The 114,920-nt window shown below is 48.7% G+C and overlaps 3 protein-coding genes across 8 annotated transcripts; all 3 read right to left on the bottom strand.

Moving 5' to 3' along the window:
• Positions 1–346: 346 nt before the first annotated feature.
• HIP1R (huntingtin interacting protein 1 related) lies at positions 347–28,782 on the bottom strand. Of its 5 annotated transcripts, none has more exons than XM_063614658.1 (32): positions 28,606–28,782; positions 15,343–15,406; positions 14,826–14,968; positions 14,582–14,638; positions 13,460–13,540; positions 12,305–12,381; positions 11,919–11,980; positions 9,201–9,341; positions 8,430–8,487; positions 8,264–8,339; positions 7,987–8,127; positions 7,771–7,832; positions 7,480–7,567; positions 7,173–7,356; positions 6,992–7,080; positions 6,788–6,904; positions 6,610–6,711; positions 6,121–6,315; positions 5,114–5,261; positions 4,928–5,014; positions 4,319–4,426; positions 4,073–4,209; positions 3,732–3,842; positions 3,456–3,514; positions 3,222–3,252; positions 3,085–3,147; positions 2,771–2,871; positions 2,510–2,615; positions 2,237–2,360; positions 2,084–2,145; positions 1,757–1,963; positions 347–1,564 (listed from the first exon to the last, which is right to left on the bottom strand). In XM_063614658.1, exons 1-32 carry the CDS (start codon positions 28,660–28,662, stop codon positions 1,517–1,519), a joined length of 3,186 nt encoding a protein of 1,061 aa, XP_063470728.1. In that variant the 5' UTR covers positions 28,663–28,782; the 3' UTR covers positions 347–1,516. The 5 variants fall into 5 exon arrangements, with proteins under 5 accessions (XP_063470728.1, XP_055093949.1, XP_055093948.1 ...); XM_055237974.2 differs by having other exon boundaries at positions 7,480–7,552; positions 28,606–28,776; XM_055237973.2 differs by lacking the exon at positions 28,606–28,782 and adding an exon at positions 27,980–28,214 and having other exon boundaries at positions 7,480–7,552.
• An 8,843-nt stretch (positions 28,783–37,625) lies between these two features.
• On the bottom strand, positions 37,626–93,325 carry CCDC62 (coiled-coil domain containing 62). The gene is given in 14 exon segments (XM_055237982.2): positions 37,626–38,413; positions 41,716–41,782; positions 41,785–41,809; positions 54,237–54,386; positions 63,649–63,793; positions 68,686–69,414; positions 72,637–72,752; positions 73,746–73,834; positions 79,948–80,049; positions 83,447–83,618; positions 85,953–86,054; positions 88,318–88,484; positions 90,186–90,378; positions 93,141–93,325. Coding segments are annotated over 14 exon segments (2,184 nt in total). The 5' UTR covers positions 93,177–93,325; the 3' UTR covers positions 37,626–38,322.
• A 3,467-nt stretch (positions 93,326–96,792) lies between these two features.
• Positions 96,793–114,470, bottom strand: DENR (density regulated re-initiation and release factor). Of its 2 annotated transcripts, XM_055238060.2 has the most exons (8): positions 114,323–114,464; positions 113,469–113,583; positions 105,829–105,848; positions 105,101–105,185; positions 102,321–102,404; positions 100,086–100,202; positions 98,759–98,898; positions 96,793–98,646 (listed from the first exon to the last, which is right to left on the bottom strand). In XM_055238060.2, exons 2-8 carry the CDS (start codon positions 113,572–113,574, stop codon positions 98,602–98,604), a joined length of 597 nt encoding a protein of 198 aa, XP_055094035.1. In that variant the 5' UTR covers positions 113,575–113,583; positions 114,323–114,464; the 3' UTR covers positions 96,793–98,601. The 2 variants fall into 2 exon arrangements, with proteins under 2 accessions (XP_055094035.1, XP_063470813.1); XM_063614743.1 differs by lacking the exons at positions 105,101–105,185; positions 105,829–105,848 and having other exon boundaries at positions 114,323–114,470.
• Between the last annotated feature and the right edge of the window lie 450 nt (positions 114,471–114,920).

Below are 114,920 nucleotides of genomic sequence, written 5' to 3'. Positions count from 1 at the left end.
TAACTTAGCAACTGTCAGGCACGGTCTCAGACACACTGAGGGGGTCAGCAACTGCTGGGGGCCCCAGGGAAGCTGTGGGCATCAAGGCTGGGAGTGCAGGTGGCTCTTGGCCTCCTGTGTAAAAGGAGGGCCCTGAGGCCCATAAATCCTCCCAGAGATGCAAGGCGGGGACACAAGCCAGTGACAGCCCTGTTGAGCTTTTCTGCAGTCCCAAGTACTCTAGCATTAAATGCAGACATGAATAGGTCCCCGCCCCAGTGCCTGGCCAGGGCCTAGACAAGGGAACACATGTCCCTAGAGGAATGAAGAGCCAGGCACAGCCCCCTCCCTCTGGGGCATCAGTGACAACAGTCAAAGTGCATTTTATTGCCAACAGAACACTTCAGGAGGAAATGCTAACACAAAGCCAAGGGGCTCATTTTTGCTCCTCCTGACCTTGGCCAGTATTTGGTAGCCTTTCCAGAGCACAGGGTGAATGGCTAAAGGGCTAGGGCTGGGGCTGGGGGCAGGGTGGGGGGAGCAGGAGGGCATGGCAGCTGCTGGCTTTGTCCTCCCAGCCTGGTCCCACCCCTCCTGCCACTCCCCTCGGGCTCAAGGGACACACATTCGTTCAAATCTGATGGGCAAAGCCAGGGCCTAGCTCGCTCCAGCTGCAGGGTCCCCTCCCTGAGGGCCCTGGTCCAGCAGCTGGGTTTCTGGGCTTTTTCTGGCTGAGCTGGAGGGCCCAAGGCCAAACCCACTCTCCAGAGGGCTGGAAACCACCCCTTCAGGTGGGCAGTGGGGTGCAGCCAGAACGGGGGAATGGAAAACAGGAAATGGGGGTGGCTGCAGATTCCAGCTGGAAATGGAAACTCCAGGAGTGAAGGTGCGCCTGGGCCACTATGTCTCACCTCACTCCCCAAAAAGCGGCCCCTTCCAGCATCTGACCTCTCCTGGGGGCTCCCATCACGGAGGCCCGAGGGCCAGGCCTGAGGAGTAATGGGCGACATTCCTCTAGCCCACCCAGAGCCTGGTCTGTGGAGACCACGCAGCCGGAAGGCCTGGTAGAAATCAGTGCCCCAGAAGGCCAAAGACAGGATGCCTGACCCTCGTCCCATCAGCCAGCACAGGCTGTGTGCCTTCCGTCCATCCACGACCTTCAGGAGTCCAGAAGGCAGGGAGCCCCATGCTGGCCCGGTTTCCCAGTGTGCTGACTACAAACGTAGGAAGAAGAGCTCTAGCTCGGAATATTAAAAACTCTTATTTCCTGAAGAGTTGAGGCTCTGGTCTACTGGGTCCTGGCTGTGCCCCAAAGTTTCTTCTGCAGGTAAGTAAGAGACTCACATCCAGAAGCACCACCCACATGGCCCAGGCCCCTGCAGGCTCAGTAAGGGCCCGGGGCCTTGCGGACACTGATCCAGATGGTGGGGCGGGAGGCTTGGGCACCAGGTGGAGGGGCAAGGCCCCTCGGTCCTGTCAGGGCAGTTGCAGAGGCTCAGGCCTGTCTGCCAGCCACCCTGCTTGACCCCTGGGGGGTCTAGTAGTTCACGAGTTGAGCTGGGTAGATGCCATCCTTTCTGTCAAGCTGTAGGGGTTCAAGGTCGGGGGGTCAGTGGTCACGGCCAGGCTCCTGGGGCCCCACCTCTCCCTTGAAGAAGCTCCTCCCTCCATGTTGTCAGTGGTCCCTGACTTCCCCAGGGATGTGCACCATGTGCCCCTCTAGGGCTGGGGACGGCACCCCCATCCCGGAACTCCCCCATCCCAGTGCAGACGGCACCTGGTGGTCCTGTCTGGGGGCCACACTGGGCTTCTGGGCCAGGGGTGGTTTCTTGGTGGTTACACTTCGGGGGGCAGCACTGGGCCGGACGGCCTCCTCCTCTCCAGGGCTGCCTGATGCCCCAGCCAGCACGTAGTGTTGCTTCCGCAACTCTCCCAGCCGCATGCGTTCAGCCTCCAGCGTCTTCTCCAGCTCCAGGACACGCACCTGTAGCCACACGGCCTGCTCAGCCCAGCCCAGCCCAGCCTCCCCAGGGAGCTCTCTCCTGGGTCCAGGCTTCACCCGAGGGATGAGCTCAGAGGTCACGGGGCAGCCATGGGCACCTACCTGGGTCTCCATCTCCTGCTTCTTCAGCTTGATGAGGGATAGGCCAGAGAAATCCATGGTGTCTATGGCCGGAGAGCAAGGGAGTGAACATCTGGGCGCCCACCCCCATTCATCCTCGGGAGCCAGTAGCCCCCCTTGGCACCTGGCACTCACCTCTGTCCTCAATCTGCTCCTGGCCTGACTTGGTGGAGGCCACTACATTGGCAGCCCTCTCATTGACTATGCGAGAACATTCCTGCAGGCGGCTCAGGTGGGGGCTGTGCTTGTCGGCCTTCACCTGAGGGGCGAGGGGTCAGGGTGGGGCGAGAGATCAGGGTGGGCCCAGGTCTCCCAGCTCAGGGCAGCAACAGGCCTGGGCTTGGCAGCCACAGCCCAGGCCAAACTGGGCCCAGAGCCCGGTGTGCTGCCGTCAGCATGCAAGCTCACCTTGGAGGCCGCCACCAGTTGGGCCGTGCTGGCTGCGATCTCGTGGGAGCAGACGATGAGCTCCTCGTACTTGCCCGTGTGAAGCACCACTTTGTCAGCCGCCTCCCTGCGAGGCAAGGGCCAGTCAGGGCCAGAGTCTCTGACCCCATGGACGGCTGGCGCCACTCCACACCCCGTCTACTCCCCGCACCCTGTTGACCCCCAGACTGCTCCAACTGGCAGGCAGCAGCCCCCTGCCCACCCCTACCCAGGGCAACCTACACCAGCTGTGTGGCTCCCCAGCCCACAGCCTTGGAGGCTGAAATGAGGCCTTCGGTCCAGCGTGAGTTCTTGGCGTAAAATTCCTGCTGCGTGGCTGCCCCCTAGTGGCGACGGGAGAACAGGGCAGGACGTGCCAGTCAAGGACACCGAAGGTGGAAAGGGGTCCTCGGGCCCTTCTCCCCCTCACTGTGGCCATAAGGCGCATCCCTGAGGCCTCCCTGTGGTAGGGGGTGGGGGGGTCTCATGCCCAGGGTGGCCTAGGCTGGGGGTCAGGCTCCTTGTTGACTGTGCCCTGCTGCCGGCCGGCCCCTCACCCTGCCGCTCTCCACGATCTCCTTCTGCAGGCTAGTGGATGTCATCACCAGGAGCCGGATGGCCTGCCGAGACCAAGACAGCAATGACTGGTGGCCCTCCAGGTGCAGATCCCCCCACCTGGGTCACAGCCCCTCACCTTCATCAGGTCTGTGCAGGAGTTGAGGATTCTGGAGGAGAAGAGAGACTTGGCTGCTGCTCTGCAGGGCAGCCCACACGACACCATGGCAGGCCTGGCCACAGCAGGGCTCAGCAGGTGGGGAGGGAGTGTCTGCTCTGAGCCAGGCCTTCCTTTCCCATGAGCAGAACAGTTGGGGGCAGAACCTCAGGGGCCATGGGGGGCTGAGCCTGGGGGGACAGAAGGGGGGCTCACCTCTCGTTCACCTCTAGCTTCACCCCCGAGCTGGCGTGGCGCGCCTGGTTCATCATGTCCTGCACCCAAGAACAGAGCCGTGAGCTGGCTGGGAGGAGGGGACTGTGGTCCTGGGAAAGCCAGGGCTGCCTCCTGCCCTCTCAGCTCTGACCTCACAGGCCCCCGGAAAACGCCATCTGTCCCCTGCCTGGAGACTGTGAGCAGGAGTGGTTACAGCCTGTACCCAGCCCACAAAGCTCCACAGGAATGAGGGGAGTCCCCAGATCCCATGCTCACCTCGATCCTCCACACAGCATCTTCAATGGCTGCGGATGTGGCCGCCATCTCCTTGTCGACCATGGCCCCCAGCTCCTCCTGCCGCACATCTAGGCTCTTGGGTTTCAGTTCCTGGTGAGGATGGGAGTCAGACAGGGGTAGCCTCCATCCCCCCACCAAGCCCATGGGCAGCCTGGGAAAGAGGTTGGGGGCCACAGGGATCGAGGAGGGTGCATGGTCCCCACCCTGTGTCCTGAGGCTGCAGGCTCCAAGCACAAACACCTGTTCAGCCAACCCAGAGGTGGGTGCAGAGATCAGAGGCAGGCCCAAGCCTCACAAACCCACACTCAGCTGTGCCTCACCTGGCCCAGCTGAAGGATGCCCCGCAGGGGTGGCCGCACCAGGCTGGCCTGCATGTGCCGCAGAGCCTGCCGGTCCTGCAGCTGCCCCATGAGCTCCAGAGCCTGGGCTCCGCACTCCCTGCAGGTGTCTATCAGGCCTGGGGTGAGAAAGGACTGTGAGTGGAGCCCCCCACAGGCCCCATAAGGACCCCTAGGGGAGACAAGCTAGTGAGGCGGACAGAACCTGCCATCCCAGGACCCACTTACGGTCGGCAGGGTCAGTTGGAGCCAGGTGGGAGGTGGCACCACCATTGATGATGGTGTCCGCAGCCAGGTGGGAGAAGCGGGTCAGAGCTGCCACCAGGGTGGAGGCATCTGTGTGGGTGGGTGGGTGGGGCCAAGGTTAGGGGAGGATGACCCTGAGACACTAGCACTGGGACCACTGTTGGCAGCCAGCTATCCCAGGAGAAGAGGGAGGGGGAGGGGGAGAAGAGGGAGGGGGAGGGGGGGAGGAGGAGAAGGGGGGGGAGGGGGAGAAGGAGGGGGGGGAGGGGGAGAAGGAGGGGGAGGAGGGGGAAGGGGGGGGGCTCGGCAAGACGATGTCCAGGAGGTAGTGGGAACCACAGCGCAGTGTATATGGCCCCAGGCCCTTCAGTGCCCTGCCACCTGCACACATGGTGGCCCAGGCCCCAGAGGCAAAAGCCTGTTTGTCCACAGGGCAGGGGTGGGTTCCTGAGAAGGAGCAGGCAGGGGGCATCTGCTTGGCTTCCCAGAGAGGTCCCTGCTGTCCACAAACCTCCCAAAAGGCAAGAGGTGGCCATGGGCGCTGGAACTGGGACACAGCCCCCGCCTCCGCCCTGCCCTGGCTACACTCACCTGCCAAAGAGGTCAGGTACTGGGCGTGGCCCTCCTCCAGGGCGCTCACGGCATCCAAGGCCTCCTGGGCCCTGCTCACCAGGTAGTCTGCAAGCACAAGGAGAACTGAGGCCCCTGCCACCTGCTGCTCAGGGCTGGGGATGGGAAGAAGGCAGGGGAGCAGCTGAGTGTGGCCCCACCGTCTACCTGGAGAGCTGGTACAGCGCAGGTGCAGGGGGTCGTCCAGCTTGCTCACAGCATCCTGCAGGATGCCTGCGGCCTCGGCAGCAGCACCCCGCAGCACTGCGAACTGCTCGTCCAGCAGCCTCTGCCGCAGCCCCTGCTCCTGAGACTCCTGGCAATGGGGGTGAAGAAGGCAGCTTAGAGACCCTCCCCAAGGCCAAGGATGTGCACCAGCCCTGGACCGACCCATGGGCCGCCAGTTGGAGCCCAGCTGAGACCCTCACTGGTCAGGGGGTGGAGATTTCTATAAAGAGGCTTCCCGCAGTGCACAGCTCAATAAAAAAAAGATAACCCAATTAAAACGTGGGCTCAAGGTCCTAAAAGACATTTCTCCAAAGATACACAAACGGTCAGTGAGCTCATGAAAAGATATGTAGCACCCTTTGCCATCAGGAAAACACAAATCAAGACCATGAGAAACCACTCCACACTCACTAGGATGGCTAAAATAAAAACAATAATAAGCGTTGGCAAGGATGTGGAGAAACTGGAACATTCATGCATTGCTGGTGGGAGTGTAAAATGGTGCAGCCACTTTAGAAAACAGTCTGGTAGTTTCTCATCAGGGTAACAGAGGTGAGACCCAGCGGTTCTGCTATCTATCCAAGATAAGTGATGGCAGATGTTTACACAGAAACTTGTGCTCAAAGGCCCACAGCAGCACTATTTACAACAGCTAGAAACTGGCAACAACCCCAATGTCCACCAAGTGATGAACAGATAAACACAATGTGGTCTGTCCACACAGCGGAGTACAACTCAGCCATAAAAGGAATGAGGTGCTGACACAGGCTATGATGTGGTGACCCCTGACAACGTGATGCTGAGTGGAAGAAGCCAGACGCAAAAGGATGCATCGTGTATGATCCCGTTTATGTGAAATCTCTAGAACAGGCAGATCACGGAGACAGATCGATGGCTGCCAGGCGGCAGTGAACTCAGCAGTGCTGCTACATCTGGGGAGGCCATACCTTCTCTGCCAGCCGGCCCTGCAACTCGCCCTGCTCCCGGGAGCTGCGCTGCTGCTCCCGGCTCAGCGCCGCCTCTGTCTCGCGCACCAGGCTCTGCGCCGCCAGCAGGTCTGCCTCCCGCTGCCGCACAGCTCCACTCAGCACATCCTTCTCCACACTCAGCGTGTCCAGCCGTGAGCTCAGCTCCGACTCGCTCTATGGACAGACATGGACACCTGGCATGTGAACAGAGCTCCCAGGCCCCGCCCACCCTGCCCCCACGCTTACAAACTGGGCCCTGGGGATTAGTGATCACTTCCATCAGACTCAGGGCTCCCTGAGGACCAGCGGTAGGTCCTGTCTCCCATGTAGCCCCTGGGTCTGGGTCAGGGCTGCATCCCAGGATCACCAGATGGCACCCGGGTATTGCCTGTCCACGGGAAAGAGGACCTGACTTCCACCCAGGACTGGCCCCAGAACCCCACCCCCAGTCATTGAAGCCAGATGCACCTGCTCTTTGTGGCTCAGGGCCTCCTGCACGCGGGCCAGCTCTCCGGCCTTGGCCTCCAGCTCTCTCTTGAGCTTCTCCAGCTGGTCGCTCTGCTCCTCCAGCTGGGACAGGACAGCGTGTCACTGGGGCAGTGGGCTGGGGATGCTGGGGCAGGGCCCTGTGCCACAAGGGACTTACCTTCAACTCCGACTCCCGCTTCACCTGCTCCACCTGAAAGGCCAGCTGCTCCTTCACCCTCGCCACCTCCTCCTGGCTTTGCTGCGTCACCGTCAGCTGCTTGGCTGTGTCCGCGTTCTACACGGGCAGGGGAAGGGCTCATGCTCTGCTACCATTCCCGAGAGGCCCTGCCACTGGCTGGGATGGAGGATGGGCTGGACCTACCTTTCTGAGCAGCTCCGCGTGCACATGGACGAGTTCACTGTGCTTTTCCTTCAGCTTGTTGTAGCGCGCCTCCGTGGCACTGGCCTTTCCTGGGGGCGAGAGGAGAGGCAGTGACGCCCCACGTGGGGTGGCAGGGGCTGGGGACATGCCCTTGGACCCCTCTGGCCGAGGCCATACATACTCTCAGCCTCCTCACGCAGGCCCTGGCTCCGCTCGCCCTCCAGCTGGGCAGCCCTCAGCTGGGCCAGCTCGTGGCGGAGCTGCTCATTATCCACCAGGGCCTTCTGCTTCTGCTTCCGCTGCTCCTCCAGCTCACCCTCCAGTGCATTCACCTGGCTCTTCAGCTGCGCGATGTACCGCTGGGCCTGCGGAAGGAGGTGTGATGTGGGGCCCTGCCTGGGCTGTGAGGGGCCCCAGCCCCCGCCCACCCCCACCCCGGCACCTCCAGCCCATCCCCACCCGGCCCCTGCCCACCCCCTCCCCGGCACCTCCAGCTTGATCTTCTCCAGCTCAGAGCGGAGCATTTCCACCTCTCTCTTCAAGCTCTCAATCTGGAGGTCCCTGGAGACAGAGGTCCTGGGGTTCAAGTTAAGTCAACCAGAAGAGTCAAGAGACCCAGCACAGGAACCTGTCTCCTCCTCAGTGGCCACTCAGGATTTGGGCACCTCACGGGTTCATGTTCCCCACCCGTGGCCTTTCCAGACAGAAGTGTCCAGAGCATAGCTCAGCTGAGGCCGTTTCCAACCACCCCCAGCCCACTCGGCTCCTCCAGCCCTCACCTGTCGTCCTTCACAGAGCCATTGGGGGGTCCAAACGTCTGATCGAAGAGATCAGCCACCACCTGCCACAGCAAAGCATGGTGACCCCTGCCCCACTCACCTGTGCCCTCCAGGCCGGGCAGTGGGCAAAGGGAGGGCTGGCCACCCGACACTCCCGTTGGCCTCATGCTGTAGCTGGAGGACTGGGGGACACGGGCTGTGCGGGGGGGGGCTCACCAGTGGCTCCCCCACAGGGGGCCCCGTGCTGATCTCAATGAGATTCTCCGGCTCCTCATCCTCTGGGGCCTCCTCGGGGATCACCACCACCGGCTTGATGTGCTCAGCCAGGGCTGAGGCCCGCAGGAAGTTAGGGGGTCCCTGCAGGGGCGGCAGGTGGGACCTGCTCAGCTGTCCCCCAAACAAGCCCTCCTTCCGCCATCTCCATAGACTATGTGGGGCCCAGCCAGGTGCCTGGGGTCCTCAAAGGGCCTCGGGGCCCTCTTGGGGGTGGTACCTCGGGCAGCCGGGGGATCTGGATGAGCCGCTTGAAGTACAGCATGTCGGAGGCTCTGCGGAAGAAGTTCCTGAGGCTGCAGAGATGGTGGGAAGTTCGGGTTCAGGAAGGGACCACGGAGCCTCTCCCCCACCGGCCTCAATCCTGTCCCTGTCCCAGGCAGTACCTGTGAAACTGCTCGTGGAACCGGTCCCTGTGGCCTTGCAGGGTGTCCGCAGGGAGACCTGGAGGGTGGCACAAGTGTAACAGGACTTCTCTGCACACTGCTCAGGGGCTCACCTGCCCTGCCTGTTCCTCCGTATGCTACAAACTCACAGAGATCACCCGAGACTCGGCCAGGCCCGCTCTCCCATCGGGAGGGGGAGACCTGTGTGAGATGCTGTGGGAGGGCTCAGTTCAGACTGAGCTAGAGAAGGAAACAGCGAATGGAAAGGAAGGCGCTGCGGCCACATCTCACCTAACCCACACCTGGCTTCGGGAGGCACTAGCAAGCCGCTTTCACCAAACACATTTGTCCCGGGCTGACACCAACACAGTGGTTCTCAAAGTGTGGTCGAGGGACGAGACCCTTTCAAGGGGTTGGTGAGATCAAAACTCTCCTAACGCCCCAGACACCTTTTGCCTTTTTGCGCTCGCACCCCCAGGGTGCCTGGTGGGAGACTGCCGAGAGCAGGTGGGGCCTCCGTCTCGGCCAAGCCAGGCATTCAGTCGTAAAAATGAAAACCAAGCCACTCACTAAGTTTTTTGCTTGGTAAAGTAGTGGGTTTTTTTTGTTTTTTTCATAAAATGTATGTTATTTCTATTAATGGGTAGTAGGTTTATTACTGCCATTTTTAAATGAATAAACCTCTAATTTTTCGATTTTCCTTTTTGACAGTGAATGTCTAAGCCACATAAACACAGCCTTCTGGGGCAGGGGCTGCCCTGGGCCACTCACAAGAGTGTAGCTTGAACAGGAGCTTGACCGTGTAGTGGTAGAGGTGGCTGCAGTCCTGGATGACCTGGATGAGCGGGGCCAGGCGGCACTGGCCTGAGGACATCTGGGATACGGCGATGGCCGTGTTGAGCTGTCGGAAAACTGTGCAAAAGAGGGGCAAGAGGAAGACCGTGAGCCCTTGGGAGCTGGGCAACCTGCCCAAGGTGGTCCGGCTGTGAAGCAGGGCCCTAAGCCAGCTCCCGCACACCAGTGTGCCTCCTGCCTCCAAGACGGGAGCCTCGTGTGCTGGGGCTGCCCCAGGTCAAGACCAGATGCTCCCATGAAGGAGGTCAACGGCAACAGCAAGGTCAAGGCAAAGGAGCTCCAAGCCCAGCTCAGCAAGGGCTTCCAGAGACCTCCACCTGGGAGCCCAGGACGAGGTGCCCGACTGACAAGAGTGACGGACAGCTCCATGCCCACGGGCCTCAAACCCGTGCTGAATGTTAGAGCAGGAAGGAGGCTCACGATGGAGCACCCCAAATGCCTAACTTTACAGATGTGGGAACAGGCAGGGCTTCTGCCAAGTCACACGGCACTAGGGTCACAACTTGGCTCTGCACACCCCAAGTGACCCTGAAACCTCGCTTGCCCCCAGGGCCCATCTCCCTTGCCCCTGACAATCGGGCCCTGTATCACAACTACCAAGTGGGAGGGACAAAGGACAAACATGAGGCTGCCTCCTCCTTGGCTGGCAGCTTCTCTGAGGCAGAGAGAAGAATGACAGAGCAGGCAGCTGGCCAGCACGGGAGAGTGGCCAGACAGCCCCTGCTGCACAGACCTGTGCCCCGGCCCCTCAGGTCCTGCTCCCGCCTTGCCTGTGATGGGACCACTTGCACATCTCTGCAGTGACAGGAGAGAGCCTGAGGGGGAGGGGCAGGAAGGAAGACACAAAGTGCTGCCCCTTGCCTTTCTAAAAAATTAATCTCTAATTGCATGTCATGCTAAGGATGTTTTCCTTGCAAAAAATTACAGCATACATAAAGTACTGCTTGGATCTTAAACACGTATGTCCATGCTGTTCGGCAATCTGCTTGATTTCACACAGTAGAATGTTTTCTAGATCTTCCCGGCTATCCCAGATTCGACACATCTCTCTTCCCGCCACCCTCCATTCTCTGCTCTGCACAGACAGCGAGATGCAGCCAGGCCTCCGCCATCACAGATTCGACGCATGTCTTTCTTCACCGCCGCCCTCCGTTCTCTGCTCTGCACAGACAGCGAGACGCAGCCTCCACTGAGACATGTTTAGGACGTTTGTGTTTCTTTGCTGTTACAGGTCCTGAGGCAGGGAAGCCCCTGCACCTGTCATCTCTGCAGATCTGGGAATTTCTCCAGCAGATGCTGGTACACCCCTTTGTGCTTCATCAACACACCAGTGTCACCAGGTGGGTGGCGTGCCTGTGTGTGTTCTCCACTTCCCTCATGGGGCCACTGCCTGCCCACACTGGCCTTCTCCCATGCCAGGGGTATCTGGCTCCTACCTGGTGGCCTCTGTGCTGAGAGGCTCAGGCTCAGCACATCTCTGCCAGGACACAGAGCCTGGTAGCCCTGTCCTGCTGCACAGTTGGGGCCACACCTTTGGACACTTGCCCTCTGCTCTCCACGTCAGCTCCTGAGCAGCCTCTTCCCAGGCACAAGGGTCCAGCTCTGAGCCCGCCTCTCACCCACTGGAACTGAATGCCCATCAGGCTCACCCAGCTGCAGAGGCCAGACCTGGGGACTCAGGGAGGCTGCCCAAAGTGCCTCTAACTCCCAATTTTCCCTTAAGGAGGCATTTGCTTCTTGCCCTCTGATGGAGAGCACTGAGTCACCCATGAGTTGTTTTGAAGCTGCCACCCAGAACAATCAGTTCTCCAGCCTGGAAGCTGAGCCCTCTGAGATTTCCTGTCCAACAGCAGCCGGGTTCCCCCGCTAGGAAGTCTGACATGACTCAGAGGCTTTCTAGAGCAGAAAATGGGCAGGACGACCCAAACCACCTCTCTTCCAACTGGGCTCTGCAGATGGCCCAAGGCTGGGGCAGGAAACCTGGCAAGGTGGCTCCTGTGCACACCTCCTCACCCTCCCCGTCTTGGGGCTGATAGAGTGACACTCACTGGATGGAAGGGATGGCTGAACCTGTATCCTGGATGTACCCACTGGGGCCTGCCATGCTTTGGAGGTGCCAGGAGGCCCCATTATCTATCCCTGGAGGTGCCAGGAGGCCCCATTATCTATCCCTGGAGGTGCAGGGACCCTGGGAGGGGCAGGAGAAGGGGCATTTCTTTTGTTTTTTTTTTTTTTTTTTTTTTTTTGAGACAGCGTCTCAATCTGTCGCCCAGGCTGGAGTGTAGCGGCATGATCTCCACCGCCTGGGTTCAAGTGATTCTCCTGCCTCAGCCTCCCGAGTAGCTGGGACTACAGGCATGAGCCACCACGCCTGGTTAATTTTTATATTTTTTTTAGTAGAGACAGTGTTTCACCATGTTGGCCAGGCTGGTCTTGAACCCCTGACCTCAAGCGATCTGCCTGCCTTGGCCTCCCAAAATGCTGGGATTACAGATGTGAGCCACTGTGGCTGGCCAGGGTCATTTCATAGTGATCAGCTGGTCTGATCACTCATGTCTTCTTTTTTTCTTCTCGTCCCTTCTCTGGGGACTTAGCAATGCACTCAGACCCCCACATCCCCTCTTTACGGCTCACCTGATTCAGAAAGCTTCAGCTCACAATCCATGTAATCAAACATCTCCACAGTGAGCTGGAAGCTACGCAAGAGAAGTGGGGGAAGAGATGAAAAAGGGTGGGTGGGCCCACCAACTTGTCCTGAGACCCCCCGTCCAGTGGGGACGGAGGCACCGCCGACACCATGGCTCTGGTGAGTCAGCGTGCCTCTGCCAGGACGACAGTCCTTCAAGTACACCCCACCCTTTTAACTTCACCCTCTGTCCCTGGGAGCGTGAGCGTCAACCAACAAGGCCACGGACTCATTCAACCCCACTGCCCCATGCGGATGCCTGGGCGTGAGACACGGTAGGAAGGAATGGGGAAGCCGAGGGGAAGTGGCCATGTAGCCATGCAGAGTGACTCACATGTTGTTGACATCGGTCCCAGCTGCCTTCTCCAATACCTCGTCTGTCACTTCCAGGCCCGCGGGAAACTGGGGATGCTGTGGAGAGAACCCCCACCCAGCGGCCACTGAACCAGGGCCCCCCCACCCCCACCCAGTGGCCACTGAACCAGGGCCCCCCCTTACCCAGCAGCCACTGAACCAGGGCCCCCCACCCCCACCCAGCAGCCACTGAACCAGGGGGCCCCACGCTGGGCCCTGGGCCCTGCTCTTGGCAGACCCAGGCTGTGGTCCACATAGGTGGCAGAGGGCAGTGGAGGGGGTTGGGAGGAGGGGAGCACCCGGCCAGGACAGTGGAGACTGAGAAAGCCCAGTGCCCACGTCCACGGAAACGCCTGGGGAAGCCCAGTGCCCACGTCCACGGAAACGCCTGGGGAAGCCCAGTGCCCACGTCCACGGAAACGCCTGGGGAAGCCCAGTGCCCACGTCCACGGAAACGCCTGGGGAAGCCCAGTGCCCACGTCCACGGAAACGCCTGGGGAAGCCCAGTGCCCACGTCCACGGAAACGCCTGGGGAGGCCCGTGCCCACGTCCACGGAAACGCCTGGGAAAGCCCAGTGCCCACGTCCACGGAAACGCCTGGGGAAGCCCAGTGCCCACGTCCACGGAAACGCCTGGGAAAGCCCAGTGCCCACGTCCACGGAAACGCCTGGGAAAGCCCAGTGCCCACGTCCACGGAAACGCCTGGGGAAGCCCAGTGCCCACGTCCACGGAAACGCCTGGGGAAGCCTGTGCCCACGTCCACGGAAACGCCTGGGGAAGCCCGTGCCCACGTCCACGGAAACGCCTGGGGAAGCCCGTGCCCACGTCCACGGAAACGCCTGGGGAAGCCCGTGCCCACGTCCACGGAAACGCCTGGGGAAGCCCGTGCCCACGTCCACGGAAACGCCTGGGGAAGCCCGTGCCCACGTCCACGGAAACGCCTGAGGTGTTCTAGGAGCTTCGTGGCGCCCCTGGCTTCCCTGTCTCCTCTTTAGTCATAGTTGGGACAAGAAGGTGAATGGAAAGACTCATGGAGAGGACAGATCCCACCCTCGATGTCCCAACACGTGCCATCACGTCACAGTGGGAAAAGCCCACGGGTTCCTCAGCCCCATGACTCCCCCGAGGAAACCACCTTGAGGTGGAAGGAGATCTTGGTCAGCAGCAGCTTGGTGTAGACATTCACCAGCTGTCCATACCGGTCATGCAGATGTCCCTGTGGGAAGACAGGGTGAGGGGCCACGGCTCGTGAACATGTCCAAGAGTCCTCAAGGACCTGGGCATGAGAGTGACCCACCACCGGGCACTTCTTCATTCAACAAACGTCTTCTCCCAGCCTCCACCAACCTCCCTCTCTGTCTCTAGCTTTTTCCCTTAATCTTCCTCCTTGTCATTCCTGCCAAAGAAACTCTTGTGAGGAGAGAGCTCTTTGTCCAGGGCAGCAGGCCAATTCTGAGCAGGGACGCTTTATTAAAGTGCTGGTGCTGGCAGGGAGGCACATCCCGACGGGCGCCTGGACACATCCTCCCTGCTCCCTCCTCCAGCCCCATGGCCCCTGCGGCCGGGCCAGCTGGGCCTGCATCTGCAGATGGCACCATGGGCAATGTTTTCCTCACTTCAAGGGAAGTGAGTCAGGGCAGTGGTCCTGGGTTGGATAATGCCCTGGTCAGGCCTCCCTGTGGGTCCCCGGTCCAGGGCCTGCCCTGCTCCTATGTCCCTGCCTAGGCAGAAGAGCACCCCACAGTGCTCCAGAGAGAATCAGGCCAAGGCCCTCTGCCCACCAGGGACATCTCTAACTCCTGAGGTCTTGCAGTGCATCCATATTGCAGGCTCCCAGGGCTCTCGGGCCTTACTGTGTCTAAGGATCATCCGGCAAGTGTGCTCAAAATGCAGACCTCCAGTCCTGATTCTTCCGCAGCAGCAGCTCTGCGGGAGCCCAGGAACCTGCGCCCTGCCACAGGCTCTCTAACCACCACTGAGGTGCCCGGGCTGTGGTCTTGCCACATTTCCCAACTCGTGAGGACTAAAGGGCCCTGGTGACTTCGGAGCTGGAGGGCCCACTGGTTATGCCTGTGGAGTGCCCTGGGTCAGGCCTTCAAAGGCAGGCAGCATCTCCCCGTGCTGCCCCTCCCACTGTCGCCCCTGGGAAAACCCAGCCACCCGCAGGGAACTGCCCAGAGGGAGCCACCCTTCGCTCAGCCCCACACGCTCGGGAAAGCCCTGAATGCCAGGCAGGACCTAGACTGGCTGGACCTACCCACAGGTCTCCGATCTCCCGGATGTTGCTGCGGTACCGCTGGCAGTCATGCAGCACCTGCAGTGCAGGGAACACGGGAGGGGGAGAGTGTCCAGGACCCTGTGGTAGGGCCCTGAGACACGCACTCCCCACCCGAGGTGGGAGGAACAGCCCAGAGCTACGGGGACAGGAACAGGGCCAGAGCCCGCATGCCAGCGGGACAGTGCCCCAGCTCCGGGGAGCAGAGGGAGCAGCTGCTACTCACATTGGGGTGCCCATCTCGAAGGACCTTGTGGAGGACGTGGCAGAACTTCCAGCTCAGAATGGAGCTGCTGGGCAGCGGCAGCCCGATGGCGTAGGACCAGAAGGTGAAAGCCCCCTTCTCATGGTGTGTGCCCAGAATGATGCCTGCAATGTCAAGGCCAAGTGTGGAAGCACAGACTGGAGTACGGGGGCTCAGCAAACCCAGCTGAGAGAGGCCAGAGCTGCCGGAAGAGGGCCGGCCCCCAATCACGTGCCCATCAGCCCCAGGTCACCAGAGCTCCAGTGTCCAGCCAAGGGGACAGGAGTTAGGGGAAGACAAGGAAACCTTCATTGGGCCCAATGGGGGCGTTTTTGTGATGAGACTGAGATGGGAAGGAGCCAAGCCGCACGGGACCCTCCTCCCCTGGCTCAGTGAGGGACCTTGTGACCCCGGCACAGCTGACCGCAGGCCACCTGCAGCGCTACGCTGCTCCCACATCCACACCCGAACCCTGGGCCCAAGAGCCAGCCAAGGATACGCCGGGCGTGCTTCTCCTTCACGGGGGCCTCCTGGGTGTTGATGGCTTTGCTGATGCTGATGGCCTGTGAGGGACAAAGGAGCAGTGTTTAGAGCCCCAGGCAGCCACCCCAGGAGACATCACCCCAAGGGGGAGAAGCACAATACTGAACAGGATTCTGCCTGGGTTCAAGGCCAGCGGAGCAATGGGGGAGACAGGAATCCCCTCAACCTAAGCCTCTGAAGGACTTCCCTGTGCCTGATCGGTGCAGCCGGAACTACAGTGAAAACCAAGAGCTCCAGGAGTCAGGGGACAAGGACCAAAGCTGGGCTATGGCTCCGGGAGGCCATCCTGCCCAAAACCTGCAAGACTTGACTCTGCTGACAGATGTGGTGCCCTGAGCCCCAGGTCATGGCCCAGTGTGGTGTCCTCCGGCCCCATCTCCCCTTGGGGAAAAGCAACTGAGAGTGGAGCTCCCAGCTGGGGCCCACCTGGCCTTTGCGGCACCCCATGAAGGGTGCACATCACATTGTCCCCACTCTCTCGGGAGGCATTCCCAGGAAACTTAGGCTAAGCCCAGGGCCTGTGGCCCACTGCCCCATAGGCTGCCCCCTCCTGGGTGGGGCCTCGCCCTGTCAATCTGTGTCAAGCTCCTGCTGCCACCTGCAGCCCAGCCAGGGGCGGAGGAAGGCAGGAGTGGGGTCTGCAGCTGTCACCCAGAGCTGCGCAAGTGGCACCTTCACACTTGACCAAGGCCAGAATCTCGGCATCCCTCTCGCTCCACCTACGGCAGTCTCATCCCTTCCCCCACCCCCAGCTACTGCCCCCTTTTCCGAGAAGGCTTCCTGGACGTGACTGTGCTCTCGAGGAAGGCTCACGGCGGTACTGTCACTACCACCCAGCCCTGGCTCCATGAGGCATGGGGTATTTCTCATGCGGGAACAGGTCTGCTAAGCCTCTGTCCCCCACCACCAATGGTGGACTGAGAAGAGCTGCCCAGGCCATGAGCGGGAGGGATGGGGCCTCGACAGATGCAGACACTGAGATGGGACACGCAGCTCCGGGCCAGCCATTCTCCCCAGCCCCCAGCCTCAGCCAGGGCAGCTGGGCTCCAGAGCCACAGGCTGGCCTGAGCCAGGCAGGCCTTGCAGGGCAGGGAGCTGGCTTGCAGGACAGTGCAGCGCTCCTGCACCTTCTCCCCGGATGCCACTGTGCTCTCCCACCCAGCACCGGAGCAGAGGACATCCAATTAGGGTCTACTGTGGAATTTCCTCTGTGAGAAAAGCCAGCCCAGGAGGCTGGGGGGCCCTTCCTGGTGGGACCTCAGATGGGAGCTGGGGGACTGTGGGGCTGGGCCAGGCAGTCTCTGGGCCACCCCTGGCCCCTAGAACGATTCTGGCCCCCTTTCACACACAGGGCCCATTGTACTGGACCCTCCCAGGCAGGCATCCTGGGGCTGCCCTGAGCCCTGCTCCCCGTAGTCGGGGAGGAGCTGCGGTCCCATCTCAAGGAACCAGGACCTGAGGAAACGCACAGAGGCTCTGGTGGGCCTGATCCTGAGGGCTGCCCAGCCAGTGGCCCCCAGGCCTCAGCTCCTTCCTTGAACAAACTCGTCTCCACTGTGAGAAGCCATGGCTGTGAGTGTCACGCCCCTACCAAGGCGGAACATTGCCCATGACAGCAGCGATGATGATGATAAGGATCCTCAGTGCCCAGCCCCAGCCAGGCATGGGCAACTCGCCTCCCAGCAACAGCCCAGGGAAGTGGTGACGATCCCATTTTCCTGGTGAGGAAACTGAGGCACAGAGGCTTATATACTTGTCTGTACAGCTAATAAGGACAAAGGCAGGGTTCAAAGCCAGGTCTGTCTGATTCCACAACCTGTGTCCTTAGTGACTCTGAACAGCCCCCAGGCAGTTCCTTCTGTGGGGAGGGGCTCCCAAGGCAGGAGGCAGGGGCTGTGCCTTTCCCCAGCTCATCGGCAAGCAGCTGTCCCTTCACAAGCCAGGCGTGTCCGTCTCCGGGGAGTGTAACCCCATCCCCAGCTGCCGACACCTGAGCTGCCACCTGGTTCGGAAGATTCCTGGCAAGAAGGGTGGAGGCGAAGTGACTGGTGCAGACCTGGCACCAGAGAGGCTGTAGACCCAGAGATGCGGGGGTTTCTCTTGACACTGAAGAAACCCCAGGACGGGGCTGAGATAGGGACCCTGGAAGCAGAGAACACATTCTGGGGTAATGGGCTGCCCTCTCCTCTTTGCGAGGAAAGACACACTGAGGCCAAGGTGCAGCCACCCCTGTGCCCCCAGGCCCCAGGCTCCAGATGCCCACACAGCAGAGCTCCAGCTCCCCGCACCCGGCACCCTCACACCTCCCTGCAGCCGCCCTGTTGAAATCTGCACCTCCTGGATGGATGGTCTCTGAGGACCGGGAACCCTCGGACAGTGGAATGTTTCCTTATTTATCACCCTCTCCCCTCACCCAGCACTCAGCAACACGAGGGGAAGAAGATCGGCCTATAGGTGCTGCTGAACCCCCGGCTCCTCAACAGTGCCTGGCACGCGAATGACTTTCATGGCAGGAGGGAGGCCCCAGGAATGCAGCGTGACGGGGCATGTCTTGGGCACATGGCATGGTCTGCTGTGCGCCTGGGCCTCAGTGCTGCCTGCTCCCCGCGCTGGCGGCAGGGGACAGGATCCGTGGCAGCAGGGCCCTCCCGGGCAGGGTGCCGGCTGGCTCTGGGAACACAGCCCCGTTGTGTCTAGGATGGGCAGATGTGTGCACCAGGCTCGGAGCGCCACACAAGGAAGCACAGTGCTCGCACAGTGGGAGTCTGTGGCTGCTCCGTGGGCCTTGCCTCTGACCAGGCAGTAGCAGCTAAGCCCTGTCCCAGGAGAAGCACGGGCAGGTCCCAGTGATGTCCCACCTACTCCCGTCTGCTGCTGACCCTCCTTTGAGGAAGTGGCTCCAGGGGTCTGAGGGGCCGCGGCAGTGCAGGTGCTCAGGGGCTCACTCTGCGGTGAAATCCACACAGGGTGTCCTTGACACAGCTCCGCTCTGAGGCTTACAGTCCCGAAGCGGGTCCAACTGCCAGCAATACTTGGTTCTGGGTCCTGAGGTTCTCAACATGCTATCCTCATAGCTGCCAAGTGGGGTGAACGTCGTTCTCCCCATTTTGAAGGTGAGGAAACTGCAGTGTGCCATGGGAGGTAGAGGGCTGCCCAGGCCCATCGCTGGGTTCTCTCTAGCCTGCATTTGTGCCCCGTGTGGCCCCTTGGGCCAGAACAACCCCAGCAGCTCTGACACAGGCCAGAGGCTGGCTGGTCAGCTGCCACAGAGACACCCCTTCGGGGCAGCGCAGCCTTTGAGGAGTGGAAGGGATTGATTACAGATCTCAGCTCAGGGTGGAAAAACCCAGTGCTAGAGAAAGGAAGATCATAAGGACACATGTGACCGCCCTGGGGTCTGTCCGCTACTCAGCACCCACAGCTCCCATCCGGCTCCCAAGAAGCAGGGGCCTCACATAGAGCCTGGCAGGGCAGTTTCCACACAGCTGTGAGTGGCTGTGGGACCAGGGCTCTGCAGGGGATGCAGTGATAATGGGCAGCATGAGAACATGAGGAGGGGGATGCTGTTCTTCCCACTGCTGGGCACAACAGGGAGGGGTGTCTGGCTGGGTCAGGGGAGGTCTCTGGAGGAAGCAGGGCAGAAGCGATAATGGAGGGGGACCAGGCGCAGTGGCGCACGCCTATAATCTCAGCACTTTGGGAAGCTGAGGTGGGAGGATCACTTGTGCCCAGGAGTTCAAGCCCAGCCTAGCAAGACCCCATCTCTACCAAAAATAATTTAAAACTTAGCCGGGTGTGGTGGTGCACGGCTGTAGACCCCTGCTACTCAGAAGGCTGAGAATTGCTTGGGTCCAGGAGTTCCAAGCTGCAGTGAGCCATGACAGCACCACTGCACTCCATCCTGGGTGACAGAGTGAGAAGCTGCCTCTGAAAAGTAAAAATAATAGGCCGGCGCGGTGGCTCACGCCTGTCATCCCAGCACTTTGCGAGACTGAGGCAGGTGGATCACTTGAGGGCAGGAGTTTGAGACCAGCCTGGCCAACATGGCGAAACTCCCGTCTCTACTAAAAATACAAAAATTAGCCGGGCATGGTGGTGTGTGCCTGTAATCCCAGCTATTCAGGAAGCTGAGGCAGAGAATCGCTTGAACCTGGGAGGCTGCAGTGAGCCAAGATCATGCCACTGCACTCCAGCCTGGGCAACAGAGCTAAACTCCATCTCAAACAAAACAAAATAGAGAGTTCCACAGCAGCCGTGAGACACCTTGTGGAAGGGAGTTGGAGGGTCCACAGAGACAGCAGAGAGGGGCAGAGTGAGGTCAGCTCCTGCCTGGTTCCACCGACCCTGCAGCTTTTCGGGTCTCGAAAAATCCTCAGAGTCCACACCCACGCCCCAGGGGCCCCACCTGCTCACAACTCTCCAAGCCTGCTCTTATCCTGCCCAGTGCCGGCAGCAGGAACGGCCTGACCTTTAAGGGCAGAGAGTAGGGACAAAGCTCAGGGGTACCCAGGGGCCCAGGGCGCAGGTGAGGCTGTGCAGATACACTCAGGATAACTGGCATCGCCAAGTGTGTAAGAACATACTCTATGCCATAAGGCCAGCAGACAGGTCTCAATAACCTATTAATAAAATCAATTTTATTGAGCTCAGCCTTGTACTGGGCCCCGAGCAGACAGCATTGTTCCGGTGTTACCTCATTAATGCTCATAAGGAACCTCGGAGCAGGCGGGCAAGGGAGGACATTGAGGCTGCAGGTTAACCACCTGTCCAAGGTCATAAATAACAAAAAAAATGTGGACCAGAGATGGACCAGAGATGGAGATGGAGCCCCTCAGGCCCCCCCCAGGCGGCCCTGGGCTGCATGGCCTTCACAGTTCTGGGTGCGGCGTAAGGCTGGGTGCGGGAGAAGTGTGTCAGCGTAGACGTCCTTATTGTCCCACCACAGGAACCCCGCTCCCCAAGGGCCTGCTAACATGCCTCCAAATTGGGAGTGGGCTCTGGATCAGGATGTGTTCAAATCCCGAGTAATGAAGGCCTTGGGGCTGGCAGAGCCAAGGGGCCTTCCCACTGCCCCCATCCCTTGGAGAGAGGGCATCTGCCTCTGGGCTGTGGCCTTCAGCTCAGCTCAGTGGCCAGGGGGAGCCCAAGCCCTCAGGATACACCTGCCCTGCTTCCAGGAACAATCAGGCCAGACGGGGCCCGCTGACCCGTGAGCAGCCCAGAGCTGCACTGGTCTCTGGACTGAGACTCACGGGGCGCACCCCGGTGAGCATCTCAGAGTGCTGCTTCAGAAGGGGGGGAGATCAGGGTGAGGCAGGGGATGCTCCTGAGAGGCTCCTGGCCCAGGCCTGATGTGGACTCCAGATGGAAACAGACCGCAGGAATGGGCACTGTCAGCAAAGCCAGGCGACCGAGCTGGGAGGCTCCAGGCAGCAGCCGCCCCACATGCCAACCCCACAGCACCCTGTGGCCCAGGAGGCTCCGGAGTTGTCTGTCCACTGATTATACTCTGTCCCCACCTCCAACCCCCGAATACAGGGACATCTTCCTTCCTGCTGTATCTCTAGGCCCAAACCAACATCTGGCTGTCAGCAAATCCCCACTGGGCAAAGGGAAGGGTGAACACTCAAAGGAACAAGAGCTCTTTCAAAGACAAGTACTGGACGACTTCAGGGCACCAAGTCTCTCCTTCTCCAGCTAATAATTTATCCACTAGAGCTGCATAGTAAAAGTAACTATAAAACAATTTCTATTTTTAAAAGCAACCCTGAAATGAATCAGACGTAAGCCTCCTTGTGCTGTTATCGTGGCACCTAACAGCAGCACTCGGCAGGGACAAGAACGTTCTTCAAAGAGCTGGGGCACACGGACGGACGCTGGCAGAGCGGCGGGTTATTTTGGTTTAGCATTTCCAAAGAGTTGGTTGAAGGACAGAGAGATCTCATTCAAATGCGTTTGTCCCCTCAAAGGCCATTGACAGAGCAAACACAGGGTTTCTGTAGCTGAGGAGGCCGGGATACGGCCACATGCAAAGCAGCGAGGTGGACAGCTGGGTCAGCTCCGGCAGACAGGAAGTCAGGGGCAACTGCTCGGCTCCATTTAACCTGTATCTCCCCTCACTCTCACCCAGGCCTGCTTGGTCCTGGCCGCTCCATCATTTCAGCGTTTAGGAAAGCTCCCGAGGGGAGCATGAGAGCCCAGGTTCCCCAGGACGCTGGTTACAATGTTGCCGCCTGACCCACTGCCACCTCTGCCCCAGGCTTTGTGGGTGACACCCAGTAGTAGGACTGTTCCTGCGTTACCCCTCTGCCAGGCTAGCTCTGGAAGTGACAGGCAGCCAGTTCGTGCAGTTTTGTTCCCTGGGCCCTGGTGACATCACTCCACAAACCCGTCTGTCCCAAAAGCCAGGGGCCTGAGTCACCTCCAGGCAGATGAACCTACTGCAGTTTGAGGATCATGTTTATTTTAACCAGAGAAAAAACAATCTCGCCCCAACTAAACTTTTCTCCAGGGCTCAGTCATTCCCTAGAATGGATGGCCATGAGCCTTTCAGACCTCACCAAGAGGACAGCATCAAAGAAGGGAGACCACTGGCCCCTGGGCATCCTCTCATCCAGCCACTTAGGACGTGGCCCTGACTGAGGACCCCAGGGTAGGTGGCCGGTGCAGGTCTGAGCAGTTGCTCAGGGAGCTCGGCAAGGAGGTGACACACTCCCACTTCTCAGGCAAGCCTGGTCTACACACGCGCCCACCCCATGTCTGTCTGCTTCCTCCCGCTCTGCTGGGCCAGCCGCAGCATGTCAGGGCAAATGTGGAAGCAGCACAAATGATGTCATGAGGACTGGGCAGCACAGAGAAGCTTGGGCAGGAGGATGGCAGCAGGTGGCTGCACAGAGGAGGTGATATGCAAGTCAACATCGCAGATTACCAAGTTGGGCGGGGAGGGGGGCGGGTAAGGGCATCGCCAACAGAGCAGCCAAGGCGTCTCAGGTTAGCCGGCTGGGTATCCCTGTCCCTCGGCCAAGCAGGCCTGGACTCCACTCAGAGGCTTTCCACTTTAAGCTGCTGGGATCCAGCGGCCAGCTGGGTTTCATTCACGAATGACCAGTGCAGTGCTGGCTGGGAGGCTGGCGTCTGGGTCGGGTCAGAGAAGGGGCCTCGTCTGTGCCTGTCCCTATTCAGAGAGTGAGCAGTTCGGCCAGGCAAGGCTCCTGCTGGCTTTGTCCGCACTTCCTGAGGCTGTCGTCCCCCAAAATATCCTCCCAACCCTGGAGAGCCTTCACAATGTGGCACCTCTGGGCTCACTCTTCCAGGGAAGGGCTGTCCCCCCATGCCTGAGTCCCCCAACCTCTGTGCAGATCCACTTTTCTCCCCAACCGCCCCAGCACACAAGGCCTCCGCTTACAGCTAAGGGCACCGGACAGAGCCCAACAGGGAGCTTGTTTCTCTCTTTCAGCCCAGCCTGCTCTTCCGAACACAATATAATAGCCAACACTTACACGGCATTCACTACACACCAGGCATTATGAACACCTGTAAATCTTCAAAACCACTCCAGGAGGTGTGTAGTAGTATTGCCTCCATTTTGTAGGTGAGGAAACTGAGGCAGAGTGGTGAACGGACAGAGCCTCTCTTTCAGCCCAGCCTGCTCTTCCGAACGCAATATAATAGCCAACACTTACACGGCATTCACTACACACCAGGCATTATGAACACCTGTAAATCTTCAAATCCACTCCAGGAGGTGTGTAGTAGTATTGCCCCCATTTTGTAGGTGAGGAAACTGAGGCAGAGTGGTGAACGGACAGAGCCAGGGGCTGAACCTGGAGCTTGCTCTTGACTGCCCTGCCATTCCACACGTGGTCACAGTTCGCATCTCTCCACCTCTTAGAGGGTACAAAGATGACTCGGACCTTCCTGGGGCATACCTCAAAGCTACAGGAACAGGCCAAATGGTAAGACAGCAAGCAGCGCTCTGGAATGTGTCATGGGCATCAAAGCACATCAGAGACAGGGACGGGGAGGTCAGGGATGGGCGGCCCCTTCCCACCCCAACCTGGACCAAGAACAGCCTCTGGAATAGCTCTCCCAGGGAGGCAATATGCAGCCCAGGGGTCAGGAAGTCAGCGGCCTGCCGGGCATCACCACGAGGGCAATGCCATGTGGGCTGATGGGGTGGAACCGAGCAGAGGATGTCACGTGGCGAGACAGCAGTGCGCATGCCCAGGAACAACGAGCTCAACGCCTGTGCCAAGCTGCGGGCAAATCACTCCTATACACGTAAACGTTGCCCTTTTCTAAAAGCCACCAGGTGATTCTAACACTTGCATTGTCCGGCACAGTAGCCGCTGGCCGGTGGGGGCTGTGAGTATTGGAAAGGTGGTGAGTCCAGACTGAGATCAGCTGTGAGTGTCCAGTACACACCTATTTCAAAGATTTAGTAGGAGAAAAAGAATGTAAATTCTCCCATTCATAATTTTTGTGGCAATTACATGTTGAAAGGGCTATCTTTTGGATATACTGGGTTAAATAAAATATGCAATCACAGTTAATCTCACCTGTTTCTGTTGACTTTTCTAGTAGTTACTAGACAATCTGAAAGTACACACGTGGCTTGCCTCTGGTTCCTCCTGGGATAGCACTGCTCTACTGTGTGCCAGGGCTGAGAAGCCCTCAGTTGTCAATAAATGTTAATCTTGACAGGATTTTGGTTTCACGGGGGATGCTAAGCATGTATGTCAGCGACCTGGAAAACTGGACCTATGAACTGTTTCCACGTATTGCTCCCCTAGACAATCCCTGGCCCCGCAGGAACCCCTCGCACCTGGGTAGTTTTATGTCTACAGTCAATGCTCACCTGCCAGACTTGGCTCACTCAGCAGTGGCCAGAGGCCTTGCAATGTAGTAAAGGGTTTCTCCCATCCTAACCTGAGAGGAATCTTCTCGGCTTGATCTCCAACCTCTGCGCCTGCAGAGGAAACTGAGGCCCAGTGAAGCAGAAAGGTTCACAGATCAGGAAAAGGCAGGACTCACCGTGAGCATTTCCAGTACTCCTAACTGAGTCCTTCTTCATGATATGCTTCAAAGATGCTTTCTTCTCTAGATTTTAAACTTTTCAGCGGAGGGAGGGAAGGGAGAAAGACGGTTGGGCCGAGTATCTGCTGAGGCCCTGCTATGCCCTAGGTGCTGTTTCATGTTTACATACTGGATGTATTAGTTCCTTATGGCTGCCATAACAAATCACACAAACTTGCAGTTCTGGAGGTCGGAAGTCTAAAACAGGTCTCACAGGACTAAAAGCAAAGTGTCAGAAAGGCTGTGTTTCCTCCTGGAGGCTCTAGGGAAGAATCCATTTCCTCGCCTTTTCCAGGTTGTGGAGGACGCCCATACTCCTTGGCTAGTGGCTCCTTCCCAGCAGCAGGCATTGGAGTCTTTCTCACACGGCCTCACTCCGACCTCCTCTCCTGCCTCCCTTGTCCACATTTAAAGACCTCTGTGATTACACTGAGCCCACCTGGTAGCCCAGGAGAATCATCCCATCTCAAGGACCATCTCAGCTGATGAGAAACTCTAATTCCAGCTGCAACGCCTTACTAAGTCATTAACATAGTCACAGGTTCCAGCTGCCACACGGTCTCTCTCTTATATCTTACAACAGCCCTATACGATAGCTGGAACGATCTGTATGGTTTTTTTTTTTCAGACAAGGACATAGATTTACGAGTTAAGCAACTTGCCAGGGACACAGGCTAGAGCCTAGGTCTACCTACCTACTAGTGCCTTTATGATACCACATCCTCTTTTTAAATGGTACAGGCAGTGCTCAGGTTCCAAATACAGGCATGCTGTATTTTGTAGTATTCTGTATTCAGAAAACAACAGTAACAAGACAATAAAAGTTTGTCACCTCCATTTTGAAAAGGGTTTTTGTTTTGTTTTGTTTTTACCAAAGGGAGTAAAGTCATAGGGAAGAAAAGCATACACTGGTTTTCTGGACATTCCCCTGGGATTATACACACACATCATGCAACAATCACAGGCACCAGCTCCCAGCAGGCACATGATCGCCTCTCTTCACACTCCTGAGCGCTAACCCCAGAGATATTTGCAAACAGGGTGTGTCCTGTCAAAAAAGCTCACAGGAAAGCAATTATCTTCCTCCTGACCCAGGAGCCCAGGGGAGGAAAGCGAGGCTGGCGGGCTAGTGAATATTTAAATTCTAAGCCAGCCTAGTGCTCCTGCCACAGCACACAGCGCTGTGGTCAATGCAAGACAAGCAGCGTATTACAAAGGAAGCCAGGTGCCTGGACTGCATGTGCTATTTTCTGTCCTGAAGGAGGCATGGAAGTAGCAACCTCAGCTCTCCAGGTCCTTTTCCACCACGGGGCCTGGCTGGCGGCTCACTTGATTATTTCTGGGAACGATTTAATTAAATATTAACCATATACAAAAACCTCATTCTTACATTCCTCAATAAGTCACTGTGAAGACGAGCAAACCCAGACAATGAACTCAAACTCCATCTTTCCAGAAAATGGTGCCCCAGAATAGGTAAGTCCTGTGACATTCACCCATTACAGTTACTCATTGTAAGTGGCCCTCTTAGCCTCCGAGAAAAACCCAGAGCAAAACAAAACAAAACAATCCACCTTCGGTGAGGCACCTGTAATCCCAACACCTTGGGAGGCCGAGGTGAGGTGGGTGGATTGCCTGAGGTCAGGAGTTCGAGACCAGCCTGTCCAACATGGTGAAACACCTTCTCTACCGAAAACACAAAAATTAGCCAGGTGTGGTGGCGCACGCTTGTAGTCCCAGCCACTTGGGAGGCTGAGGCAGGAGAATCACTTGAACCCGGGAGGCGGAGATTGCAGAGAGCTGAGATCATGCCATTGCACTCCAGCCTGGGCAACGAGAGAGACTCTGTCTTAAAAAAAAAAAAATCCACCTTCTTGTGTATCAAACCAACCACTACAATGTGTGGTCCTGTATCAGAGATTCTCTCTTTGACACTCAGGAAGGTTGCCCTTGACTTCTTACCATTCAAGAGTAAGATCAATGAAGTTGGTCCTTCACATCCCATCTCCTCCATGTAGCAATCAGACCTCTTTATACCTCCTCAAAGGCACGAGAAAAAACTCAGTGAATACACAAAGTTTCTGACAACACCCAGATCTGTCTGCCAATTCAGGTTTTCTCCCTATGATCTACAAGTTCTTGACACAATTAATTATGTATTGGTGACTTTAAATTTTTTTTAAACGACGGGCTATCCCGGCTGAACCAGTTGATGGTGATGAAGATCACAAGGATAAATTGGTAACTTGCGGCCACCTGGGTTCCAGCACTTGGCATTTCTAAAGCCTTGATATCCTCAGGATTTATTATTGCTTTCTGGGTCAATCCCAAGCACAAAGGTTAGAAGGTCTCCCTGCGTTCTCTCTCATTTCAAAACGAAAGCTGTTGTAGAGTGCATGTGCTAACTAGATGTGAAGGCAACCGCAGAAGTCATCGCTCTCTGCAAGGACAAGTGGAACGGAACTTGCAAATAGCCGCCACAAACGCAAATGTCACCAAGCAGCTTTAGACGGGAGTGGGAGGGGTCCTCTGGCTTCCTTTATCTCTAGAGTAAAATTTTTCAGCCATTTCAGTCTTGGTTGACTTATTTTGGCAAATAAACAAGTATGCCCCCCTCCACTGCCCATCCCCCAAGCCTGAGAGCACTTCAAGAGTTTGTAAAAAGCAACAGGAAACCAGAAACGCAGCAACGTCTGCATCGCGGGTCCCCGGCACAAACACAAGTACAAAACGCACACCCGCGCCCTTATTTAATTTCTAAAGCCTTCCCAGGATAGGCATCATCTGGAAGAGATACAAGCGTGGGAGGCGCAGGAAGGGAGCCCCAGGAAGTTTCTGTCTGCCGGGCGCCGGTATTTAATGAGGGGGTGTGCACCTATTTATACGTGGGCAGCGCTCGGGCAAACAAGTCTGGCGACATACGAGAAGCTCTTCACCCAGCAAATAATAGGAGACTGTGCAGCCCTGGGAAACCGCTCACGAGAGAAGGAAGCTGGGAGTTTAAGGAATTTCCTTTAAGGAAATTGCCCGTGGGGGCATCGGTTTCAGGGGGTAGGAGACGGGGGCAGGAGCCGGCAAGGAGCGGCACGGAACGGCGGGGACCCCAGTCGGGCCGCGTCGGCCCCGGGAGCACCTGGATCCCCAGCCCCCTCGGCCCCCGGCTCGCTGGGCTCGCGCACACCCAACCCCGGCCCCATCTCCGTCCCCGGCCGCCTCAGCTCCGGCGCTCCCGGCCCGCGCACACCCTGACCCCGGCCCCCTCAGCCCCGGCGCCTCTGGGCCCGAGTGCCTGGCGGGAGCGGGGAGCGCGGCTTCCGGTTCACCTGCGCGCCGGTCGGCTCGGGCCGCGGAGGCCGGCGGGGGGCGGCCGCGGAGCTCTCGGAGAGCCCGGGCGGACACAGGCCCTGCCCCCGCGCCGTCCCCCGCCCCTGGTCTGCGCCTCCCGGGCTCCAGCCGTTCGCGCGTGAGGGGACAGGGACGCCGCTTGTCCGCCTGCCCGCCGCCCGCCGCCCGCTCGCCTGGGTCTTGTCGAACTGCTCGCGCTCGGCCTCCAAGCTGTGGCCCGGCCTGCGGCTCAGCACCCGCGCTGGCACGTTCTTGATGCTGTTCATCCTGCCGCCGCCGCCCGCTCTTGCCCGGCTCCGTCCGCGCGACTCAGCCTCACGGTCCGGCAGCCCCAGCCTAGGCACCGCGAGGCCACCGCGCCGCGCCCGGGCTCGCCCGCCGGGGAGGAGCCCGCCTCGCCCCGCCCCCAACTCCAGGGCACGCCCCTCCCCCGCACACCTCCAACCCCGCCCCCCGCGCCCGCAAACGCCTCGCCCGCCCCCAACTCCAGGGCACGCCCCTCCCCCCGCACACCTCCAACCCCACCCCCCGCGATCTCGGGACACGCGCCTCTCCCCGCACACCCCCAACCCTCCAACTCGCGGCGACCCCGGCACACGCCCCGCCCCCCGCACACCTCCAACCCCCACCTCCCTCTCAAGGTTGGGGCACAGGCCAAACGCCCCCCCAGCTCCTCCCCACCTCTAATCCCCTCCCTAAACCCGGAGGGGAGGGGGGGAGGGGGAACCCATCCCTCCTCCTTCCACCCAGGGTAGGGACCCCGGCCAATTCCCTCTCCCCACCCCTTCCCCGAACTCACTAAGTCTTGTCTGCACCAGGGCAAGATCTGGTTAATTGGAGAAAATCTGGCCTCCATGAGTCTGGTCGGTGGCCGCACAGATAGACGTGTTTTTTCCTTTTTGGTCTTAACGTATGTGTCAAAAGGCACACAATGACACTCTCCCCTCTTTCTGCAATTCTAACATAGCTGCAGCTGTTATCCATGCGGGGATGCAGGATGCATTTCCAGAGACGCAGCCGGCTCCGCAACCGGACACCTCGCCAGCGCCAGGAACAATGGGGGCTGAGGCCGGGCGGTATTAGGCTGGGACAGAAGGCAGGCGGATCTGAACAGCAAAGTACACCGAGGAGATGCCGCCAGGGGTGGCGTGAGGCTTTTTAAAACCATTATTATTGGCTTCCCCTTAAAATCACTGGTCACAAGGCTGAAGTGAAAAAATAAATAAAAGCCCAGAGTCCTCTCTAAGCGTAGCTCTCAGATGGGTATTGTGTTTCTGCTGTTTCTCTTTCCTATGGGAATGCAGATGTGAAATCATACATAAAGGTCCCTTGCTTTTGAAGGGAGAGGCACCGCCTGCCTGTAAGGAGGAAAATGACGCCCACGTAATCCTGACCTTTGTCTCCCTAGTGAGACCATAACCTGTCTGAGGTCAGGGACCCTTTTTCCTTTCCTTTCCTTTCCTTTCCTTTCCTTTCTCCTTTTCTTTCTTTTCTCTCTCTCATTCTTTCTTTTCTTATTTCTTTCTTTTTTTTTTTTTTTTTTGAGAAGGAGTCTCGCTCTTTCACCCAGGCTGGAGTGCAGTGGCGCGATCTCGGCTCACTGCAGGCTCCGCCCCCCAGGTTCACGCCATTCTCCTGCCTCAGCCTCCCGCGTAGCTGGGACTACAGGCGCCCGCCACCTCGCCCGGCTAATTTTTTGTATTTTTAGTAGAGACGGGGTTTCACCGTGTTAGCCAGGATGGTCTGGATCTCCTGACCTCGTGATCCGCCCGCCTCGGCCTCCCAAAGTGCTGGGATTACAGGCGTGAGCCACCGCGCCCTGCCCTCTTCTTTCTCTTTCTTTCTTTTTCTTTTCTTTCTTTTTCTTAACCGAGCTTCACTCTTGTTGCCTAGGCTGGAGTGCAATGGCACCATCTCACCTCACCACAACCTCCGCCTCCTGGGTTCAAGCAATTCTCCTGCCTCAGCCTCCCAAATAGCTGGAATTACAGGCATGTGCCACCACGCCTGGCTAATTTTGTATTTTTAGTAGAGACAGAGTTTCTCCGTGTTGGTCAGGCTGGTCTCGAACTCCCGACCTCAGGTGATCCACCCGCATTGGCCTCCCAAAGTGCTGGGATTACAGGTGTGAGCCACCGCACCCCGCCAGGGACCCTTTTCTTTAACTGATTCCTCACCCTCCAGCCCAAGAGCTAGAGCTGACCCCAAAAGATACATTTGCCAAGACTCTCCTCTCACTCCACCAAAAGGAGAAATTAATCCTGTTTTCTCTAATTCCAATCACTAAAAACTTCTTTATCAGAATAACAGTAGAATCACAATAGCTGATATGTATTGAATGCTTATTATTTGACAGGCACTGGGCTAAACCCTTCATATGTAACTTAGTCAACTTAGTCGATAGCTGTGCTCAAATAAAGACCACAGTAAAGGAGATTTTTGCTGTACTCCGGCTGTTTCTCACACTCCTTTTTCCACACGGAACAAAAGTGGTTCGCCTGTGACCCTTCACGCATATACAGCATCCCTTTTCATCCAGGCAACAGCCCCTCTAGGTCTAGCACATCTGCCACAGTGACTTCCCATTAGCAACCGGCTTTCTAAATAATCATAGAGCCTATTACTGTGCCAGGCACCAGGCTCAGCATTTGTTAAACAGTATCTCACTTATTCTTCTTTAAAGTTGTTGATGAGGCTGGGCACGGTGGCTCACGCCTGTATTCCGAGCACTTTGGGAGGCTGAGACAGTGGATCACTTGAGCTCAGGAGTTCGAAACCATCCTGGGCAACATGGTGAAACCCCATCTCTACCAAAAAATACAAAAAACTTAGCTGGCCGTGGTGGCGTGCCTGTAGTCCCAGCTACTCAGGAGGCTGAGGTGGGAGGATCACTTAAGCCTGCAAGGCAGAGGTTGCAGTAAGCTGAGATCATAGGCCGGGCGCGGTGGCTCACGCTTGTAATCCCAGCACTCTGGGAGGCCGAGGCGGGCGGATCACGAGGTCAGGAGATCGAGACCACGGTGAAACCCCGTCTCTACTAAAAATACAGAAAATTAGCCGGGCGTGGTGGCGGGCGCCTGTAGTCCCAGCTACTCGGAGAGGCTGAGGCAGGAGAATGGCGTGAACCTGGGAGGCGGAGCTTGCAGTGAGCTGAGATCGCGCCACTGCACTCCAGCCTGGGTGACAGAGCGAGACTCCGTCTCAAAAAAAAAAAAAAAAAAAAGCTGAGATCATGCCACTGCACTCCAGCCTGGGCAACAGAGTGAGACCCTGTCTCAAAATATATAAATAAAAAATAAAGCATCGGCCAGGCACGGTGGCTCACACCTGTAATCCCAGCACTTAGGGAGGCCGAGGCGGGTGGATCACGAGGTCAGGAGTTCAAGACCAGACTGGCCAAGAAGGTGAAACCCCGTATCTACTAAAAATACAAAATTTAGCCGGGTGCAGTGAAAGGCGCTTGTAATCCCAGCTACTCGGGAAGCTGAGGCAGAAGAATCGCTTGAACTCGGAGGGTGGAGGTTGCAGTGAGCTGAGATTGTGCCACTGCACTCCAGCCTGACAACAGAGTGAGACTCCGTCTCAAAAAAAAAAAAAAAGAAGAAGAAAAGAAAAAAAAATAAAGCATCAACAACTTTATTTTTATGTATTTATTTTTTTTGAGACAGGGTCTGGCTTCATTACCCAGGCCGGAATGCAGTGGCATAATCATAGCTCACTGCAATCTCTGCCTCCCAGGCTCAAGTGATCCTCCCACCTCAGCCTCCTAAGTAGCTGGAACTGGAAGGATGCACTATCACGCCCAGCTAATTTTTTTTTTTTTTTTTTGAGATGTAGTCTCGCTCTGTTGCTAAGCTGGAGTGCAGTGGCACGATCTTGGCTCACTGCAACCTCTGCCTCCCAGCTTCAAGCAATTCTCCTGCCTCAGCCTCCCAAGTAGCTGGGACTACAGGTGCCTGCCACCATGCCCAGCTAATTTTTGTATTTTTAGTAGAGACAGGGTTTCACCATGTTGGCCAGGATGGTCTCGATCTCTTGACCTCATGATCCACCCACCTCGGACTCCCAAAATGCTGGGATTACAGGTGTGAGCCACCGTGCCCGGCCATGCCCACATAATTTTTGAAATTTTTTTGTAGAGACAGAGTCTTGCTATGTTGCCCAGGCTGGTCTCAAACTCCTGGGCTCAAGTGAATTCACTCACCTTGAAAATACTGGGATTACAGGCCGAAGCCACCGCACCTGGCCTCTTGATGGTATTTTTTTACAGACCAACAAACAAGCTCAGGCTCAGAGAGTTTAGCCCAGGTTCATACAACTGGTAAACTGTGCATTCGGGATCCAGACCCAGATGTGCCTGATTTCAAAGCCAGTGCTCTCAACACCCATGCCATTTGGACTACATTTTGTGGTCAATGACTTTCAGTACTATACTACCTTGGGCTTGCTGTTTGGGACCTGAGAGCACTCTCCTAATACATCTCTAAGGGATTGTACTTTATGTGCTTGTAGGTAAGATTTTGAGCTATTAGAGGGCCACCCTGTCTTATTCAGTTTTATGTACTCAGTGCCTAGCGGGGCACCTGGCACATAGCAATGTTCAATAAATGTATGTGAAATGAAGGGCTGAAAGAGTGAGTAAACAAATACCCCTTTGGTATACTTCAACATACAGCTGATCTCACGAAAGAGCGTCACTGAGGACATAAGGATACAAACTTCCCCACTCTTTTGTTTGTTTGTTTGTTTTTGTTTTTGAAACAGGGTCGCCCTCTGTCACCCAGGCTGGAGTGCAGTGGCATGATCTCAGCTCATAGCAACCTTCGCCTCCTGGGTTCAAACAATTCTCCTGCCTCAGCCTCCTGAGTAGCTGAGATTACAGGCGTGCACCACCATAGCCTGGCTAATTTTTGTATTTTTTGTAGAGACAAGGTTTCACCATATTGATCAAGCTGGTTTCGAACTCCCAACCTCAGGTGATCCACCCGCCTCGACCTCCCAAAGTGTTGGGACTACAGGTGTAAGCCACCGTGCCCGGCCCAAACTTTCCCCACTCTTAATTTTTCTGGTTCATCTCTCTAACATCTTCAGGCAGGAGGCCTGGTCTACTATTGTCCCTGTCACTGACTGCCTTTCTTTTCTGGGAGGGGATACAGGGTCTTGCTTGCTCTGTTACCCATGCTGGAGTGCAGTGGCTGGATTATGGCTCACTGCAGCCTCAACCTCCTGGGCTCAAGTGATCCTCCCACCTCAGCTTCCAGAATAGCTGGGACCATAGGTGTGCACCACCATGCCTGGCTAATTTTTAAATTTTTTGTTGAGACAGGGGTCTCACCACGTTGCCCAGACTGGTCTTGAACTCCTGGACTCAAGCAATCCTCCCACCTTAGCCTCCCAAAGTGCTGGCATTACAGGCAGGAGCCACTGCTCCCAGCCTGAGATTCTTCATGCCATCAGAATCAGGGTCCTGTTTTGGTGTATCTCGAGGGCTGTTGAACTCCTGCTCACCCCTATTACAAAAGCAAAGCAATTGGAATACAAATAAGACCTCGTTTTAAGGAAAATCCAAGATGCACAGGAGAGTTTACATCATCTGGCCCACTAAAATATGGTATGCTACCACACCCGCACTGACTCATTGACTTGTATGCATGATCTGGCTCCAGCCTCTGTCCCTGGCTTCATCTTGCACCATCCTGGCCCATCAGGTCCCAGATGCGTCATGTTCCCTCCTACCTCAGAGCCTTTGCACATGCTGTTCCTACTGCCTGGAATTCTCTTCTGCTTCCTGTTCGCCCTACTTAGCATCCACTTGTCTGTAACTCTTGGCTCAGATGTCACTTCTTCAGGGAAGCATTCTCTTAACACTCCACCCTTCACCTGAGTCCCTATTATAAGCTGTCATCATATCTCAAAGCTTTCTTTTGTAGCACTAACCAGTCTCTCGTGAACTATGTATGGGATTCTTAGTGTGTTTCTACGACTAGATTGTCTGCTTTGCTCATTGTTGTGTCTCCAGTGGCCAGCAAAGCACCTACTGTGTGCTCCAAATTCTTTGATTCTTTTTTTGTTGGGTTTCTTTTTGTTGTTGTTGTGGTTGGGTTTCTTAAGCATGCATCTGGCTGAGAACCCAGACATCATCCTTTAGAGAACTGATTCATGTACACTTTTCATTCAACCAACTTCTCTCAAAGACTATTCTGGGTGTTTTTTGTTTGTTTGTTTGAAATAGAGTCTGGCTCCGTTGCCCAGGCTGGAGGCATGGCTCAAACTCAGCACACTGCAACCTCCGCCTCCCAGGTTGAAGTGACTCTTGTGCCTCAGCCTTCTGAGTAGCTGGGATTACAGGCACCCACCACCACGCCCGACTAATTTTTGTATTTTTAGTAGAGAGGTGGTTTCGCCATGTTGGCCAGGCTGGTCTTGAACTCCTGACCTCAAATGATGTGTGAGCGTTGGCCTCTCAAAGTGCTGGGATTACAGGCGTGGGCCACTGCGCCTGGCCACATTCTGGTTTTTAAACCTCCTTGTCAGCTGTGGTCTTGATGAATGTGTCTGGTTTCTTATTTTGATCCTATTCATTCTGTTCTCTATCACACCAGAGGTTGCTAAGATTATTCTGTTGAAGGTCTAGAATAATGAACTTTCCTACAATGTGTCCTAACAAAATCATCATCAAATGGCTCAAGAGAAACAAACGTACAACACTGCAAACCCACCACCCCAGCTACAGGTGTCAAACCACACAAAGCCACAGGAGAAAACTCCAGGATCAGTTTGCCAGAACATAACAAGGATTCAGCCTTCAGTCTCCTTCCTGAAATGTATGGAGCCAACCTTATCCCACACAGCCAAGAAGTTCTACGCATTCTCTTGGCACTTTTGGGGTAAAGCTGCTTTTAGTGTTTATGTTTTATCTTAATTCAGAACTTTTTTTCTTTGGGGGTAGTTCTACTTCTGTTTTTAAAAATCTGTTGGCCAGGCGCGGGGGCTCACGCCTGTAACCCCAGCACTTTGGGAGGCTGAGGTGGGTGGATCGCTTGAGGTCAGGAGTTCGAGACCAGCCTGGCCAACATGGTGAAACTCCGTCTCTACTAAAAACACAAAAATTAGCCAGGCATGGTGGCAGGTGCCTGTAATCCCAGCTACTCGGGAGGCTGAGGCACAAGAATCTCTTTTTTTTTTTTTTTTTTTTTTTTGAGATGGAGTCTCGCTCTGTCGCCCAGGCTGGAGTGCAGTGGTGCCAATCTCAGCTCACTGCAAGCTCTGCCTCCCAGGTTCACGCCATTCTCCTGCCTCAGCCTCCCGAGTAGCTGGGACTACAGCCACCCGCCACCACGCCCGGCTAATTTTTTGTATTTTTAGTAGAGATGGGGTTTCACTGTGTTAGCCAGGATGGTCTCGATCTCCTGACCTCCTGACCTCGTGATCCTCCCGCCTCGGCCTCCCAAAGTGCTGGGATTACAGGCATGAGCCACCACACCCGGCCAGAAGAATCTCTTGAACCTAGGAGACGGAGGTTGCAGTGAGTTGACATCATGCCACCACGCTTCAGCCTGGGTGACAGAGTGAGACTCCATCTAAAAAAAAAAAAAAAAAAATTAGGCATGGTGGCACATGCCTGGAGTCCTTGCTAATTGGGAAGCTGAAGCAGGAGAATCACTTGAGCCCAAGAATTTGAGGCTACAGTGAGCTATGATGATACCACTGCCCTCCAGCCTGGGTGACAGCATGAGACCCTGTCAGTAAAAATAAAATTTAAAAAAAATCCGTTCACAGATTCTAAAAATACCCTTATATCAGTCTTTTCCAATGCTGAGATTATTTCTGGCAGGCAGATTGTAGTATAATTCATTTGCCTCCTCTTCGGATGTGTTGATCTTAAGAATGTTGGTGATAAAACATAAATGCTAAAATCTAGTTTTTATCTTGTAACTATTTCAAATACGCTATGAGACTGCCTCTCTGCATCCATTAAAGTACAGAAAAAAAAAAGAAGACTGCCTATCTAACAGAAATTGCTCATACCTTAGGTCAGGGGTATCTGCACTCCACGTTCACGGCAGCACTGCTCACAACAGCCAAGATGTGGAAGCAACCTAAATGCCCATCAACAGATGAGTGGATAAAGAAATGTGGTGGCTCACGCCTGTAATCCCAGCACTTTGGGAGGTTGAGTTGGGGAGGATCACATGAGGCCAGGAGTTCAACACCAGCCTGGCCGACATGATGAAACCCCATCTCTACTAAAAAAACAAAAAGTTAGCTAGGAGTGGTGGTAGGCACCTGTAATCCCAGTTTCTCAGGCTGAGGCAGGAGAATTGCTTGAACTCGGGAGGTGGAGGTTGCAGTGAGCTGAAACTGAGCCACTGCACTCCAGCCTGGGCAATAGAGCGAGACTCCATCTCAAAAAAAAAAGTGGTATATATATACACAATGGAATACTGTTTAGCCATAAAAACAAACGAAATCCTGTCATTTAAATGACTTAGGTTGGGCCAGGTGCGGTGGCTCACGTCTGTAATCCCAGCACTTTGGGAGGCCGAGAAGGTGGAACACAAGGTCAGAAGTTCAAGACCAGCCTGGCCAATATGGTGAAACCCCGTCTCTATTAAAAATACAAAATTTAGCTGGGCATGGTGGCGCACGCCTATAGTCCCAGCTACTCAGGAGGCTGAGGCAGGAGAATCACTTGAACCTGAAAGGCAGAGGTTGCAGTGAGCCAAGATCACGCCACTGCACTCCAGCCTGGGTGACAGAGACAGAAAAATAAAAAATAAAAATAAAAATAAATAAATAAATAACTTCAGTTGAGCTAGATACATTGCTAACATTAAATTTCTCATTCCTTTTTTTTTTTTTTTTTTTTTGAGACGGAACCTCACTCTGTTACCCAAGCTGGAGTGCAGTGGTACGATCTCAGCTCACTGCAACCTCCGCCTCCCGGGTTCAAGCAATTCTCCTGCCTCAGCCTCCCAAGTAGCTGGGATTACAGGCGCGTGACACCACGCCCAGCTAATTTTTTGTATTTTTAGTAGAGAGGGGGTTTTGTCATGTTGGCCAGGCTGGTCTCGAACCCCTGATCTCAAGTGATCCACCTGCCTCAGGCTCCCAAAGTGCTGGGATTACAGGCATGAGCCACCACACCCAGCCGAAATTTCTTATTGTTGGATTGCATATGGAACGATAAGGTGGTGGGATACAATCGGTGTCAGGTGTCTAGGTACTGTAATCCTATGAGCTAAAATACATTTAGACATAAAATAATGTTTAATTGTTATCACATCCTTTAGTTCCCTGACATTTTCCAATTTAGCATCTATTCACTGTTGCCTTTTCACTAGGCAAGTTGATGTGCAGCCATGAACATGAAAAGGAGGAGAAAATTTAATATTTTGATTCTTAGATTTGAAGTCAACCTCCCAAGGGTCATTTTAGGTTTCTACTTGGCAGGCAGCAGCTCAGAAGCAACTATACCTTTCTCAGTTTTGCTCTGGACAGCCCAGCCTGAGGGAGAAAGCACGCATTGATAAAGAACATAACCAAACCTCACCCAACTTCTCTTTTCAGCACCCTAATTAAAAAGGCTAAATGAGGTGGCTCTTCCCCGCTCATGAAAATCGTCTCTGAAGTAACACTGAAACCTGTTAACAAAGGGGCATTTATTCAGCACAATAGAACTTTGATATCTGCAATGCTTAAAAAAATACATGCCCATTCCTGAGGAAATTAACTTGCCAGGTTCAGTTTAAAGCGATGACTGTTCCTTCCTTATTTTACTCCTGTAAAATAAAAAGAAACCAAGGAAACATATTTTTTCTTTAATATTAAAAATATCTTTTATTGACTGAAGCTGATCAATTCTTTTAGAGAAGACACAGAGGCATATAGTATAAGCTTTAAAAAATTAAATTACTTTACAAGTTAAAATGGAAGTGTTTTAGTCTTTAAGATTTTTAAAAATGCATCTAAAACTTGATCTTCCAGCAAACTTTTGTTTGCGTCAGTAGGTGGGACTACTATAGACCCAGGAAGATGGGGCTCTGCTCAGCTTGGGAAAGAAGGACCTCGAGCTATTTTCCAGTTACATTTTATATTTTATATCAAAGCACCTTATGTCTATTTACACAGCAAAGTCAAGAGCTAAAACCATGAGAGAATACTATTTCTCATATATTTTGAGCTGACTCTGATAACCTATTGTTTATAATTTAAATGTATGCACAGATTTTTTAAAAATCAGATAGTTAAAACAGCACTTTCTATGCAGGGGTTCTTTCTCTATTTGATGTTCACGTTTTTAAAGAGCTTCTCTAGCATTTAACTGTAGTCTGTATCTTTACAGAGAAGACTTTTTCATTCTTAGCATAATTCCAAGTTTCTATATGTACAATAAGGTCTACTTTCTTACACATGAAAATATTTCTTCAGCACAAAAATGGTTAACTTGAAAATAAAGTGTAGATGTTTAAAAATTAACTTTCTAGTTCTGCTCCCAGCTGGAATTAAGTGCTGTTTATGAAGAACTACAATCCTCTTTCAGTTTTACGGTTAAGTATTCATTCAGTATTGGTGTCTGCTTTCTGCCTTCCACATAGATGAGAAATCTGCTTTTGGATGAAGAAAACACGACGTTAATAAAATACAATCAATTAACATTGGAGAGCATGCTATAAGCTCCCGGCGTCTAAAATATTAACTGTACATCCTGATTTTCATCAACATCAGGACATGCAAAATACTATAAATGTGAAAACTCAGCAGAGAGTGAAGGGAGAGAAGAGGAGGGATGGGGGCGGGCATGGTGTTGCTCAGGCTCCCTGCTTCCCCAGTCTTTGAAATGCTGATGATATGCTTACCTTGAAAAGATCTGAAATGCCTGTACCCTTTAGCTTATCAAACTGGGTTCTAAGGAAACCACATATGAAATGCAGGTTTGATAGAAGTAAACACAAATCCAGAAAGTGCTTACTGGGTCAATAAACGTTTTTATGAAGATTTTACCCCACGTAAAACTTTTTTTTTTTTTTTGAGATGGAGTTTCGTTCTTGTCACCCAGGCTGGAATGCAGTGGCCAAATCTCCACTCATTGCAACCGCTGCCTCCCAGGTTCAAGCCATTCTCCTGCATCAGCCTCCCCAGTAGCTGGGATTACAGGCACGAGCCTCCATGCCCGGCTAATTTTTTTTTTTTTTTTTTTTTTTTAGTAGAGACAGGGTTTCGCCATGTTGGCCAGGATGGTCTCAAACTCCTGACCTCAGGCGATCCGCCCACCTCGGCCTCCCAAAGTGCTGAGATTACAGGTGTGAGCCACCGCACCCAGCTACCCTATGTAAAACTTTTATAAAGCTCTACTCCACATAAAGACTTCTTGGCCAGGCGTGGTAGGTCACGCCTCTAATCCCAGCAGTTTGGGAGGCCAAGGCAGGCGGATCACTTAAGCTCAGGAGTTCGAGACCAGCTGGCCAACATGGCGAAACCCTGTCTCTACTAAAAATACAAAAAGAAAAAATTAGCCGGGCGTGGTGGCACATGCCTGTAATCCCAGCTACTTGGGAGGCTGAAGCAGGAGAATCGCTTGAACCCGGGAGGCGGAGGTTGCAGTGAGCTGAGATCACACCACTGCACTCCAGCCTGGGAGACAAGAGCGAAACTCTGTCTCAAAAAATAATAATAATAACAAAAAATTAGCCAGGCATGGTGATGCGCACCTGTAATCCCAGCTGCTTGGGAGACTAAGGCAGGAGAATTGCTTGAACCCGGGAGGTGGAGGTTGCAGTGAGCTGAGATTGCACCACTGCACTCCAGCCTGGGAGACAGAGCAAGCCTCCATCTCAAAAACAAACAAACAAACAAAAAACTTCTATCCGGACAGACAGATGAAATGCTGAAACATTAATTCTGATTTTCTTTCAGCTATAATTTTCTTTTTTTTTTTTTGAGACTGAGTTTCACTCTTGTTGCCCAGGCTGGTGTGCAATGGCACAATCTTGGCTCACTGCAACCTCTGCCTCCCGGATTCAAGTGATCCTCTTGCCTCAGCCTCCTGAGTAGCTGGGATTACAGACATGCACCACCACACCCAGCTAATTTTTTGTATTTTTAGTAGAGACAGGGTTTCACCATGTTGGCCAGGCTGGTCTCAAACTCCCGACCTCAGGTGATCTGCCTGCCTCGGCCTCCCAGTGCTAGGATTACAGGTGTGAGCCACCATGCCTGGCCCATATACCACATTTTCTTTATCCATTAGTTGATTGATGGGCATCTGCACTGGTTCCGTATTTTTGCAATTGCAAATTGTGCTGCTATAAACGTGTGTACACGTGTCTTTTTCATATAATGACTACTTTTCCTCCACGTAGATACCCAGTAGTGGGATTGTTGGATCAAATCGGAGTTCTACTTTTAGTTCTTTAAGGATAACCTCCACACTGTTTTCCATAGTGGTTATACTAGTTTAAATTCCCACCAGCAGTGTAAAAGTGTTCCCTTTTTACCACATCCACGCCAACATCTATTATTTCTTGATTTTTAAATTATGGCCATTCTTGCATGAGTAAGGTGGTACTGCATTGTGGTTTTTCTGTTTGTTTTTTTGTTTGTTTGTTTGTTTTGAGACAGAGTCTCACTATTGTCGCCCGGCTGGAGTGCAATGGTATGATCTTGGCTCATTGCAACCTCCGCCTCCCAGGTTCCAGAAATTCTCCTACCTCAGCCTCCCGAGTAGCTGGGATTACAGGTGCCCGCCACCATGCCTGGCTAATTTTTGTATTTTTAGTAGAAACGGGGTTTCACCATGTTGGCCAGGCTTGTCTCGAACTCCTGGCCTCAAGTGATCCACCCGCCTTGGCCAACCAAAGTGCTGGGATTATAGGCATGAGCCACTGCACCTGGCCCGTACTGTGGTTTTGATTTGCATTCCCCTGATAATTAGTGATGTTGAGCGTCTTTTCATATTAGATTCTGATTTTTAAAGCTGTGTCTATGTATTCACTTCCCTAGATTTAAAATTCTAGGTATTGAGAATAATAACTGTTTTTTTTTTTGAGACGGAGTCTTGCTCTGTTGCCCAGGCTAGAGTGCAGTGGTGCCATCTTGGCTCACTGCAACCTCAGCCTCCTGGGTTCAAGTGATTCTCCTGCCTCAGCCTCCCAAGTAGCTGGAATTACAGGCGCCCACTACCGTGCCTGGCTAATTTTTGTATTTTTAGTAGAGACAGATCAGGCTGGTCTCAAACTCCTGACCTTGTGATCCACCTGCCTCAGCCTCCCAAAGTGATGGGATTACAGGTGTGAGCCACCGCGCCTGGCCTTTTTATTTTTATTTTTTTTATTTTTTTTATTTTATTATTATTATTTTTTTTTGAGACGGAGTCTCGCTCTGTCGCCCAGGCTGGAGTGCAGTGGCGCGATCTCGGCTCACTGCAAGCTCTGCCTCCCGGGTTCACGCCATTCTCCTGCCTCAGCCTCTCCGAGTAGCTGGGACTACAGGCGCCCGCCACCACGCCCGGCTAATTTTTTTTGTATTTTTAGTAGAGACGGGGTTTCACCATGTTAGCCAGGATGGTCTCGATCTCCTGACCTCGTGATCCGCCCGCCTCGGCCTCCCAAAGTGCTGGGATTACAAGCGTGAGCCACCGCGCCCGGCCGGCCTTTTTATTTTTTAAGAGACAAGGTCTCACTGTGTTCCCAGGCTGGAGTGCAGGAGAACTTTTTGATCTGCATTTCTTTGCAAGTAATTGACATTTTATTCTGATTAAATTTAGAAGGTATGCATAAATCGGTCAAGCAAAAGAGAAAGTATTACAAGTCAAACAAATACATGGTCTTGACTCAACATTATCGATGTTCCCAAGTTACTTATTAAATATTAATTGAGATATAAGGTGAGATAAGCAAAGGTGACTTACCCGTGATCACGATGAATACTGAAGTTGCCTTTTGTTTCTTTCAATAACTGACAAAGGTATTTTTTTGAGCTGACTCTTCTGGGACCTCTGACTTCTAGAAAACAACTCCCAGATTAGTATCCAGGATAGAGAAACTAGAAAATTCTTAAGAAGACTCAACACAAATATAGCAGAAATGCCTTTAAAAGACGTTAGATGAGGCTGGGTGCGGTGGCTCAGGCCTACAATCCCAGCACTTTGGGAGGCCAGGGCGGGCGGATCACTTAAGATCAGGAATTCAGGCGGGGCGCGGTGGCTCACGCTTGTAATCCCAGCACTTTGGGAGGCCGAGGCGGGCGGATCACGAGGTCAGGAGATCAAGACCACGGTGAAACCCCGTCTCTACTAAAAAATACAAAAAATTAGCCGGGCGCGGTGGCGGGCGCCTGTAGTCCCAGCTACTCGGAGAGGCTGAGGCAGGAGAATGGCTTGAACCCGGGAGGCAGAGCTTGCAGTGAGCCGAGATCGCGCCACTGCACTCCAGCCTGGGCGACAGAGCGAGACTCCGTCTCAAAAAAAAAAAAAAAAAAAAAAAAGATCAGGAATTCAAGAGCAGCCTGGCCAGTATGGTGAAACCTCATCTCTACCAAAAATACAAAAATTAGGTGGGCATGGCCAGGAGTGGTGGCTCATGCCTGTAATCCCAGCACTTTGGGAGACCGAGGCGGGCGGATCACGAGGTCAGGAGATCGAGACCATCCTGGCTAACACGGTGAAACCTCGTCTCTACTAAAAATACAAAAAATTAGCCGGGCGTGGTGGCGGGCGCCTGTAGTCCCAGCTACTCGGAAGGCTGAGGCAGGAGAATGGTGTGAACCCGGGAGGCGGAGCTTGCAGTGAGCCGAGATCGCGCCACTGCACTCCAGCCTGGGAGACAGAGCGAGACCCCGCCTAAAAAAAAAAAAAAAAAATTAGGTGGACATAGTGGCACCCACCTGTAATTCCAGCTACTCGGGAAGCTGAGGTGGGAGAATTGCTTGAACCCAGGAGGTGGAAGTTGCAGTAAGCCAAGATCACGCCACTGCACTCCAGCCTGGGCGACAGAGTGAGACCCCATCTCAAAAAAAAAAACAAACAAAAAAAGACATTAGATGAAGAGATATCTGCACTCCACTCCATGTTCACTGCAGCCAAGATGCGGAAGCAACATAAGTGCCTGTCAGCAGATGAGTGGATCAGGAAAACATAGTATATACGCACAATGGAATACTATTTAGCCATAAAAACAAACAAAATGCTGTCATTTGCAACAGCGTGGATGAGCCTAGGGGACATTAGGCTATGTGAAAGAAGCCAGGCACAGAAAGACAAATGCTGCCTGATCTCACTTATATGTCTCTACTAAAACCCTGTCTCTACTAAAAATACAAAAATTAGCTGGGCGTGGTGGTGGGCGCCTGTAGTCCCCGCGACTCAGGAGGCTGAAAGGCAGGAGAATCACTTCAACCTGGGAGGTGGAGTTTGCAGTGAGCCAAGATCGCGCCACTGCACTCCAGCCTGGTGACAGAGTGACAGTCTGTCTCAAAAAAAAAAAAGATAAATAAATAAATAATGTAGCGTGTGTGTGTGTGTGTGTGTGTATGTGTGTGCATTTAATTTATAGAGACAGGGTCTCCCATTGTTGCCCATTCTTGGCTTCATGTGATACTCCCGCCTCAGCCTCCCAAAGGGCTAGGATTACAGGTATAATCCATTGTGCCCAGCCAATAATAATGTACGATATATTTCAAAATTGTTAAATGAACAGATTCTAAATCTTTCCACTACAAAGACATGGAAGTATGTGAGGTGATAGATACAGCTGGTTTAGTCATTCCACTACGTTATATACATAACATTGCACTATACACTATAAATATATACAATTATTATTTGTCAATTTAAAAACGACCTTAGTGGCTGCGCACAGTGGCTCACGCCTGCAATCCCCGCACTTTGGGAAGCTGAGGTGGGAGGATCTCTTGAGCCCAGGAGTTTGAGACCAGCCTGGGCAACACAGGGAGACAAAAAATATACTTAAATTAGCCAGGCGTGGTGACACACACCCGTAGTCCCAGATATTCAGGAGGCTGAAGTGGGAGGACCGCTGGAGCCTGGGAGTTTGAGGCAGAAGTGAGCCATGATCGTGCCACTGCACTCTAGCCTGAGCGACAGAGTGAGACCCTGTCTCAGAAAAAAAAAAATAAATAAGACCTTAGGGAATGAATAAAATATAATGAAGTGACCGCATACAATTGCCATCCATCCATCCAACAAAGGCTTCTTGACTTCCCATTCATGTGTGGGGTCCCCTTTGTCTCTAATTTGGAAGGACTTCTCTGTCTGCTTTACCATGTGTGTTACAGCTAAATGCTGGCCATCAACTAATGCCCAGATATAACTGGCTCATTGTCAGTCCTAACACAAGCACCCATCCAGTGAGCCCTAAGTGAGCACTGTTGAAAACAGTGGTCAGTAGTTAAGCATCAGCAACTCTAAGTGCTGCGGTGCCTTGTTAGCCTTGTTAGGTGTCTGCGTGGGGAAAAGAGGAAGGAGGGGAGTGGAGAGGTAAGGGGGGCGGAATGAAGGGGAGATGATGCCTGGAAAGACTCCGGTGCATTCCGTGGTGACCCCTGGCTTGCAGGTGAGCCCACCTGCTCACCTCCTCCTGCCTGTGTGGCCTGCATTCCAGCCACGCGGGGATCCCTCACAGTTCCTCAGGGGCACCCAGGGGTGCTTCCAGGCCTCTGTGCTTTTACTCATGCTGCTTCCTCTCTATGCAAATTGCCCATGTATTTTACCATCTGATTTTTTTTTTTTTTTTTTTTTGAGACAGAGTCTCGCTCTGTTGCCCAGGCTGGAGTGCAGTGGCGCAATCTCGGCTAGCTGCAACCTCCACCACTTGGGTTCAAGCGATTCTACTGCCTCAGCCTCTCGAGTAGCTGGGATTACAGGCACGCCACCATGCCCGGGTAATTTTTGTATTTTTGGTAAAGAGGGGTTTTAACCATGTTGGCCAGGCTGGTCTGGAACTCCTGCCCTCAGGTGATATGCCTGCCTGGGCCTCCCAAAGGGCTGGGATTATAGGCGTGAACCACCGTGCTTTGCTACCATGCTATGTATTTTCTCTTATTCATTTAAAAACTTCATTCTAAAAGGGTTCTGCGGGCTTTATCAGCCTGCCACGAGAAAGGCCAAGAGCCCCGACAGGTAAACACCAACCATCTCAAGCCAGCAATCAGAACGGCCAGGCCCGCGCAGCAGGCACAACTCCAAGCTCAGTTTATGGTAGGGTCTGCTCCCCATTCCTACCCTCGAGGCAAGGAGGAAGCCCGCCATGAGGCAATGTGTTCAGCTGTGCTTCCTCTTACTCTCGCTCCTTTTTTCTCTTTTGTCTATTTTTAAATTATTGGAGTTTTTCTTGAATAGTTTAAGAGTCAAAATAATAAAAACAGGTATAAACTGAGAAGTCCCACTTCTGCCTCATCCCTCATGCCTCCAATTGGTAAAATTTATATCATCTTTCCACTGTGTCTTTGTGCAAATATATATTATTTCCATCCTCTTTCTTTTCTTCGTCTTCTTTTTTTTTTTTTTTTTTTTTGAGACAGGATCTTGCTGTATCGCTCAGGCTGGAATACATTTGCTCAATCACAGCTCACTGCAGCCTCAAATTCCTGGGCTCAAGTGATCCTCCTGTCCCAGCCTCCCGAGTGCCTGGGACTACAAGTGTGCACCACCATGCCCCACTAATGTTTTTAAAAACCTTTTGGCCGGGCGCGGTGGCTCAAGCCTGTAATCCCAGCACTTTGGGAGGCCGAGGCGGGCGGATCACGAGGTCAGGAGATCGAGACCATCCTGGCTAACACGGTGAAACCCCGTCTCTACTAAAAATACAAAAAATTAGCCGGGCGTGTTGGCGGGCGCCTGTAGTCCCAGCTACTCGGGAGGCTGAGGCAGGAGAATGGCGTGAACCCGGGAGCCGGAGCTTGCAGTGAGCCGAGATCGCGCCACTGCACTCCAGCCTGGGCAACAGAGCGAGACTCCGTCTCAAAAAAAAAAAAAATAAAAAAAAAAAATAAAAACCTTTTTTTGTAGAGACAGGGCCTAGCTATGTTGCCCAGGCTGGTCTCGAACTCCTGGGCTCAAGCAATCCTCCACCTTGGCCTCCCAAAGTGGTGGGATTACAGGTGTGAGCCACCGCCCCTGGGCATCTCCTTACGTATATGGAATGCCATATGAACCTTCAGTATCTTGTACGTTTCTCACTTAGCAATATATCTGAAAATATTTCCACATCCTAGAGCACCTCATTCTGTTCTATGGCTGCTCAGAACTCCACCGTGTGGGCGGATCACAGCTTATTCCCTCGGTTCCCTTTTGCTGGACACTGGGTGGCCTCCTATCATTTGCTATTGTAAAGAAATGCTGCAAAGAAACACGTGTGCCTATGCCATTTCATACACATGCAGAAGTATTCGTGGGAGAGATTCCCAAAGTGACACTGCATCATCAAAGCGTCAGTTCTTCGGTGATTTTTTAGAAAACATTGCCAATTTCCCCACCAGGAGGACTGAATCATTTCGTGCTCCCTGGCAACGTGGGAGAGTGCCTGTCTCACAGCAAGTCTCTGAATTACGACCCTTGTCTGTAGTGACAGATGGCAAAGCCCTGGAGAAGCAGATACGCTGCTCAGAACTTTACCCTGCTTCCTTATTGCAGAAATTAAGAATTTTTAAACAAAATTATTTGCTTTTTCGGTACCTATCTGTACTCAGTACAAAGGCATGGGGGGAGGAGTTTGTAAAGCGTGTTGCCAGGTAAATCCCTGTTATTTAAATTCTGTCTTCCCAATATCTCTAGAATCAGTTAATGCACCAGAAAATGTATGATATCTGGAGCCAACAGTTTTTCCAATTAGATGATTTTCTGATTCTAGCTGTAGTTTGTTGACTAAAGAGATTCGGTCATTTTTCCCTTCCTGTAAAATGTAAGGTTGGAATTAGATATCTCTTCTGGTTCTTTCTAGCTCAAACACTCTCAAAAAAATATATTTTTTGAGACAGGGTCTTGCTCTGTTGCCCAGGCTGGAGTGCAATGGTGTGATCATGGCTCACTGTAGCCTCGAACTCCTGGGCTCAAAGTCATGATCCTCCTACCTCAGCCTCCTGAGTAGCTGGAACTATAGGCGTGAGCCACTACACTTGGCTAATTTTTATTTTTTAGCAATGGGGTCTCACTATCTTGCCCAGGCTGGTCTCGAACTCCCAGGCTCAAGCAATCCTCCTGTGTGGTCTTCCCAAAGAGCTAGGATTACAGGTGTGAGTCACTGCTCCCAGCTAATTTTATTTTATTTTTCTTAGACAGTGTCCCACTCTATGGCCCAAGCTGGAGTGCAGTGGTGTGATCATAGCTCACTGTAGCCTTGACCTCATGCTCAAGCAATCCTACCGCCTCAACCTCCCAAGTACGCAGGACTACAGTCGTAGGTCACCACGTCCAGCTAATTTTTTTTTTTTTTTTTGAGACAGAGTCTCGCTATGTTGCCCAGGCTAGAGTGCAGTGGCACGATCTCGGCTCACTGCAAGCTCCGCCTCCTGGGTTCACGCCATTCTCCTGCCTCAGCCTTCCAAGTAGCCGGGACTACAGGCGCTCACCACCATGCCTGGCTAATTTTTTTGTATTTTTAGTGGAGACGGGGTTTCACCGTGTTAGACAGGATGGTCTCGATCTCCTGACCTCGTGATCCGCCCACCTTGGCCTCCCAAAGTGCTGGGATTACAGGCGTGAGCCACCACGCCCGGCCACATCCAGCTAATTTTTGAATTTTTTGTAGAGACAAAGTCTTGGTATGTTGCCCCAGCAGAACTTGAACTCCTGCCCTCAAGTGATCCTCCCACCTCAGCCTCCCAAAGTGCTGGGATTATAGGTGTGAGCCACTGCACCTGGCCAGCTTTGTCTTTTTTCTGCATGTTCCTATCAGTTCCATTCAAAGTAGGCCCTGAGGCCCTCTGTGGCAGGTGCTGGGTGCTGCAGCCAGGGTGCCAAGGTGGAGAAGGGTCCTGAGGCGCTCACAGTAAGCAGGAGTCATGGACGCAGTCGCCTGTTGGGTACCTGACGTGCACTCTGATGGAGACAGATACACACACACACACGTGCAGGCACACACACACAGAGCCACACTAGCAGGACAAAAATGAGGGAGGGATTAATTATATCTCAGGAATTTGACATAAAACCCTAACGAAGAGAAGAGGTTGAGAGAACAACCTGAAGCCACAAGGACAAGGAGGAGACATCTGTTGCTATAATGCTTGTTAGGAAAATATGAATTTGGGCCGGGCACAGTGGCTCATGCCTGTAATCCCAGCACATTGGGAGGCCAAGTTGGGAGGATCACTTGAGGTCAGGAGTTTGAGACCAGCCTGGCCAACATGGTGAAACTCTGTGTCTACTAAAAATACAAAAAATTAACCAGGCATGGTGGCTCACACCTGTAATCCCAGCTACTCAGGAGGCTGAGGCAGGAGAATCGCTTGAACCTGGGAAGTGGAGGAAAGAGTGAAACTCCATCTCAAAAATAAAATACAAATAAAAAAATAGGCCAGGCATGGTGGCTTATGCCTGTAATCCCAGCACTTTGGGAGGCCGAGGTGGGTCGATCACAAGGTCAGGGGATCGAGACCATCCTGGCTAGCACGGTGAAACCCCGTCTCTACTAAAAATACAAAAAAAAAAAAAAAAATTAGCCAGGCGTGGTGGCAGGCGCCTGTAGTCCCAGCTACTTGGGAGGCTGAGGCAGGAGAATAGTGTGAACCCGGGAGGCGGAGCTTGCAGTGAGCCAAGATCATACCACTGCACTCCAGCCTGGGTGACAGAGCAAGACTCTGTCTCAAAACAATAAATAAATAAATAAAATTAAAAAATAAAAATAAACTGGCATGTAATCTTTATTCCATCAAAGTTCATGGATCTCATGAATTCTATTCAACAAGTTCTGATTAAAATTATCTGTCCAACAAATCCATAGAGACAGAAAGTAGATTGTGGTAAACAGTGGCTGTGGATGTGGGGTCTCCTTTTGGGGTGATTAAAATATTCTAGAACTAGATAGGGGTAGTGGCTGCACGATTTTATGAATATGATTTTAAAAAACCACCGAATCGTACACTTTAGAAGGGTGAATTGTATGTAAATAATAAAATGTGGGCCGGGCGCGGTGGCTCAAGCCTGTAATCCCAGCACTTTGGGAGGCCGAGGCGGGCGGATCACGAGGTCAGGAGATCGAGACCATCCTGGTTAACATGGTGAAACCCCGTCTCTACTAAAAATACAAAAAAAAATTAGCCGGGCGTGGTGGCTCACGCCTGTAGTCCCAGCTACTCGGAGAGGCTGAGGCAGGAGAATGGCGTGAACCTGGGAGGCGGAGCTTGCAGTGAGCCGAGATCGTGCCACTGCACTCCAGCCTGGGTGACAGAGCAAGACTCCATCTCAAAAAATAAATAAATAAATAAATAAATAAATAAATAAATAAAATGTGAATTCTGTCTCTCTCTCTTTTTGATATAGGGTCTTACTCTGTCACCCACACTGGAGTGCAGTGGCAAGATCACGGCTCTCTACAGTCTTGACCTCCCAGGATCAAGTGATCCTCCCACCTCAGCCTCCTGAGTAGCTGGGAATACAGGTGCATGGCAGTGTGTCTAGCTAATTAAAAAAATATTTTTTTGTAGAGGTGGGGTTTCCCAATGTTGCCCAAGGTGGTCTCAAACTCCTTGGCTCAAGTGATCCATCTGCTTTGGCCTCCCAAAGTGCTGGGATTACAGGTGTTAGCCACCATGGCTGGCCTATATCTCAATTAAAAAATATATATTTTAAAGAAATAGCCAAAGAATGACCGGAAAAGTCATAAAGGTTCTCCCCAGACACAGGGGAAGAAGCAGCCTCACTGCATACATTTAAAGGGATAGCTAAGCACCAAAATAGTTTTGTCATTAAAAACCTTCCTCTGAGCACCTCTGCCCGGCCGCCCCGTCGGGAAGAAGTGAGGAGCGCCTATGCCCGGCCGCCCCGTCCGGGAAGAAGTGAGGAGCGCCTCTGCCCGGCCGCCCCGTCTGGGAGGTGAGGAGCGCCTCTACCCGGCCACCCATCATCTGGAAAGTGAGGAGCGCCTCTGCCCGGCTGCCCCATCTGGGAAGTGAGGAGTGCCTCTGCCCGGCCACCCATCGTCTGGGAAGTGAGGAGCGCCTCTGCCCGGCCACCTATCGTCTGGGAAGAAGTGAGGAGCGTCTCTGCCTGGCCGCCCCGTCTGGGAAGTGAGGAGCTCCTCTGCCCGGACGCCCCGTGTCTGGGTAGAAGTGAGGAGCTCCTCTGCCTGGCCGCTCCGTCTGGGAGGTCTACCACGGAGGCCAGAAGCAATGTGGGGGCTGGACGTGGTGGCTCACGCCTGTGGTCCCAGCACTCTGGGGGGCGAGGCGGGTTGATCACTTCGGGCTGGGAGTTCAAGACCAGTCTGGCCAACTTGGCGAAACATGAAGAATACAACAGACAAACCAACCAACCAACTCAGTGACAACAAAACAGGTCTACCCTGGAGTCATACTCTAATTTTTTCTGTTTTCCTCCCTTTCTGATCCTTTATCCCACTTTCTTTTTCTTCCTCTTCCTTCTCCCTCTTCTTTGTCAAATAGAGGATTGAGTTATTATCACTGATCCATATAAAGTCCCTCTCTCATTTATTTTAACTCCCACCCCCCATTTCTATTCCCCGACTTCCCATGTGCAACCTTCCTAATATGTTTGATACGCATCTTTTTGTTTGTATGTATTTTTGGAGAATGTTTATTGTTTTTGTATGCAAAAAAAATTAATTAAAAAAAAATAATACCTCTAAAAAAAAAAAAAAAAAAAAAAAAATCCTAGTAAGATTGTTCACAAATGTTATGTACATTCTTGAGTCAAATTCTGAAATAATCTTTTTTTGTTTAAAGAAATTAAACAGGCCGGGTGCAGTGGCTCACGCTTGCTTGTAATCCCAGCACTTTGGGAGGCCGAGGTGGGCGAATCACGAGGTCAGGAGATCGAGACCACGGTGAAACCCCGTCTCTACTAAAAATACAAAAAATTAGCCGGGCGTGGTGGCGGGTGCCTGTAGTCCCAGCTACTCGGAGAGGCTGAGGCAGGAGAATGGCGTGACCCCGGGAGGCGGAGCTTGCAGTGAGCCGAGATCGCGCCACTGCACTCCAGCCTGGGCAACAGAGCGAGACTCCGTCTCAAAAAACAAACAAACAAACAAACAAAAAAAAGAAATTAAACAGTTTTTGTCTTTGAAAAAAAAAAAAAAAAAAAAAAAAACCTTCCTCTGCCCCAATATAAATGCAATGCTTCACTAATGCCTCAGAGACAGCTTGTGAAGAAGAAATCTTCCTAGGAAACACCAGAGTCCATCACGGTTTCCACTCTGAAAAGCTTATATGGCACACATGGTATACTTCGAAAAATTTCTATTTTTGGATCCTGTTCTGCTTTAAGGTAATCTCTGCAACTACTTGTTTAGGCTCATGGCAATGAGCATCTTGATTCTAAAATGATTAATGTTCTAGTTTTGGATCTATTCGCGTCACATAGAAACTGCTCCAGGGAACTCTGAATCTAACAAAATACCAATCTGAAGAAGGACTAAGCAAGAAATGCCATCAGAGAGCATTTTGTGAAATAAGGCAAAGATGTCTGCTCCCCTCCTATTCAACACTCATCTGGAGGTCCTAGCCAGAGCAGTAAGGGAAGAAAATAAAATAAGGCATAAATATTGGAAAAAAGAATAAAACTGTCTCTATTCATGAATACATGATTGTGTTGAAAATCCTAAGGAATCTACAAAAAAACTACTAGAATAGGCTGGCTGTGGTGGCTCACACCTGTAATCCCAGCATTTTGGGAGGCTGAGGAGGGTGGATCACAAGGTCAGGAGATGGAGACCATCCTGGCTAACACGGTGAAACCCCATCTCTACTAAAAAATGCAAAAACTTAGCCGGGTGTGGTGGCAGGCGCCTGTAGTCCCAGCTACTCGGGAGGCTGAGGCAGGAGAATGGTGTGAACCCGGAAGGAGGAGCTTGCAGTGAGCTGGGATCGCGCCACTGGCACCAAGGCCTGGGCGACAGAGTAAGACTCTGTCTCCAAAAAAAAAAAAATAAAATCCTGTTAATGGAAGTAATCAAAATTTTAAATTTCTCTTTTTAAAAGACACTGTTAAGAAAAGCCAGGCCAGGCGCAGTGGCTCACGCCCGTAATCCCAGCACTTTGGGAGGCTGAGGCAGGAGGACTGCTTGAGCCCAGGAGTTTGAGACCAGCCTGGGCAACATTGTGGGACCCTGTCTCTACAAAAAATAAAAACATCAGCTGGGTGTGGTTTCGTGTATGTGTAATCCCAGCAACTCAGGAGGCTGAGGTGGGAAGATCACTTGAGCCTGGGAGTTGGAGGTTCAAGTTGGCCCTGCATTCCAGCCTGAGTGACAGAGCAAGACTGTCTCTGAAAAATAAATAAATAAACTGAGCACGGTGGCTCACGCTGATAGTCTCAACACTTTGGGAGGTTGAGGCAGGAGGATTACTTGAGGCCGGGAGTTCAATCAGCCTGGGAAACATAGTGGGCATGGTAGTGCGTGCCTGTGGTCCCAGCTACTTGGGAGACTGAGGTGGGAGGATCTCTTGAGCCCAGGAATTTGAGGCTGCAGTGAGCTGTGATCACGCCTGCGAATAGCTACTGCACTCCAGCCTGGGCAACAGAGGAAGATGCTGTCTCAAAAATAAATAAATACACAAAATCAAAATTAGGCCGGGCAGGGTGGCTCACACCTGTAATCCCAGCACTTTGGGAGGCCAAGGCAGGTGGATCACTTGAGGTCAGGAGTTCAAGACCAGCCTGGTAAACATGGTGAAACCCCGCCTCTACTAAAAATACAAAAATTATCAAGGCATGGTGGCGGGCGCCTGTAATCTCAGCTACTTGGGAGGCTGAGACAGGAGAATCGCTTGAACCCAGGAGGCGGAGATTGCAGTGAGCTGATATCATGCCATTGCACCCCAGCCTGGGCAACAAGAGTGAAACTCAGTCTCAAAAAAAAAAATTAGGCCGGGCGCGGTGGCTCAAGCCTGTAATCCCAGCACTTTGGGAGGCCGAGGCGGGCGGATCGTGAGGTCAAGAGATCGCAACCTTCCTGGCTAACACGGTGAAACCCCGTCTCTACTAAAAATACGAAAAATTAGCCGAGCGTGGTGGCGGGCGCCTGTAGTCCCAGCTACTCAAGAGGCTGAGGCGGGAGAATGGCGTGAATCCCGGAAGTGGAGCCTGCAGTGAGCCGAGATCGCGCCACTGCACTGCAGCCTGGGCAACAGAGTGAGACTCTTGTCTCGGAAAAAAAAAAAAATTAAAATTAAAAGTCCATATCTGTTAGAGAGACATCAAGATCATGAAATATTTATGAGTGACATGATATGATGCTGAGATTCACTCTAAAATGCTTCCAAAGAAAATGTGTATGGATGGGGCAAGATAAAATCAGTGGTAGTCAAAGGTAAGTGACCGTGCCATTCTTTCTACTTCAGTGCATATTTGAAATTTTCTTTCTCTTTTTTTTTTCTTTTTTTTAAGACGGAGCTTTGCTCATTGCCCAGGCTGGAGTGCAATGGCATGATCTCGGCTCACCGCAACCTCCACCTCCGGGGTTCAAGCGATTCTCCTGCCTCAGCCTCCTGAGTAGCTGGGATTACAGGCATGCGCCACTATGTCCAGCTAACTTTGTATTTTTAGTAGAGACGGGGTTTCTCCACATTGGTCAGGCTGGTCTCGAACTCCCAACCCCAGGTAATCCACCTGCCTCGGCCTCCCAAAGTGCTGGGATTACAGGCATGAGCCACCATGCCCGGCCTTGAAACTTTCTATAATAAAATTTAGTTTTTAAAACATTTCTGGCTGGGTGCGGTGGCTCACACCTGTAATCCTAGCACTTTGGGAGGCCAAGGTGGGTGGATTGCTGGAGATCAGGAGTTTGAGACCAGCCTGGCCAACATGGTGAAACCCTATCTCTACTAAAAATACAAAAATTAGCCGGGCATGGTGGAGTATGCCTTTAGTCCCAGTTACTTGGGAGGCTGAGGCAGGAGAATCACTTGAACCCGGGAGGTGGAGGTTGCATTGAGCTGAGATCGTGCCACTGCACCTCAGCCTGGGCAACAAGAGCAAAACTCTGTACCCCCCACAAAAAAAAATCCCCAAGAATTTATCTTCATATGCCCCAGATCATTAGAAAGAGGAAGTTTGGGTCCAGTGACATCTGATTGTAACTTTTTCCTCCTTAAAACAAGCATGTTCCCTTTCCTCCCTAGAGACACAGAAACTCTCCCTCTAACAGAAAGGCCATCCTGCTGGTGATATTTGCACACCGGTGTTCAGTGGTGTGTTCGGATGTGACAAATATAGTCAAGAGAAAATGAAACGCATACATTTGTGGCACTGCCAGTGAGATTCTCATGGCTGATGGGCAGCAGCGTGCTCAGCTCCAGGTCTGTCACCACCTGACGAGATTCCGCCAGCAAACGCTGGAGCTTGCTTGTGGGCGAGAAATCATCCTGGGAGGGTAACACAATTGAAGCCTACAGGAAATTAAGAGGCACCTTTAAATGCTTAGGTTTACAAACACAAATGCTAACTACCTAGGAATATTGTTTTCTTTTTTTTTCTTTCTCTTGCTCTGTCGCCCAGGCTGAAGTGCAGTGGCACAATCACAATTGACTGCCTCAAGCTCCTGGGCTCAAGTGATCCTCCTGCCTCAGCCTCTTGAAAAGCTGGGACCATAGGTGTGTGCAACCACACCCAGCTATTTTTTCTTTTGGTAGAGGTGGGATCTCACTATGTTGCCCAGGCTAGTCTTGAACTCCTGGCCTCAAGTTATCCTCCTGCCTCGGCCTCCCAAAGTGCTGGGGTTATAGGCGTGAGCCACTACATCTGATCACCTGTGAATATTTCTTTGTCTTTAGGTGTTACAAAGCAAAGCAGGACATCAAATAGTAGAATAAGAATAACTAAATTAATTCCTTTTCTTTTTTTTTTTTTTTGAGACGGAGTCTCGCTCTGTTGCCCAGGCTGGAGTGCAGTGGCACGATCTCGGCTCACTGCAAGCTCCACCTCCCGGATTCATGCCATTCTCCCGCCTCAGCCTCTCGAGCAGCTGGGACTACAGGCACCCACCACCATGCCTGGCTAATTTTTTTTTTGTATTTTTTAGTAGAGATGGGGTTTCATCGTGTTAGCCAGAATGGTCTCGATCTCCTGACCTCATGATCTGCCTGCCTCGGCCTCCCAAAGTGCTGGGATTACAGGCGTGAGCCACCGTGCCCAGGCTCTTTTTTTTTTTTTTTTGAGACGGAGTTTTGCTCTTGTTGCCTAGGCTGGAGTGCAATAGTGCAACCTCAGCTCACTGCAACCTCCACCTCCCGGGTTCAAGTGATTCTCCTGACTCAGCCTCCCAAGTAGATGGGGCTACAGTTGCCCACCACCACGCCCGGCTAATTTTGTATTTTTAGTAGAGATGGGGTTTTACCCTGTTGGCCAGGCTGGTCTTGAACTCCTGACCTCCAGTGATCCACCCGCCTTGAACTCCCAAAGTGGTAGGATTACAGGCATGAGCCACTGCACCCAGCCCTTTTTATTTCTTAGAACCTACTCAGTTAAATAATTTGACTTAAACAGAACTTACTACAGCTAATGAAGTAACACCCATGTGATAAAAGAATCCTAGGCATTGGTTAACTCTCCTCAACCAACTTGTCAAGGCTGTATTTAGCATGTCAAAATACTTGCAAAATAAGACAACATTAAAGGCTTATCAGCCTTGAAAAATATGTGGGTATGTGCCTTCATTTATTCCTATTAAATTTCAACTTTGGGATCTGAAGTTTAGCACGAAAATGAGTCACTGCCAACTGCTCTTAAAGGGGCTTAGACTGATTTTTTTTTTTTTTTTTTTGGAGATGGAGTCTCACTCTGTCGCCAGGCTGGAGTGCAGTGGCGCAATCTCGGCTGACTGCAACCTCCAACTCCCGGGTTCAAGCAATTCTCCTGCCTTTCAGCCTCCCAAGTAGCTGGGAATACAGGCGTGTGCCACCAAGCCCAGCTAATTTTTGTATTTTTAGTAGAGACGGAGTTTCACCATGTTGGCCAGGATGGTCTTGATCTCCTGATCTCATGATCTGCCCGCCTCAACCTCCCAAAGTACTGGGATTATAGGCATGAGCTACCGCACCCAGCCCTGAATTTTTTTTTGTTTTTTTTTTTGAGATGGAGCCTTGCTCTGTCGCCAGGCCAGAGTGCAGTGGTGTGATCTCAGCTCACTGCAACCTCTTTCCAGGTTCAAGCGATTCTCCTGCCTCAGCCTCCCGAGTAGCTGGGATACAGGCACATGCCATCAAGCCTGGCTAATTTTTTGTATTTTAGTAGAGACGGGGCTCCACCATGTTGGCCAGGATGGTCTCGATCTCCTGACCTTAGGTGATCCCCCTGCCTTGGCCTCCAAAAGTGCTGGGAGTACAGGCGTGAGCCACCATCTGATTTTTTTTTTTTTTTTTTAAGAAAACTTAATTTCAGCCGGGAGTGGTGGCTCACGCCTGTACTCCCAGCACTTTGGGAGGCTGAGGCGGGTGGATCACCTGAGGTCAGGAGTTCGAGACCAGCCTGACCAACATGGAGAAACCCCGTCTCTACTAAAAATACAAAATTAGCCGGGCATGGTGGCACATGCCTGTAATCCCAGCTACTAGGGAGGCTGAGGCAGGAGAATCGCTTGAACCTGGGAGGCGGAGGTTGTGGTGAGCCGAGATCATGCCATTGCACTCCAGCCTGGGCAACAAGAGTGAAATTCCGTCTCAAAAAAAAAAAAAATACTTACTTTCTTTTTTTTATTTTTTATTTATTATTATTATACTTTAAGTTCTAGGGTACATGTGCACAACCTGCAGGTTTGTTACATATGTATACATGTGCCATGTTGGTGTGCTGCACCCATTAACACGTCATTTACATTAGGTATATCTCCTAATACTATCCCTCCCCCCTCCCCCGACCCCATGACAGGCCCTGGTGTGTGATGTTCCCCTTCCTGTGTCCAAGTGTTCTCATTGTTCAATTCCCACCTATGAGTGAGAACATGCGATGTTTGGATTTTTGTCCTTGCAATAGTTTGCTGAGAATGATGGTTTCCAGCTTCATCCATGTCCCTACAAAGGACATGAATTCATCATTTTTTATGGCTGCATAGTATTCCATGGTGCATATGTGCCACATTTTCTTAATCTAGTCTATCATTGTTGGACATTTGGGTTGGTTCCAGGTCTTTGCTATTGTGAATAGTGCCACAATAAACACACGTGTGCATGTGTCTTTATAGCAGCATGATTTATAATCCTTTGGGTATATACCCAGTAATGGGATGGTTGGGTCAAATGATATTTCTAGTTCTAGATCCCTGAGGAATCACCACACTGTCTTCCACAATGGTTGAACCAGTTTACAGTCCCACCAACAGTGTAAAAGTGTTCCTATTTCTCCACATCCTCTCCAGCACCTGTTGTTTCCTGACTTTTTAATGATCACTATTCTAACCGGTGTGAGATGGTATCTCATTGTGGTTTTGATTTGCATTTCTCTGATGGCCAGTGATGATGAGCATTTTTTCATGTGTCTGGTGGCTGCATAAATGTCTGCTTTTGAGAAGTGTTTGTTCATATCCTTCGCCCACTTTTTGATGGGGTTGTTTTTTTCTTGTAAATTTGTTTGTGTTCTTTGTAGATTCTGGATATTAGCCCTTTGTCAGATGAGTAGATTGCAAAAATGTTTTCCCATTCTGTAGGTTGCCTGTTCACTCTGATGGTAGTTTCTTTTGCTGTGCAGAAGCTCTTTAGTTTAATTAGATCCCATTTGTCAATTTTGGCTTTTGTTGCCATTGCTTTTGGTGTTTTCGACATGAAGTCCTTGCCCATGCCTATGTCCTGAATGGTATTGCCTAGGTTTTCTTCTAGGGTTTTTATGGTTTTAGGTCTAACATTTAAGTCTTTAATCCATCTTGAATTAATTTTTGTATAAGGTATAAGGAGAGATCCAGTTTCAGCTTTCTACATATGGCTAGCCAGTTTTCCCAGCACCATTTGTTAAATAGGGAATCCTTTCCCCATTTCTTGTTTTCGTCAGGTTTGTCAAAGATAAGGTAGTTGTAGATGTGTGGTATTATTTCTGAGGGCTCTGTTCTGTTCCATTGGTCTATATCTCTGTTTTGGTACCAGTACCATGCTGTTTTGGTTAGTGTAGCCTTGTAGTATAGTTTGAAGTCAGGTAGCATGATGCCTCCAGCTTTGTTCTTTTGGCTTAGGATTGACTTGGCAATGCGGGCTCTTTTTTAGTTCCATATGAACTTTAAAGTAGTTTTTTCCAATTCTGTGAAGAAAGTCATTGGCACCTGGCCATAGCCAGACAGTGTTTCACCATGTTGACCAGGCTGGTCTTGAACTTCTGACCTCAGGTGATCCACCTGCCTCAGCCTCCCAAAGTGCTGGGATTACAGGCATGAGCCACCATGCCCAGCCTCTTATTATTTTTTAAGACAGGGTCTGGCTCTGTCACCCAGGCAGAAGTGCAATGGCACAATCTCAGCTTGCTGCAGCCTCCACCTCCTGGGCTCAAGCGATTCTTCCACGTCAACCTCTTGAGTGGCTGGGACCACAGGCACGAGCTACAACACCTGGCTAATTTTTGTATTTTTAGTAGAGACGGGGTTTCACCATGTTGGCCAGGCTGGTCTTCAACTCCTGACCTCAGGTGATGTGCCCGCCTCAGCCTCCCAAGGTGCTGGGATTACAGGCATGAGCCACCACGCCTGGCCTGATAAGTGTTTTATTAGCATAGTGCAGAGAGGAGGTAAATCTGGAGAAGTAATTAAAGAAGGGATATTCTACACAGACATAAAGAATAGTGTCTCTTTGGGACTGAATAACTGGCTAGAACTTCTCTATCAGTTGAAAACAAAGGGCCGGGCGCGGTGGCTCACGCCTGTAATCCCAGCACTTTGGGAGGCCGAGGCGGGCGGATCACGAGGTCAGGAGATCCAGACCATCCTGGCTAACACGGTGAAACCCCGTCTCTACTAAAAATACAAAAAATTAGCTGGGCGAGGTGGCGGGCACCTGTAGTCCCAGCTACGCGGGAGGCTGAGGCAGAAGAATGGCGTGAACCCGGGGGGCGGAGCCTGCATGAGCCGAGATCGCGCCACTGCACTCCAGCCTGGGTGAAAGAGCGAGACTCCTTCTCAAAAAAAAAAAAAAAGAAAAGAAAACAGTCCGGGCGCGGTGGCTCAAGCCTGTAATCCCAGCACTTTGGGAGGCCGAGGCGGGAGGATCACAAGGTCAGGAGATCGAGACCAACCTGGCTAACACGGTGAAACCCTGTCTCTACTAAAAAAATACAAAAAATTAGCCGGGCATGTTGGCGGGCGCCTATAGTCCCAGCTACTCGGGAGGCTGAGGCAGGAGAATGGTGTGAACCCGGGAGGCAGAGCTTGCAGTGAGCCGAGATCGCGCCACTGCACTCCAGCCTGGGGGACAGAGAAAGACCCTGTCTCAAAAAAAAAAAGAAAAAAAGAAAACAAAGCTATAAATACATGGTGGTTTAGTGTGTGAAAAGATGCACAACATTGTTAGTCATTAGGGGAATGCAAGTTAAAACCACATTGAGATACCTCTTCATACCTGTTAGAATGTCTGGAATTTAAAAATTGACCATAGCAAGTATTGACTGGAATCTGGAGCAGCTGGGACCGTCATACACTGATGGTGGGAATGTAACTGGTATAACCACTTTGGAAAACATCTGGCAGTTCCTTAAAATGTTAAATATACCCCAGCACTTTGGGAGGCTGAGGCAGGAGGATTGCTTGAGGTCAGGAGTTTGAGACCACCCTGGGCAACATAACAAGACCCCATCTCCACAAAAAATGCAAAAATGAGCTGGGCATAATGGCTCATGCCTACAGTCCCAGCTACTTGGGAGGCTGCGGTGGGAGGATTACTTGAGCCCAGGAGTTTGAGACTGCAATAAGCCAGGATTGCGTCACTGCACTCCAGCTTGGGCGACAGAGCAAGACCCTGTCTCTAAAAAAAGAAAAAAAAAAAGGTTAAATATACACCTACCATATGACCTAGCTAGCATTCCATTCCTAGATAAACGATGTCTATACAAAAAAAGTGTCTATACAAAGACTTATTATACATGAATATGCAAGCAGCTTTATTTGTATTACCCAGTACACCAGAAACAATCCAAATGTCCATTGACAAGTGAATGGCTAAATCACTGTGGTAATAGCGTGGTGCAGAAGTAATTGCGGTTTTTGCCATTACTTTTCTTTGTTTTTTTTTTTTTTTTTTTTAAACTAAAGTTTTTATTACTAAGTATCTTTTAAAATACAAATCTCACAGCTCCTTATTGTCAAGAAAAGAACACATGAAAATTTATAAATAAGATTTTCTCTCTATTAAGTTTACAGTCTTGCATTAAATATTGGTTATTGGGACCCACCATGTCCAAGATTATGATTAAGTATCAATGAAGTATGACTCTTGCAGCAAATATGCATGCAAATGTTATAAGATTATTTTCACATTATTTCACATTATTTCTTTTTTTTTTTTTTTTTTTTTTTATTATACTTTAGGGTTTTAGGGTACATGTGCACAATGTGCAGGTTTGTTACATATGTATCCATGTGCCATGTTGATTTCCTGCACCCATGAACTCGTCATTTAGCATTAGGTGTATCTCCTAATGCTGTCCCTCCCCCCTCCCCCCACCCCACAACAGAACTAGAAATACCATTTGACCCAGCCATCCCATTACTGGGTATATACCCAAAGGACTATAAATCATGCTGCTATAAAGACACATGCACACGTATGTTTATTGCGGCACTATTCACAATAGCAAAGACTTGGAACCAACCCAAATGTCCAACAACGATAGACTGGATTAAGAAAATGTGGCACATATACACCATGGAACACTATGCAGCCATAAAAAATGATGAGTTCGTGTCCTTTGTAGGGACATGGATGAAACTGGAAAACATCATTCTCAGTAAACTATCGCAAGGACAAAAAACCAAACACCGCATGTTCTCACTCATAGGTGGGAATTGAACAATGAGAACTCATGGACACAAGAAGGGGAACATCACGCTCCGGGGACTTTTCTTTGTTTTTATTTTTTTTTATTTTTTTTTATTTTTTTGAGACGGAGTCTCGCTCTGTCGCCCAGGCTGGAGTGCAGTGGCGCGATCTCGGCTCACTGCAAACTCCGTCTCCCGGGTTCACGCCATTCTCCTGCCTCAGCCTCTCCGAGTAGCTGGGACTACAGGCGCCCGCCACCACGCCCGGCTAATTTTTTGTATTTTTAGTAGAGACGGGGTTTCACCGTGGTCTCGATCTCCTGACCTCGGGATCCGCCCGCCTCGGCCTCCCAAAGTGCTGGGATTATAGGCGTGAGCCACCGCGCCCGGCTCTTTGTTTTTAAGATTGAATCTCGCTCTGTCGCCCAGGCTGGAGTCTAGTAGCATGATCTTGGCTCACTGCAACCCCCGCCTCCCGGGTTTAAGTAATTCTCCTGCCTCAGCCTCCCAAGTAGCTGGGATTACAGGCACACACCAGCACACCAGGCTAATTTTTGTATTTTTAGTAGACAGGGAGTTTCGCCATGCTGGCCAGGCTGGTCTCGAGCACCTGACCTCAAGTGATCCGCCTGCCTTGGCCTCCCAAAGTGTTGGGATTACTTTTAATGGCCTGCCATTGCTTTTAATGACAAAGACCACACTTACTTTTGCACCAACCTAATATATCCACACAATAGGATACTTGTCAGCAACAAAAAGGAATTATTTATACACACAGTCACATAGGTTAATCTCAAGATAATTACACTGAGTGAAAGAAACAAGAGGGACACAAAAGTTTGAATGCATTTATATAAAATTCTAGAAAATGCAAACTAATCTGTGTTACAGAAGACAGATTAGTGAGTGGTTGTCTGGGAATAGGGAGGGACACACAGGGCAGAGGAAGAATTCCAAAGGGGTTTGGGTGTAATGAATGTGTCACGATTAGTCTGTCACATACAGACTAATGTGTGGTAAATGGGATTTCACTATATAAGAAAATGTCTGGGCTGGGCGCAGTGGCTCATGCCTGTAATCCCAGCACTTTGGGAGGCCAAGGCGGGCGAATCACGAGGTCAGGAGATCGAGACCATCCTGGCTAATACGGTGAAACCCCGTCTCTACTAAAAATACAAAAAATTAGCCAGGCGAGGTGGCAGGCGCCTGTGGTACCAGCTACTTGGGAGGCTGAGGCAGGAGAATGGCGTGAACCCCGGGGGGCGGAGCCTGCAGTGAGCTGAGATCGCGCCACTGCACTCCAGCCTGGGCGACAGCGAGACTCCGTCTCAAAAAAAAAAAAAAAAAAAAAGAAAATGTCTGGCCAGGTACAGTGCCTCATGACTGTAATCCCATTAGTGGGATGAAGATTTCAATTTGCCACCCTGGTGTCTTGGTAAATCATAGATGTTAGATGTTTTCCTTTTTTTTTTTTTTGAGACAGAGTCTCACTCTGTTTCCAGGCTGGAGTGCAATGGTGCAATCTCGGCTCACTGCAAACTCCGCCTCCTGGTTTCAAGCGATTCTCCCCCCTCAGCCGCCCAAGTAGCTGAGATTACACGCACCCGCCACTACACCCGGCTAATTTTTGTATTTTAGTAGAGATGGGGTTTCACCATGTTGGTCAGGCTGGTCTCGAACTCCTGACCTCAGGTTATCTGCCCACCCCGGCCTTCCAAAGTGATGGGATTACAGGCGTGAGCCACTGCGCCCGGCGATGTTTTCCTCTTTTATGTTTTTAAAATTTTATTGAAATAAAAAATAGAGGCAGGGTCTTGCTATGTTGCCCATGCTGATCCTGAATTCCTGGGCTTAAGCAATTCTCCCACCTTGGCCCCCCAGAGTGTTGGGATTACAGGCATGAGGCACTGTACCTAGCCACACATTTCTTATATAATGAAATCCCATTTACCACACATTAGTCTGTATGCATGTCTCTGCAGATAGAGAAATCTGTAAGCAAGCCCACCAACATGTCACCTGGGTCTCTCTAGACACTGCCAGGGGTTGCCTATTTGGAGGAAGGGACAGCTGAGACCAGGCAGTTAGGTGATATCTACATTTCTGTATCGTTCTTGTGGTTTGTTTTTCTTTTTCTTCCCTTTCTTTTTATTTTTACAACCAACATGTATCAAGTTGCCAAAAAAAAAAAAAATACAATTTTTCTTGAAAGAAAAAAAAGTAGTCCCAGCATGGTGGTTCACACTTATAATCCCAGCACACTTTGGGAGGCCAAGGCAAGAAGATCACTTGAGCCCAAGTGTTCAAGACCAGACTGGGCAACAAATCGAGACCCTGTCTCTACAAAAAAAATAAGAAAATTAGCTGGGCATGGTGGCATGTGCCTGTAGTTGCAGCTACTTGGGAGGCTGAGGCAGGAGGATCTCTTAAGCTCAGGAGGTTGAGGCTGCAGTGAGCCATGATTGCACCACTGCACTACAGCCTGGCTGACTGAGTACCCTGTCTCAAAGAAACAGAACAAAACACAAAATAATAAAATAAATAAAAGGATTGCCTTAAAAACATCTTAAAATCCTAGAATTAAAAAAAAAAAAACGGAGGAATAGCCAAAATAAGCAAGCTACCAGTGGTTGCTAGAGAAGCATTAAAAGCCTGTTGGTGAGAGGCCTGGCTTGAGTAAGCTGGGGATTTCTAAGCAAAATACGAACCTTTTCATTGAATGCTGGTGCATCTTTGTAGATTAACAAACTCGTAGGTGAGTTCTTTTTATCGGAAGAGGACTCTGTCTCATCTTCTCTCAAGGCAGATTTTGAAGAACCCAAAGAGTGGGAATCTTGGATGGCAATTAGCTCACTATGAATAAGAAAACCCAACAAAAACAAATATCTTAAAACAATATCATACATAGATCACTCTTATACTCAAAAGTATCTTAAAAGGACAAAGAAGTGTTTTTGTTATTGAAGCAGCTCAAGTTTGAGTAGAACATTATAGCTTGGAATAGAATATTATAAGTTAATGCGTACCTTTTGCAAATAAGAATTAAAACAAGGCTGGGCACGGTAGCTCACGCCTATAATCCCAGCACTTTGGGAGGCTGATCCGGGTGGATCACGAGGTCAGGAGATCAGGACCGTCCTGGCCAACATGGTGAAACCCCAGCTCTACTAAAAACACAAAAATTAGCTGGGTGTGGCCGGGCACGGTAGCTCACACCTGTAATCCCAGCACTTTGGGAGGCCGAGGAGGGCGGATCAGGAGGTCAGGAGATTGAGACCATCCTAACATGGTGAAACCCTGTCTCTACTAAAAAATACAAAATAGGGCCGGGCGCGGTGGCTCACGCTTGTAATCCCAGCACTTTGGGAGGCCGAGGCAGGCGGATCACGAGGTCAGGAGATCGAGACCTGTTGAAACCTCGTCTCTAATAAAAATACAAAAAAATTAGCCGGGCGTGGTGGCGGGCGCCTGTAGTCTCAGCTACTCGGAGGGGCTGAGGCAGGAGAATGGCGTGAACCCGGGAGGCGGAGCTTGCAGTGAGCCGAGATCGCGCCACTGCACTCCAGCCTGGGCGACAGAGCAAGACTCCGTCTCAAAAAAAAAAAAAAATACAAAATATTAGCTGGCTGTGGTGGCGGGTGCCTGCAGTCCCAGCTACTCGGAAGGCTGAGGCAGGAGAATGGCGTGAACCCAGGAGGCAGAGCCTGCAGCGAGCCAAGATCGTGCCACTGCACTCCAGCCTGGGCGACAGAGCGAGACTCCGCCTCAAAAAAAAAAAAAAAAATGAGCTGGGTGTGGTGGCACGTGCCTGTAATCCCAGCTACTCAGGAAGCTGAGGCACAAGAATTGCTTGAACCCAGGAGGTGGAGGTTGCAGTGAGCCGAGATCGTGCCACTGCATTCCAGCCTGGCGATGGAGCGAGACTCTGTCTCAAAAAAAAAAAAAAATTAAAAAAAAATTATTAGGTAAAGGTAACTATAGAATAAAAAATGTTCTCCCTAAAAATACAGTGAAATGAAGTTTCTAGAGATAGGATCATCTAAAAGGGAGGGAAAAATTAAAACAGACTAATTCTCAAAAAAAAAAAAAAAAAAAAAGCCGGCCGGGTGCGGTGACTCATGCCTGTAATCCCCATACTTTGGGAGGCCAAGGAGGGCGGATCACCTGAGGGTCAGGAGTTTGAGACCAGCCTGGCCAACATGGTAAAAATCCATCTCTACTAAAAATACAAAAATCAGCCGGGCATGGTGGCATGCGCCTGTAATCTCAGCTACTCTGGAGGTTGAGGCAGGCGAATCACTTGAACCCAGGAGGCAGAGGTTGCAGTGAGCCGAGATCATGCCATCGCACTCCAGGCTGGGCCACAAGAGCGAAACTTCATCTCAAAAAAAAAAAAAAAAATGGAACCAAGTGCAATGACTCATGCCTGTAGTCTCGGCTACCTGGGAGGCTGAAGTGGGATCACTTGAGACCAGGAGTTAGAGGCTGCAGTGAGATATGATTATACCACTGCACTCCAGCCTGGGTGACAGCGAGACCCTATCTCTAAAAAGAAAAAAAAAAAAAAACATGGAATAAGGTTATATTTGTGAACATTTTAGGTTTTCAGTTTGTGAGATTGATTTTTGTTAATGGCTTTGTTCATTTATTTATTTATTTTTGTTATTGTTAGAGATGGGCCATCCTGTTGCCCAGGATGGCCTTCAACTCCTGAACTCAAGAGATCCTCCTTGTTTTGGCCTCCCAAAGTATTGGAATTACAGGCATGAGCCACTTCACCTGACCAATGACCTTTTCTTTTAAGACCGAGTCCCATTCTGTTGCCCAGGCTGGAGTGCAGTGGCATAATCTTGGGTCATTGCAACCTCCACCTCCTGGGTTCAAGCGATTCTTGTGCCTCAGCTTCCCGAGTAGCTGGGACTACAGGTGTGCACCACCATGTCCGGCTCATTTTTGTATTTTTAGTAGAGATAGGGTTTCACCATGTTGGCCAGGCTGGTCTCGACCTCCTGACCTCAGGTGATCCGCCTGAGTTTGACAGCAAAAGCTGTTCTGGAACAGACCAGAGGCACTAGAACTGCTTCCTTCCCTGTAACCTACAATGAAGTGAGAACAGGCTGCCCCCGGTTTCTCCCTGCACGGGTAAACCTCTGTTTGTCAAATGGAATGCTGGCACAAATGTGAACATTTTAGTTAGATAATAAAGTAGGTACGCAATCTATGGAAAATAATCTATGGAAAAATAGAAAAACATAATTATCTTTCTACTTAATCACGTATTTGTCATGTGATATCTTGGCATCCGTCTCTGCTGGCAGAACAGGCAATCACTTCAATCATTTTAAGTTGGTGAGGTCAAAAGGGCCTTGAAAGAAACTCTGAATGTAAATCTGAACTTATTTCATACATTAAACTTAATCCTCTATGCTCTTAAAACTATCTGACATAAGCCTGTCCCTTAATATATGAGTGTCCTTGTTCAGTAGTGAAAAATAGGCATTGTGCCCTGATACTTGCAATTATCCAAAGATCTTTAAAGACCAAATATGAATAGATGACATTTAGTGTGATGACCGACTTTTTAAAATAATTTGCAACTGGCAGAATGACTATCTGCATGACCTTTAAACAATTCAAGTTTCTAAAAGGGCCAAAGGAAATAAACAAAATACAATTAAAGAGCCAACGGATACTCCAAATAATTAAGCACTAGAAATAAATTTTAATCGTAAAGTCCTATAAAGCCAATGTAACGATTAAAATACGCCTCTCAATATAGAAACTTCATCCTTTTCTGTAATTTAAGATTAAAGAGCTATGCTTTATTTAAAAATAGCAGACAATATTATGACGCCACTCACACACAAGATTAACTATTCCAACAATAAGACAAGCCTGAATAAGGCAGCATATGCCTTATTCTCTTAAATTTTCTTCTCTTAAAAAAACCAGTAACTTACCAGCTTGTTAAATACAAATATCCTCTTTCCTGAATGATTTTCAAAAATTAAGAAAGTTTGGGCAATGTAAAGTCTCAAACAGATATGAAATGAATGAACACAAAGGCAGGCACGGTTGGATATGTAAATATACTAAGTGACCCTGGATAAGAGCTGAGAGATGCCGGGTGTGGTGGTTCACACCTGTAACCCCCACAGGTGAAAAAGATTGCTTAAGCCCAGGAGTTCGAGACCAGCCTGGGCAATATCGTACCACTTCATCTCAATTTTTTTAAAAAGAGCCATGACAAATGTTTTTGAAATAGAGTCTCACTTTGTTGCCCAGGCTGGAGTGCAGTGGCACAATCATAGCTCACCGCAGTCTCAAACTCCTGAGTTCAAGTGATCCTCCCACCTCAGCCTCCCAAGTAGCTTGGACTACACGTGTTTGCCACCCATGCCCAGCAAATTAAAAAAATTTTTTTGTGGAGATGGAGCCTCACTATGTTACCCAGGCTAGTCTCAAATTCCTGGACTCAAGTGGTCCTCCTGCCTCAGCCTCCCAAGTACTGGGACTACAGGTGTACACCACCATGCCCAGCTAACTTAAAAACAATTTTTTAAAAATGTGTAGAGGCCAAGCGTAGTGGCTCATGCCTGTAATCACAGCAATTTGGGAGGCCAAGGTGGGTGGATCACTTGAAGTCAGGAGTTCGAGACCAGCCTGGCCAATATGGTGAGACCTCATCTTTACTAAAAATACAAAAATTAGCTGGGCATGGTGGTGTGCGCCTTTAATCCCAGCTACTTGGGAGGCTGAGGCAGGAGAATGGCTTGAACCCAGGAGGCGGAGGTTTCAGTGAGCCAAGATTGCGCCACTGCACTCCAGCCTGGGTGACAAAGCTAGTCTCCATCTCCAAAAAAAAAAAAAAAGTGTGAAAGTGTGGAGATAGGGTCTCGCTATATTGCCCATGCTGGTCTCAAACTCCTAGCCTCATGTGACCCTCCTGCCTTGGCCTCCCAAAAGTGCTAGAATTACAGGCATGAGCCACCACAATGCACCAAGAGACATTTTTTTTTTTTTTTTGAGATGGAGTCTCGCTCTGTTGCCAAGGCTGGACTTCAGTGGCGCGATCTTGGCTCACTGCAAGCTCCGCCTCCCGGGTTCACGCCATTCTCCTGCCTCAGCCTCCCGAGTAGCTGGGACTTCAGGCGCCCGCCATCACGCCCAGCTAATTTTTTGTATTTTTTAGTAGAGATGGGGTTTCAACATGTTAGCCAGGGTGGTCTCGATCTCCTGACCTCGTGATCCACCCACCTCGGCCTCCCAAAGTGCTGGGATTACAGGCGTGAGCCACGGCGCCTGGCCTAAGAGACATTTTTATATGGGGTCTAGGTAATGCCATCTGGACCAGAAATGGTCAGCGTGTCAGTTCAGAATGGCTTCTGGGGTGAGGAATGCTCTAGGGTGGCATTCCACCCTGTGCAGCGATCCACCCGTTTGCTTTTTAATAAAACATATTTGCCCAAGTCATAACAACTGGTTTTGTTTTTAAACAAACCTTTGCCTCAGAAGCCGTCCTCAGTATAAACGCGTCCCTGGAATCTAACAGAGCCTCTATAATTAAAGACTCAACAGTCCATGCTGTGATGAAAAGAGGGAACCATTGGTCCTAAGGAAGATTTCTGTTAGCAAACATGGCTTCTGGATTAATAGTAGGTATGGCGTGGCTTCCGTCACCCTTTGTATTTCTAAATACTGGCATGTATGCTCCGTGGGTGTTTACAGATGTGAACGTTACTCACCTTGCCGGGGAGTCATGTTGTATCCCACAGATGCTTTCTGAACAGGTGCACCCAGATTTGAGGCGGACAATTCTCTGCATTTTGGAAGGCTTGAAAATACTCATCCACTCCACGTCAGGCATGTGGCCTGGGGCTTCAATTATGAAGTTACTCGGGTGGCAGCACTTGGAGTCACACATGCCACTTTCGCCCAGACAGGCTTCATTTTTCTGGCAGCATGAGACTTCGGACCTTTCCATCTGATCTTGACATTCTACATCCAGCTTTTCTGGATGTTTTGAACTTGGACAGTTGGTCAGGCCCAGGTAAACACTGACATCGTGCCACTGCTTCTCATCAGATAAAGTGGGCATTTCTGAGGGTTGTTTTCCTTCGTTCTGAACCCCAGTGCCATGACATTTTGGTGATTTTGCATGGATCTTGCACAGTGTAATTTTGTTTTCGGGTTCAATCTGGGTTTTTCCTCCCAGAGACCAAGACTTGTGTTTCTCTACTAAGTCTTTGGTAAATATGGATGACAGCGTAATTACACTTTTCTCCCCAAATGCAGTATTGATCTGTCGTTTCTTCTCTTTGCATTCATCATCACAAGAGCTCTTGTCTGACCTATTTTGCTGAAACAACATGGCTTCAAATTTCTGGTCCTTAAACAGTGACTTCTGATTTTTTTCCCTCTTAATATCGACTTTTGGGTGGTTATTTTCAAGGTCTGATAAACACATGTCTCTGCTATGGTGGCATTAGAAAAAAAATGGAGGTTATAAGATATACTTGATGCTATAATTCTAAACATTTCACCCAAAACTCAGTAGAGCTAAATCCCACTGAGACTCATTTGTCTGAACCTCAGAGCCCAATTCCAGCCCGACCTTCTCCAGGAAGCCTTTCTGACCACCAAGCCCACATTCCCTTTTCCATCCTCACCTCTTATTGCACTTACTGTCTATATGAGAAAAAAAGAATACTACAGAAATGTGACAAAACCTTTTAATACATCTTCCTTTAAAATTTTTCATGTCACTTGTATTGTAGTCAGGTATTCTAATCTGCATCATTCTGATATCTTAGGAAATATAACTCTGTCTTTCCATAATGCTATAAACTATTTTATGCTTAAAAAAAATTTTTTTTTAGGCCGGGCGCAGTAGCTAACGCCTGTAATCCCAGCGCTTTGGGAGGCTGAGGCGGGTGGATCACCTGAGATCGAGAGTTCGAGACCAGCCTGGACCACATGGAGAAACCCTGTCTCTACTAAATATACAAAAATTAGCTGGGCATGGTGGCGCATGCCTGTATTCCCAGCTACTTGGGAGGCTGAGGCAAGAGAATTGCTTGAACCTGGGAGGCGGAGGTTGCAGTCAGCCGAGATCGCACCATTGTATTCCAGCCTGGGTGACAAGAGTGAAACCTCGTCTCAAAAAAAAAAAAAAATTTTTTTTTTGGTAGAGACAGGGTCTTGCTATGTTGCCTAGGCTGCTCTTGAACTCCTGGCCTCAAGTAATCCTCCTGCCTTAGCTTCCGAAAGCACTGCGATTACAGGTGTGAGCCATGGCGCCCAGCCCATTTTAAGCTTTTAAGGAATAACCTCATCTAGTACCTCCTAGAGGCAACAAAGGTCAAAAAGGAGAAAGACAGCCTTGGCAACACAACGAAACCCCATATCTACAAAAAAAAAAAAAAAAAAAAAAAGTAGCTGGGCATGGTGGCGCACGCCTGTGGGCCCAGCTACTTACTTGGAAGGCTGAGGTGAGAGGATCGCTTTAACCCAGGAGGTGGAGGTTACAGTGAGCTGAGGTTGCACCACTGCATGCCAGCATGGGCAACAGAGCAAGACCCCACCTCAAAAAAAGGAAAAAGGAGAAAGAGCCAGTATGTTAGGGGCTTCTGCCTGCAAGAAAACTCTGAGTTAGTCTGGTGTCTGGTGGCAGTGGCAGCAGCTAGGACCCAGAGCCACAGGCCACAACCCCCCTCAGAGGGCCCCAAAGGAAAGTGAAACAAGTGCAGCGGAAAGCAGGGCAGCCCCAGCCACACGCCACACGCCTGGGGTGATCCCTGCAGTGCTGCAGCTACTAAGCCCTGCTGCTCTCAACTCCATTCTCCCAGGGAAAGTCGCTGCTGCAACCCAGTCCAGCCTCCATGGTTCCAACCAGTCATGGGGAGCTTCCCTAATCCCTCTCCCTTTCAAAGACTTCTTGTAACATTTCGGCTTAGAAAAGTAGACTAAGTTGAGCTGTGGTACAGTTATATGCCTGTTAAATTAAACCACGCTTTATATGTTTATATTTTAATTTTACAGAAACCAATTTAATTCCCACACTGCTTGTTGTGGGGAAGGGAAGATGTTTCCTATTAACGAGGCAAGCAGGAAAATCCAGTTAAGGGCGCAGATCACCCTCGGTGGAGTGGGGCTCCCACTCAGCGATCAATGCATTCCTTGGCATTACTTCTTTTGGGCAAGTGCCATGCCCTATATACCTACATGTGCCCAAGTCCTAGCCTAGTGTCCAAACACTGAATGCTGGATGGATGGATGGACGAATGATTCATCTCTGTAGTGTCTACTCTAGCTCAAAGCCTTCTACACAACAGAAGGGAAAATCAGGTTAAATAAATTTACTTCTATCCAGTGGCTAAATCAGGATCATGACTAAAATTCTTTTTTTTTTTTTTTTTTTTGAGACGGAGTCTCGCTCTTTCACCCAGGCTGGAGTGCAGTGGCGCGATCTCAGCTCACTGCAGGCTCCGCCCCCCGGGGTTCACGCCATTCTCCTGCCTCAGCCTCCCTTGTAGCTGGGACTACAGGCGCCTGCCACTTCGCCCGGCCAATTTTTTGTATTTTTAGTAGAGACGGGGTTTCACCGTGTTAGCCAGGATGGTCTCGATCTCCTGACCTCGTGATCTGCCCGCCTCGGCCTCCCAAAGTGCTGGGATTACAGGCGTGAGCCACCGCGCCCGGCGATCATGACTAAAATTCTTAGATCGGGTCTTCCTGCGACTGAGGATTATGACAATCATTATTAGCTCACATACATTTATTTTATTTATTTATTTATTTATTTATTTATTTTTTCATACGGAGTCTCACTCTGTCACCCAGGCTGGAGTGCAGTGGCGCAATGTCAGCTCACTGCAACCTCTGCCTCCCAGGTTCCAGCAATCCTCCTGCCTCAGCCTGCCGAATAGTTGGGACTACAGGCGCCTGCCACCATGCCTGGCTAATTTTTTTGTACTTTTGGTACAGATGGGGCTTCACCGTGTTAGTCAGGATGGTCTCGATCTCCTGACCTCGTGATCCACCTGCCTCGGCCTCCCAAAGTGCTGGGATTACAGGCATGAGCCACCGCGCCAGGCCTATTTATTTATTTTTTGAGACGGAGTTTGGCTCGTCACCCAGGCTGGAGTGCAATGGCGCAATCTCAGCTCACTGAAACCTCCACCTCTGGGGTTCAAGTGATTCTCCTGCCTCAGCCTCCCAAGTAGCTGGGATTACATGTGCCCGTGACCACGCCCAGCTAATTTTTATATTTTTATTTATTTATTTATTTATTTTGAAACAGAATCTTGCTCTATTACCAGGCTGGAGTGCAGTGGCATGATCTCGGCTCATTGCAACCTCCGCCTCCCAGGTTCAAGCGATTCTCGTGCCTCAGCCTTGCGAGTAGCTGGGACTACAGGCATGAGCCACTATGCCCGGCTAATGTTTGTATTTTTAGTAGAGATGGGGTTTCACCATGTTGGCCAGGCTGGTCTCGAACTCCTGACCTCAGGTGACCCGCCTGCCTTGGCCTCCCAAAGTGCTGGGATTACAGGTGTGAGGCACTGTGCCTGGCCACATTTATTTCCTACCATATGGGGAATAGTAGTCAGTACTGGCCAACAGTAAGTGCACAGTAAATACTGACTGATGGAACATAATACAAGATTATATTAATTGCATCTTGCTAAGATTACCTGGAGTCCAGGGCCTTTGATTCCTTCATCTTTGAGTCATACATCTGTATTAATTCCTGAGGATTTTCCACATTGAAATTAAGAAACTGCAGATCATTCTGTTGTTTTACATAAATCTGTCATAGATATTGACAAATCAACACGAAATGTAATAACAAAACTAAACTGGGCTGGGCGCGGTGGCTCACGCCTGTAATCCCAGCACTTTGGGAGGCCGGGGCGGGCAGATCACAAGATCAGGAGATCGAGACCACGGTGAAACCCCGTCTCTACTAAAAAATACAAAAAATTAGCCGGGCATGGTGGCAGGCGCCTGTAGTCCCAGCTACTCGGAGAGGCTGAGGCAGGAGAATGGCGTAAACCTGGGAGGCGGAGCTTGCAGTGAGCCGAGATTGCACCACTGCACTCCAGCCTGGGCGACAGAGTGAGACTCCGTCTCAAAAAAAAAAAAAAAGAAAAAAAACTAAACTGAACCAACAATTTGGCACTTTCCCTGAAACAGTTCACAAATCCTAAAACAGGTCAGATAGTTACTAGAGAAATATGCTAAATATGTCTGCTTTTAATTTTCCTTTGTTAGCACTAAGATTTGCTAGGATAGCTGGACTCCCAGCCTTTGATCACCACAAGCAAGACCTATTTGCTGTACTAAACATGATATACAGGCTGGGTGCACTGGCTCACGCCTGTAATCCCAGCACTTTGGGAGGCTGAGGTGGGCGGGTCATGAGGTCAGGAGTTCGAGACCAGCCTGGCCAACACAGTAAAACCCTGTCTCTACTAAAAATACAAAAAATTGGTTGGGCGTGGTGGTGGGCACATGTAATCCCAACTACTTAGGAGGCTGAGGCAGGAGGATCGCTTGTAACTGGGAGGTGGAGGTTGCAGTGAGCCGAGATCAGGCCATTGCACCCCAGCCCGGTTGACAGTGCGAGACTCTGTCTCAAAAAAAATAATAATAATAAAAATAAATAAACATGATATACAACTAATGTAGTTAGGATTCCAAACTACCAATTAAACAAAATCGACGGGCATACATTTTTCCTAATTTGCTATTTGTTTACAAACATTTCTTATGTAATAGAGAAGGATGATTGGGGACATACCTGTCTCAGAATGTGCAGTTCTGAATTTGTGCGTTCTTGCTTTGACTTTGCAATATTAAGCAATTCATCTTTCCTCTTTTCTCTCTCTACTATTTAAGAACAAGTATTATTAACATTTTTCATTAGCTGTATCAACACAAACCTATTTCCAACAATTTAATGCTCGGCTAACATTTTTGTTGTTGTTGTTTCTGAACTTAAAAATAGCAGAATGGGCTGAATGAAGTGGCTCACACCTGTAATTGCAGCACTTTGGGAGGCCGAGGTGGGTAGACCACTTGCGGTCAAGAGTTAGAGACTGGCCTGGCCAACATGGTGAAACCCTATATCTACTAAAAATACAAATTTAGCCGGGTGTGGTGGTGCATGCCTGTGGTCCCAGCTACTTGGGAGGCTGAGGCAGGAAAATCATTTGAACCTGGGAGGTGGAGGTTGCAGTGAGCAGAGATTGCGCCACTGCACTCCAGTCTGGATGACAGAGTGAGGACTTTGTCTCAAAAAAAAAAGAAGTGATTTGTAGATTCAGGGATTATTTGTCTTTCCTTTTGTGGGGGATAGAATAAGGGTGATTTCCAAATCTCTATACTTAATACATATTACTTTAATTATTTATTTAAAAATTTTAAAAGATAAAATATTTTTAAAAATAGAGATGGGGTCTCACTATGTTGCCCAGGCTGGTCTTGAACTCCTGGGTTTCACCATGTTAGCCAGGTTGGTCTCGAACTCCTGGCCTCATGTGATCTGCCCACCTCAGCCTCCCAAAATGCTGGGATTAGGGGCATGAGCCACCATGCCAGGCCAAAACTGAGACATTTTAACAGTGGAAGTGATATCCGTAGTGTATCTGACTCAGTGGGTCTCAATTCTACATGCCTTTCATGTTAACAGCATCCAAGCAGGGTGTACTCCTAATGTTTAAATAAACCTGTTTTGTTATATTCCCAGCTACTTCGGAGGCTGAGGTGGGAAGATTGCTTGAGCCCAGGAGTTTGAGACCAGCCTGAGTCAACACAGCAAGACACTGTCTCTTAAAAAAAAAAAAAAAAGAACAACTTGTTTTGGATACAGCATGGTCCCTAAACAAAAGCCAACTACTTTATCTGGCCCTCAGAGTAATTTTAAATACATCTGAATGTTGGCCAGTGGGGTTGTCAGGGGGCGGTGGGGGAGGGCAGGTGGTCAAAGAAAAAAATATATATATATATATTTGAATGTTGCCTTAATCTCTGGTTTTGTTTTATTTTATTTTATTTTATTTTATTTTTTCTTGAGACAGAGTCTCGCTCTGTTGCCCAGGCTGGAGTGCAGTGGCGCAATCTCGGCTCACTGCAAGCCCCGCCTCCCGGGTTCACGCCATTCACCTGCCTCAGCCTCTCCGAGTAGCTGGGACTACAGGCGCCCGCCACCACGCCCAGCTAATTTTTTGTATTTTTTAGTAGAGACGGGGTTTCACTGTGGTCTCGATCTCCTGATCTTGTGATCCGCCCGCCTCGGCCTCCCAAAGTGCTGGGATTACAAGCATGAGCCACCGCGCCCGGCCAATCTCTGGTTTTAGAATAATCTACTTTTGCATAAGAGGCAATGCCACTGTAAATATAAATGTTTCCCTAGTTCAGATAGTTTTCTCCATGGCTGGGTTTAGCTGAGAGATCCAAGTGGATTGGGTCTGACTATTTTCACAAGTTGGCCACAGAAAACAAAGAGGTAAGGAACTCTCTGCTGCTATCTGCCTGAACAATCAGCCTAAGACAAAACAATGGGAAGGGTCTTAGACGCCTGGAACCTGCTGAATTCTGAGCAAGACTCTGCCTTTTACCGCCTGGGAGACCTGAGGCAGACACTCAATCTATAAGAGCTCACCTACAGGACTGTCAGGACCCACAGAAATGTAAATTAGTATCGTTGTTCTCTTTGCAAACTCCTTACTCCTGGTTATGTACAAGCAAAACATGTCCCTCAGCCTATGTAAAGAACACGCCTGTAATCCCAGCATTTCGGGAGGCCAAGGTGGGCAGATCACGAGGTCAGGAGATTGAGACCATCCTGGCTAACACGGTGAAACCCCATCTCTACTAAAAAATACAAAAAATTAGCCGGGCGTGGTGGCGGGCACCTGTAGTCCCAGCTACTCGGGAGGCTGAGGCAGGAGAACAGCGTGAACCCAGGAGGCTGAGCTTGCAGTGAGCCGCAAACGCACCACTGCACTCCAGCCTGGGCAACAGAGAGCGAGACTCCGTCTCAAAACAAACAAACAAACAAAAACTGCATTTTCAACAAGTTTTAAACTTAAAAGTAAAACTTTAAGACATCTTCCAACTTCAAATAAAACGTGGTAACATCTGACTGGGTGCGGTGGCTCACACCTGTAATCCTAATACTTTGGGAGGCCGAGGCAGGTGGATTGTCTGAGCTCAGGAGTTCGAGACCAGCCTGGGAAACACAATGAAACCACGTATCTACTAAAGTACAAAAAATTAGCCAGGTATCGTGGCATGTGCCTGCAGTCCCAGCTACTCCGGAGGCTGAGGCATGAGAATTGCTTGAACCCAGGAGGTGGAAGTTGAAGTGAGACAAGAAGGCGCCACTACACTCCAGCCTAGGTGACAGAGCAAGACTCCATCTCCAAAAAAAAACAAAAACAGAAAAACATGGTAACATTTAGACATAGCACTTGACAGCATATTATCATGTTATGCCTTTAAAAATTCTTTTTTGGGCTTAGGCCAAGCATGACGGCTCATGCCTATAATCTTAGTACTTTGGGAGGCCAAGGCAGGAGGATTATCTGAGGCTAGGAGTTCAAGACCAGCAGCCTGGGCCACATAGCGAGACCCTGCCTCTACTAAAAATTAAAAAAATAAAATTAGCTAGGTGTGATGACACATGCCTGTAGTCCCAGCTACTGAGGCTGAGGTGGCAGGATCACTTGAACCCAGACAGTCGAGGCTGCGGTGAGCTATTATTGCACCACTGCACTCCAGCCTGGGCAACAGAGCAAGACCCTGCCTCTACAAAATAAATAAATAAATTCTTTTGTAGGCTTTGTTCACTTTTATAATTGAAACATGCAAATATACCAATTGTCTATATTTTGAAAAAGAAGAAAAAACATACAAAAATTGTTTTCAGACAGTGGTGTAAGATTGTCTATAGTTAAGAAGATGTTTAAGGAATCAATTTAGGATGCCAGGTGTGGTGGCTCATGCCTGTAATCCCAACGCTTAGGGAGGCAGAGGTAGGAGGATCGCTTGAGCCCAGCAGTTCCAGACCAGACTGGGCAACATAGTGGAACCTCATCCATACAAAAAATTTAAAAATTAGGCATGTGTGATGGCATGTGCCTGTGGTCCCACCTACTTGGGAGGCTGAGGTGGGAGGATCACCTGAGCCTCAGAGTTTGAGGCTGCAGTGAGCCGTGATTGTACCACTGCACTCCAGCCTGGGTAAAGAAATCTGCTTAGGATATGATAAAAATATTTCACGAAATCGATTTATTATAATATTAGCTAACAAATTCCATGTATTTTACTTAGTAACACATAGTAGAGTGCATGGGTAAAAAGTGATTAATCAAAAAGAAAAGAGACTAATGTATCCTTTAAGCTTTGTTCTTTCCTTTGACCTCCCATAGCATTTTATGTATAGCATTTGTATAGTAGTAAATTCTGTGGGCCTGTGAACTTCTGAGCATATTGCAGGGCACCTGGCATACAAATGCTGGTCCAAGGACTGTTTGAATTCAACTGTAAAGCTACAAATATGTGATATCTTTAGCAGCGTAACAGGTTATCATTACTTGCAGATACAGCAATCCTAGAAATTGTGAAAATAGTGACCTCTAGTGGCAGAATACCACACTTCCCCCCCATCTTTAATCACAAGAGATTAAAATTAAGAATTCCATTTCACTTGAAACTTCTTAGGCCAGGCATGGTGGCTCACACCTGTAATCCCAGCACTTTGGGAGGCCAAGGCAAGAGGATCACTTGATCCCAGGAGCTACAGACCAGCCTGGGCAACATAGTGAGACCCCTTCTCTGCAAAAAAATTAAAAATTTAGCCAGGCTACTCCAAGGGCCAAGGTGGGAGGATTCCTTGAGTCCAGGAGTTTGAGGCTGCAGTGAGCTGTGATTACACCACTGCACTCCAACCTAGGTGACAGAGTGAGACCTTGTAATTTTTTTCCCATTAATTTACAGACAAACTGCATTCCATTCCCTGCCATATTTCTTACCTACCCTCAGTATCTCAGAGTTTCCACTGGTGAAGGCCTCCTTCTCTACTCCCAACTGAGAATGACTGACATAGAGAGCTTGTTGACATCCCTGCCAGCCAAGATGATTCTACTGGGCTTTCTTTTCAGTGGTTTGTGTTAGGAAAGTCATTGATTTAGAAGAGAAAATCATATGAACACTTTTTGGTCTACGGATACCTACCCTCAGTTCCCTTTTTACTAGGGGTACGCATTCATTAAAAAATCCCTACTTTGAGCACCCATACAACCATTCTGTTTTTCACTTTCAGTAAATTACATGATATATTCAACAATTTATTATAAAACAGCCTTTGTGTGAGATGATTTTGTCCAAATGCAGGCTAATGCGAGTGTTCTGTGCATGTTTAAGGCAGGCTAGGCTGAGCTATGCTGATGGGTAGGTTGGCTTCATTAAATGCATTTTTGACTTGCAAGGGGTTTATCAGAATGTAACCCTGTAAGTCAAAGAGCATCTATGTTATGTTTTTAGTGAGAAGCAGAGTCACACGCTCAAGCTGGAAGGGAGAGTAGCTCATTTTACAGAAGAGGAAATAGTGACTGGGAATGGGATGGCAGCATTAACATTCGCTGCTTGGTTCCCCATTGATCCCGCAAAGAGTGTTAAAAACAAACAAAAAGGCTGGGCGCGATGTCTCATGCCTGTAATCCCAGCACTTTGCAAGGCCGAGGCGGGCGGATTATCTGAGGCCAGAGTTCGAGATCAGCCTGGTCGACATGGTGAAACCCCGTCTCTACTAAAAACATAAAAATTAGGCCGGGCGCGGTGGCTCACGCCTGTAATCCCAGCACTTTGGAAGGCTGAGGCGGGCGGATCACAAGGTCAGGAGATCGAGACCACAGTGAAACCCCGTCTCTACTAAAAATATAAAAAATGAGCCGGGCGCGGTGGCGGGCGCCTGTAGTCCCAGCTACTCGGGAAGCTGAGGCAGGAGAATGGCGTGAACCCGGGAGGCGGAGCTTGCAGCGACCTGAGATTGCATCACTGCACTGCAGCCTGGGTAACAGAGTGAGACTTCATCTCAAAAAAAAAAAAAAAAAAAAAAAAAAAAAAAAATTAGCCGGGCATGGTGGCACGCGCCTGTAATCCCAGCTACTCGGGAGGCTGAGGCAGGAGAATTGCTTGAACCTGGGAGGCGGAGGTTGCAGTGAGCCAAGATCATGCCACTGCATTCCAGCTTGGGTGACAGAGTGAGACTCTGTCTCAGAAAAAAATAAAAATAAAAATAAAAATAAAAAAGCCGGGCTCACACCTGCAATCTCAGCACTTTGGAAGGCCAAGGCCTGTAGATCACTTGAGGTTAGGAGTTCAAGAAGACCAGCCTGACCAATGTGGTGAAACCCCGTCTCTACTAAAAATACAAAATTTAGGGCCGGGCGCGGTGGCTCACGCTTGTAATCCCAGCACTTTGGGAGGCCGAGGCGGGCGGATCACGAGGTCAGGAGATTGAGACCATGGTGAAACCCCGTCTCTACTAAAAATACAAAAAAAAATTAGCCGGGCGTGGTGGCGGGCGCCTGTAGTCCCAGCTACTCGGAGAGGCTGAAGCAGGAGAGTGGCGTGAACCCGGGAGGCGGAGCTTGCAGTGAGCCGAGATTGCGCCACTGCACTCCAGCCTGGGCGACAGAGCGAGACTCCGTCTCAAAAAATAAAATAAAAATACAAAATTTAGCCAGGTGTGGTGGCTCATACCAGTAATCCCAGCTACTAAGGAGGCTGAGGCAGGAGAATCACTTGGGCCCGGGAGGCAGAAGTTGCAGTTAGCCGAGATCGCACCACTGCACTCCAGCCGGGGTGACAGAGCAAGACCCTGTCTCAAAAAAAAAAAAAAAAAAAAATACAAACCATTTTGGGAGAGGTATAATTCCTTCAGCCTGTCATCATAGCAAGTCTAGGTTACAAATACATTCGATCATCTGTTTTACCAGTAAAAAGCAATTCATCGTGCAGGCAACTTTTCTCTTGCTTGAGGCGAGTGATCTCTTCTCGTTGCTCGTTATTTTCTGTCGTCTTTTCGTTGAGGTCCTCTTCATAACAGAAGAAAAAGAAAGTCCTCAAATAAATACTAGTTTCCAGTCCTCATATACACACTATGCCTAACCCTCGTGTCCTCAGTGGCCCCTTCCAGTCCTGTCGGATCTATAGACAAAATCTGTTTCACAGCCAACATCTCCATACCTGGCAAGGACCCTGGTTGGAGGCTTCGCCTGCTCTCATCTGACTGACCTCCCTGCACGAGGCTTGCCTCTCCTGTGACAGCCCAGTGTACACAGACCAATCTTTTAAAAATCAAAATCTGCCCAGCACAGTGGCTCATGCCTATAATCCCAGCACTTTGGGAGGCCAAGGTGGACAAACCACTTGAGGCCAGGAGTTCGAGACCAGCCTGGCCAACATGGTGAAACCTCGTCTCTACTAAATATACAAAAATTACCTGGGTGTGGTGGCGCACGCCTGCAATCCCAGCTACTCAGGAGCCTGAGGCAGGAAAATCGCTTGAATCCAGGTGGCGGAGGTTGCAGTGAGCTGAGATCATGCCACTGCACTCAACCTGGACAACAGAGTGAGACTCCATCTCAAAAAAAAAAAAAAGTAAAGTAAAAATAAAGGCCAAATGCAGTGGCTCACACCTGTAATCCCAACACTTTGGGAGGCAGGTGGATCACCTGAGGTCAGGAGTTCGAGAACAGCCTGGCCAACCTGGTAAAACCCCATCTCTACTAAAAATACAAAAATTAGCTGGGCATGGTGGTGGGCACCTGTAATCCCAGCTACTCAGGAGGCTGAGGCAGAATTGCTTGAGAGGGAGGCGGAGGTTGCAGTGAGCCGAGATCGCGCCATTGCACTCCAGCCTGGGCGACAAGAGTGAAATTCTGTCTCAAAAATAAATAAATAAATAAAAATAAAAATCTGCTCATGTCATTTCTCAGTGAAAAGCCTTGCTACAGCACTGAGGATGAAATCCAAATTCATTACCGCAAACTGCAGAGTCCAGCATGACCTGACCCGCCCATCTCCCCACCGCCGTTCCCTCCTTTCCTTCTGTTCCTTGAATATGTCTGTGGTATAAGAAGAAATAGATGTGGTTTTTGTCCTCTGTTCCTGGAACAGAGCTCCTAAAACTTGTGGAATTTTCTAAGTGACAGAAGCATCTTTTGTCATTCATGAAGAGCCCCAGTTGATTACACCAGAGTACATGCTAACGAGGTGACTCAGGGTGGATCTCCTACATGGCCTCAGGATGCAGACAGCCACCAGAAACACCAAGTGAGGACAGGGCTGGAACCTGCAGTCCCACTTGTGGACCTCCAGGAAGGGGAGGGAGGGCTGGAGATTGAGCTCTATAAAAATTCCTCTTCTTTTTTTTTGTTTTTTTTGAGGCAGGATTTTGCTCTGTTGCCCAGGCTGAAGTGTGGTGGCACAATCTTGGCTCACTGCAACCTTCACCTCCTGGGCTCAAGAAATCCTTCCACTTTGCCTCTCGATTAGCTGGGACTATAGGATCACACCACCATGCCTGGCTAATTTTTTGTAGAGACAGGGCTCTGCCATGTTATCCAGGCTGGTCTTCTTGAAGTCCTGGCCTCAAGCAATCTGCCCGCTTTGGCCTCCCAAAGTGCTAGGATTACAGATGTGAGCCATCGTGCCCAGCCACTATTTTTCTTTTCTAAAAAAAAAAGTTTTAAGCTAGGTGCAGTGGCTCATGCCTGTAATCCCAGCACTTTTGGGAGGCCGAGGCAGGTGGATCACAAGGTCAGGAGTTTGAGACCAGCCTGACCAACATGATGAAACCCTGTCTCTACTAAAAATACAAAAATTAGTCGGGCATGGTGGCACCCACCTGTAATCCCAGCTACTCAGGAGGCTGAGGCAAGAAAATTGCTTGAACCCAGGAGGCGGAGGTTGCAGTGAGCTGAGATCATGCCATTGCACTCCAGCCTGGGCAACAGAGTGAGACTCCGTCTCAAAAAAAAAAAAAGTTTTAATATTGAATTTAGAAAATGTTTTTAATATATAAATATTGACAGAATAGACTTCTTTTTACATGAATATTTTACCTTGATATATATAAACATTCAATAAATACCAAATACCTAGAGTGTAGCCCTTGTGCTGTGCTATTAACAGTACACTGAAAAAGAGAAGCAGAGTCTGTTCCTGCTGCCAAGGGGATGATAATACGATTATGGTTTTAGCTGAAGCTACAAATGGAGATAAGACCTATGGCTAACCATAGGTCAGGGCATCATAAAGACAACATCTTCAAATGCTGAATCTTTTAAGTTAAATCAGCAAAGATCGGCTGGGTGTGTTGGCTCACGCCTGTAAATCCCAGCACTTTGGGAGGCCAAGGCAGAGGGATTCACCTGAGGTCGGGAGTTCCAGACTAGCCTGGCCAACATGGCAAAACTCTGTCTCTACTAAACATCGAAAAATTAGCCAGGTGGGCCGGGCACGGTGGCTCACGCCTGTAATCCCAGCACTTTGGGAGGCCGAGGCGGGCGGATCACAAGGTCAGGAGATCGAGACCATCCTGGCTAACACGGTGAAACCCCGTCTCTACTAAAAATACAAAAAATTAGCCGGGCGAGGTGGCAGGCGCCTGTAGTCCCAGCTACAAGGGAGGCTGAGGCAGGAGAATGGCGTGAACCCCGGGGGGCGGAGCCTGCAGTGAGCCGAGATCGCGCCACTGCACTCCAGCCTGGGTGAAAGAGCGAGACTCCGTCTCAAAAAAAAAAAAAAAAAAAAAGAAAAATTAGCCAGGCATGGTGGTAGGTGCCTGTAATTCCAGCTACTCGGGAAGCTGAGACAGGAGAATAGCTTGAACCTGGGAGGTGGAGGCAGTGGTGAACCAAGATTGTGCTACCGCACTCCAGCCTGGGTGACAAAGTGAGATTCTGTCAAAAATAAATAAATCGGCAAAAATAAAAATTCCTAATTTCAGAATCAGAAGTTTCTGCCCTCACCATGGGAAGAAATGCCCTGGCTAGCCTGCTAGCAAGAAGATGAAACATGTGAGGCAAAACTGCCCAGATGGGAAGCTCAGTGAGGCCCAACCACAGTCAGACAACTCCCATTTGCCTCTAGACATGTGGGTTTAATAAATGCTACAACTGTCTGCCACTGAGATACTGATGTTGTCTGCCACAAAGCATGTATTAGCAATAGCTAATGGTACAGCAACTTCAACTAAGGCAGGATTACTTTAAAATATGATACATTCTGCAGTTTTCCCCAACTCTGTTATATATCTTATAAGACACAAATTGCAGCATAATCCTATATAAATGAAATGGATATTTCACGTTAGGGTCTGAGGCCAGGAATTGATCTACTCTCGAGCATAAGATTAAGTGAACCCAAATGAAGAAATATATTCCCAAGATAATACATTTGTATCTTAAATGTAGGTCTCTTCCTTACCTTTTAGTTTATTGACTTCAATCTTAAGTGCCTTCAATTTCTGCTTATAATCTTGCTTTTCTTTCACAATACAAGTCTCCGCCATCTTGGCATCACGTAGGGCATGCTCTAGCAATTTAAATTTACCCGAACAGTCTGCAATATGATTAACTGCCTCAATAATATCTTTGTCCTAAAAACCAAATTTGAAAACGGTTATCCTAGATTCTTAAATTCCAATTAACCAAGAAGAAAAGATAACACTTACTAAGATCTTATTGTGTGCCAGGTTCCATTCTAAGCACTTCTCGCATATTAACTCATTTAATCTTTACAGTAACTCTATGAGGGTGGTACTATTGTTCTTGCCAAGTGACATGAGTCAACAGAAAGGCTGCGTTCCTTGCCCACGGTTACACAGCTAGCTAGTGGTGGAGCCACCATTTGAACCTAGCTGGCTGCCTCAGACACTATGTACTGAACCACTACCCCTTACTCTCTCTCAAAAAGTTAGAGCCAGACCATTCCATTACCTAAGAAACTATAATAGCAACAAGAGGGTGGGTGGCCCCTGGATGGGAAAACCATCCTCTGGATTATATAGGTAAGTCTAATGACCCACCATTCCCTCCCATTTTCCAGCTTGTTAACATGACAGACTCCACCACAACATCATTCCAAACCTCCCAAATTAGAATCTCTTAATTGTTGAGGCAGTTTTAGTTACCAAAAAAGGTATCTGCTTCTTGAAAAGCAACTCAAACAACACCTAAAAGTATAAAAATAAGTAAAAGTTCTATCCCTCCCCCACTCACCTGGAATAACTGTTATTAAGAGGTTTTACCCCTACTGAAGTCTAAACGTTTCTGCTACAGCATCATAAATGCACTCCTGAAAAATCACATTGTCTGCACATCTCACACTAGGACTTACAGAATAACAGGGTTGGGGCAGGCCATGCAAAAACCCATGGAACTTTGCGACCAGGTCAGTAGCAAAAAATAACCATTCTAATAGGTACAAGAACACAGTTCCGTTAACACCAGAAGACCCACGACAGTCAATCCCTTTCAGCCTTAAATTTGGGATTCCTACTTGCTCCTTTGATAAGGATGTCCTGGAGGGCATCTGCTTCTAATGGAAACCATTTTCATCAAATAAAATCTCTAAGACTAGGAAAACACAGCCTTTTTTTTTTTTTTTTTTTTTTCAGATGAAGTCTCACTCTGTCACCAGGCTGGAGTGCAGTGGCGTGATCTCGGCTTACTGCAACCTCTGCCTCCTGGGTTCAAGCAATTCTCCTGCCTCAGCCTCCTGAGTAGCTGGGACTACAGGCATGTGCCACCATGCCCAGCTAATTTTTGTATTTTTTAAAATGGAGATGAGGTTTCACCATGTTAGCCAGGATGGTCTCAATCTCTTGGCCTTGTGATCTGCCTGGCTCAGCCTCCCAAAGTGCTGGGATTACAGGTGTGAGCCACCGCGCCCAACCTTCTTCTTTTTTTTTTTTTTTTTGAGACGGAGTCTCGCTCTGTCACCCAAGCTGGAGTGCAGTGGTGCAATCTCAGCTCACTGCAACCTCCACCCCCGGCTTCCAGGGATCCTCCCACCCCAGCCTCCAGAGTAGCTGGGATTACAGGTGTGTGCCACCATGCCCGGCTAATTTTTCTGTATTTTTAGTAAAGACAGGGGTTTCACCATGTTGGCTAGGCTAGTCTCGAACTCCTGACCTCAAGCAATCCACCCGCCTCAGCTTCCCAAAGTGCTGGGATTATAGGCATGAGCCACGGCACTAGGCCTCCAGGAGCACAGCCTTCCTAATGCACCCACTGTTTTAATGGTGGGGAAATGCCTTGGCAGCACCTTCAGACATACCTACAGCTTTGCCAGAGTTTGCTATGATGGAAACCAGAGAGGTTGTTGAAGCCACTAAACTGTCCACTACTTGACTAAAGACATGACTGTAGATTTTAATATTTTCTCTTTAACTTTAAGAGCACTTGCCCCAATCACTTGAAAACAATGTGCTGAGAAAAATCACATATTTATTAGCGTGAGCATTTCGTTATACCAACGTTGTTCCTTCAAATACCAATTGTCAAAGACACATGTAACAGCAGGAGAGTGTGTATTGTTGTATATTGCATGTTAGTGACTACATCAACTGCTTGATTGCAAATGGTTTTTCTCTCCATTAAAAAAAACCTATCAAGCAATCTAATGGCCCATAACTCTATGAGACCTAACAATGGATACCCGGGGACAAAACAAGTTAATTCAGACCTGCCAGCCCACAGAATGGGCCTTGGAGACAGAAGACCAGAAGCAGAGTCCTGCCTCCTTTCTTGATGCCTTGGGAACATCATTTTAAACTTGTTTCCCTCATTACTAAATGGACGTTTTAAAAAACAAGAGCAACGTTGGTAGCTTCACATTTCTGGGATGCTAGGGACTTAGGTAAGATAATGAATATGGATATAAACTACCAAGCACTCTGGCAAATGCGGGAATTCTTATTTTTGATTACCTTTAGCTTTATCATTGTCGTGAGAGCTTGTTCTCGAGCTTGTAGCTGTCCTACCTGAGCAGAAAGTTCCACTAACGTGTTGCTGAGAGTTTCGTTTCTAGCCTACAAGAAAACAACACAGATGATACTGCTTGAGTCCTTTTAAAGTTTTCACGGCTGGGCGCGGTGGCTCAAGCCTGTAATCCCAGCACTTTGGGAGGCTGAGGCGGGCGGATCACGAGGTCAGAAGATCGAGACCATCCTGGCTAACACGGTGAAACCCCGTCTCTACTAAAATACAAAAAATTAGCCAGGCGTGGTGGCAGGTGCCTGTAGTCCCAGCTACTCGGGAGGCTGAGGCAGGAGAATAGTGTGAACCCGGGAGGCGGAGCTTGCAGTGAGCCGAGGTGGTGCCACTGCACTCCAGCCTGGGCGACAGAGCGAGACTCCGTCTCAGGAAAAAAAAAAAAAAAAAAAAATGAAGGATATAACAAATAAACAAGCTGGCTTTCTGCACCTCTTATAAGCATGAACTCAAAAAATATCTGATGACTGACCAGTTAGAAGAGAAAACCAAAAAAATCCATCTTTTTTTTTGACAAGGAGTCTGGCTCTTTTCCCCAGGCTGGAGTGCAGTGGTGCGATCTCGGCTCACTGCAACCTCTGCCTCTCAGGTTCAATTGACTCTCCTACCTCAGCCTCCTGAGTAGTTGGGACTACAGGCGCCTGCCACCACATCTGGTTAATTTTTGAATTTTTAGTAGAGACGGGGTTTCACCATGTTGGCCAGGCTGATCTCAGACTTTGGACCTCAAGTCATCTGCCCACCTCGGCCTCCCAAAGTACTGGGATTATAGGTGTGAGCCACCGTGCCGGGCTCAAAAAACCAGTCTTACAGTTTTTATTCCCAATATGCCACTAACATTATGAGATAAAACACAATAATTGGCTGGGCACAGTGGCTCACACCTGGAATCCCAGCACTTTGGGAGGCCGAGGTGGGCGGATCACCTGAGGTCGGGCATTGGATACCAGCCTGACCAACACGAAGAAACTCCGTCTCTACTAAAAATACAAAATTAGCTGGGCATAGTGGTGCATGCCTGTAATCCCAGCTACTCGGGGGAGTGAGGCAAGAGAATTGCTTGAACCCAGGAGGCAGAGGTTGTGGTGAGCCGAGATCGTGGCATTGCACTTCAGCCTGGGCAACGAGAGCGAAACTCCATCTCAAAAAAAAAAAACAAAAAAACCCCAATAATTTAGAAAACATCATTGAGGCTACCAAAACTTCATTATACCCTCTTATCTTTGGGGAAAGCTTTCTAAAATAACTCATTGTTGATTAAATGGTAGCTGCTACTAAACCAAATGGCGTTAACAGTTAAAAAGCATTGTACTGAAGTTCAGTCTCTAAGACAGGATAGTGCTGTGCAGCTAACCAAAACTGTAGGATAAACACAAAACTACAAGGGGTGGATGAGTGTAGATACCTTCACACACAAACGTATGCATTTTTGCATTGGTTGCTTGTTGTTATTGTTGTTTTTTATTGAGATGAGGTCTCACTATGTTGTCCAGGCTGGACTTGGACTCCTGGGTCCAAGCGATGTTTCTGCCTCAGCCTCCCCAGAAGCTGGGACTACAGGCATACACCACTGTGCTTGGCTTACATATGCTTTTTTTTTTTTTTTGTCACCCAGGCTGGGGTGTAGTGGCACAATCACAGCTTACTGCAGCCTTGACCTCCTGGGTTCAAGTGATCCTCCTGCCTCAGCCTCCCAAGTAGCTGGGACCACAGCAGCACACCATCACACCCAGCTCATTTTCGTATTTCTTCTTTTTATAGAGACAGGCATTTGCCATGTTGCCAAGCCTGGTCGTGAATTCCTGGGCTCAAGCAATCCTCCCACCTCAGCCTCCCAAACAAAGAGCTGGGATAACAGGCATGAGCCACCAAGCCACTGTGCCCAGCCTCACATGCATTTTTAATGAGACATTTAAATCTAATTTTTCTTTTTTCTTTTTTTTTTTGAGACAGAGTTTCGCTCTTGTTGCCTGGGCTGGAGTGCAATGGCGCAATCTTGGCTCACTGCAACCTCCACCTCCCGGGTTCAAACGATTCTCCTGCCTCAGCCTCCTGAGTAGCTGGGACTACAGGCGTGTGCCACCACACCCAGCTAATTTTGTATTTTTAGTAGAGATGGGGTTTCTCCACGTTGGACAGCCTGGTCTCGAACTCCTGACCTCAGGTGATCTGCCTGCCTCAGCCTCCCAAAGTGTTGGCATTACAGGAGTAAGCCACCATGCCTGGCCAAATCTAATTTTTCAATAACTGAAACACAAAGGGAATTTGGACTAGTGAAGCTTATCAAAAAATAATCCCAACCTCAAGGTCTTCAGAGAGAAGAGCAGAATGCGTTGCCTTTTGAGCCATTTCCTGAAGCTGTAGTTGGGTCTTTTGGAGAGCTGTTTGGCATTCCATTTGATTGGATTCAAGAGTTTTTACCTTCTTTGTGAGTGACCTGATTATTTCAGTTCTTTTATGTAGTTCACCTGAGGGGAAGTTCATCAATAATTTGTAGTCAGACCTTCAGCTTAAAAGGCATTATTTTCAAAATGGGTGTAAAAAGTTAAAATGTGCTAGAGAATTTTTAAAAAGACAATCTTCTTTTAAAACCTTTTATTATGAAATGCACAATATCACACCTAATCAAGAAACAGAACTGTGAGCAACTGGAAGCCTCTGGAGGTCACTTCCTGAACATAATCACTCCAGTTTCCACTTTCCCAACCATGACCCTGATCTTAGAGTAATCACTTCCTAGCTTTTCATTACAGTTTTACCAATGACCACATGCCTCAAAATTATAGTTTAATTTGAACCATATAAAAATGGAATCATATTCTGAGAATTCTTCTGTTTGCTTTTTTTGCTTAAGATGATGATTCTGAGATTCACTCAGTTGTGTGTAACTTGTGTTTGTGCACTAACATTGCTAGGTAATATTCCACTGAATGATTACACAAAAGCTTATTTCTATTTTATTTTATTTTATTTTATTTTTGAGACAGTCTCGCTCTGTTGTCCAGGCTGGAGTGCAGTGGCATGATCTCAGCTCACTGCAAGCTCCGCCTCCCGGGTTCATGCCATTCTCCTGCCTCAGCCTCCTGAGTAGCTGGGACTATAGGCGCCCACCACCATGCCCCGCTAATTTTTGTATTTCTAGTAGAGACGAGGTACACCATGTTGGCTAGGCTGGTATCGAACTCCTGACCTCAAGTGATCCGCCTGCCTCAGCCTCCCAAAGTGCTGGGATTACAGGCATGAGCCACCACGCCCCACCAAAAATGACAGATTTGGATTGTCACATTTACAGAATCCTTTGAGTAATGTTAAGTAAAAAAAGGTTATCTTTCTATCATACAGATCTAGTGTTTTCTCCTCTAATGCATTCTACTAACAACCTAGAGTCATGGAACATTCAGATGTAGGGCAGCACTAAAGGAATGACAAAATTAAAATATGGCATCAAATAAACTTTTTGCAACCATTTTTGAGACAGCTATAATTTTTTTTTTTTTTTGAGACAGGGTCTTGTTCTGTCCCCCAGGCTGGAGTGCAGTGGTGCAATCTTTGCTCACGGCAACCTCCGCCTCCTGGGTTCAAGCAATTCTCGTGCCTTTGCCTCCCGAGTAGCTGAGATTACAGGTGTGCGCCACCACACCCAGTTAACTTTTTGTATTTTTCGTAGAAATGGGGTTTCACCATGTTGGCCAGGCTGGTCTCGAGTTCCAGAGCTCAAGTGATCCGCCAAAGTGCTGGGATTACAGGTGTGAGCCACTGTGCCTGGCCGGACAGCTATAATTTTAAAAGATGACCATTTTAGGAACTTAAGATCAAGTTCAATACCAAAAGCCTAAAATCTTTCAGTTTAGTTTAAGAGAAATGGCTAGTCATATGGCATTTTCATTCATACTCTTGTTCAAAACTTCAGCTTCAACACTGGCGCTCACCCCATGTTAACTGGAGCTCTATCCAGCCCCCTTTCTATACTGAAATACTTTGCTCGTCCTACTTTATTTGTGTGTGTCTGTCCCATTGTGGCTGTTCATAAAGTCCTCCTGTCTCCAATGAGCCTAAACTTGAGGACAGCAGGGATTGCAGTCTTTACTTCCTCTCTATCTTCCCCATGAGCCCATCAATGTGTTAGCACACAGAAGTGCGTAACTGTTGTCACTGAATGGATTTCTGACCTTCTAATTTGCTGCAACGTTCTTCCAATGTCAACACTTTCTGCCGATCCTCTTCCCATGAAAGAAGCTGTTGCTGGTGCACTGCAACCATGTCATTGAGCTCTTTATCTCGATCTTTTAATTCTCCAATGAGCAACTGCAGCTCCTTCCGTTGTTTCTCAATAGTGGAAATCTCAACTTCTGACCCGATGTTCTAAACATAGAAAGCGGTTTCACATCAAAATAGAATGAAATCAATAACAAATCAGCCAAAGTCCATTTTCCAAATAAGTATATCTTCTTTTGCTGCCAATTCTAAGTAGTTCAATTAAGTTTTAAGTTAATAACATGGCAGCAAAAGATTATGTATACTTAAAACATGTTCAAGTTAAAACTTACCATGCACTCTGCCTCTCTACAATTTTCTGTCATGCCATACGTACCATGCCTGAAAAGTGAGACTGTTTCTAAAACCCACTGGGTAAACAAATAAACTTATTTCTGCACTTTTTCTCCCCCTTTGCCAACAATGCTTTTCTCTGCCAGTCAATAACATTATCCCTCACCTTGCCCCAGCAATTTGAGTAACCAAGTACAGGTAAACATGAAATAGTGGCCAGGCGTGGTGGCTCACGCCTGTAATCTCAGCACTTTGGGAGGTCAAGGTGGGCTGATCACCTGAGGTCAGAAGTTCAAGACCAGCCTGGCCAACGTGGCAAAACCCCATCTCTACTAAAAATACAAAAATTAGCTAAGTGTGGTGGCACGCGCCTGTAATCCCAGCTACTCAATAGGCTGAGGCAGGAGAATTGCTTGAACCCTGGAGGCAGAGGTTGCAGTTAGCTGAGATCGTGCCATTGCACTCTAGCCTGGGCGACAAGAGCAAAACTCTTATCTCAAAAAAAAAACAAAATCATGAAATAGTTACTGTTTAAATGTAAATGATCCTTACTAAAGAATGGGAATTTTAGTCTATAAAAAGAAAATTAAGTCTTCCAGTGTTCAATATTCATGACAACTACAATATCTAAGGCATCTATACATACTCAATCAATTAAGGGCAATTTAATATTGTAACTGATCCAAATACAACATACATCATTAAAAAACAAATTCTGTAAGGAAATTTGTGAAAACATGTACCCAAAGACAATAGTACGATAAACTCCCATATACTCAGTGCCTGGGTTCTACCATTATTGAGATTTCACTGCGGCTGCTTCAATGTCCTTTTCATTATTGGTTAAAAAATACTATTTCACCCTTACATACTTCAGAATGCATCTCTAAAAATGAACATTTCATATATAACCATGATGCCATTTTCATATCTAACAATATTATCTATTAATACAATAATTTCTTTGAAGTATACAGCATTTTAAAATCTAACAAGATGGTCTGACCAAATCGTGATCCCAGAATTAGCCACTTAGTGGCTACATAACCTTGGGCAAGTTACTTAACTTCTCTTAAGCATTAGTTTCCTCACCTGTAAAACGATAGCAACAGCATTTTAACATCTTGGAGTGGCAAAGATTAAACAAAACAAACTCTGTAAAGTACTGAGCACAAAGCCTGGCCCGTTGTAATCACTCAACAAACATCAGCTCTCATTAACACTGTAAACCACATTTCAAATCATGGTGCTGTCCCTGCCTATGAAATAAACAACTAAAAGTGTTACTTTAATAGAGTTCCACCTTAAAGACAGTAATTAAAGGTTCACCAGTGGCCCTTTGTACCTCCTTACTGCTTTTTGAAAAGTAAGATTTGTAAATAAACAAGAATAATGAGGTTGGGCTCAGTGGCTCACGCCTGTAATCCCAGCACTTTGGGAGGCCAAGGTGGGCAGATCACCTGAGGTAGAGAGTTCGAGACCAGCCTGGCCAACATGGCGAAACCCTGTCTCTACTAAAAACACAAAAATTAGCTCGGCATGGTGGTGGGTGCCTCAAGTCCCAGCTATTCGGGAGGCTGAGGCGGGAGGATCGTTTGAACCCGGGAAGCAGAGGCTGCAGTAAGCCGACATTGCGTCACTGTGCTCCAGCCCTGGGGACAGAGCCAGACCTTGTCTCAAAAATAAATAAATAAGAATGATGAATAAATTACAGTTGCTAGTCTTAACAAGGAAAATGGAATTTGGAGTCAAGGGATTTCAAGTCCCAAGGCTTGAATTCCAGTATTGGGTTAGCCCTTCATTCATGCATTCAACAAATAATTTATTGAGCGCCAGTGGCTGGGCCACAGCCCGCCAGGCAAGGAGCACATATTCCACTCCAGGAAAACGCAGTAAGCCGGCACAAAGGCAGGTCGTCTTACACTGATGGACGCGAACCTTGGGCAAGCCTACTTCAAGACTTTTTGGTACAGTGGAGTTGTGAGAGCTCCTTCCTCTACTCGCCAGGGTGTGTAAATCAAGGACACCCAGCGAGGTAAATGGGAAAGCAGCTCCCCAGACGCCAATCGTCCTCCTTAAACAGTAAGCACCAGGTACGCGCTACTCTGTGGCCTGGGCTGAATAACAAGGTGTTATTGGGTTAAGGAAACGGTCGTGATGCCGTTTTCCTCTAGTGTATTGTTTCACTGCAGTGGCGCGATCCAGGCTCAAGGCAAGCTCCGCCTCCCGGGTTCACGCCATTCTCCTGCCTCAGCCTCCTGAGTAGCTGGGATTACAGGCGCCCGCCACCACGCCAGGCTAATTTTTTTTTTTTTTTTTTTTTTTTTTTTTTAGTAGAGACAGGGTTTCACTGTGTTAGCCAGGATGGTCTCGATCTCCTGACCTCTTAATCCGCCCGCCTCCGCCTCCGCCTCCCAAAGTGCTGGGATTACAGGCGTGAGCCACCGCGCCCGGCCTGTTTCACATTTTAAGTAGACTGTTCTACATTTTAAGTAGATTGTTCTTGAGAAGCAATAGATTTCGACCAATGTGCACCGTTCCCGCGGCGCCCCGCCGCGCCCAGAACCGCCGCTTACCTGGCGCCCTGCAAGGAAGGCGGCCGGAGGGTTCATAGGTGTTTCCTCCGCCCCCAGAGAAGGCCAGTGTGGACGGCGTCACCTCAGAAACGCCATCGGCGCGACGGCCCCGAGCGGGGGGGGGGCGAGCCCGGAGCTCCGGAGCCCCGAGCCCTCGGTCGACCCCCGCCCCGTACCCCAACCGCCTGCCTGGCCCCCACGCGGCGTGCGCCCGCCGGGGCTCGGGGCTCCCGCCAGGATTTCCCGGCAGCAGCCCCGCTGCGCTGGTGGGCACTGTTCTTCTACCTCGGAGACTGGGGGATCCCAAGTGGCTCAGGCTGAGTATGGACGCTTTTTGCTCACGCCCGAGGCTCCGGCGCTGGAAGGCCTCGAAGAACCGGCTGTTCACCACTACCCAGGGAATGAAGTGAATAAAGGCTTCTGCGCCGCCCCCAGCACTCTGGTTTATGACATTTGAGTTGCTCACTTCCCTATCTTCCATCTTCCCCCTAATAACCGTGAGCTCAGCCATGCTCGCTCCTGTGTAGCTGGCTCCCAGAACAGGACCTGACATTCGAATGCGTAGAGGCAGAGCCTAGCCCTCGGGGTAACAGTTGCGGGCCACCCTAGCACCTTTGATACTTTAAACCAAGAATCACAGATGAAGAGGGGGAAATTTACTTTTGGGGGCTCCTGAAAAGCAATGAGAACCACGGTACTTTGTCATGACAAAATCTACGATATTCTGGGTTGAATCTAAGCTTTTTCACCTGTCCTTCCAGTCACCTCTTCATCCCTCTTTCACTCTTCCTAAAATGTGGGAACGGGACTAGGAAAAAATAAGGCTTATCACACTTCAGCCCTGGCTGCCCATCCCTGAATGCTTAACCCATCAGACAGCAAGACAATTACTAAATACGGGCGGGTTTCAACTTTACTTTTTGGTTGAATATGAAATACCAAAACATGCCCTTGTGTTCAAAAAATACAATCTGAAAATGGAAAAACAAAATTAAGATTTCTTACTTTGAAGCTTTACTGATAGGCTCATGTTTGGGAGACCAAGGCAATGTCTTAGAATTTAACATCAAGAAAGCTGGGCGCAGTGGCCTGTAATCCCAGATCTCTGGGAGGCCAATGTGGGAGGATCTGTTGAGTTCAAGAGTTTGAGACCAGCCTGGGCAACATGGTTACACCCGTCTCTAAAAAACATTTTTTTTTTTTTTGAGATGGAGTCTTGCTCTTGTCGCCTGGGCTGGAGTGCAATGGCACAACCTTGGCTCACTGCAAACTCTGCCTCTGGCCTCAAGCAAATCTCTTGCCTCAGCCTCCGGAGTAGCTGGGATTACAGGTGCCCGCCACCATGCCATCTTTTTTGTATTTTTAGTAGAGATGGGTTTCACTACCTTGGCCAGGCTGGTTGTGAACTCCTGACCTCAGCTGACCCACCCACTTCAGCCTCTCAAACTGCTGGGATTACAGGTGTGAGCCACCACACCTGGTCAAAAAATAAATTTTTTAAACTGGGCGTGGTGGTGCACTCCTGTGGTCTCAGCTACTCAGGAGGCTGACTTGAGCTGGGAGATGGTGGCTCCAATGAGCTGTGATCACGCCACTGCATTCCAGTCTGATCGAGAGTGAGATCCTGACTCAAAAAAACAAAAATCAGGCCAGATGTGGTGGCTCACGCCTGTAATCCCACCACTTTGAGAGGCCGAGGCGGGCGGATCATGAGAGCGGGAGTTTGAGACCAGCCTGGCCAATATGACGAAACCCTGTCTCTACTAAAAATACAAAAAAACCCCCAAAAAACTAGCCACGTGTGGTGGTGCACACCCGTAGTCCCAGCTACTCGGGAGGCTGAGGCAGGAGAATCGCTTGAACCCAGGAGGCGGAGGTTGCAGTGAGCCAAGATTGAGCCACCTCACTCCAGCCTAGGCAATAGAGGAAGACTCCGTATTAAAAAAAAAAAAAAACAAAACAAAACAAAAAAAACCACACCAACCACCACTACCACCAAAACCCAAAACCAAATAGCCAATAAATACAAAAAGGTGGTCCACTTCCCTGATCATCACAGAAATGCAAAAAAATAAAAATAAAAATAAATCAAAGCAAATTCTGGGTAGTTGCTAAAAACAGCCTAGCAGTAGATGACTGCAGTTAAGTTGGTGGTGATAAGATGTAAAGGAATGTGGGTTGAATGTCAATTTTTGAAGTGAGGAGTTTTAATTCACGGTTCTTAGGTTTCACCATTGTAAGACTTGGTATTTTTCTAGAAAGTCCTTGAGTGCCATTGTTCACCAGGCAACCATGTGTAACACTCAGGTAAAAATACACGTATAGGCTGGGTGCAGTGGCTCACACCTATAATCCCAGCACTTTGGGAGGCCGAGGTGGGAGGATAGCTTGAGCTCAGGAGTTTGAGACCAGCCTGGACAACATAGGGAGACCTCCCATCTCTATAAAAAATATAAAAATTAGCCAGGTATGGTGGCATGTGCCTGTGGTCTCAGCTACTCTGGAAGCTGAAGTGGGAGGATCACTTGAGGCTGGGAGGTCAAGGCTGCAGTGAACTGTGATCACGCCACTGCATTCCAGCCTGGGCAACAGAGCGAGACCCTGTCTCAAAAATTAATAAAATTGTGTGTATCTAGAATAGTAAGAAATTAGGCTCATTTTGATTATGGTTCATAAATAGTAACTGAGTAAGAGGATTATGATGGCAAGGTACAAATTAAAAATCTCAATAGTTTTTACCTTCGCTCCCCACAGGTTTTCTTTAAAACAACAAAAATTAAAGAGAATACATAACTTTAAAAATATGACAGAGGTGAAAGCTACAAGAATTACACTGCATCTGATTTTATACTCACAGTCTAATCCAAACTGAAGTTCTGAATGAACTTTTCCCAGTCTCCCTATTTGATTTCCTAAATAAAGGAATTTAGTAAATAATGAGAACAGGGAACTAAAAGGTAAAATTCATCTTTAAAACAGTAATTTAACAACTTTTAAACTAAGAGTGAGAAAGCTACCACAGACTGGCTTTTATGTATTAATAAAAAGTTTAAAATCACTTATTGTCAGCATCTGTTTTTAAAAAATGAAACTTATCAAAACTATATGCAAAAAGTATTTGCATTAAAAGTTGCCAGCTTAATATGGAAAACCTCTTATAAGGCTGCTTAAAGGTTCACGTTTTTTACTAAAAATGGTAGACTGTGAGAATGTGTAAAGTCAATTTTTGAACTATTAGTACTTTTTTTTTTTTGCAGACCAGGTTTCACTGTTGCCCAGGCTGGAGTGCAGTGTCGTGATCTGGGTTCACTGCAGCCTCAACCTCACAGGCTCAAGTGATCCTCCCACCTCAGCCTCCCAAGTAGCTGGGACTGCAGGCGCACGCCACCATGCCTGGCTAGTTTTTGTATTTTTTGTAGGGACACGGTCTTGCCCTGTTGCCCAGGCTAGTCTTGAACTCCTGGACTGAAGTGATCCTCCCACCTCGGCTGGGATTATAACCGTTCATCAAAGCGGCTTAGCCCTATTAGTACATTAGGTGCTGGGATTACAGCCGTGCATCAAAGCAGCTTGGCCCTATTAGTACATTTTAATCAGAGATTAGACTATGTTGCATTTTAAATTTCAGTTTAAAAAAAATGATTCACACATGTTATACACAAGGACAATTTTAATCCTGCATTTTCCTGGAGTAACATCCACTGCTGGCTATCTATGGATTGTAATGCATTTGCTAAGAACTGTGAACACAAAGAAACTTTACATGAAGTCACATGTTGATACAGGCACACAGACATCTTTCAGCACCAACAGACTACACACATAACACATACCAGATAGTCTCGATGGATAAATCTGCTTCACCAGTAATTCTATTTAGCAAAATCCACAGTTAATGGGGAATTCCATTTTTTAATTTTACATCTTTATTACACATTTTTCTAATACTTTATTTTTAAAAAACACTCATTCAAGATTGTAATTTGCATGGCAATAAACAAGGGTTCCATGGGTTCTAAGTTTCTTAAAAGTGTCCACAGCAATTTAAAACACCACAAGTCTTCTTTCCAATTTGCAGCACCTGACTTAAAGTTTAAATTCATCTAATACACATCATTAAAACTGTCATTTTCTCTTGTGAGAAGACATGTTTCAATTGCTATTTCCAGGACTATATATTGAGCATGGGTGTACAGTATTTTTAACTGGTTAGCACAATTTTACTCACGTAATTTATAGCCAGAATAAGAACCTCTAGCCTCTCTGAACAGCCTTCCACTCCGAACAGATGATGATGATAAATGTCTAAAATGTATCCAGATACTCCACTTGACATTACCGAACATGCTTCCAAATAATCTTAGAAAATATGATTCTTTAAACATATGCATAATATTCTACCACACAATGCACCATCACTTCTTTAACCATTTCCCAATTGTTCATTTATAACATTTGCATTTTTTTATTATAAATAATATTGTGATGAATACTTTCATCCATAAGTTTTATGCAAGGCTGACTATTTCTTCTGTCTTCTAATGTCAAAGAAGTGGCTTACTGGTTCAAACAGTGCACATACATGGTTTTAAGGCTTTTAGTATACTTTATCAAATAATCTCCAGAATAGCTCGAACAACTCCTACCTATTGTGCCCATAAGGTGGACTTCATAACAACAAAGCAAATTCAACCACAAATCTATTAGATTCTCACCCATCTCAAAACTATCACATCAAAGAAGCAAGGAGACATATTACTGGTGAGGAAGCCAAATTCAAATTCTTTTAAAAAATCACTCAGCTTTAGATCAGTAAAATAATCAACAAAAATGCTCCCCACAAAAAGTCTACCGGGTTTTTCAAAAAATAAAATTAAAAAGAGAGAAGAGAAACTCAGGCTGGGCGCGGTGGCTCACGTCTGTAATACCAGCACTTTGGGAGGCTGAGGTGGGCCAATCATGAGGTCAGGAGTTTGAGACCAGCCTGGCCAACATGGTGAAACCCCATCTCTACTAAAAATATGAAAATTAGCTGGGCGTGGTGGCGGGCGCCTATAATCCTCCCACCTACTCGGGAGGCTGAGGCAGGAGAATCACTTGAACCTGGGAGGTGAAGGCTGCAGTGAGCCGAGATCGCACCACTGCATTCCAGTCCAGGCAACAGTGTGAGACTCTGTCAAAAAAAAAAAAAAAAAAAGAGAGAGAGAAAGAGAAACTCAGTACCAAATGACCAAAATTTTATATTTGACTAAATTCTATTCATGCATGAGCATGACAGTCTCCCGTTTATTTGACTTTGGCAATAAAAAAACAAGCAGCCTTGTACAGAACAGTGAAAATGCCAAGGATGAGGGCAGCCTACAGTTTTACTGTAGAATATATATATATTTTAAAAGGCCTCTCTCCCTTTGGCCATATCAACTCTCAGTTCAGGCCATTAAATACAGACAAATTTTCAAATTCACTTCTTTACTTCTCCAAGATCTTCGATGCTGTCATCATCTACCTATAAAACACAAATAATTATATCTCATGAGTTGTGGTTGCAATTAAGAAAAAATGGAAGCAATTTGCTTTAAAACCTTATTTCTAGCGATATATGTGTTCCATGCACTCACCTCTGGCCATTTTTCCTGAATGACGTCAATTATGTCATCTGTAAAATCTCCCTGAATGATAATTTCATCCTCCCCTGTTACTGAGGCACCACAGGAGAATTTTTGAGCAAAAAATCTTTGTGCTTCTTTAAGATCAATTTCTATTTTTTTAAAAAAAGAAAGAGCAAGAACTGTAATTGGAATTGTGCAAAGATGTTTTTCCATTTTGAAATTTAATCTGCATTTTTAAATCATAACACAGATTGTTAATGGGTTTTATATTCCTTTCAGAACAATACAAACTACCATAGAGATCTTAACAATGCAATTTACACTTTCAAGGTCAAATAAAGGCTCAATACATAAAAACAGAATCATCTATACTACCCCTAACTCATATTAAGACCAAAATAAATCCAGGGACACTTTATTCATTTTTTTTTTTTTTTTTTTTTTGAGATGGAGTCTCGCTTTGTTGCCCAGACTGGAGTGCAGTGGCTCAATCTCGGCTCACTGCAACCTCCGTCTCCCAGATTCAAGCGACTCTCCTGACTCAGCCTCCTGAACAGCTGGGATTACAGGCATGTGCCACCACGCCTGGCTAATTTTTGTATTTTTAGTAGAGATGGGGTTTCACCATGTTAGCCAGACTGGTCTCAAACTCCTGACCTCAGGTGATCTGCCCATGTCAGCCTCCCAAAGTGTTGGGATTATAACAGGCGTGAGCCATCATGCCCGGCCTCTTTTTTCTTTTTTAAGGCTAGTCAAGTGAAGCAGTGGGAGTAAAGAAGGAACAAAGAAATCTGTAAGTGGTTGTGATCATTTAGTTGTAAACACCACTGTACTCAGACCAGCCTATTGATTGTTTTTCAATCTGTGTTGTCTTATAGAGGCATCATAGTTTAGATTTTCACCCAGTTTCACTATTCATTCAAGGCTTCCAGGAACTGAAGGGCTCTAAAGAAGGACGTTCTGCCACCTTCCTCAACCTCTGCTGTCATTCCCAGAGGGGATGAGCCATTTTGCAACCTTTTGCCACCATGCCTGCAGAGGACAGAGGAGCAGCAATGGCTGGTTTCAAAGAGAATCCTACCCAGCCCTCCTCATCCCACATAAAATGTGCCCAAGCAGGAATTCCAGAAAGTAAAAAGTCCCCTCTACAAAAGATTTTGACATTTCTCTAAAATTTCATTTTGAAGCTATAGTTAGAAATGCAAAATTTATCTTCTTAGCAAAAAACAGACCTGTGAAGTTTTCATGGTATGTGAGAGAGAGAGACAGAGAGATAGAGGGAGACAGAGATAGAAAATAGTTTACACATTTTAAATATACTTAAGCCTGAACTCACCAAAAGTTGCAAGGCCACATACTCTTGTCACATATTTCTTCTTTGCTCTGGGAATTTTGGCTATAGTAACCTTTTGTGGTACGGTCTTCTTTTTTTGTTTTATTTGACCCCTTCCACCTTTATTTATTAAGAAAGAGTTTAGCATTAGTTGTTTTTGACATAAGAGAATACTGTCTTTAAATTAATTCTCAAAAGGCTTAAGTTTCTTTTTCTCTAATACAAAAATTACTAAACACATCCAAGTATTCATTCAATAAACATTTATTAAGTACCTACTATGTGCCTAGCACTGAGCTAAGAGCCAAGGATACAAAGATGAACAGAACATAGCCCCTGCCCTCCAGAGACTGTCTAGTGAAGGGAGTAAAAAAAAAAAAGTTACAGCAATCTAATATATACAGTAACAGGATCCATGAATAAGGCTTTATGATAGCTTTGCAGACAAACAACTTAGTCTGCTTCCAGAGGACACAGAAAGGTTCCTAGAGGAAGTTAATATCTAGGTGGAGTTTTGAAGAATAAGGAAAGGTCCAGGTAAAGGGAAAAAGGCTGGAGAGGCATAAGAAAGGACATTCCAGGGAAAGAGAACAAGTACAGAGATAAGGAAAGACATTATATTTGGGAACTTCACTTGTCTTGATTGAAGGATGCTTATGAATATGTAGCAGATGAAGCCAGAAAAGCAAAAGATTACATACACAGCAGTCACTGGATCTGTGTTTCGGTGGATCTGTGAAGAGTAAGACTGACCAAAAGGCCCCTGCAGAGGCTCCTGCATTAGCTCAGGCAAGAAATTGAAAGTAAAGCAGTGCCAACAGTAATGGCCACTAGGCCACAGGCAGGAGAGGAGGGACAGGAAAGAACAGAAGCTAGAACTGAGTAAAGGGAGAGAGAGAATGTAAGATGGTTCTCAGGGCTCTGTTTTAGATGACTGAATAAATAGTGTTGTCACTAACCAAAATAGAGAAAAATAAGTCAATTTGGGAACTGAGACTCGAGACTCAGTAAGTTTAATTTCCAAAGTGCAGTGTTTGAGGTGCTTCTGGGATAAAGCACACTTCTAGGCTAGAGACACAGGCCAGATCCAGAGATACAGATTTGGGAATTTTAAGTGTATACTGGGCAGCAGAAGTTAGGGATGTGATAGAATCATCCAATAAGAATGTGCAGAATGAGAAGTAAGTGGGCCTAGGACAGAATCCTGAAAAACACCGACTTTTAAAGGACAGAAGGAACAGGGGAAGTCCGCACAGAAGACTAAGGAGGAGTGACAGGAGAGCTAGGAAGGAACAGAAACCAAGGAGGGACAATGTTTCAGGAAAGAGGGAGTGCATGTGCGCTCATTATTTAGCAATAACTAAGCCACCGCTGACTCTTATCAGAAGAGCTGCAGTGGCCAGGAAGTCAGGTTAAGATGGACTGAGGAGTGAACAGTGTACCACAGAACAGAAGCGGGGATAGTGAGTCTGGCCTTAGTAAAGAAATCTGGCTAAGAGAAGGAGAGGGATAAGGTAAAGAAAGACATGGGCTTTGGGAAGAGTTTTTTTTTTTTTTTTTTAAAGATGCAAAGTCCTGAAAATATTTATAAGTGACTTTTAGTCATAGGGGAGAATAATGAATGAAAATGAAACAGGTGGGTACAGGATCCACAGCACCAGGAGTTGGTTTAAGAAGGAGTGAGTCAAGTGTATGCAACAGCTGTAAAACAAAGTTTTCAACTGAGCTATCAGAAGTAATGAGAAGATAAAATCTTCTATATAAATGTCCTCACTCTACTTAAATAGAAGACACAGGAATTTTAGCTGTCTGTTTTTTACATACAAACAGGGCAAATAAGTATGTTTTCCTAGGTCCAATTTACTGACACAGCCCAAATCATACCACATCCAACCATGATCCTCAGACTATTAGTATGTGCCCCTCTGTATGATATACATGGGGAATTACAATAACAGGTACATGATATTAACATTGGGAACCTCCCCCTTTTTGTAAGAGATGAAGTCTCACTATGTTGCCCAGGATAGAGTGCAGTGGCTATGTGGAGGAACGATCATTGCATACTACAGCCTTGAACTCCTGGGCTTAAGCAATCCTCCTGCCTCAGCCCCCTAAGAAGCTGCGACTATAGGCGCCCACCATTGTGCCTAGCTTTGGGAACCCTTTTAATTACTTACATCTTCTATCGCAGTGACGGTATGACTGTACAAATCAAGATATGAATTTAGGTCTTACCTCTCTTCTGTTTTTTCTTCTCCTCTTCTTCCCCTGCTGTTCCTTGACCCTCACTAATTCCAGCTTCTTGTTTGGGTGAATTTTCTAGATATAAAAATGAAATACAAAAGCATGAACATCATCTCACACTGTTAAAAAAAAGATATCACCTTTGAGCAACCTCATATACAAATAAGGCATTTTACCAACAGCTGAGCATGAAATTTGTAAAGCAATGGATTACACTGCTAGATTTCTATTCAAGTCTGGTTCTAAAGTCATTATAGTAAGTGTATGGTAACAGAAGAGAAAACCCAGTCTTTTGATATGTGAGGGCTGAAATTTTTAGCCACAGGAAAGAAGCATAAAACGCTTGGGCTCTGCAGGAGTGCTCTAGCATCTAAACTTACTAATTTGTTAACATCTGGAGAAGAGCTCCCCGCCTGCCCAGACACGATCCTATCCCAGGAAGGTCCCATTCAGGGACAACCACGTAGACTGAGGATGAAACCAGACGTGAGGGTTCTTATCCAACCACTGACAGTGATGCAGTAGCTACCAGCCAAAAGGGACTTACCAAGTTAGGGGTTTGTGTGTCAGTGAAATCACCTGAAAGTCAAGGAGCAATGAGTGGGGCAGCACTGGGTGTCCCTGAGCAGGCCTGTTCCCAGACCAGGTTTTCTCTTCTTCTTGCTACTGCCTTCATTTTTACCAATCTTGCAAGAGAAGCCATCAATATGAGCAAACTGAGGAATTCTGTTCCTCCATAGTCTTCCCACCTCTGGCAATGACAACTCCATTTTTTTTGAGACGGAGTCTCGCTCTGTTGTCCAGGCTGGAGTGCAGCGGTGCGATCTCGGCTCACTGAAAGCTCCACCTCCTGGGTTCACGCCATTCTCCTGCCTCAGCCTCCCAAAGTAGCTGGGACTACAGGTGCCCGCCATCACGCCCAGCTAATTTTTTGTATTTTTAGTAAAGACAGGGTTTCACTGTGTTAGCCAGGATGGTCTCGATCTCCTCACCTAGTGATCCGCCCGCCTCGGCCTCCCATAGTGCTGGGATTACAGGTGTGAGCCACCGCCCCCAGCCTCTTTGGTCTATTCTTAGCAGAGCAGCCTAAGTAAGTGATACTGCTGAAACAAGTCAGACCTCATCACTCTTCTACTTAAACTCCTCCAAGAGCTCTTCATCTAACTAAGAGCAAAAGCCAAAACGGCCCACAATGCCCTACCCGGTGTGGTCTACTCTGACTTCATATCAAACTCTTCTCTGGTCCTTCAATAAGCTCCAGACACAAAGGCTTCCTTGCTGTTTCCTGAATATACTAGGAAGGCTTCTGCTCAGGGCCTCTCCTCAGGCTGTGTCCTCTGCCTAGAAATGTTCTGCCAGATACCCAAATGACTCATTCCCTCAGTTCCAAAATAATCAACTGCCACCTTTTCAGCAAAATCTTCCCTGGGTACTACCTAAAATTTCAAATTCCGTCCCACCAATTCTTATCTCCCCCTTTCCTGCTTATTACTGTCTACATTCTATGTTTTGCTTATTTTTTTTTTTTTTGAGACGGAGTCTCGCTCTGTCGCCCAGGCTGGAGTGCAGTGGCGCAGTCTCGGCTCACTGCAAGCTCCGCCTCCCGGGTTCACGCCATTCTCCTGCCTCAGCCTCTCCGAGTAGCTGGGACTACAGGCGCCCGCCACCACGCCCGGCTAATTTTTTTTTGTATTTTTAGTAGAGACGGGGTTTCACCGTGGTCTCGATCTCCTGACCTCGTGATCCGCCCGCCTCGGCCTCCCAAAGTGCTGGGATTACAAGCGTGAGCCACCGCGCCCGGCCACTGTTTTGCTTATTTAATCTCCCTTTCTAGAATGTAATTGCCACAAGAGTAGGAAATCTTTCATTTATTGGCTTATCCTCAGAATCTGAAACAGTGTGTAGCATATTATAGTACGCTTACAATAAAAATCAATATATATTTGCCCCTGAATCATTTACTTTTTTAAATTTTGTTTTTTTGAGACAGAGTTTTGCTCGTTGCTGGCGTGCAATGGTGCCATCTTGGCTCACCGCAACCTCTGCCTCCCGGATTCAAGCAACTCTTCTGCCTCAGCCTCCCGAGTAGCTAGGATTACAGGCATACACCACCACGCCCAGCTACTTTTGTATTTTTAGTAGAAACAGGGTTTCTCCATGTTGATCAGGCTGGTTTTGAACTCCCAACCTCAGGTGATCCCCACCTCAGCCTCCCAAAGTGCTGGGATTACAGGCGTGAACCACTGCACCCAGCCAATCATTTACTTTTTTTTTTTTTTTTTTTTTTTTTTGAGAGACAGAGTCTCCCTCTGTCGCCCAGGCTGGAGTGCAGTGGCACCATCTCGGCTCACTGCAAGCTCCGCCTCCCAGGTTCACGCCGTTCTCCTGCCTCACCCTCCCAAGTAGCTGGGACTACAGGTGCCTGCCACCGCGACTAATTTTTTTTTTTTTTTTGCATTTTTAGTAGAGATGGGGTTTCACTGTGTTAGCCAAGATGATCTCGATCTCCTGACCTTGTGATCCGCCTGCCTCAGCCTCCCAAACTGCCGGGATTATAGGCGTGAGACACTGCGCCTGGCCCATTTACTTTTTTATATAAGAAAGTTGATATTCAGACCTATCCTATCTCAGAGAGAACTTAAACAGCTAACAGATAAACGTTAATTCTTTAATATCCTACTAAAGGAAGACTTTCGTATCTTTAGAATAATGCCATACATGCATTTGTCTCAGGTACAGAAGTTTAATGCAAGAAAAAAAAATGTTCATACCTACAGTAAGTTTTGCAAATTCATTTGGAAAATTCTTCTCTAACCATTGTCTACATTTAGCAACATCAGGCATATATTCACAGTACTAGGAGAAAAAAAAAAGAACTGAGTCACAACAAAACATTTTCAGGCAAACAATACCTTGTAATTAAAAATCACTCCCTATACTTGTTAATACAAAGAATAAAACAAACCACTCCCATCTGACTTCTTATCCACAGGAAATCTGTATTCAACCAGGATATGTACCATAAAAAATTAGATATTAAGAAGGATTAGGTACCTCTTCACAGTATCAATTTATTTCTTCTCCCTCTATTTCTTGCTTTGAGCACATAAGTGCCTCGTTTTCATGACTTGCTCATAGAGCTGGACTTGGAAAGTCTTACACATAATATATACTACTCTTTCTTTCCTCTGCTCATTTGTGTAGATTTTGGCATTAAGGTTACTCTTATTTTATTAGCTGACTATTCATAAGTCCCATGCAAAAATCCAAACTGCACAGCCATGTGCAAAAGATGCACATGTATGATTTAAGGTCTAAATTTAGGAAAGAATATATAAGACCAAAAAATTATTCTAAATCAAAGTTCTCTATAAAAGGCTAAAGCTTTACTATCAAATAACCAAAAATGAAAAATAAAAAAAAGTTCTCAAAGTAGCTTTAAAACCAAGAATAACTTCAAATACATAAGGTAAAAAAAAAAAAAAATTAAAGAACTTACCTCTGTTGGTAATGAACAGACTGAGGAAATAAAAAAAAAAGATTTGAAATGTTAAACCTATATGTACACACATACACAGGGCTTATCTTTACTTTTATATTTGAGAAAATGCTTCATTTATACATTTTTCCTATAAGTTTTCTATACCACTTTTCAAATGCTACTCTTCAGTGTTTTTGAGGTAAAAGGCACATGGTTATTTGAGATGATACTATCTTGACTTTTTCATCTAAAGAGTGTCTCCATCAGCTGATAGAACATCAAAATATGCTATTTTGTATATAATGAGGTCTTACCATAACCATTTCGGTGGGTCAAAAAATTAAGCTAAGACAGGAACAATTACCCATACAACAGAGTTTGAAGGAAACTGGTTATTTCTTTTCTTTTGAGACATGGTCTCGCTCTGTTGCTCAGGCTGGGGTGCAGTGGTGCAATCATGGCTCAATGCAGCCTCCACCCCTCCAGGGGCTCAAACGATCCTCCCACCTCAGTCTCCCGACTAAATGGGACTACAGATGCATACCACCATGCCCAGCTAATTTTTTGTAGAGACAAGGTTTTACCATGTTGCCCAGGCTAGTCTCAAACTTCTGGGCTTAAGCGATCTACCTATCTTAGCTTCCCAAAGTGCTGGGATCACAGGCGTGAAGCACTGTTCCCAGCCTGGTTATTTCTTTTGATAGTTCTACCAAAACAGCCACCACTTTTTATTCATACTGACACATTTATAAACTTTAGTAGCATTTTTACTACCATCTTTTTGCAATATATTTTTCCTTTTTTTTTTTTTTCTGAGACAGAGTCTTGCTCTTTCTGCCAGGCTGGAGTGCAGTGGCACAATCTCGGCTCCCTGCAACTTCTGTCTCCTGGGCTCAAGAAATTCTCCTGCCTCAGCCTCCCAAGTAGCTGGGATTACAGGCGTGTGCGCCACCACACCCAGCTAATTTTTGTATTTTTAGTAGAGACGGGGTTTCACCATGTTGGCCAGACTGGTCTCAAACTCCTGACCTGAGGTAATCCGTCCGCCTCAGCCTCCCAAAGTGCTGGGATTACAGGCGTGAGCCACCGCACCTGGCCTATTTTTTTTAGAGTAAGGGCCTCACTCTCACTCTGTCACTCAGGCTGGAGTGTAGTGGTGTGTCCATGGCTCACTGCAGCCTCCAACTCCTCAGTTCAAGTAATCCTCCCGCTTCAGCCTCCTAAGTAGCTGGGACTATAGGCGTGAGCCACTATGTACAGCTAAGTTTTTTATTTTCGTAGAGACGGGATCTCGCTACGTTGCCAAGGCTTTTTCATGTTACGCTACATTAACATCATGAAAGTGTAAAGCAGAAGGAATCTTGGTTCAATCCTGTCATTTGGTGTTAAGAGCCTGTACAGGCTAATAATGGACTAGAAGAACTGGAAAAGCTTCCAATTTTAACCGTAATTCTAATACTGGGTCAACTGCTTATTTTGTTTTTATTTTTAAGGTTTAGAATGGAGTAGTTCAGTGTGTCCAATATCCTGAGATTTCTCAGGGAGAGGAAGGTGGTATACCATGTAATCACAGCAATTACCACTCACTGGTCACCTAGTATGTGCCAAATGCTTTGCTATGCCTTATACCCATTATTATGTTTAATTGTCACAACCTTGTAAGATAAGTACCATATCTATATTCAGATGATGAAACTGAAGCTTAGAGTACATAACCACTTATATCTGGATAACAGAATTTGAATCTGCCTGTTTCTGTGATTACAGGTGTGAGCCACCGCGCCTGGCCCGGTTCAGCAAAATTCTAATGCAATAAAAAAACTGGGGGAGGGCCGGGCGCGGTGGCTCAAGCCTGTAATCCCAGCACTTTGGGAGGCTGAGGCGGGTGGATCACGAGGTCAGGAGATCGAGACCATCTTGGCTAACACGGTGAAACCCCGTCTCTACTAAAAATGCAAAAAATTAGCCGGGCGTGGTGGCGGGCGCCTGTAGTCTCAGCTACTCGGGAGGCTGAGGCAGGAGAATGGCGTGAACCCGGCAGGCGGAGCTTGCAGTGAGCCGAGAGCGCGCCACTGCACTCCACTGCACTCCAGCCTGGGCGACAGAGCGAGACTCCGTCTCAAAAAAAAAACTGGGGGAGCTCCTTTAAGTTCACCATTATTTGCTTTAAAAAAGTCAATTTCTCTTTACAGATCACTTATTTATTTGGAAAGGGAAAACTGTACCTTTTTAATGCAAACATCTAGCCGTCACCTTCAAACTTAGCATCACTAATAATGAAACATCTGACATTATGAGCTCTTGATGCAATGCAACATGACAAATGAAACATCATCCACTAAACCTTCTTGCCAAGATCTGTTTAACTTGAATCTAATTAAGCCTCTAGGCTGGGTGTGGTGGCTCAGGTCTACAATCCCAGCACTTTGGGAGGCCGAGGTGGGTGGATCACCTGAAGTCAGGAGTTCAGTACCAGCCTGGCCAACATGGTGAAACCCCATCTCTACTAAAAATACAAAAATTAGCCGGGTGTGGTGGCGCACACCTGTAGTCTCAGCTACTCAGAAGGCTGAGGCAGGAGAATCGCTTGATCCTGGGAGGTAGAGGCTGCAATGAGCTGAGACTGTGCTGCTGCACTCCAGCCTGGGCAACAGGGCAAGACTCCATCTCAAAAAAAAAAAAAAAAAAAATTAAGCCTTTAGACTCCAACTTTTTTTTTTTTTGTTAAAGAGACAGAGTCTCGCTTTGTCACCCAGGCTGTAGTGCAGTGATGTGATCTTAACTCATGCAGCCTCGAATTCCTGGGCTTAACTGTTCCTTCCACTACAGCCTCCGAGTAGCTGGAACTACAGGCACTTGCCACCACACCTGGCTAATTTATTTAATTTTTTGTAGAGGCAGGGTCTCACTATGTTGCCCAGGCTGGTCTCAAACTCCTGAGCTCAAATTATCTGCCTGCCTCGGCCTCCCAAAGTGTTGGAAATTAAAGGTGTGAGCCACTGTGCCTAGCCAAATGAGCAAAGTTACCACCACATGGAATGGGACTAATCCACAGCCAGGTACTTCTTGATAAAACGCACTGAAATTTTTTTTTTTTTTTTTTTTTGAGACGGGGTCTCACGCTGTCACCCAGGCTGGAGTGCAGTGGCGCGCGATCTCGGCTCACTGCAAGCTCCGCCTCCCGGGTTCCCGCCATTCTCCTGCCTCAGCCTCTCCGAGTAGCTGGGACTACAGGCGCCCGCCACCACGCCCGGCTAACTTTTTGTATTTTTAGTAGAGACGGGGTTTCACCATGGTCTTGATCTCCTGACCTCGTGATCCGCCCGCCTCGGCCTCCCAAAGTGCTGGGATTACAGGCGTGAGCCACCGTGCCCGGCCAAAAATGCACTGAAATTAACAGCACTTCTGTGGTGGTCTTGGCAGAAGATCATAAACTAAATCTAGTCTTAAGAATACATCAGAATGGCCGGGTCTGGTGGCTCACGCCTGTAATCCCAACGCTTTGGGAGGCCGAGGCGGGTGGATCACGAGGTCAGGAGTTCGAGACCAGCCTGGCCAAGATGGTGAAACCCCATCTCTACTAAAAATACAAAAATCAGCCAGGCACAGTGGCGGGCACCCATAGTCTCTGCTACTCGGGAGGCTGAGGCAGGAGAATCGCTTGAACTCCAGAGGCGGAGGTTGCAGTGAGCTGAGATCGCGCCATTACACTCCAGTCTGGGCAACAGATCGAGACTCCCTCTCAAAAACAAACAAACAAACAAACAAAAACAAAAACTGCCTTTCTATAACAGAGAATGAACAGCCACAATCAAATAACTTCCTGAAAGTCAGTATTTTCAATTACATATTTCACTGTCAACAGTCACCAAAATCACTAACTTTGCACACAGTGTCACTAACCCCAATCATCTCATACTTTAAAGTCTTCTAAATTTGGGGAGGAGGGTGGAAAAGATAAAAATAAAAATAAAGTCTCCTAAACTTGATATCTGTGGCCAGTTTCAACCCATTTCAGGTACTTCCTCCTTCCTTCCAAACAGTTATTATCCAAAAAGATAAAACCAATCACATCACTTCCCAGATTAAGAACTTTTCAAACATCTTATCGTACTTCTCCAGACTCAACTCCTACCACCCCATGGTCCAACCACAATGAACTTCTATCCATGCCATTCTTTTCAGCAAACACCTATTCATCCTTCAAGACTCTGCAAAGTTTCCTTGGAGCTGATGTTATAATGGCTTGTCTTAGATTTTAATCCTGGCCCCACCACTTATACAACTGAGAAGCTTATCATCAATAAAACCATAATATTTCAGTTTTGAAGATTAAATATACAAACATAAAATCCACTCAATACTTTTAACTTTCCCTTTTTTCAGTTCTCCCAAGTAGAACTGGTTGGTTCTTTATTTTCACTGCAGTCTGATCAGCCCTCTAGTATACAATTAGTACATTATAACTCACCTGTTAAAATGTTTGTCTTCCCAGTTAAGCTCAGTTTCCAAGAGATAATTATGTCTTATTTCTGTATATGGAGCACAATACTTGCCACAGAGCAGATGCTTAAAACGTGTTTCCTAAATGAATTCGAGCTGCTCTCTGAAACCCTAGACTTTAGCTGAGAGCAAATTCTCTAATTTGCATCCTTCTTTTTGCAAAAGGGGAAAGGGAGGGAGGGGGAAGGAATGTAAGGAAAATGCCTATGTCACTATCGCTTCATTTTTCTCTTTAATCAGGTATTCTATTGGAGGGTTTTCCCTCTTCTCTAAGCACTCCAACAATACTAAATGTCTGCCAAAACTACATCCAGTTTATTTCTCCCCTCTCCCTTGTCCTCAAATCTGATTAACTGCCTTATACTGTTCATCCTATGATCATAATTTATTTTTCAACCTCTCTTCCTCACTTATGCGACTCATTTAAATGCTCATTAATTTTGTCTAAAGTCTTATTATATAGCCTGGCCAATAAGCCTGCCTCCCTCAACTGTTATCTTGCTGCCAGATTCATCTTTCTGTACTGTTCTGGAGAGTGTTGACAAGGTAGAAAGGCATCTTTCGGTAGCTTCCACTTTAGTCCTAGTTCACTGACCCTTTGAGGTCACAGGGAATGGATCTTATCCTTTACTCACATAGGTTTCCAAATTTAAAGTGTTGCGGCCGGGCGCGGTGGCTCACGCTTGTAATCCCAGCACTTTGGGAGGCCGAGGCGGGTGGATCGCGAGGTCAGGAGATCGAGACCACAGTGAAACCCCGTCTCTACTAAAAAATACAAAAAAATTAGCTGGGCGTGGTGGCGGGTGCCTGTAGTCCCAGCTACTCGGAGAGGCTGAGGCAGGAGAATGGCATGAACCCGGGAGGCAGAGCTTGCAGTGAGCCGAGACTGCGCCACTGCACTCCAGCCTGGGCGACAGAGCGAGATTCCGTCTTGGGAAAAAAAAAAAAAAAAAAAAAGTGTTGTTTCAAGGTAATCATTATATAAAAATATAACAGGAACCTATATTCTGAGCATCTTGTTAAAATAAATGTATCAGTTTTTCTCACATCCTTAGTTTTTTTTTTTTTTTTGAGACGGGGTCTTGCACTGTTGCCCGGGCGGGAGTGCAATGGCGTGATCTTGGCTCACTGCAACCTCCGCCTCCCAGGTTCAAGTGATTCTCCTGCCTCAGCCTCCCAAGTAGCTGGGATTACAGGTGCCTGCCACCAGGCCTGGCTAACTTTTTGTATTTTTAGTAGAGACGGGATTTCACTATGTTGGCCAGGCTGGTCTTGAACTCCTGACCTCATGACCTGCCTGCCTCAGCCTCCCAAAGTGCTGGGATTACAAGTATGAGCCACTGCGCCCGCCCCCTTAGTTTTAATTCATAATTACAGAAAAATAAAACAAGATTTCTAGAGACTGACATTTTCACTGAGCTTCCAAACTTCTCACCAACTAAGCAATTCTCTATGTGGTGAATCTACCCAGCTCACCTCGCTCTAGGTACACCCCAAGAATCTTTCTGGCTTTTCTCTCTTTTTCCCTTAGAAAAGCTCATATACTGTCTCTCTCTGCTGCCAAATGCAGCGTACTTGGATTCTTCCATTTGAAGAAACTCAAATTCACTGTATTGCAAGTCAGCCTATTATCTATCTCCAAATCTAATCTTTCTCAAAGTCATCATTTTTAGTGGTGTTCTGGTTTTTCAACTCTCAATTGCGAAATATCTTTTTCCTTTTTCACCATTAAACATTTTATCTTGGCTGGGCGCGGTGGCTCACGCTTGTAATCCCAGCACTTTGGGAGGCCGAGGCGGGTGGATCACGAGGTCAGGAGATCGAGACCATGGTGAAACCCCGTCTCTACTAAAAATACAAAAAATTAGCCGGGCGTGGTGGCGGGCGCCTGTAGTCCCAGCTACTCGGAGAGGCTGAGGCAGGAGAATGGCGTGAACCCGGGAGGCGGAGCTTGCAGTGAGCCGAGATTGCGCCACTGCACTCCAGCCTGGGCGACAGAGCGAGACTCCGTCTCAAAAAAAAAAAAAAAAACATTTTATCTTTTCTTTGATTAACCCTCTTTATTCACTTTTATACTGCTTACAAGGCAGTAAGACACTGTCAGCAAGGCACTTATTTACCTCAAACCTAGATTTCTGAAAGTGGCCTTCAAATTTGTGGGCTATTTCCTCCAAATAATGCAGCAGATTAATCTCCTGTCACTTTATTTTCCTGCTCAAAAAACGATTAGGTTGGTGCAAAAGTAATTGCAGTTTTTGCCATTACTTTTAATAGCAAAAAGACATCATTTCTCCTTCTACAGTACTTAAATGTCAGATGTGGTCTCTACTGCAGTCACAGAAGGTAAGGTCCACGTGAACAAGGATCTTCTGACTTATTCACTATTCAGTCCCCAGCACCTAAAACATCACTAGGCACACAGTAAGTTCTGAGAAATATTTATTGAAAAAATATTTACTTGCCCTTTTACTGTCCTGTATCTTCAAATTTTTCTGAAAGTTTCCAAGATGCAAATACATACAGCATTTACAATTCACAAATATTTCTATATTGAAAATGAAGACAAACACTCAAAAGTGAAAAAGAGCTTGATTAAACCTAATACATATATGATGATTCAAACCAAGAAGACTTTCCTCACTGTCCTACCACCTAACACTCCAACCTCACCTTCTCCCACTCCTTAACGGGCACCCTCCCTATACGATACACCAGACAAACTCAAAGCCGCTCACTTCTTCACAGACAGCCATCAAGCTTTTTCTTACATAGTCGTTCGCTTTGTCTGGGACTCCCTTCCCCACCCTCTCATCCAGTCCTTGCCATCCTTAACTCACAATCTTCCAAGAAGCCCTCCTTTGACAGCTAGACTAGCATACACCTTGAGGACCTTCAGGCTGAAATAACCTAGTTGCACATCTCTATTCCAAACAGACTGTAAGCTTCTTCAGGCAGAGTAGATAGACACAAATCACCCAGGTTGGGAAACTCTTGTTAATTCATGCCTCCTCCTCCCCAGGACTCCTCTCCCTCAGTACAAACTCACCAAATGAAAAGGATAGGGAAAAAAGCTTAATACCACCAAATGTCAAACTATTATTATAATGCATAAAAATATAGCGAGTAAAAGTCATTCTGTGGCTACCAACACTTGCCTCCACAATAAAGGACTCGAAGTGGGTAATCGGCATCTAACTTGGCACTGTTCCTTGGGTCTCCTTTGCAGTCAGCCCCGCTGGATTCAGAAATGTCAGCAGCCATTTCACAAATCTGTAAGCAAGGAAAACAACACACCCTCACTATTTTAGAATCAAGAGCCCAGAAGAGCAGTGTTCCTCTCAACAGAAACCTCCCCACCCCAAAGCTGTTTCAAGTCTGTTGTTGAGTGGGGGTAACAAGGTGCATTCGATTCATAAAATATGAGCAATCCCAGGCACATCTCCTTGCTCCACAGGTCTACAGGGAAGCAAGGAGCAAATGGACCATGAAGGATGGGGCAGAGGGACTCACTAGTGAAAAACAGGAAGCAATGGGGAAGGAAAGATGGGGTGAATACCCACGGCAGACACGGAGCAAAAAGGTCTGAGGGTGATCTGGGAGGGATGCAAACTGCAGTTAAGAGAGAAGGGCTACAAAGGCGCCAAATGGAGAGAGGCTGGAAGTGCCTAGGAACAAGGGGTGGGTCATCGGAGCCCAGGGTGCAGGGTGTGGGGGCAGCTAAACGCCACGAGAGGGGCCTGGGGAGTCTAAAAAGGGCATGGGAGGGGGCGGGGTGACCAGAGCCTAAGAAGGATGAGGACAGAAAACGAGGACAGAATGTAAGAGCACTGAGGGAACAAGGGCGACCAGGTCTGAGGCGAAGGAGCAACCCCGGGGACGCCAGAAGGGGCCCTTGTGGGCGGGGGTGTGGAGAGGCCCGGCCCGGCCCCCTTCCGCCAGGCAGCATCTCAGCTTCCCCCACACTCTCTACGAGCTTCTCGGGAGCGGGAGAAGCACTTGTGGTCGTTACCCAGGCGGTCGCACAGGCCCCGCCGGCTCCGCTCCCGCCGCTATCGAAAGCTGAACCAACACATGCAACTCGTCTCCCCGGCCAGGGCCGCCCGAGAGCCCGTCGGCCAGAAGCGCTCCCGCGAGACAATGAGCCTTTATCGCGAGATTCCGGCCGCCGCTGGGCGGATGTCGCGAGAAGCCGGAAGACGGGGGCGGAGAAAAATTGGGGAGCGTGCGCCTTGCGCTCCGGTGGGGGCGTGGCCAAGAGGCCGAGAAGCGGGCCGCCAGCAGGAGGTGCTCGTCACCCGTTGGAGAGGATGAATCCTGGAGATGGGCGCGCGGAGGGGAACGTGACTTGCAGACGCAGAGTGCACCTGAGTCAGAAATGGCTCCCTATTAATGAGTCCGAGGATCATCGCCCCGGTGTCTGCGGTGCATCCAGGAGTCCTGAGTAACGTCCAGCTACTGCATAAATCACTCCCGTGCGGGGAGATTGCAGCCGGATAGAGCGTTTGGTTGCAGTTTAACACCATACACTGAATTAAAGGAAGGTTTTCTCCCTCCCTCCTTCCCTCCCTTCCTTCTTTCCTTCCTCTCTTCCTTTCTCTTTGCCGGAT

The sequence above is a fragment of the Symphalangus syndactylus genome, chromosome 13, assembly GCF_028878055.3.
Source record: "Symphalangus syndactylus isolate Jambi chromosome 13, NHGRI_mSymSyn1-v2.1_pri, whole genome shotgun sequence".
Taxonomy (NCBI): Eukaryota; Metazoa; Chordata; class Mammalia; order Primates; family Hylobatidae; genus Symphalangus; species Symphalangus syndactylus.
This window is presented reverse-complemented; position numbering and strand designations above follow the sequence as displayed.

Excerpts from the sequence above, each read along its gene's own strand:
- HIP1R (XM_063614657.1), bottom strand. The coding sequence starts at position 28,072 with ATGAACAGCATCAAGAACGTGCCAGCGCGGGTGCTGAGCCGCAGGCCG. Across the intron at positions 6,316-6,609 it reads CCCTGAGCCACAAAGAGCAG|AGCGAGTCGGAGCTGAGCTC; the intron begins GTGCATCTGGCT and ends GTCTGTCCATAG. Across the intron at positions 2,146-2,236 it reads GGAGCAGATTGAGGACAGAG|ACACCATGGATTTCTCTGGC; the intron begins GTGAGTGCCAGG and ends CTCCGGCCATAG.
- DENR (XM_055238060.2), bottom strand. The coding sequence starts at position 113,574 with ATGGCTGCTGACATTTCTGAATCCAGCGGGGCTGACTGCAAAGGAGAC. Across the intron at positions 105,186-105,828 it reads TCTGTTCATTACCAACAGAG|TACTGTGAATATATGCCTGA; the intron begins GTAAGTTCTTTA and ends TTTTTCTCCTAG. Across the intron at positions 100,203-102,320 it reads GAAGAAAAAACAGAAGAGAG|GTGGAAGGGGTCAAATAAAA; the intron begins GTAAGACCTAAA and ends TAATAAATAAAG.